The 144,179-nt window shown below is 44.6% G+C and overlaps 6 protein-coding genes across 9 annotated transcripts; 3 read left to right on the plus strand and 3 right to left on the minus strand.

Moving 5' to 3' along the window:
• Positions 1-3,581: 3,581 nt before the first annotated feature.
• Positions 3,582-45,753, minus strand: LOC138980565 (WD repeat-containing protein 48-like). 2 transcript variants are annotated; one of them, XM_070353453.1, is made up of 20 exons: positions 45,543-45,753; positions 44,874-45,014; positions 44,416-44,491; positions 43,835-43,917; positions 42,716-42,845; positions 35,644-35,834; positions 35,072-35,176; positions 32,887-33,006; positions 30,770-30,838; positions 28,270-28,360; positions 27,190-27,287; positions 26,097-26,204; positions 24,568-24,667; positions 21,268-21,339; positions 19,597-19,669; positions 17,647-17,761; positions 15,572-15,648; positions 13,249-13,444; positions 8,891-9,006; positions 3,582-4,029 (listed from the first exon to the last, which is right to left on the minus strand). In XM_070353453.1, exons 1-20 carry the CDS (start codon positions 45,591-45,593, stop codon positions 3,921-3,923), a joined length of 2,121 nt encoding a protein of 706 aa, XP_070209554.1. In that variant the 5' UTR covers positions 45,594-45,753; the 3' UTR covers positions 3,582-3,920. The 2 variants fall into 2 exon arrangements, with proteins under 2 accessions (XP_070209554.1, XP_070209555.1); XM_070353454.1 differs by having other exon boundaries at positions 8,857-9,006.
• Positions 45,754-52,257: 6,504 nt separating this feature from the next.
• On the minus strand, positions 52,258-58,910 carry LOC138980566 (peflin-like). The gene is made up of 5 exons (XM_070353455.1): positions 58,810-58,910; positions 57,630-57,777; positions 57,070-57,234; positions 55,303-55,446; positions 52,258-53,017 (listed from the first exon to the last, which is right to left on the minus strand). The coding sequence occupies exons 1-5, from the start codon at positions 58,837-58,839 to the stop codon at positions 52,791-52,793; spliced, it is 714 nt and encodes a 237-aa protein (XP_070209556.1). The 5' UTR covers positions 58,840-58,910; the 3' UTR covers positions 52,258-52,790.
• A 97-nt stretch (positions 58,911-59,007) lies between these two features.
• Positions 59,008-89,748, plus strand: LOC138980568 (squalene synthase-like). The gene is made up of 8 exons (XM_070353456.1): positions 59,008-59,365; positions 60,247-60,344; positions 60,623-60,806; positions 61,157-61,285; positions 61,695-61,886; positions 62,122-62,298; positions 86,687-86,839; positions 87,995-89,748. Exons 1-8 carry the CDS (start codon positions 59,267-59,269, stop codon positions 88,199-88,201), a joined length of 1,239 nt encoding a protein of 412 aa, XP_070209557.1. The 5' UTR covers positions 59,008-59,266; the 3' UTR covers positions 88,202-89,748.
• Positions 89,749-96,476: 6,728 nt separating this feature from the next.
• Positions 96,477-105,631, minus strand: LOC138980569 (uncharacterized). Its single transcript, XM_070353457.1, has 3 exons — positions 105,499-105,631; positions 104,475-104,921; positions 96,477-100,240 (listed from the first exon to the last, which is right to left on the minus strand). Exons 2-3 carry the CDS (start codon positions 104,897-104,899, stop codon positions 97,561-97,563), a joined length of 3,105 nt encoding a protein of 1,034 aa, XP_070209558.1. The 5' UTR covers positions 104,900-104,921; positions 105,499-105,631; the 3' UTR covers positions 96,477-97,560.
• A 404-nt stretch (positions 105,632-106,035) lies between these two features.
• LOC138980927 (protein D1-like) lies at positions 106,036-113,916 on the plus strand. Its single transcript, XM_070353784.1, has 5 exons — positions 106,036-106,096; positions 109,504-109,782; positions 110,542-110,640; positions 112,021-112,054; positions 113,488-113,916. Exons 1-5 carry the CDS (start codon positions 106,076-106,078, stop codon positions 113,691-113,693), a joined length of 639 nt encoding a protein of 212 aa, XP_070209885.1. The 5' UTR covers positions 106,036-106,075; the 3' UTR covers positions 113,694-113,916.
• A 9,315-nt stretch (positions 113,917-123,231) lies between these two features.
• LOC138980576 (uncharacterized) lies at positions 123,232-143,978 on the plus strand. Of its 3 annotated transcripts, none has more exons than XM_070353471.1 (6): positions 123,232-123,619; positions 124,493-124,565; positions 127,783-127,846; positions 130,464-130,600; positions 135,642-135,663; positions 137,701-137,797. In XM_070353471.1, the coding sequence occupies exons 1-6, from the start codon at positions 123,511-123,513 to the stop codon at positions 137,752-137,754; spliced, it is 459 nt and encodes a 152-aa protein (XP_070209572.1). In that variant the 5' UTR covers positions 123,232-123,510; the 3' UTR covers positions 137,755-137,797. The 3 variants fall into 3 exon arrangements, with proteins under 3 accessions (XP_070209572.1, XP_070209571.1, XP_070209570.1); XM_070353470.1 differs by having other exon boundaries at positions 123,238-123,619; positions 137,766-137,880; XM_070353469.1 differs by lacking the exon at positions 137,701-137,797 and adding an exon at positions 142,966-143,978 and having other exon boundaries at positions 123,393-123,619.
• Positions 143,979-144,179: the final 201 nt, after the last annotated feature.

The raw sequence follows: 144,179 nt of genomic DNA on the forward strand, positions 1-144,179 counted from the left end.
CATGTTCATTCTCCATGTTCATTCTCCATGTTCATTCTCCATGTTCATTCTCCATGTCCATTCTCCATGTTCATTCTCCAGGCCCAGGTTCAGACAGTCCTCACTCTCACCCAGCGGAAGGTAGGGTCCATGACTGCGGCGTGAGAACCAGGAAGAGGTCAAGGTCAGCCAGACAAGGGTCAAGGTCAGCTGGAGGCGAGACGAACAGAGGAGAGGAGGGGGAGAGTGTGGTGACGGTGGACGACGAGGCAGGAGGAGAGTCGGTCTTGCAGCACACCGTGACACCCGGTCACTCAAGATCAGAGTGGAGCAGACACACGGACACAGGTCATCCACGTCTGACCAGCATTGGTGACGAACCTTCTTCACCCCATCCCTTACGTCTCGCAGCCTCCCACCACCTCCCACCGCCCCCGAAAGGTCCCTCCCCAAAACAGGTGAAAAAATTGGCGTCCAACGCACACAGTGTCACCTTCCCTGCTCACGGTCAAGACCACCCGCTGTTACCAGGGCAACCCCATCTGTCACCGTGGCAACCCAGCCTGGTCACGTGGAGCGGTCACAGGCCCAGTGCTGAGGTCAGGGAGGTCAACCTTGCCCCCCAGGCTGGAGCTATCATGCCTCCCTGGCCGCAACCACTGTATCAAGTGCACATGCACCAGAGAGAGGGGTCAAGGCCAGAGGGTGAGCGAGAGGACACAGGGTCAGGTCAGGACGGTCAAGGTCAAGTTGACAAGTACAAGTATAGTCAGACTGCAACACCTTATAATCAGTCTTCATGTTCAATGGATTTTTCACACATTTTGTGATCTGATTTCAGTAAAAACATTGCTTTTGAGATGACCTTGCGAGTGTACTCTGCAGAGAGCAAGAAGTCTGTTTATCTGTGTATTCTGGGGCAGTGTTTATCTGTGTGGTGCGATACTCTGGGGCAGTGTTTATCTGTGTGGTGCGATACTCTGGGGCAGTGTTTATCTGTGTTCATGTGTTTTATTTCCCATGCCAGGACTTTAACAGAAATTATTTTTTAACTTGTGAAAGGTGTGTTTGTGGTGTAAATGTGTGTGCGCACCTCTGACTGTGTGTGTGGTGTTTGTACCTATGTGTGCCTGTGTGTGTGTGGTGTTTGTACCTATGTGTGCCAGTGTGTGTGTGCCTGCCTATGTGTGTGTGGTGTTTGTACCTATGTGTGCCAGTGTGTGCCTGTGTGGGTGTGTGCCTGCCTATGTGTGTGTGGTGTTTGTACCTATGTGTGCCAGTGTGTGCCTGTGTGTGTGTGTGCCTGCCTATGTGTGTGTGGTGTTTGTACCTATGTGTGCCAGTGTGTGCCTGTGTGTGTGTGTGCCTGCCTATGTGTGTGTGGTGTTTGTACCTATGTGTGCCAGTGTGTGCCTGTGTGTGTGTGCCTGCCTATGTGTGTGTGGTGTTTGTACCTATGTGTGCCAGTGTGTGCCTGTGTGTGTGCCTGCCTATGTGTTCCAGTGTGTGTGTGCCTGCCTATGTGTGTGTGGTGTTTGTACCTATGTGTGCCAGTGTGTGTGTGTGTGTGCGAGACACAAAAGGATCAGGACGGCCTAACACTACTCATTATCAACACTCTCCCAATAGCTCAGGATACAAAACTAATTCTCCCGGGAAATGTCCATGAGTGAAAACTGGTTGTTTTACAGTAGGATTGCTTCAGTGGGTCCAGACTCATTGATATACAGTACAGCCAGACATCAAAGTCACAGAGCAGACAAACATAATTATGTATCATACTGTTTATTCAGTCAATCACAACTGTCGAAAAACATTCCTCTCGCTCTCAACATTGTCATCCTTTTCTTTACCTGGGCCATGTATTTAGGTAGAGGCAGTGCGCATCATATCAATCACATCCATTCTGCAAGACATACCCAACTTTGGCTGAGATCTTACACATCACATGACAAATCTGAATTGAAATACGCACACACACACAACAAGGGGAAAGGCAGAAACCATTACAACAACATTAACCGGTTAACAGAAGAAAAATATACAGATGGTATACCCGAAACATGCATGCATATTGATAACTTGTAAAAGTGACCTCTCAATTTGAATACATTAAACCTAAACAAAAAGTGACATATTGGAGGTGAACAAACGTCATACACACTTAAATTCCATTGCATCTCAATAATCTTTGTGTACAATTTACATCTCATTGTATTACTAAACAACACACACACGCACAGTGTTATAGACACACACACACACGCACAGTGTTATAGACACACACACACACACACACAGTGTTATAGACACACACACACACGCACAGTGTTATAGACACACACACACGCACAGTGTTATAGACACACACACACACAGTATTATAGACACACACACACACACACACACAGTGTTATAGACACACACTCACACACACACATGCACAGTGTTATAGACACACACACACACACAGTGTTATAGACACACACACACACAAGCACAGTGTTATAGACACACACAGTGTTATAGACACACACACACACACAGTGTTATAGACACACACACACACACACACACACACAGAGTGACACACACTCACACACACAGTGACACAGACACACACAGAGTGACACACACAGACACACACAGATGACATAGAGACACACAGATGACACAGACACACACAGATGACACAGACACAGACAGATGACACAGACAAACACAGATGACACAGACACAGACAGATGACACAGACACACACACACAGATGACACAGAAACACACAGATGACACAGACACAGACAGATGACACAGACACACACACATGACACAGACACACACAGATGACACAGACACACACAGATGACACAGACACACACACAGTGACACAGACACACACACAGTGACACAGACACACACAGAGTGACACAGACACACACACAGTGACATAGACACACACAGAGTGACACAGACACACACAGAGTGACACAGACACACACACACAGAGTGACACAGACACACACACACAGAGTGACACAGACACAGACAGATGACACAGACACACACACACAGATGACACAGAAACACACAGATGACACAGAAACACACAGATGACACAGACACACACAGATGACACAGACACACACACACAGAGTGACACAGACACACACACACAGAGTGACACAGACACACACACACAGAGTGACACAGACACACACAGAGTGACACAGACACACACACAGTGACACAGACACACACACAGTGACATAGACACACACACAGTGACACAGACACACACAGAGTGACACAGACACACACACAGAGTGACACAGACACACACACAGTGACACAGACACACACACACAGAGTGACACAGACACACACAGAGTGACACAGACACACACAGACAGATGACACAGACAAACACAGATGACACAGACACAGACAGATGACACAGACACACACACACAGATGACACAGAAACACACAGATGACACAGACACACACAGACATATGACACAGACACACACACACACAGATGACACAGAAACACACAGATGACACAGAAACACACAGATGACACAGACACACACAGATGACACAGACACACACAGAGTGACACAGACACACACACAGTGACACAGACACACACACAGTGACACAGACACACACACAGTGACACAGACACACACACAGTGACACAGACACACACACAGTGACACAGACACACACAGAGTGACATAGACACACACACAGTGTCACAAACTTAGCCATTGTCTCCCTCTCTTTCTCTTTTTGCAAACAAAACTTTCTGCAATGATTTTTATTAACCTAATACTACAATGACACTATCATTGCAGAGTTCAATGATGTTTTAACCGTATGTACATAATATGCGTCAACATTTTTCAACTGACATTACAAACACCATTGCACTACAGTTAGTCCAGTTCATAAGTTTCGTCGCTGGGAGAACTGGTTGCGATCTGGACTTCTGGCCGGCCGTTTCTATCGTCATTCAAACGTTTCCATCTGAAATTGGCAAAGAAGCTACACACACACAAACACACGCATGCACACACACACACACACATGCACACACGCACGCACAAACACACACACACATGCATGCACGCGCACACACATACATGTACAAAGTTATAAAAACAGTAGTTATACACTCTCAACAAAGCAAAGTATACTCAGCACTCAGCCTCACAAAACAGATGCAAAACTTGAAACTAACTCTCCAACTACACATCCTGTTCTCTCCAATACACACACACGAAGACCTGGACTATATAGCATGTAGCCAGACAACAACAACTACACACACACGAAGACCTGGACTATATAGCATGTAGCCAGACAACAACAACTACACACACACGATGACCTGGACTATATAGCATGTAGCCAGACAACAACAACTACACACACACGATGACCTGGACTATATAGCATGTAGCCAGACAACAACAACTACACACACACGATGACCTGGACTATATAGCATGTAGCCAGACAACAACAACTACACACACACGATGACCTGGACTATATAGCATGTAGCCAGACAACAACAACTACACACACACGATGACCTGGACTATATAGCATGTAGCCAGACAACAACAACTACACACACACGATGACCTGGACTATATAGCATGTAGCCAGACAACAACAACTACACACACACGATGACCTGGACTATATAGCATGTAGCCAGACAACAACAACTACACACACACGATGACCTGGACTATATAGCATGTAGCCAGACAACAACAACTACACACACACGATGACCTGGACTATATAGCATGTAGCCAGACAACAACAACTACACACACACGATGACCTGGACTATATAGCATGTAGCCAGACAACAACAACTACACACACACGATGACCTGGACTATATAGCATGTAGCCAGACAACAACAACTACACACACACGAAGACCTGGACTATATAGCATGTAGCCAGACAACAACAACAACAACTACACACACACGAAGACCTGGACTATATAGCATGTAGCCAGACAACAACAACAACTACACACACACGATGACCTGGACTATATAGCATGTAGCCAGACAACAACAACTACACACACGATGACCTGGACTATATAGCATGTAGCCAGACAACAACAACTACACACACACGATGACCTGGACTATATAGCATGTAGCCAGACAACAACAACAACTACACACACACGATGACCTGGACTATATAGCATGTAGCCAGACAACAACAAATACAAAAAAGTTAAAATCCACAAATCGAAAGACGCAACAATTCAGCTTATACTCTTACAGTACATCCAGCGTTTGGTTAACAGAATAAAATCAAAGAACGCACACACACACACACACACACTGACCGGGCCAAGTTTAAATCTGACAGTCCAGTACAAAATGACATAGACATACAAAAAAAAGTGAATAAAAAGTGAATAGTCAGGCTAGGCCATGTCCAGAACGGGAACATGTCTAAAACAAACATGAATGACAACGAGATAAGCCTACTCAGGCTTAGTGGGAATGACAGAATGAACACAAGCTGTACACTAGAGACATCACTTTCAGTCCCCACAACATGATGAGCCTAACAGAAATGACGAGAGATTCAAATCAACAAACATACCAGTGATTAAACAGAACAATCAGAGGTGAATAGGAAGAGAAAACAAGGCATGTTCACTAGAATAGATGAGTTTTGGAAACAACTCCTTCCGTTTTCTAGCTATTGTGGAACAATGACATTTTCTTGCAAAACCTCCGACAAACAAAGGAGGGGCCAATCACTAGCGTTTCAGATCAGAATTGGGACTGAATTTCTAGCCACATACACCAATGGGAAGTAACTGTGTGCATCGGTGTTGTAAGGTAAATACAGTGTTGCCTCCCTTAAGAAGAACCGCTCTGTCGACAACCAGCAGTCAATTCATCCACACACATGCACACAGTGCACTCCAGTCATAAAACACAAAGATGTCAAATAATATGCAAGTAATAAGACACAGGATAGACCATGACACAGGATAGACCAAGACACAGGATAGACCATGACACAGTGATGAGACACACACAATGACGCCAGACGGTGATCACTGATCATGACCAGAGAGACAGCACCATGAATGTACCGTTCTCAGAGATGCTGTACAACTGTAAGGAGAGATAGACAAGAGGATGTATACGAGAAGACCGTAGAGATGGTGGCTGAGAGTGTAGAGTTGTAAGGAGAGGACAAGAGGATGTACACGAGAAGACCGTAGAGATGGTGGCTGAGAGTGTAGAGTTGTAAGGAGAGAAGGACAAGAGGATGTACACGAGAAGACCGTAGAGATGGTGGCTGAGAGTGTAGAGTTGTAAGGAGAGAAGGACAAGAGGATGTACACGAGAAGACCGTAGAGATGGTGGCTGAGAGTGTAGAGTTGTAAGGAGAGATAGACAAGAGGATGTACACGAGAAGACCGTAGAGATGGTGGCTGAGAGTGTAGAGTTGTAAGGAGAGAAGGACAAGGGGATGTACACGAGAAGACCGTAGAGATGGTGGCTGAGAGTGTAGAGTTGTAAGGAGAGATAGACAAGGGGATGTACACGAGAAGACCGTAGAGATGGTGGCTGAGAGTGTAGAGTTGTAAGGAGAGATAGACAAGAGGATGTACACGAGAAGACCGTAGAGATGGTGGCTGAGAGTGTAGAGTTGTAAGGAGAGATAGACAAGAGGATGTACACGAGAAGACCGTAGAGATGGTGGCTGAGAGTGTAGAGTTGTAAGGAGAGAAGGACAAGGGGATGTACACGAGAAGACCGTAGAGATGGTGGCTGAGAGTGTAGAGTTGTAAGGAGAGAAGGACAAGAGGGTGTACACGAGAAGACCGTAGAGATGGTGGCTGAGAGTGTAGAGTTGTAAGGAGAGGACAAGAGGATGTACACGAGAAGACCGTAGAGATGGTGGCTGAGAGTGTAGAGTTGTAAGGAGAGATAGACAAGAGGATGTACACGAGAAGACCGTAGAGATGGTGGCTGAGAGTGTAGAGTTGTAAGGAGAGATAGACAAGAGGATGTACACGAGAAGACCGTAGAGATGGTGGCTGAGAGTGTAGAGTTGTAAGGAGAGATAGACAAGAGGATGTATACGAGAAGACCGTAGAGATGGTGGCTGAGAGTGTAGAGTTGTAAGGAGAGAAGGACAAGAGGATGTACACGAGAAGACCGTAGAGATGGTGGCTGAGAGTGTAGAGTTGTAAGGAGAGAAGGACAAGAGGATGTACACGAGAAGACCGTAGAGATGGTGGCTGAGAGTGTAGAGTTGTAAGGAGAGAAGGACAAGAGACAAGGTAGAGGAGAGAAAGACAAGACGCTGTACAGGAGAACACAGAGTAGAGTTGTAAGGAAAGCAAGAGAGCATAGTGTAGAGTTGTTGACAGGGAGAGACATGACGCTGTACAGTTGTAGGGAGAGAGAGAAGACGCTGTACAGTTGTAGGGAGAGAGACAAGACGCTGTACAGTTGTAGGGAGAGAGAGAAGACGCTGTACAGTTGTAGGGAGAGAGAGAAGACGCTGTACAGTTGTAGGGAGAGAGAGAAGACGCTGTACAGTTGTAGGGAGAGAGACAAGACGCTGTACAGTTGTAGGGAGAGAGACAAGACGCTGTACAGTTGTAGGGATAGAGACAAGACACTGTACAGTTGTAGGGAGAGAGACAAGACGCTGTACAGTTGTAGGGAGAGAGAGAAGTCGCTGTACAGTTGTAGGGAGAGAGAGAAGACGCTGTACAGTTTTAGGAGAGAGAGAAGACGCTGTACAGTTGTAGGGAGAGAGACAAGACGCTGTACAGTTGTAGGGAGAGAGACAAGACGCTGTACAGTTGTAGGGAGAGAGAAGACGCTGTACAGTTGTAGGGAGAGAGAAGACGCTGTACAGTTGTAGGGAGAGAGACAAGACGCTGTACAGTTGTAGGGAGAGAGAGAAGACACTGTACAGTTGTAGGGAGAGAGACAAGACACTGTACAGTTGTAGGGATAGAGACAAGACGCTGTACAGTTGTAGGGAGAGAGACAAGACGCTGTACAGTTGTAGGGAGAGAGACAAGACGCTGTACAGTTGTACGGAGAGAGACAAGACGCTGTACAGTTGTAGGGAGAGAGAGAAGATGCTGTACAGTTGTAGGGAGAGAGACAAGACGCTGTACAGTTGTAGGGAGAGAGACAAGACACTGTACAGTTGTAGGGAGAGAGAGAAGACGCTGTACAGTTGTAGGGAGAGAGACAAGACGCTGTACAGTTGTAGGGAGAGAGACAAGACGCTGTACAGTTGTAGGGAGAGAGAGAAGACACTGTACAGTTGTAGGGAGAGAGAAGACACTGTACAGTTGTAGGGAGAGAGAGAAGACACTGTACAGTTGTAGGGAGAGAGAGAAGACGCTGTACAGTTGTAGGGAGAGAGAGAAGACACTGTACAGTTGTAGGGAGAGAGAAGACACTGTACAGTTGTAGGGAGAGAGAGAAGACGCTGTACCGTTGTAGGGAGAGAGAGAAGACACTGTACAGTTGTAGGGAGAGAGAAGACACTGTACAGTTGTAGGGAGAGAGAAGACGCTGTACAGTTGTAGGGAGAGAGACAAGACGCTGTACAGTTGTAGGGAGAGAGAGAAGACGCTGTACCGTTGTAGGGAGAGAGAGAAGACACTGTACAGTTGTAGGGAGAGAGAAGACCCTGTACAGTTGTAGGGAGAGAGAGAAGACGCTGTACCGTTGTAGGGAGAGAGACAAGACGCTGTACAGTTGTAGGGAGAGAGACAAGACGCTGGACAGGAGAAGAAAGATGGTGACAAACAAAGCAGAGCTGTACAGTCTACGAGTCGCCGGCGTTGAGGGCGCTGTACTTGGAGAAGGAGTGGAAGTCTTTCTTGGACAGGGGGCGGTAGTGCAGGGTCAGGTCACCCGGCTGCTTCCAGATAAAGTGTCGCACCGTGCGCAGGTCCATGTTGGGGTCCAGCACCTGGGACAGGTCGAACACAATTACACACACTGGATTGTACAAAATGACCTCCAACACTGAAAACAGCAAGTGTTAAAAGAAGGCGTGACTTTACACAGGTTACACACAATTACACACACTGGATTGTACAAAATGACCTCCAACACTGAAAACAGCAAGTGTTAAAAGAAGGCGTGCCTTTACACAGGTTACACACAATCACACACACTGGATTGTACAAAATGACCTCCAACACTGAAAACAGCAAGTGTTAAAGAAGGCGTGCCTTTACACGGGTTACACACAATTACACACACTGGATTGTACAAAATGACCTCCAACACTGAAAACAGCAAGTGTTAAAAGAAGGCGTGCCTTTACACAGGTTACACACAATTACACACACTGGATTGTACAAAATGACCTCCAACACTGAAAACAGCAAGTGTTAAAAGAAGGCGTGCCTTTACACAGGTTACACACAATTACACACACTGGATTGTACAAAGTAACAGGGTGATGTTATTCATTTATTTGCATTTAACCTACGCCCCCAAAAGCTGTGATTTACAGAGGCAGAATTGTAAAGTTTGAGAGCCATCACTCATGAGACCCGTTTTCCAAAGGCCATTCTCCTCTTCCAAAGCCCCTTTACACTCAGCAAGTGTCATTCAAGCCAGAAGCAAGTCCATCTGTGTCCTAAGCTATAACTTGGCATTCCTTTGCTCAAAGGCAAGTATCAGATGGGATCACACCAACACAGACTACACTACCTGGATACCTGTACGCCTACCACACGGTATTCCACGTATACTGAGCTATTGCCCAAACACTGCCACACAGACTACACTACCTGGATACCTGTATGCCGACCACATGGTATTCCACGTATACTGAGCTATTGCCCAAACACTGCCACACAGACTACACTACCTGGATACCTGTACGCCTACCACACGGTATTCCACGTATACTGAGCTATTGCCCAAACACTGCCACACAGACTACAATCACCTGGTCGCTACACAACAGCTCCACGCGTCACTCCCTTGTTACCATGACTACAATCACCTGGTCGCTACACAACAGCTCCACACGTTCCTCCCTTGTTACCATGACTACAATCACATGGTCGCTACACAACAGCTCCACACGTTCCTCCCTTGTTACCATGACTACAATCACCTGGTGGCTACACAACAGCTCCACACGTTCCTCCCTTGTTACCATGACTACAATCACCTGGTGGCTACACAACAGCTCCACACGTTCCTCCCTTGTTACCATGACTACAATCACCTGGTGGCTACACAACAGCTCCACACGTTCCTCCCTTGTTACCATGACTACAATCACCTGGTGGCTACACAACAGCTCCACACGTTCCTCCCTTGTTACCATGACTACAATCACCTGGTCGCTACACAACAGCTCCACACGTTCCTCCCTTGCTACCATGACTACAATCACCTGGTGGCTACACAACAGCTCCACACGTTCCTCCCTTGCTACCATGACTACAATCACCTGGTGGCTACACAACAGCTCCACACGTTCCTCCCTTGCTACCATGACTACAATCACCTGGTCGCTACACAACAGCTCTACATGTTCCTCCCTTGTTACCATGACTACAATCACCTGGTGGCTACACAACAGCTCCACGCGTTCCTCCCTTGTTACCATGACTACAATCACCTGGTGGCTACACAACAGCTCCACACGTTCCTCCCTTGTTACCATGACTACAATCACCTGGTGGCTACACAACAGCTCCACGCGTTCCTCCCTTGTTACCATGACTACAATCACCTGGTCGCTACACAACAGCTCCACACGTTCCTCCCTTGTTACCATGACTACAATCACCTGGTCGCTACACAACAGCTCCACATGTTCCTCCCTTGTTACCATGACTACAATCACCTGGTGGCTACACAACAGCTCCACATGTTCCTCCCTTGTTACCATGACTACAATCACCTGGTCGCTACACAACAGCTCTACATGTTCCTCCCTTGTTACCATGACTACAATCACCTGGGCGCTACACAACAGCTCCACACGTTTCTCCCTTGTTACCATGACTACAATCACCTGGTCGCTACACAACGGCTCCACATGTTCCTCCCTTGTTACCATGACTACAATCACCTGGTCGCTACACAACAGCTCCACACGTTCCTCCCTTGTTACCATGACTACAATCACCTGGTGGCTACACAACAGCTCCACACGTTCCTCCCTTGTTACCATGACTACAATCACCTGGTCGCTACACAACAGCTCCACGCGTTCCTCCCTTGTTACCATGACTACAATCACCTGGTCGCTACACAACAGCTCCACACGTTCCTCCCTTGCTACCATGACTACAATCACCTGGTCGCTACACAACAGCTCCACATGTTCCTCCCTTGTTACCATGACTACAATCACCTGGTCGCTACACAACAGCTCCACACGTTCCTCCCTTGTTACCATGACTACAATCACCTGGTCGCTACACAACAGCTCCACACGTTCCTCCCTTGTTACCATGACTACAATCACCTGGTCGCTACACAACAGCTCCACACGTTCCTCCCTTGTTACCATGACTACAATCACCTGGTCGCTACACAACAGCTCCACACGTTCCTCCCTTGCTACCATGACTACAATCACCTGGTCGATACACAACAGCTCCACATGTTCCTCCCTTGTTACCATGACTACAATCACCTGGTCGCTACACAACAGCTCTACACGTTCCTCCCTTGTTACCATGACTACAATCACCTGGTGGCTACACAACAGCTCCACACGTTCCTCCCTTGCTACCATGACTACAATCACCTGGTCGCTACACAACAGCTCCACACGTTCCTCCCTTGTTACCATGACTACAATCACCTGGTCGCTACACAACAGCTCCACACGTTCCTCCCTTGTTACCATGACTACAATCACCTGGTCGCTACACAACAGCTCCACACGTTCCTCCCTTGTTACCATGACTACAATCACCTGGTGGCTACACAACAGCTCCACACGTTCCTCCCTTGTTACCATGACTACAATCACCTGGTGGCTACACAACAGCTCCACACGTTCCTCCCTTGCTACCATGACTACAATCACTTGGTCGCTACACAACAGCTCCACACGTTCCTCCCTTGTTACCATGACTACAATCACCTGGTCGCTACACAACAGCTCCACACGTTCCTCCCTTGTTACCATGACTACAATCACCTGGTGGCTACACAACAGCTCTACACGTTCCTCCCTTGTTACCATGACTACAATCACCTGGTCGCTACACAACAGCTCCACACGTTCCTCCCTTGCTACCATGACTACAATCACCTGGTCGCTACACAACAGCTCTACATGTTCCTCCCTTGTTACCATGACTACAATCACCTGGTCGCTACACAACAGCTCCACACGTTCCTCCCTTGCTACCATGACTACAATCACCTGGTCGCTACACAACAGCTCTACATGTTCCTCCCTTGTTACCATGACTACAATCACCTGGTCGCTACACAACAGCTCCACACGTTCCTCCCTTGCTACCATGACTACAATCACCTGGTCGCTACACAACAGCTCCACACGTTCCTCCCTTGCTACCATGACTACAATCACCTGGTCGATACACAACAGCTCCACATGTTCCTCCCTTGTTACCATGACTACAATCACCTGGTCGCTACACAACAGCTCTACACGTTCCTCCCTTGTTACCATGACTACAATCACCTGGTGGCTACACAACAGCTCCACACGTTCCTCCCTTGCTACCATGACTACAATCACCTGGTCGCTACACAACAGCTCCACACGTTCCTCCCTTGTTACCATGACTACAATCACCTGGTGGCTACACAACAGCTCTACACGTTCCTCCCTTGTTACCATGACTACAATCACCTGGTCGCTACACAACAGCTCCACATGTTCCTCCCTTGTTACCATGACTACAATCACCTGGTCGCTACACAACAGCTCCACATGTTCCTCCCTTGTTACCATGACTACAATCACCTGGTCGCTACACAACAGCTCCACATGTTCCTCCCTTGTTACCATGACTACAATCACCTGGTCGCTACACAACAGCTCCACATGTTCCTCCCTTGTTACCATGACTACAATCACCTGGTCGCTACACAACAGCTCCACACGTTCCTCCCTTGTTACCATGACTACAATCACCTGGTCGCTACACAACAGCTCCACATGTTCCTCCCTTGTTACCATGACTACACTCACCTGGTCGCTACACAACAGCTCTACACGTTCCTCGGCCACAGAGGACAGATCCTCGTCTTTCTCCGGCTCCTTCTCTTGACTGGCGTTACTGGCCGCGGCCTGTGACCCCGCGTCTGACCCCTGACCCAGCACCTTCTCGTACACGTGCTCGATGACCTTGCGCACCTGGATCATGTCGCTGGCTGACAGGCGATCCCTGGGACACACAATGACACAACACAATGACCCACAATGACCCAACTATATGACACACACAATGACACAACTTTATGACACACAATGACACACCCAATGACACAACTCTATGACACAACACAATGGCACACACAATGACACAACTCAATGACACAACACAATGGCACACACAATGACACAACTCAATGACACACACAATGGCACACCCAATGACACAACTCTATGACACAACACAATGGCACACACAATGACACAACTCTATGACACAACACAATGGCACACACAATGACACAACTCAATGACACAACACAATGGCACACACAATGACAACTCAATGACACACACAATGGCACACACAATGACACAACTCTATGACACAACACAATGGCACACACAATGACACAACTCAATGACACACACAATGACACAGTTATGATACACACAATGACACAACTAAATGATACGACTATGACACAACCAGGCATGGGAATTGAAAAAAGTAAAAAAGGCTGAACATTTGTAAGTAATAGCAAAGTCGACGGCGCAAAGCGCCTAGCCCTGCTAGGGGGGTTTGGGGGCATTTTGGGCGGAATTTTTGTTTCTCCAAAGAACCCAACTGGTGTAATTTGGTGTCATCTTAGCTCCAAGTTTGCCATTATATTCAGTTTTTAGAACCATTTTTGCCTCCCCCATTTATTTTTTCGGCGAACACTTTTGCTTTTTCGGCGGAACAAAAAAAGAATTCGGCGGAAATTTGCATTTCGGCGGACAATTCCCATGCCTGACAACACAATGACCCACAATGACACACACAATGACACAGTTATAACACACACAAGGACACAACTCCATGACACACACAATGACACACAGTTATGACACACACAATAACACAACTCTATGACACACAATGGCACACACATAATGACACAACTCTATAACACAACTCAATGACACACACACACAATTACACAACTCTATGACACACACAATGACACAGTTATGACACACACAATAACACAACTCTATGACACACAATGGCACACACATAATGACACAACTCTATAACACAACTCTATGACACACACACACAATTACACAACTCTATGACACACACAATGACACAGTTATGACACACACAATAACACAACTCTATGACACACAATGGCACACACATAATGACACAACTCTATAACACAACTCAATGACACACACAATGACACAACTCCATGACACAGTAATGACAAATACACTGAGCCATCATGTAGCTCAATGAACAATGCTTTCTTCAAGTAGAAGAAAGAAATCTGGTTTTTGTTTAGTTTTGTTTGTTATTTATTCCGATTCCGAGTTGCAGAAGCTTCCAGTTTCAGTAGCTTCCACAATCAACAATTCTCTTGTCTTGATTTCAACACTTTTTGTTATCAGCGGTTATAACGCAATTAACATTAAAGTTGAAAGAAAAGTGATGGAACAAGTGTGTAGCAAAGTGCACTGACCACAAAATGGACATGACACTTGAGATGAGAGGGAAAGGTCATTCTGGTCAAGGAGTTACTACCCTTGTTTCACATCTCCTTGGGGGCGTTATCTGAATGTCTTTCTATTTTTAGCACAAATGATCAACAGTCTTTCTAGATTACAGGCTCAGAACTGTCAAAAACCTGACATTTTGTTTATCAAGTTTCACTAATAAACACTTACGTCACTGTCGGTTCTCAAATGTTTGCTAAGATCAAGGGAGAAACACACATGCAAAGCATTTTTTTTTCTTTTTTTTTTCCATTTTCATTACTTTATTGTCCCATCGCTGGGAAATTCGGGTCGCTTCCTCCCAGTGGAAAGCTAGCAGCAACGGAGTTGCGCTACCCAAGTGTCTGCGTGTTTAGGTGTATTCAGCCACCTGCACTTATGGCAGAATGACCAAGGTCTTTTACGTGCCATTGTGATGACACGGGGGTGGGACATGGCTTCCGTCTCTGGGTCTGCACATAAAGTTGACCCGTGTCCGTCCCGGCCCGAATTCGAACCTGCGACCTTTCGATCACAAGTCCAGTGCTCCACCAACTGAGCTACCGGGCCCCCAGTGAGACCCACTGTTTGTTGTCAAATGTTGTCTAACTCTCACCGCTTGATGGGCTTGATGCCGGTGCTGGGGTGAGGCTGGAGGAAGAACGGAATCTTGGTGAACTTGGGCATGTTTTTCTGAAACACAGACACCAGTTATAACACATGTTTTTCTGAAACACAGACACCAGTTATAACACTCTGAAACACACGGACACCAGTTATAACACTCTGAAACACACGGACACCAGTTATAACACTCTGAAACACACGGACACCAGTTATAACACATGTTTTTCTGAAACACAGACACCAGTTATAACACTCTGAAACACGACACCAGTTATAACACTCTGAAACACACGGACACCAGTTATAACACTCTGAAACACACGGACACCAGTTATAACACTCTGAAACACATGGACAACAGTTATAACACTATGAAACACACAGACACCAGTTATAACACTCTGAAACACATGGACACCAGTTATAACACTCTGAAACACACAGACACCAGTTATAACACTCTGAAACACACAGACACCAGTTATAACACATGTTTTTCTGAAACACAGACACCAGTTATAACACTCTGAAACACACGGACACCAGTTATAACACTCTGAAACACATGGACACCAGTTATAACACGTATTTTTCTGAAACACATGGACACCAGTTATAACACTCTGAAACACATGGACACCAGTTATAACACATGTTATTCTGAAACACACAGACACCAGTTATAACACTCTGAAACACACGGACACCAGTTATAACACATGTTTTTCTGAAACACACAGACACCAGTTATAACACTCTGAAACACACGGACACCAGTTATAACACGTATTTTTCTGAAACTCATGGACACCAGTTATAACACATGTTTTTCTGAAACACAGACACCAGTTATAACACTCTGAAACACACGGACACCAGTTATAACACTCTGAAACACATGGACACCAGTTATAACACGTATTTTTCTGAAACACATGGACACCAGTTATAACACTCTGAAACACACGGACACCAGTTATAACACATGTTATTCTGAAACACACAGACACCAGTTATAACACTCTGAAACACACGGACACCAGTTATAACACATGTTTTTCCGAAACACACAGACACCAGTTATAACACTCTGAAACACACGGACACCAGTTATAACACGTATTTTTCTGAAACACATGGACACCAGTTATAACACTCTGAAACACACGGACACCAGTTATAACACGTATTTTTCTGAAACACACGGACACCAGTTATAACACTCTGAAACACACGGACACCAGTTATAAAACGTATTTTTCTGAAGCACATGGACACCAGTTATAACACATGTTTTTCTGAAACACAGGGACACCAGTTATAACACGTATTTTTCTGAAACACACGGACATCAGTTATAACACATGTTTTTCTGAAGCACATGGACACCAGTTATAACACGTGTTTTTCTGAAACACACGGACTTCAGTTATTACACTCTAAAACACACGGACACCAGTTATAACACTCTGAAACACACGGACACCAGTTATAACACTCTGAAACACACGGACACCAGTTATAACACTCTGAAACACACGGACACCAGTTATAACACTCTGAAACACACGGACACCAGTTATAACACGTATTTTTCTGAAACACATGGACACCAGTTATAACACTCTGAAACACACGGACACCAGTTATAACACGTATTTTTCTGAAACAACGGACACCAGTTATAACACTCTGAAACACACGGACATCAGTTATAAAACGTATTTTTCTGAAGCACATGGACACCAGTTATAACACATGTTTTTCTGAAGCACATGGACACCAGTTATAACACGTGTTTTTCTGAAACACACGGACTTCAGTTATAACACTCTGAAACACACGGACTTCAGTTATAACACATAACACTACACAGCGGAACCGAACACTGCACATTGGAACCGTACACTACACTTCGAAACCGTACACTACATCTCGGAACCGTACACTTCACACCAGAACCGTACAACCGTACATCTCGGAAGCGTACACTACACCTCAGAACAGAGACCAACTTCCACCCATTTGTTAACTTTGCAGTGTACACTGGCCATGAAGACTTACATGAACGACGACGTCGACCACCCAGTCCGGCACCGTCTCCTTCAGCAGCATCTGTTCCGTCTCACCCCCAGCGTCACGACACAGCAGTCGGAACAGAGTTCTGCCCCCTACCTCACTGCACACACACATCATGAATGACAAGATTTATTTCATCTCTCTCTCTCTCTCTCTCTCTCTCTGTCTCTCTGTGTCTGTCTGTCTCTGTCTGTCTCTCAGTGTCTGTCTCTCTGTGTCTGTCTCAGTCTCTCTCTCAGTCTCTCTCTCTCAGTCTCTCTCTGTTTATCTCTCTCTCAGTCTCTGTCTCTCTGTGCCTGTCTGTCTCTTTCAGTCTCTCTCTCTCTCAGCAGCCTAAACAATAAAATAAAACAAGTCGCGTTAGGCGAAAATACAACATTTAGTCAAGCTGTCGAACTCACAGAATGAAACTGAACGCACTGCAAATTTTCAGCAAGACCGTATACTCGTAGCATCGTCAGTCCACCGCTCGTGGCAAAGGCAGTGAAATTGACAAGAAGAGCGGGGTAGTAGTTGCGCTGAGAAGGATAGCACGCTTTTCTGTACCTCTCTTCGTTTTAACTTTCTGAGCGTGTTTTTAATCCAAACATATCATATCTATATGTTTTTGGAATCAGGAACCGACCAGGAATAAGATGAAAGTGTTTTTACATTGATTTCGAAAATTTCATTTTGATCATAATTTTTATATTTTTAATTTTCAGAGCTTGTTTTTGATCCAAATATAACATATTTATATGTTTTTGGAATCAGAAAATGATGAAGAATAAGATGAACGTAAATTTGGATCGTTTTATAAAAAAAAAATTTTTATACAATTTTCAGATTTTTAATGACCAAAGTCATTAATTAATTTTTAAGCCACCAAGCTGAAATGCAATACCGAAGTCCAGCCTTCGTCGAAGATTGCTTGGCCAAAATTTCAATCAATTTGATTGAAAAATGAGGGTGTGACAGTGCCGCCTCAACTTTTACAAAAAGCCGGATATGACGTCATCAAAGACATTTATCGAAAAAATGAAAAAAACGTCCGGGGATATCATTCCCAGGAACTCTCATGTAAAATTTCATAAAGATCGGTCCAGTAGTTTAGTCTGAATCGCTCTACACACACACACACACAGACAGACACACACACACACCACGACCCTCGTCTCAATTCCCCCTCTACGTTAAAACATTTAGTCAAAACTTGACTAAATGTAAAAATGAGTTCTGAGTTCTATCTGTCTGTCTCTATATCTCTGTCAGTCTCTGTCTCTCTCTCTCACAGTCTTTCTCTCTGTGTTTTGGTCATGCATGGAGGTCATCGAAACTGTGAAAGTGTGTACATAGCTGCCAACCTTCTCAAGTCAAAATCCAGGAGCCAGGGGGTCCAGGGGGACCGTGTAGTCCTGAATATGAACAGGGAGAAGTTGTCAACTTCTGGAGATTCCCGGGAAAATCCTGGAGGGTTGGCAGCTATGTGTGTATGATTTCAAAGATCTAGCCTCCACAACATGTGAGAAACCTCAACGTTCATTTTGTTTCTCAGACGACTGTCAACCAGAACATACATCCAAACAGTACTCATTACTATTAGTATCACTGCTCACTGGGCAATTTTATCATATCCTGCACGTGTAGACACAGAGAGACACAACACACACACACAACACACACACAACACACACACACACACACACACACACACAACACACACACAACACACACACAACACACACACAACACACACAACACACACACAACACACACACAACACACACAACACACACAACACACACACAACACACACAACACACACACAACACACACACAACACACACACACACACTGCACGCTAACATCCATACCCGCTCACTAACCCGTCACTCCCCCCTCCACCAACCCCAAAGCACCTACACACATGAAGAGGTGTTGACCCCTGTGACCTACCTGAAGATGACAGGTGTGTGGCCAGGTACGCTGAAGGAAGTCCCTGACGACGCTCTCTCTCCCACATCCACATCTGAAACAACACAAAATTCATGTCAACATGTGATATGCATGTGTGTGTTCGAAATATCTTCCAACCGCTTTCCTCCCTTGCACTCTTGATTACAGTTACTTCCCTCTACACTTTGGGTTGATCAGTCACTCTCTGTGTTAGTTTGTGCTTTGCTGCTATTTTGCTTTTTAAACTTTTTGTAGTTTTTCTTCTCCTGAAAGTTGTTGTGGAGAATCCCCCACAGGCAACACTTGTTGTGGAGAATCCCCCACAGGCAAAACTTGTTGTGAAGAATCCCCCACAACAGGCAACACTTGTTGTGGAGAATCCCCCAAAGGCAACACTTGTGGAGAATCCCCCAAAGGCAACACTTGTTGTGGAGAATCCCCCACAGGCAACACTTGTGGAGAATCCCCCAAAGGCAACACTTGTTGTGGAGAATCCCCCACAGGCAACACTTGTGGAGAATCCCCCAAAGGCAACACTTGTTGTGGAGAATCCCCCAAAGGCAACACTTGTTGTGGAGAATCCCCCACAGGCAACACTTGTTGTGGAGAATCCCCCACAGGCAACACTTGTTGTGGAGAATCCCCCACAGGCAACACTTGTTGTGGAGAATCCCCCACAGGCAACACTTGTTGTGGAGAATCCCCCACAAGTGTTGCCTGTGGAGAATCCCCCACAGGCAACACTTGTTGTGGAGAATCCCCCACAGGCAACACTTGTTGTGGAGAATCCCCCACAGGCAACACTTGTTGTGGAGAATCCCCTACAGGCAACACTTGTGGAGAATCCCCCACAGGCAACACTTGTTGTGGAGAATCCCCCACAGGCAACACTTGTTGTGGAGAATCCCCCACAGGCAAGACTTGTTGTGGAGAATCCCCCACAGGCAACACTTGTTGTGGAGAATCCCCCACAGGCAACACTTGTTGTGGAGAATCCCCCACAGGCAACTACATCTTCCATGTGTCTACATCTTCCATGTGTCCACAACATCTTCCATGTGTCTACATCTTCCATGTGTCTACATCTTCCATGTGTCTACAACATCTTCCGTGTGTCTACATCTTCCATGTGTCTACAACATCTTCCATGTGTCTACATCTTCCATGTGTCAACATCTTCCATGTGTCTACAACATCTTCCATGTGTCTACAACATCTTCCATGTGTCTACAACATCTTCCATGTGTCTACAACATCTTCCATGTGTCTACAACATCTTCCATGTGTCTACATCTTCCATGTGTCTACAACATCTTCCATGTGTCCACAACATCTTCCATGTGTCTACAACATCTTCCATGTGTCTACAACATCTTCCATGTGTCCCCTCATTTCATTCATTTCCGGACACAATGCAAGGATCACATGTTGAAAAAGGAAGTGGGAGAGGGGGGAGGCACAATGGGGGGAGAGGGGATATAGATATGGGGAGGGGGTTGGGGAGAGGCAGAATGGGGGGAGAGGGGATATAGATATGGGGAGGGGGTTGGGAAGAGGCAGAATGGGGGGAGAGGGGATATAGATATGGGGAGGGGGTTGGGAAGAGGCAGAATGGGGGGAGAGGGGATATAGATATGGGGAGGGGGTTGGGGTAGCCATTGTTTGACATACCTGCAGTCTCCTCTAGCTGTGCGCGGGGCCAGTGTTCCAGCAAGGCCTGGAGTAGAGTGGTGCCAATGTTGGCTGAAACACACACACACAATCTTCATTCATATTCCATACATTCATTGATTTAAGAAAAAATAAATAATTAACCAAAGAGCTACGTTTGCACTTCTCAGACCGTTGAAGCCCTACCATAGCACTTTGGTGATGTTTTTCTTTCACTTCTTCTTATAAATTAATTTTCTGAAAAGCAATCCAACAATCAACGCCTGAAGTTGACATTTCTGCCATTTCCTTACCCTTTCTGAATATCTCTGCTATATGCGTTGTTCCTTCTACAATACAATACAATACAATACAATACAATACAATACAATACAATACAATACAATACAATACAAAACTTACAAGTCAAATTGTTCCTTCTCAACAAAACTTACAAGTCAAATTGTTCCTTCTCAACAAAACTTACAAGTCAAATTGTTCCTTCTCAACAAAACTTACAAGTCAAATTGTTCCTTCTCAACAAAACTTACAAGTCAAATTGTTCCTTCTCAACAAAACTTACAAGTCAAATTGTTCCTTCTCAACAAAACTTACAAGTCAAATTGTTCCTTCTCAACAAAACTTACAAGTCAAATTGTTCCTTCTCAACAAAACTTACAAGTCAAATTGTTCCTTCTCAACAAAACTTACAAGTCAAATTGTTCCTTCTCAACAAAACTTACAAGTCAAATTGTTCCTTCTCAACAAACCTTGCAAGTCAAATTGTTCCTTCTCAACAAAACTTACAAGTCAAATTGTTCCTTCTCAACAAAACTTACAAGTCAAATTGTTCCTTCTCAACAAAACTTACAAGTCAAATTGTTCCTTCTCAACAAAACTTACAAGTCAAATTGTTCCTTCTCAACAAAACTTACAAGTCAAATTGTTCCTTCTCAACAAAACTTACAAGTCAAATTGTTCCTTCTCAACAAAACTTACAAGTCAAATTGTTCCTTCTCAACAAAACTTACAAGTCAAATTGTTCCTTCTCAACAAAACTTACAAGTCAAATTGTTCCTTCTCAACAAAACTTACAAGTCAAATTGTTCCTTCTCAACAAAACTTATAAGTCAAATTGTTCCTTCTCAACAAACCTTGCAAGTCAAATTGTTCCTTCTCAACAAAACTTACAAGTCAAATTGTTCCTTCTCAACAAAACTTATAAGTCAAATTGTTCCTTCTCAACAAAACTTACAAGTCAAATTGTTCCTTCTCAACAAAACTTATAAGTCAAATGGTTCCTTCTCAACAAAACTTACAAGTCAAATTGTTCCTTCTCAACAAAACTTACAAGTCAAATTGTTCCTTCTCAACAAAACTTACAAGTCAAATTGTTCCTTCTCAACAAAACTTACAAGTCAAATTGTTCCTTCTCTACAAAACTTATAAGTCAAATTGTTCCTTCTCAACAAAACTTACAAGTCAAATTGTTCCTTCTCTACAAAACTTATAAGTCAAATTGTTCCTTCTCTACAAAACTTATAAGTCAAATTGTTCCTTCTCAACAAAACTTACAAGTCAAATTGTTCCTTCTCAACAAAACTTACAAGTCAAATTGTTCCTTCTCAACAAAACTTACAAGTCAAATTGTTCCTTCTCAACAAAACTTACAAGTCAAATTGTTCCTTCTCAACAAAACTTACAAGTCAAATTGTTCCTTCTCAACAAAACTTACAAGTCAAATTGTTCCTTCTCAACAAAACTTACAAGTCAAATTGTTCCTTCTCAACAAAACTTACAAGTCAAATTGTTCCTTCTCAACAAAACTTACAAGTCAAATTGTTCCTTCTCAACAAAACTTACAAGTCAAATTGTTCCTTCTCAACAAAACTTGCAAGTCAAATTGTTCCTTCTCAACAAACCTTATAAGTCAAATTGTTCCTTCTCTACAAAACTTGCAAGTCAAATTGTTCCTTCTCAACAAAACTTACAAGTCAAATTGTTCCTTCTCAACAAAACTTACAAGTCAAATTGTTCCTTCTCAACAAAACTTACAAGTCAAATTGTTCCTTCTCAACAAAACTTACAAGTCAAATTGTTCCTTCTCAACAAAACTTACAAGTCAAATTGTTCCTTCTCAACAAAACTTACAAGTCAAATTGTTCCTTCTCAACAAAACTTACAAGTCAAATTGTTCCTTCTCAACAAACCTTGCAAGTCAAATTGTTCCTTCTCAACAAACCTTGCAAGTCAAATTGTTCCTTCTCAACAAACCTTGCAAGTCAAATTGTTCCTTCTCAACAAAACTTATAAGTCAAATTGTTCCTTCTCAACAAACCTTGCAAGTCAAATTGTTCCTTCTCAACAAAACTTATAAGTCAAATTGTTCCTTCTCAACAAAACTTACAAGTCAAATTGTTCCTTCTCAACAAAACTAAGTCAAATTGTTCCTTCTCAACAAAACTTACAAGTCAAATTGTTCCTTCTCAACAAAACTTACAAGTCAAATTGTTCCTTCTCAACAAAACTTACAAGTCAAATTGTTCCTTCTCAACAAAACTTACAAGTCAAATTGTTCCTTCTCAACAAAACTTACAAGTCAAATTGTTCCTTCTCAACAAAACTTACAAGTCAAATTGTTCCTTCTCAACAAAACTTACAAGTCAAATTGTTCCTTCTCAACAAAACTTACAAGTCAAATTGTTCCTTCTCAACAAAACTTACAAGTCAAATTGTTCCTTCTCAACAAAACTTACAAGTCAAATTGTTCCTTCTCAACAAAACTTACAAGTCAAATTGTTCCTTCTCAACAAAACTTACAAGTCAAATTGTTCCTTCTCAACAAAACTTACAAGTCAAATTGTTCCTTCTCAACAAAACTTACAAGTCAAATTGTTCCTTCTCAACAAAACTTACAAGTCAAATTGTTCCTTCTCAACAAAACTTACAAGTCAAATTGTTCCTTCTCTACAAAACTTACAAGTCAAATTGTTCCTTCTCTACAAAACTTACAAGTCAAATTGTTCCTTCTCTACAAAACTTATAAGTCAAATTGTTCCTTCTCTACAAAACTTATAAGTCAAATTGTTCCTTCTCTACAAAATTAAGTCAAAGACATGTGACTGACACGTATCGTGCTCCAAATAACATGTTAACAAAAATAATCCTTTAATATTTTCAATATACGTATGTCTTAATTTTCACTGTTGGTCAATCCAAAACTGATGACAAAACTGAAACTGTAACTGCAGACAATCAGCTAAAGCGTTGTTACCGAGGAAAATGCTTACATGTACACATCTAGAGTCTCATTCAACTCACTCTTTGTTTCGGGGGCCTCGGGGGGCATGTCAAGTCCAAGGTCACGCGTTGACATCCAGGCAGCGAAGCAGTCCGAGTCATCCAGGTGGATCGTTAACAGCTACACACACACAACATCTTTATCACATCCAGTCAGAAGAAAAAGAAAGCATGAACGCATGCACACACACAAATTCTCACTCTCTCTCTCTCTCACACTTGGTCTCTCTCGACCTCCCTCTCTCTCTTCCTCACTCTGTCTCTATCTCACTCTCTCTCTGTCTTGTCTGTCTCTCTCTCACACTCTGTCTCACTCTCTCTGTGTCTTGTCTGTCTCTCTCTCACACTCTGTCTCTCTCTCACTCTGTCTGTCTGTCTCTCTCTCACTCTGTCTGTCTCTCTCACACTTGGTCTCTCTCGACCTCCCTCTCTCTCTTCCTCACTGTCTCTCTCTCACTCTCTCTCTGTCTTGTCTGTCTCTCTCTCACACTCTGTCTCTCTCTCACTCTGTCTGTCTCTCTCTCTCTCTCTCACTCTGTCTGTCTCTCACTCTGTCTCTCTCTCACTCTGTCTCTCTCTCGCACTCTGTCTATCTCTCTCTCACACTCTGTCTCTCTCTCACTCTGTCTCTCTCTCTCACTCTGTCTGTCTCTCTCACACTCTGTCTCTCTCTCACTCTGTCTGGCTGTCTCTCTCACACTCTGTCTCTCTCTCACTCTGTCTGTCTGTCTCTCTCTCTCACACCCTGTCTCTCTCCCACACTCTGTTTCTCTCTCACTCTGTCTGTCTCTCTCTCACTCTCTCTCTCTCACACTCTGTCTGTCTCTCTCTCACTCTGCCTCTCTCTCACTCTGTCTGTCTCTCTCTCACACTCTGTCTCTCTCTCACTCTGTCTCTCTCTCCCACACTCTGTCTCTCTCTCACTCTGTCTGTCTGTCTCTCTCTCACACTCTGTCTCTCTCACTCTGTCTGTCTCTCTCTCACTCTGTCTGTCTCTCTCTCACTCTGTCTGTCTGTCTCTCTCCCACACTCTGTTTCTCTCTCACACTCTGTCTCTCTCTCTCACACACTGCACTTTGGCTACACACATTTACATCAATTTCTGGTGACAGATTAGAGATTGTTTGGTAGGGCTTTGACCCAGCTGTAGATTAGAGAAACCACAGGCTATCAATTCCCCCCAATATCACAGCGGAACCCCCCTTTTAAGACCCCCAAACATCTGAAAAATCAAGTCTTAAAAAGAAAGGAGTCTTAACCCTTACACCGGTGCAATTCTTTAACACGTTACATAGCCACTGGTGAATTAACAGAGAGAAAAGTAAAGAAAAACGGTCATATAGGTTTTCGCATCCATGGGAGGTAATCGGAACCGACCAAACAGACTGAGCCATTAGCGCGACATATGTCGTGACAACCAGCCTAAGGGTTAAAATGGGAGTACATTTACTGAGGTTGTGAAGAGATCATCTGAGACACCAGGGTCCTAAAAGAGAGGTTCCACTGTATTCACCCTGTGATAAACAAGGCCTGGTAGTCATAGGACTCACCCCAGTCTTGAGGTCGACAGAGAACCAGTTAGGGACGTAGACCATCTTGAAGTGACGTTTGATCTCCTTCTCAAAGTCAACCGGACCCCGGTCCTCCACTTTCTTGGCCTGAAAACACAAACAGACACTGACACACTGTGCTCATTCCACACTGACACACTGTGCTCATTCCACGCTGACACACTGTGCTCATTCCACACTGACACACTGTGCTCATTCCACGCTGACAATCACATTTCATTTCTTATTCTTGCCTTTACTTTACTTCACTTTATTATTCCATTGCTGGCAAATTCCAGTTGCTTCCTCTCAGTGGAAAGCTAGCAGCAACAAGTGGCGCTACCCAGGTGTGTGATCTTAGATGTAATCTTACCACCTGCACTTATGGCAGAATGACCCAGGTCTTGTACTATGGTGACACGGATAGATGTAATCTTACCACCTGCACTTATGGCAGAATGACCCAGGTCTTGTACTATGGTGACACGGATAGATGTAATCTTACCACCTGCACTTATGGCAGAATGACCCAGGTCTTGTACTATGGTGACACGGATAGATGTAATCTTACCACCTGCACTTATGGCAGAATGACCCAGGTCTTGTACTATGGTGACCCGGAGGTGAGATATGGGTACCATCTCCAAGTCTGCACATAATGTTGACCCGTGTCCGCCCGGCCTGGATTTCAACCCCTGATTGGATCACAAGTCTAGCGCTCTACCAACTGAGCTACCTGGTTTCCATTTGCAATCTTGTTACATCTGTTAAAATTAAAAAACCACGTCATAATCGCAGAATCCAAACTTCCTACAAAAACTCCTTTTTTATAGTCATAGAAGTTGGCCCTCATAAAATACGGAGGTGTTTCACCACTGTGAGGCAAATCAATTTCTAAGCCCATGGTTCTCAATAACTAAAGCATACTAGAAATGCATGGCAAAGACAAACCTCCTCTCTGATTTTGTTTACTACTGTAAGATTTACTTGCTTGAGTAACAATTTATAATCTGCCAATTGATCTGTTATTTTCTTTAGATTATCAGACAAAGCTGAGAGAATCAGTATGAAACAATAGGTGTCACTTCACTACCGTCAAAACATCCCACAATGCAACGTTGCTGTCGGTGTCTTTGGTCAGGATGTGTCGCTTGTCGTTGAGGACGTGGTACTGACGAATGCTGGGCCCGCCTGCACATCCACACAATGATGTTGATTCCCCATCACAAGCATAATTAAGTGTGTCACCATTTCAACTTGATATATGGACTGGGTGGCCGAGTGGTAACGCACTTGCGCTCGGAAGCGAGAGGTTGCGAGTTCGACCCTGGGTCAGGCCGCAATTTTCTCCCCCCTTTCCTAACCTAGGTGGTGGGTTCAAGTGCTAGTCTTTCGGATGAGACGAAAAACCGAGGTCCTTTCGTGTACACTACATTGGGGTGTGCACGTTAAAGATCCCACGATTGACAAAAGGGTCTTTCCTGGCAAAATTGTATAGACATAGATAAAAATGTCCACCAAATACCCGTTTGACTTGGAATAAAGGCCGTGAAAGGTGAATGCTCGCCTAATAGGCTACTGAGCTTTACTGGCCGATGTGAATGCGTTATATATTGTGTGTAAAAAATGTCTGTTTGTCTGTCTGTCTGTACAAAATTCCATTTCAAACGGCAGAAATTAATATGTAAGCGCCTAGCGCTATATCTAGATTAGGCGCATAAAAATGATCACAATAATAATAATTATAATATATCTCCTCCTTGCTAAATCCCTCCCCCCTTCTTCTTTCCTGTCAGTCCCCTCCACCCCTCTCCACCTTTCCCTCACCTGTGTTTCCCTCTCCACCTTTCCCTCACCTGTGTTTCCCTCTCCACCTTTCCCTCACCTGTGTTTCCCTCTCCACCTTTCCCTCACCTGTGTTTCCCTCTCCACCTTTCCCTCACCTGTGTTTCCCTCTCCAACCCATACCTGCCCCCCTTCCCCACCCCCCACCCCCCACCTTAAAGTCTCCCTTTCTCCCTCTCCTCCGACACTCTCCCATTATACCAAGTCGTCACCCTTCATGCTCCCTTCAACACATCCTTGACACACATTAACCCTAACCCTTCAGTCATTCTCTTCCCCTCCACCTCTCCTACCTTCACCCCCCTCCCCCCCACCCCCACCCATGTACCTTCAATGACAAAGTCGGGCTGGGTGGTGGCGGGACGGATGCGGTCGTTGTCGTATTCCCCGGAAACTCTGGAGCTGGGTAACACCACCGGCTGTCACACACACATACATCATGTCAATATCAGTGCTAGCAACACGAACATCATGATAAGGCCTAAAAAAAAAATAGGTGTGGTTACGGTAACCCGACCTACCCTAATTTTAGGGGCCGATCCTATAACTTTTTATTGCATTTGTAAAAAAAAAAAAAAAAAAAAAAAAAAGCAATGAAAGCGAACGCACCCGAGTCGCACACTTATTTCCCTGTCAAGTAGGTTTAATTTGTACACATTAGAAAAAAAAGTTTAAAAAAAAAAAAGTGATTGCCTACCTACCTACCCTATTTTTTTTGGCTATGTTACCGTAACCACACCTATTTTTTTTTTTGGCCTAACATCAACACTGATAGCAACACATCCTTGACACACACCATCAGAACATCCACACTGATAGCAACACATCCATGACACACATCATGACAACATCCACACTGATAGCAACACATCCATGACACACATCATGACAACATCAACACTGATAGCAACACATCCATGACACACATCATGACAACATCAACACTGATAGCAACACATCCATGACACACATCATGACAACATCAACACTGATAGCAACACATCCTTGACACACATCATGACAACATCAACACTGATAGCAACACATCCATGACACACACCATGACAACATCAACACTGATAGCAACACATCCTTGACACACATCATGACAACATCAACACTGATAGCAACACATCCATGACACACATCATGACAACATCCACACTGATAGCAACACATCCTTGACAAACATCATGACAACATCAACACTGATAGCAACACATCCATGACACACATCATGACAACATCAACACTGATAGCAACACATCCTTGACACACATCATGACAACATCAACACTGATAGCAACACATCCATGACACACATCATGACAACATCAACACTGATAGCAACACATCCATGACACACACCATGACAACATCAACACTGATAGCAACACATCCTTGACACACATCATGACAACATCAACACTGATAGCAACACATCCATGACACACATCATGACAACATCAACACTGATAGCAACACATCCTTGACACACATCATGACAACATCAACACTGATAGCAACACATCCTTGACACACATCATGACAACATCAACACTGATAGCAACACATCCATGACACACATCATGACAACATCAACACTGATAGCAACACATCCATGACACACACCATGACAACATCAACACTGATAGCAACACATCCTTGACACACATCATGACAACATCAACACTGATAGCAACACATCCATGACACACATCATGACAACATCAACACTGATAGCAACACATCCATGACACACATCATGACAACATCAACACTGATAGCAACACATCCATGACACACATCATGACAACATCAACACTGATAGCAACACATCCTTGACACACATCATGACAACATCAACACTGATAGCAACACATCCTTGACACACACCATGACAACATCAACACTGATAGCAACACATCCATGACACACATCATGACAACATCAACACTGATAGCAACACATCCTTGACACACATCATGACAACATCAACACTGATAGCAACACATCCATGACACACACCATGACAACATCAACACTGATAGCAACACATCCTTGACACACACCATGACAACATCAACACTGATAGCAACACATCCATGACACACATCATGACAACATCAACACTGATAGCAACACATCCATGACACACACCATGACAACATCAACACTGATAGCAACACATCCTTGACACACACCATGACAACATCAACACTGATAGCAACACATCCATGACACACATCATGACAACATCAACACTGATAGCAACACATCCTTGATACACATCATGACAACATCAACACTGATAGCAACACATCCTTGACACACATCATGACAACATCAACACTGATAGCAACACATCCATGACACACATCGACATGACAACATCAACACTGATAGCAACACATCCTTGACACACACCATGACAACATCAACACTGATAGCAACACATCCTTGACACACATCATGACATCAACACTGATAGCAACACATCCATGACACACATCATGACAACATCAACACTGATAGCAACACATCCTTGACACACACCATGACAACATCAACACTGATAGCAACACATCGACACACATCGACATGACAACATCAACACTGATAGCAACACATCCTTGACACGCATCATGACAATATGCACAAAGGATGGGTCAGTCTATGACTGCCCGTGGACAATGACCATTGGTAAACTGGGCGGAATAAATGGGTGAGCGAATGTCTGTACATGTCTGTGTGTCTGGAATCAAAGTGTCGTGTAGCTTGATACAACAGACTACATTAGATCCAACTGTCAGGCAAGCACCACTCACCCAGTTCTTGATGCAGGAGTCGGTAGTCGCGACCCATAGCGACGGTGGGTCTGTGGGGGTCAACTCCAGCTGTGGCAAGCAAGCAACAACAAAACGGTCAGTTTTTCGTGAAACAAACACAGCTAGTAACATTTCGACATTTTCATTGATTATTGCTGACAAACGAAAAGATAATGCATTGCCAGTTTCATTTAATCTGAAATTAAGAACACGCAGGATAAAACACATCTTCCTGAAAATCATCTTTCACTACAGTCTAGGCAATCTGCGTACATACCCTACTGTGAGGCTCCCTGTCAAACATACCCCACTGTGAGGCTCCCTGTCAAACATACCCCACTGTGAGGCTCCCTGTCAAACATACCCCACTGTGAGGCTCCCTGTCAAACATACCCCACTGTGAGGCTCCTTGTCAAACATACCCCACTGTGAGGCTCCCTGTCAAACATACCCCACTGTGAGGCTCCCTGTCAAACATACCCCACTGTGAGGCTCCCTGTCAAACATACCCCACTGTGAGGCTCCCTGTCAAACATACCCCACTGTGAGGCTCCCTGTCAAACATACCCCACTGTGAGGCTCCCTGTCAAACATACCCCACTGTGAGGCTCCCTGTCAAACTAAATGATTCGCTCAAAGTGTTAACACTTGTGTTAAATGCAATGTCCCTACCGCTGCGTTATTTGTGGAGATAGCTGTGATCTTCTGTTTCCTACAGGGAGATGGGGGTACAACAACTTGACATCCAAGCCTGCAACATTTGGCTGTGACTCCATGATGCAGAATTTTTCAACTGCACTCAGAAGCAGTGCTCACAGCAGTGCTCACAGTAGTGCTCACAGTAGTACTCACAGTAGTGCTCACAGTAGTGCTCACAGTAGTGCTCACAGTAGTGCTCACAGCAGTGCTCACAGCAGTGCTCACAGTAGTGCTCACAGTAGTGCTCACAGTAGTGCTCACAGTAGTGCTCACAGTAGTGCTCACAGTAGTGCTCACAACAGCAGTGTTCACAGTAGTGCTCACAACAGCAGTGCTCACAGTAGTGCTCACAGCAGTGCTCACAGTAGTGCTCACAGTAGTGCTCACAGTAGTGTTCACAGTAGTGCTCACAGTAGTGCTCACAACAGCAGTGCTCACAGTAGTGCTCACAACAGCAGTGTTCACAGTAGTGCTCACAACAGCAGTGTTCACAGTAGTGCTCACAACAGCAGTGTTCACAGTAGTGCTCACAACAGCAGTGTTCACAGTAGTGCTCACAACAGCAGTGTTCACAGTAGTGCTCACAACAGCAGTGTTCACAGTAGTGCTCACAACAGCAGTGTTCACAGTAGTGCTCACAACCGCAGTGTTCACAGTAGTGCTCACAACAGCAGTGTTCACAGTAGTGCTCACAGTAGTGCTCACAGTAGTGCTCACAACAACAGTGTTCACAGTAGTGCTCACAGTAGTGCTCACAACAGCAGTGTTCACAGTAGTGCTCACAGTAGTGCTCACAACAGCAGTGTTCACAGTAGTGCTCACAGTAGTGCTCACAACAGCAGTGTTCACAGTAGTGCTCACAACAGCAGTGTTCACAGTAGTGCTCACAACAGCAGTGTTCACAGTAGTGCTCACAACAGCAGTGTTCACAGTAGTGCTCACAACAGCAGTGTTCACAGTAGTGCTCACAACAGCAGTGCTCACAGTAGTGCTCACAACAGCAGTGTTCACAGTAGTGCTCACAACAGCAGTGTTCACAGTAGTGCTCACAACAGCAGGTTCACAGTAGTGCTCACAACAGCAGTGTTCACAGTAGTGCTCACAACAGCAGTGTTCACAGTAGTGCTCACAACAGCAGTGTTCACAGTAGTGCTCACAACAGCAGTGTTCACAGTAGTGCTCACAACAGCAGTGCTCACAGTAGTGCTCACAGTAGTGCTCACAGTAGTGCTCACAGTAGTGCTCACAACAGCAGTGTTCACAGTAGTGCTCACAACAGCAGTGTTCACAGTAGTGCTCACAACAGCAGTGCTCACAGTAGTGCTCACAGTAGTGCTCACAGTAGTGCTCACAGTAGTGCTCAAAGTAGTGCTCACAACAGCAGTGCTCACAGTAGTGCTCACAACAGCAGTGCTCACCTTCAAGACGGGCGCCTTCTCCTCACACACCAGCTCCCTGCAGTCGGGATTCCTGATGTCTGTCGCCCATACCTGGTGGTCGCGCCCCCCTGAGTACATGATGGAGAACGTCTCGTTGGCCTGTAACACACCACACACACATTATGCCTGTAACACACGGTGACACACTACACAAACAATACCATGACTGTAACACTCCACCCACACATTATGCCTGTAACACACCCAGCAATAGATATCACACCTGGTGGTCGCGCCTCCCAGAGTACATGGTGGAGAACGTCTCGTTGGCCTGAATATGCCTAGCTGACCACAAGATGACCAGTGGGCACAACTGACCAGCAGCTTCACATCATGCAGCTCAACATAGCACACAGTACACCGCCAACAGTCACCAATACATACTACAGTGGGCACAACTGACCAGCAGCTTCACATCATGCAGCTCAACATAGCACACAGTACACCACCAACAGTCACCAATACATACAACAGTGGGCACAACTGACCAGCAGCTTCACATCATGCAGCTCAACATAGCACACAGTACACCGCCAACAGTCACCAATACATACTACAGTGGGCACAACTGACCAGCAGCTTCACATCATGCAGCTCAACATAGCACACAGTACACCACCAACAGTCACCAATACATACAACAGTGGGCACAACTGACCAGCAGCTTCACATCATGCAGCTCAACATAGCACACAGTACACCACCAACAGTCACCAATACATACAACAGTGGGCACAACTGACCAGCAGCTTCACATCATGCAGCTCAACATAGCACACAGTACACCGCCAACAGTCACCAATACATACAACAGTGGGCACAACTGACCAGCAGCTTCACATCATGCAGCTCAACATAGCACACAGTACACCGCCAACAGTCACCAATACATACAACAGTGGGCACAACTGACCAGCAGCTTCACATCATGCAGCTCAACATAGCACACAGTACACCACCAACAGTCACCAATACATACAACAGTGGGCACAACTGACCAGCAGCTTCACATCATGCAGCTCAACATAGCACACAGTACACCGCCAACAGTCACCAATACATACAACAGTGGGCACAACTGACCAGCAGCTTCACATCATGCAGCTCAACATAGCACACAGTACACCGCCAACAGTCACCAATACATACAACAGTGGGCACAACTGACCAGCAGCTTCACATCATGCAGCTCAACATAGCACACAGTACACCGCCAACAGTCACCAATACATACAACAGTGGGCACAACTGACCAGCAGCTTCACATCATGCAGCTCAACATAGCACACAGTACACCACCAACAGTCACCAATACATACAACAGTGGGCACAACTGACCAGCAGCTTCACATCATGCAGCTCAACATAGCACACAGTACACCGCCAACAGTCACCAATACATACAACAGTGGGCACAACTGACCAGCAGCTTCACATCATGCAGCTCAACATAGCACACAGTACACCACCAACAGTCACCAATACATACAACAGTGGGCACAACTGACCAGCAGCTTCACATCATGCAGCTCAACATAGCACACAGTACACCGCCAACAGTCACCAATACATACAACAGTGGGCACAACTGACCAGCAGCTTCACATCATGCAGCTCAACATAGCACACAGTACACCGCCAACAGTCACCAATAAATACAACGGTGGAACCCCCGTTGACCCCCCCCCCCCCCCCCCCCCCCCCCCCCCAATTTGAAGATATTCCTCTTTATAAAACCTTACTTTCTTAGTTTTCCTGTTCATGACCTCCATTTCATGACCTCCATTTCATGACCTCCATTTCATGACCTCCATTTCATGACCTCCATTACATGACCTCCATTACATGACCTCCATTTCATGACCTCCATTTCATGACCTCCATTTCATGACCTCCATTTCATGACCTCCATTACATGACCTCCATTTCATGACCTCCATTACATGACCTCCATTTCATGACCTCCATTTCATGACCTCCATTTCATGACCTCCATTACATGACCTCCATTTCATGACCTCCATTACACGACCTCCATTTCATGACCTCCATTTTATGACCTCCAATTCAAGACTTCCACCTTTTTAAGACCTGATTTTCTCGGACTGTTCAGGGTCTTAATGGGGGGTTCCACTGTACCACTGAAAGTAGAGCGGCGAGTTACCTGCAGCGCCCACACGCCCTCGTCATGCACTCGGAAGGTTGCCACACACCGCTGTTGTCCCAGCGACCACAGTCGTATCGTTCCATCTGAGCTGCCGGACAGACACTGCAACAGCCAGAAATTGTGTTACACGGGTGAGCTACTTGCTAGCTCAAACACTCCAATAACAAAATGAACAACAAACAAAGGAACCACATTTGTGGCACATTAAACCATGTAAAACATGTAAAACTAACCCCAAAACACATAAATGAACACACAATAATGTTGACAGGTCCCACTGCTAAAAACACACGTTCTCACATGGACATAAGCAACCATTTATCTTTGTCATGCTCTGTGAGAAGTACAATCAAAATAAAGATATCTGTCTGCAGCCCAAACATAGCTACTGTATCCTTGCCTACCCCTAACAAGCAGACACATTTGTACAAGTTCCACCCCTGAAAAACAGCCCACAGACTGTAGTTTGACACCACCTCATTAACATTATATACCCACATGTGGAGAGATGGTTTATTTATCACACGGGTGATCTTTCACACCTATGTAAGATACATGTTTATACCAACCTGTGTGCCGTCTCTGTTGAGTACAAGGGCCTTGACATTGTCGGTGTGACCTTTCAACTTCATCAGTTTCTGGCAGGTGCGGGGATCCCACACGCGCAGCACTTTTTCCGTTGACCCCGAGACGATGACCGTGCCGGGCGGGTTCATGGCCAGGCTATAAATAGAATCCTTGTTCCCCGTCAGGCTGGATGCTGAAATGACACAGCGTTCTCTCTGTCAATGGGTTCACACAGTCACTATGACATCACAGCATATTTTCAAGTCCCGCCACTTGCTCACCGTCACGTCACGTCACATCACATCACAGGTAGTGTTGTTCCCACACTTGCAGGACAACACGTCAGTTGAACCTGGGCTGAAAATACGTTTCTATATCTATATACGGCTTGTGTGTGTCTGTCTGTCTGTCTGTGTGTTCACGATTCACGGCCAAAGTTCTCGATGGATCTGCTTCAAATTTGGTGGGCATATTCAGGTAGACCCCGGACACAATCGTGGAAAATTTTGAACACGTGCGTGCTCTCAGCGCTGAACCGATTTTGGTTTTTCTGTACATCCATTCCCAGTAACTCTTCCTTATCTTCTCCAGTGTTTTGCACGTTTATCTCCCTTCCTTCATACGGTGCGCCGGCGAAGCCGTCGTACACCCGGCAAAGCCGGGTCCCCGGCGAAGCCGGGTATTCGGCTCTACTTCTTCCCGGCGAAGCGGGTATTCATCTAGTAGGTCATATGTGGCTGTATCTGAGATTTTGGGCATTGTTGACTGAAGCCTCTGATTGGAGAAACGCGAGGTCAAAGTTGGACGAAAATGTAAACAAACTACTGTGCTCACTGACTCCCTTTTCAAGCAGAAGTTGTTAGCGTTTAAGGAAATATCAGTGACAGCACATTGTAAAACAGATGACAAGTAATGGAAAACAGTCTTGGGATGCACATGAATAAGTTTTGACCACAGTGACTGTTTTCGCAGAAATGGCCACTTATGTCCTTGCCTTAATGTCTGCTTAGTTGAAAAATGGATGGTCAGAAGACCTTCATGTTAAAACTAACCGACGGTCGACTGGCCAGTGGTCAGAGCAATGCGTCAGATTAAACAGGATGCGTCAGTGACTGAGGCCTGAAAACAACACCCCATATGTATAGCACTGTAGACCACATAAGCCTTTTGCTTGTTATTTGATTTCACATGTAGTCTATTGTTTCTTTTGTTTGGCAATGTATGTTTGCTAGTGCTCAACGGTTTTTATCTGGCATGCTTTCATTTAAATCAAAGTTTCAAGTCAACTTCAACCATACATGTACTTTGCTTTCAATTTCAGAGATTGTACAGATAATTTGTGTAAGTATTGAGCTTTTTGATGTGATAATGTACATTATTCCAGATGTTGATCTTTCTGTTAGTAAAAGAAAGCATGCGTAAACATTACTATGAACGGTTTACTATGCATTTTTCAATTATCTGCACATCAGACAACTGCAAACAGTGAAATGATTGCAAAAGGTTCCTGTCAAGCTTGGCACTTTGAATAAAAACCAAAAACACCCCCACCCAACCAATAAACAAATAAACCAAAGCTCACAAACGAACAAAGCGAAACATGCCTGACTATGGGGAACACAAAGTGCATGCAGGAATCACGCTTTAAAAAAAAAGTGTGTAGTACACACTGCAACAGGGGAAGAGATGAAACAATAATTTTGCATACTGAGAAAACATGCACAAACACATCAAAACACACATTTAGGACTCGAGACTCTTTCTTTATCTAAGTACAGAGGACTCAAGACTCTTTCTTTATCTAAGTACAGAGGACTCAAGACTCTTTCTTTATCTAAGTCCAGCAATCTTTTGCTCTGATTTGATGCGCTTTTCAAATTATTGTGGCCATGGAATGGAGATGTCCGCTTCAGTGGGTTTTATTCTTAGTCCAGCCAGTACCTTGCAGTTCTTCCCAAATCTAGACTTAAGCTCATTCTTCATTCCGCCTCGGGTTCTATAGTACATTGTAGGAACGAGGGATAGTGAGTCAGTGCAAGGGCGCTGTATGAAGACCAGAACAAGAGGCATCTTATTTGTGCATATGCTGAGAAAAAAAACTTCAGCAAATGTTTACATATGTCAAATACACATGAATTGTGCATGACCTAAATGCAGGGATGGCCAAATCGTCTGCCCCATCGCCTGCCCCATCGCCTGCCCCATCGCCTGCCCCATCGTCTGCCCCATCGTCTGCCCCATCGCCTGCCCCATCGCCTGCCCCATCGTCTGCCCCATCGCCTGCCCCATCGCCTGCCCCATCGTCTGCCCCATCGCCTGCCCCATCGCCTGCCCCATCGCCTGCCCCATCGTCTGCCCCATCGTCTGCCCCATCGCCTGCCCCATCGTCTGCCCCATCGCCTGCCCCATCGTCTGCCCCATCGTCTGCCCCATCGCCTGCCCCATCGCCTGCCCCATCGCCTGCCCCATCGTCTGCCCCATCGCCTGCCCCATCGTCTGCCCCATCGTCTGCCCCATCGTCTGCCCCATCGCCTGCCCCATCGCCTGCCCCATCGTTTTTTGGGAATCAAGATATAAGGTGTAGTGAAAAGAAGATAAGTTCAGTAACTTTCATATTAATTGGGAAAATGTGTGTCCAAAATTTTACAAAAGATAAATTGTACTTAGGTGTTTGTAAATTATGTCTGTCCTTGTTAATTGTGAACAGGATGTATGTTTATGTAAAGTTGAAAGTCAAGATTGGATTTGTTTATCCTACGCGCGTGTGCGCATGTGTGTTAGACATAGACATGGACATAGAACACTTTATTATCTCAATTACGAGAAACTCGGGTGTGGTGAATCACAATAAACAACATAATACGTAAGAAAATAAATAAAATATCGAGGCGGCAATAATCAGCTCATAATAGTGTGTGTTTGTGTGTGTGGGGGGGTGTGAAGGTGCACACACAAACAAACAATTATACCCGCACGCACGCACACACAGGCAGGCAGGCAGGCACTCGCACAAATACATACAAACATTTTCACACACACACGCACGCACACCCACTCACATACACACAAAAACTCACACCCCCCCCCCCCAACAAACACACACACACATGTGCGCGCGTGCATGCAAACAAACGAATGAATGAACAGACGCACACCTACACACACACGCACACACACACACACACACACACACACACACACACATACACACACTCACACACTCACACATGCACACAAAGACGCCCATTTACATAGAAACACCCCCTCCTACAAGCGGGGATGAAAGAGTGGTGGCCAGTGACCCAGAACGAACAAAAGTCAAAGCTGGCAACTCAGGTTTGTATTCAGGGAAATTTACACGAAATGCACGCACGAGATTAGACTTTTCTTTCTATTTTCTCTCTTTGGGACTTTGATTTGTGTTAGATCGGTTTGATATGAAAAACAGAAGAAAAGCCCTGCTATTTTGCACTGAGAAACTTTGGAAGTAGCGTGTTTACTCCTGGGTTTCGCTGTAGTACAATTACCCTCACTTACTTCCTCGCTAATTGCTTCAAAAGTAAGCTCTTTTTCCGTCCCATGCATGCGAAATAGAGGATGTACTTTCGATGTCGCTCAAAACGTTGGAAGTTGTCGCAAACTACCATCAATTACTTCCTCGCTTTGCATACGAAAGTGAGGCAAGTTCTTCCGATGTCACTCAAAACTTCGGGAGTTTTCGCGAACTTCCCCCATAAGCATACGGGCACTGGTTGTACTACCTAGTTTCAAAGCCATATAAACACTGCAGGTGCAGGAACTGTGGAATGTACCGGACCAGCAAAATTTCTGGCGGACTAGTGACTTTCTTGAAGTTACTCGCCGGGTTGGCGAGCTAAAGTGTTGAGATTTGGCCATCCCTGTGAATGCATGCAAGAAACCAAAACTAAGGAAACAGAAATGATGTTCGCTTAACACAAAGGGCAATCATTTCAACCAAACAAAGCAACTTTCACTGGTTCACCTCTCAGCTTGGCTGCTGCAATCACAAGCCAAAGTTTACCTGACACGCATGTCTGACAATCAAGCTATTCTAATCGAATCTAATCAATAACAAGTCGCGTAAGGCAAAATTACTACATTTAGTCAAGCTGTGGAACTCACAGAATGAAACTGAACGCACTGCATTTTTTCACAATGACCGTAGTCCGCCGCTTGTGCAAAACGGAGTGAAACTGACGAGCCTGTTCAGCGCGGTAGTGGTTTCGCTGTGCTGCATAGCACGCTTTTCTGTACCTCTCTTCGTTTTAACTTTCTGAGCGTGTTTTTAATCCAAACATATCATATCTATATGTTTTTGGAATCAGGAACCGACAAGGAATAAGATGAAATTGTTTTTAAATCGATTTCGGAAATTTAATTTTGATCATAATTTTTATATTTTTAATTTTCAGGTCTTGTTTTTAATCCAAATATAACATATTTATATGTTTTTGGAATCAGGAAATGATGTAGAATAAGATGAACGTAAATTTGGATCGTTTTATATAAAATAAAAAAAATTATTACAATTTTCAGATTTTTAATGACCAAAGTCATTAATTAATTTTTTAGCCACCAAGCTGAAATGCAATACCGAAGTCCGGCCTTTGTCGAAGATTTGATTGAAAAATGAGGGTGTGACAGTGCCGCCTCAAATTTTACAAAAAGCCGTATATGACGTCATCAAAAGTATTTATCGAAAAAATTAAAAAAACGTCCGGGGATATCATTCCCAGGAACTCTCATATCAAATTTCATAAAGATCGGTCCAGTAGTTTGGTCTGAATCGCTCTACACACACACACGCACAGACAGACAGACACACACACATACACCACGACCCTCGTCTCGATTCCCCCTCTATGTTAAAACATTTAGTCAAAACTTGACTAAATGTAAAAAGCAGGACTAAAACTTCAGACCACCACAAAACAAATCAAAACAAGCGAACAGAAGAGTCCTGTCTTTAAAAGCACACGTACAATCTTCTAATCTGTACTGGTGAGCTGTGACTCACATATGATGGTGTTGTATGTGTTTCTCTACTGGTGAGCTGTGACTCACATATGATGGTGTTGTATGTGTTTCTCTACTGGTGAGCTGTGACTCACATATGATGGTGTTGTATGTGTTTCTGTACTGGTGAGCGGTGACTCACATATGATGGTGTTGTATGTGTTTCTGTACTGGTGAGCGGTGACTCACATATGATGGTGTTGTATGTGTTTCTGTACTGGTGAGCGGTGACTCACATATGATGGTGTTGTATGTGTTTCTGTACTGGTGAGCTGTGACTCACATATGATGGTGTTGTATGTGTTTCTGTACTGGTGAGCTGTGACTCACATATGATGGTGTTGTATGTGTTTCTGTACTGGTGAGCTGTGACTCACATATGATGGTGTTGTATGTGTTTCTGTACTGGTGAGCTGTGACTCACATATGATGGTGTTGTATGTGTTTCTGTACTGGTGAGCGGTGACTCACATATGATGGTGTTGTATGTGTTTCTGTACTGGTGAGCGGTGACTCACATATGATGGTGTTGTATGTGTTTCTGTACTGGTGAGCTGTGACTCACATGTATGTGTTTCTGTACTGGTGAGCTGTGACTCACATATGATGGTGTTGTATGTGTTTCTGTACTGGTGAGCGGTGACTCAGATATGATGGTGTTGTATGTGTTTCTGTACTGGTGAGCGGTGACTCAGATGGTGTATGTGTTTCTGTACTGGTGAGCGGTGACTCAGATGGTGTTGTATGTGTTTCTGTACTGGTGAGCGGTGACTCACATATGATGGTGTTGTATGTGTTTCTGTACTGGTGAGCGGTGACTCACATATGATGGTGTTGTATGTGTTTCTGTACTGGTGAGCTGTGACTCACATATGATGGTGTTGTATGTGTTTCTGTACTGGTGAGCGGTGACTCACATATGATGGTGTTGTATGTGTTTCTGTACTGGTGAGCGGTGACTCACATATGATGGTGTTGTATGTGTTTCTGTACTGGTGAGCGGTGACTCACATATGATGGTGTTGTATGTGTTTCTGTACTGGTGAGCGGTGACTCACATATGATGGTGTTGTATGTGTTTCTGTACTGGTGAGCGGTGACTCACATATGATGGTGTTGTATGAGTTTCTGTACTGGTGAGCGGTGACTCACATATGATGGTGTTGTATGTGTTTCTGTACTGGTGAGCGGTGACTCACATATGATGGTGTTGTATGTGTTTCTGTACTGGTGAGCTGTGACTCACATATGATGGTGTTGTATGTGTTTCTGTACTGGTGAGCGGTGACTCACATATGATGGTGTTGTATGTGTTTCTGTATTGGTGAGCGGTGACTCACATATGATGGTGTTGTATGTGTTTCTGTACTGGTGAGCGGTGACTCAGATGGTGTTGTATGTGTTTCTGTACTGGTGAGCTGTGACTCAGATGGTGTTGTATGTGTTTCTGTACTGGTGAGCTGTGACTCAGATGGTGTTGTATGTGTTTCTGTACTGGTGAGCTGTGACTCACATATGATGGTGTTGTATGTGTTTCTGTACTGGTGAGCGCTGACTCACATATGATGGTGTTGTATGTGTTTCTGTACTGGTGAGCGGTGACTCACATATGATGGTGTTGTATGTGTTTCTGTACTGGTGAGCGGTGACTCACATATGATGGTGTTGTATGTGTTTCTGTACTGGTGAGCTGTGACTCACATGTATGTGTTTCTGTACTGGTGAGCTGTGACTCACATATGATGGTGTTGTATGTGTTTCTGTACTGGTGAGCGGTGACTCAGATATGATGGTGTTGTATGTGTTTCTGTACTGGTGAGCGGTGACTCACATATGATGGTGTTGTATGTGTTTCTGTACTGGTGAGCGGTGACTCACATATGATGGTGTTGTATGTGTTTCTGTACTGGTGAGCGGTGACTCACATATGATGGTGTTGTATGTGTTTCTGTGCCCAAAAGAAAGGGTGCATGTTGAACAATATCTACACAATGCCAGTGTCTGCGGTGGTGTCTGTAATGGTGAGCGGTGACTCACTGGTGACGGTGTTGTTAGAGGCGGTGAGAGCGGTGAGCGTGTTGACGTCCCACAGGAAGATCTGACGGTCCAGACCCGCGGAGGCAACCTGCTCCTTGTCACGTGCGTACGCCAGCGCCTTCACATAGTCCTGGGACACACAATACACACATGGTTATAACAGCATGAGCGTGTCAAACAAGAACACACAGACACCAGTGCCTTCATGTAGTCCTGGGACACACAATACACACATGGTTATAACAGCATGAGTGTGTCAAACAAGAACACACAGACACCAGTGCCTTCACATAGTCCTGACACACAATACACACATGGTTATAACAGCATGAGCGTGTCAAACAAGAACACACAGACACCAGTGCCTTCACATAGTCCTGACACACAATACACACATGGTTATAACAGCATGAGCGTGTCAAACAAGAACACACAGACACCAGTGCCTTCACATAGTCCTGACACACAACACACATGGTTATAACAGCATGAGTGTGTCAAACAAGAACACACAGACACACACACACGCCGCGGGCGGGGATGTAGCTCAGTCGGTAGCGCGCTGGATTTGTATCCAGTTGGCCGCTGTCAGCGTGAGTTCGTCCCCACGTTCGGCGAGATATTTATTTCTCAGTCAACTTTGTGTGCAGACTCTCCTCAGAGTCCGAACACCCCCGTGTGTACACGCAAGCACAAGACCAAGTGCGCACGAAAAAGATCCTGTAATCCATGTCAGAATCAAACACGAAAATACCCAGCATGCTTCCTCCGAAAGCGGCGTATGGCTGCCTAAATGGCGGGGTAAAAACGGTCATACACGTAAAAGCCGTGGGAGTATCAGCCCATGAACGAACAAACAAACAAACACACACACGCCAGAGCCTTTACATAGTCCTGACACACAACACACACCGTTATTTTATCATACAAGGGCATACCAAACAAGAACACACACACACACAAGCACTCACCCACCCAAAGACAGATTCACAATATCAAATAACTCAATAATACATCAACAACAGCAACAGCAGCACCTAAACAAACTTGGGAACGGAGACCAAGTAGAAACTGTGAACCAAATTGACATAGAGATGTATGATGTCATGATGCACCCACCTTGTGTGTGCGCAGTGTCGACATACAGAAACCTTTGTGCGCGTTCCATACTTTGACCGTCGTGTCACAAGATGCCGAGATCACTGAAACACACGCATGACAATTCGTTATTTAACGAGGGCAAACAACGTAACATGATTACTACAGTAGAACCCCCCCCCCCCCCCTATTAAGACCCCCCAATCTAAGACTCCCTCCCTTTTAAGACCTAATTTTCTCAGAGTTTTGGAGGTCTTAAAAAGGGGTTCCACTGTAGTAGTTTCAACAGGGTTAGATGCCCAGACCACTTAAACACACACAATGCAACATGAGAACTAACTCACTGAAACACACACAATGCAACATAACTAACAGTTTCAACAGTAACGAAGACAACATTCAAAAATTCACCTGGGGTAAGTTTCCACACCTCTCTTTTTGAATGAAATGCCATGATCTTCCCTCCCTTGAGAAGCACACACACACACGCAGTGACACAGACAGATCGACATACAGACAGAAAGAGAAACACATTATACTGATACAGAAAAAAAGGTTTCATATCAGTGTTGAAGACAGCGTGATGTCAAAGTTCAACTCACGAGTACGTCCGTTGCAGCACAGCACGATGTCGTTGACCCAGTCCGTGTGGTGCTCCATCGACAACATGTAGGGGTTCTGGGACACACAGCACAATCATAACACAACGCATAGCATCACAATCTGATACTAATAGAACTGTGTGTGTTTGTAGAATTGTCTACACACTCTGTCAGCATGCCAACAGTAACATTTATGAGACAAAAGATATTCCAGGACTATGTCTGATTTTTTTTTTATATATTGAATTTAAAGAAAGACGAGGATTTTTTTTTAACCAATACTGTACAGAGGGGTATAGAGGAAACATTCACCAATCTTCTTGTTAGTTGTTACAATTCATGAGTAAAACTAAACGAGAGGGTGATGAGTAATGTTGATAATATAATCAAGAGGGAGAAAAAAAGAGAGAATAGATGGAGAGTATGCATGCACCCACACAAAGTATGCATGCACCCACCTTTTTGTTACATGTGTTCCATATGCGGATGATGGAATCCCTTCCAGCCGAGTACAGGCGATTGAGGATGGGGTCAAACTGTAGTGCGTTGACCCCCGCCCGGTGCTGCCGCTCCACTTCATCGCGGATCACAAATGAAACCTGAATGAACAACAAACAATAGACAATATCAGTAAATGTATTACAAAATACAAGCTCTCAGTCTCACAAACTTCAAAGCAAAGCAAAGAATGTGGATCGGCTATCTGGTGAGAGCTGAGAAAAGGCCGATGTTCAAAGTTCTCGCTACTTTCCAAGCAAAACATTAACAAAGAGCATATATATATCTCGAGGATATCTCACCAGAGCTGCTAAGATACCGAAAATGTCTATAAAATGATGTCATGCCACATCTCAGCTGCTGCTGAATCTGACAACACAAACACAGCCTCGCGAGGCCAGGTACTGAGGTAGGTTTGTGTACAACCCATGCAACCCTTCAAGTTCAAGACGATGAAAACTGTGTACATTGTAGAATGCCAGGATCTCTTTCTGTGCAAGACATGCACAAATGGCCGTAGAACCATACACTGACGGGTCCCATGAATCAAAGCAACATTTAACGGGCAACACTTGCCGACGAGTGTGTCAAACTGTCATACTCAACATCTACTGATCCACTTTTCTCACCTGCACTTTTTTTCGCCCCTGTCCGGCGTTTGTTCTGTGGGTTGTCATCATCAAATCCAACCCGTACCTTGCACGAAAGGAAAATGCACTGATAGTTCACTCACTGCCTTGCAGAATAAACGAAACCAATGTTTCAATGGCGTGCACGAAGAGCGTAAAACATTATTCGATCTAAAATCAGCGCTCAACCTCGTCTGTTTATTTTCTCCGGAAGACGAGACGAGTTACTCCCCTTTAGTAAAGGGAGTATACTTCGCGTGACTTAAGTGGATCCGCGATGGCTCTGCTATGATATTTGGAGGGACACCGACTGTCCTATGAAACTTCCTCGATCCTGGCAACAGAAAACTGCGCATGAAAATTATTTTGGAAGTGTAAATATGGCTGAGAAAAGCATGGAAGCTTATCTGTCTGAAGTCAGGATTCAGATGATGACCGATAAATTCAAATAAATCAATTTTACTTTTATGTATTTGTTATATTTACGATTGGGTAATTAGTATGTGTGATAATGTGTTCATATAACTGTGGCGTTATTCTATAGTTTAATACAGGTGGTTGTTTAGTCACTAAATGAAGTCGTGATAGATTTACAAAAGTTTCTAAATTTCGAACTTCCTAAGACTCAGTAAACTTGTCTCTTGACTGGCTAAGTCTTACGGAATGACAGAACCTGACCAAGTGTGTGTGCATCTATGTGTGTGTGTGTGTGTGTGGATGTTTAGGTGTGTGTGTATGTACTTTAAAGTAAAGTATTCAATTAATCTAAAAGAAGCATACACATTTCTTTGTCACAATTATGAGTAGGGTTTGTTGTTTTTGTTCTTTTATTGTCCATCCCTAACAATTGTATCAACAAAATGAGTAAACAGAACTTTTTCAGAGAAATGTATGAAAGGTTTTAATTATCATGTATATATATAATGATCTGTCAGAGTGTACCAGAGCCTAGACAGAGCTGATGGAAGTAGCCATGAATTTCTGTTCTTATTTCAAAAACTTAACATTATTGTGTCAGATGTTTGTGTGCATTTATATTCATACGTGCTTGGAAAAGAAAAAGCAAACACACACACACACACACACACACACACTCACACACACACACACACACACACACACACACTCACACACACTCACATCCATTTATCTACTGTACAGATTACTTACAAATGTCAATTCACTCTAAAAATCAATCCACAGTTTCAAATTTTAATAGTTGAATTCCCAAGGTACAGGCACACAATACTGAGCTATTAAAAATGTGATGTTCAAAGTCATTCTGCTGTATAGGGATGAAGTACATCAACCAATTCTTGTCCTGACTAAAGATTAAGATAACTTGAATCATTACAACAGGGCAATTATGACAAAAATGATAGTGTTTATAAATAGAATGTGGGTCAGATGACTGATGATTGTTCCACTTACAGGTCACAGGCACTGGTCACGAGCTGTGGTACAGGTGTACAGTTAAAGCAGAACACCAGCAATACAACTAATTCATTGGCACCTCTAGCGTTTTATCGGGGCATGAGTCGGAGACCTGGGAAGGACCCAAGGGAGACACACACATCAAGGGACAGTATCCAGGGCAGCAAAAGATGGATAGATACTGCATTGAGTCCCTTGTTTTATCGCTACCGTTCGGCTTTAAAAAGTGAGAGATGGACTAACTGCAGTAGGAAAACATGTTTACAACCACAGTTGAAACAGATGTGTACCGACACAAATCCCGACACACATGTCATAACACAGTTCCACCCAATGAATAACCCATTCTTACCGAGCCATACCACTACAAAGCAAAAGAGACCAGTGATTCGTTGAATACAATTTGAAATAGTGTGCAATATCAGCTTTTGAAACACAGTGCAATATCACCTGAAATATCACCATATACACTCATGCTGGTCACTATCATGTAAACAGAAAGAAAATAAAGCACTGGTACTGGAAGCATACAAAAAGTGCTTTTGGGCGACAAACCCCCTCCCCCCCCCCCTCCCCCTTTGGTGCGTTACCACATAGAAGACAAACTTAGCTACTTAGCTTCAGACACAATATAACGACATGCGTATTGAATTGTTCAAATACAAACAAGAACACAAACACTTGCAGTGAACATCTACACAAACATATCCTGACAAAATCACAGCAGCATACGAGAACAAATAATCAGATAGTCTTCAATTTTTCTTGAATTTGTTATACAGTACAGCACTGAAAATTACGCGTTTTACGCGTCTGTAAACACTGTGATAAATTCCAAAGAGACTGACGTAATCTGGTCGTGCATGATGAACAAAACCCGGCATAGTCCCGAATTACCCCCCCTGAACTGCTGACAGAAGAGCGACCTTGACATTCAATCTGTTCCACCACGAATGTCGCACGACGCTCCATCAGGTTATTGTCAATAGAAATGTCTAAAACAGACAGACACATAGTGGGGCACTAGACTGGCAATGGTATTCACACGTTCCTTGTTTTCCCACTGCGAGGCAGACAGACCTCCGTTATTTTTGTTTTGTCCTCAACAACCCAATACCGTTGATATGTATCTGTGATACTTTAACTCATTCGCTCTGTATCGGAATTGGAATTCCGACACCTGTGTTTAGCTTTGCCCGCACGTCTGTAGTTTATTTCCGACGGATATCACGAATTTTTAACGGTGTAAACGGCCCTGCTGACCAAGGGAAACAACCCCCGCAATGAACTTCTATCTGTCTACAGTGGAACCATTCACTGTAAACAGTTCCTTCCCTTCAATTGTTGGGATTAATTTGATTTTGTGCGACCCACGTGTTTTGACTTTTCCAAGATGGCGGATTTTTCTGCTACAAGACGTAGTACATAACTCGAAAAGAGTGCTAGAACTTGTTATTCAGTACGGTTCTGATCTTGACCTTAGTGATGATGATAGTGGAGATGATATTTTAGATTTTGGTGACAATTTTGTGCCAATGGACGATAATTTGGGTGATGATTCGGACAATGAAAGTGTCGATCATGACATTGTGTATGATGAACCCATGACGTAGAAAGTTTTTTGGGTTTTTTTTTGCTTCAAAGAGGTAGTTTGACTGGATGTGAAGACAACAAAAGGTATGTTCTTTCAAATGTTTCATATATTTTCTAAAAGAGCAAGTTTCAAACTTTGCAAAAATGTAAGGTAGGTAAGGTTATTTTGTGTTGTTGATTTTTATTATTTTTTTAAAAATGGGTCAAAATCGTGCGATTTGAAGGAACACAGGGACAATTTAGACACGCCTCGATTATGCTTGACACTCACCAGTTCAAGTCTATCTGACAGTAATTTTTGTTTCTGATTCACCAGCAACACTCTTGACATTTGAAACAGTGCATATCAGCTTGATTTTGTGAGAAAAAGTAGTGCAACAGTGAGTTACTGGTGTTTCATTCAACAACAAATGTTTGTTTTGGTGTTGCTTCAAATTGGATATTTTGCCTGGATATGAAGACAACAAAAGGTATGTACTTTCAAATGTTTCATATATTTTCTAAAAGAGTAAGTTCCAAACTTTGCAAAAATATAAAGGTATGTAAGGTTATCTTGTGTTGTTGATTTTTTATAATTTTTTCAAAATGGCTCTAAATCGCGCGCTGGCAGGGAACACAGGGGAAATTTAGACGCGCCTTGAATGAGTTAAGATACAAGATAGCTTTATTTGCATGCGTGTGATTCCTGTGTAATACGTACACACTGTTCAACTGGGATGTTGCTTGCACTATGGGCTAAATGGCCCTAAAAGACACATTTCCATGCTCATGAACAAACAGAGATGTTGCCAGGAAAAGTTTTTTACGGCAAATTTGCCAAAAGAGTTGCGGCAAAGTAATAGCAGTCCTTGGCATGGCCTTCTATCCCGCTGTGAAAAAGTCTAACAATTGTGTCTGTGAAAAGTGTTGTGGTGAACACAGAAGGAAAACAAAAAGTCTAACAATTGTGTCTGTGAAAAGTGTTGTGGTGAACACAGAAGGAAAAGTGTTGTGGTGAACACAGAAGGAAAAGTGTTGTGGTCAACACAGAAGGAAAAGTGTTGTGGTCAACACAGAAGGAAAAGTGTTGTGGTCAACACAGAAGGAAAAGTGTTGTGGTGAACACAGAAGGAAAAGTGTTGTGGTCAACACAGAAGGAAAAGTGTTGTGGTGAACACAGAAGGAAAAGTGTTGTGGTGAACACAGAAGGAAAAGTGTTGTGGTGAACACAGAAGGAAAAGTGTTGTGGTGAACACAGAAGGAAAAGTGTTGTGGTCAACACAGAAGGAAAAGTGTTGTGGTCAACACAGAAGGAAAAGTGTTGTGGTCAACACAGAAGGAAAAGTGTTGTGGTCAACACAGAAGGAAAAGTGTTGTGGTCAACACAGAAGGAAAAGTGTTGTGGTGAACACAGAAGGAAAAGTGTTGTGGTGAACACAGAAGGAAAAGTGTTGTGGTGAACACAGAAGGAGAAGTGTTGTGGTCAACACAGAAGGAAAAGTGTTGTGGTGAACACAGAAGGAAAAGTGTTGTGGTGAACACAGAAGGAGAAGTGTTGTGGTCAACACAGAAGGAAAAGTGTTGTGGTCAACACAGAAGGAAAAGTGTTGTGGTGAACACAGAAGGAAAAGTGTTGTGGTGAACACAGAAGGAAAAGTGTTGTGGTGAACACAGAAGGAAAAGTGTTGTGGTGAACACAGAAGGAGAAGTGTTGTGGTCAACACAGAAGGAAAAGTGTTGTGGTGAACACAGAAGGAAAAGTGTTGTGGTGAACACAGAAGGAAAAGTGTTGTGGTCAACACAGAAGGAAAAGTGTTGTGGTCAACACAGAAGGAGAAGTGTTGTGGTGAACACAGAAGGAAAAGTGTTGTGGTCAACACAGAAGGAAAAGTGTTGTGGTGAACACAGAAGGAAAAGTGTTGTTGTCAACACAGAAGGAGAAGTGTTGTGGTGAACACAGAAGGAGAAGTGTTGTGGTGAACACAGAAGGAAAAGTGTTGTGGTCAACACAGAAGGAAAAGTGTTGTGGTGAACACAGAAGGAAAAGTGTTGTGGTCAACACAGAAGGAAAAGTGTTGTGGTCAACACAGAAGGAAAAGTGTTGTGGTGAACACAGAAGGAAAAGTGTTGTGGTCAACACAGAAGGAGAAGTGTTGTGGTGAACACAGAAGGAAAAGTGTTGTGGTGAACACAGAAGGAAAAGTGTTGTGGTGAACACAGAAGGAAAAGTGTTGTGGTCAACACAGAAGGAAAAGTGTTGTGGTCAACACAGAAGGAAAAGTGTTGTGGTCAACACAGAAGGAAAAGTGTTGTGGTGAACACAGAAGGAAAAGTGTTGTGGTCAACACAGAAGGAAAAGTGTTGTGGTCAACACAGAAGGAGAAGTGTTGTGGTGAACACAGAAGGAAAAGTGTTGTGGTCAACACAGAAGGAAAAGTGTTGTGGTGAACACAGAAGGAAAAGTGTTGTGGTGAACACAGAAGGAAAAGTGTTGTGGTCAACACAGAAGGAAAAGTGTTGTGGTGAACACAGAAGGAAAAGTGTTGTGGTCAACACAGAAGGAAAAGTGTTGTGGTCAACACAGAAGGAAAAGTGTTGTGGTGAACACAGAAGGAAAAGTGTTGTGGTCAACACAGAAGGAGAAGTGTTGTGGTGAACACAGAAGGAAAAGTGTTGTGGTGAACACAGAAGGAAAAGTGTTGTGGTGAACACAGAAGGAAAAGTGTTGTGGTCAACACAGAAGGAAAAGTGTTGTGGTCAACACAGAAGGAAAAGTGTTGTGGTCAACACAGAAGGAAAAGTGTTGTGGTGAACACAGAAGGAAAAGTGTTGTGGTCAACACAGAAGGAAAAGTGTTGTGGTCAACACAGAAGGAGAAGTGTTGTGGTGAACACAGAAGGAAAAGTGTTGTGGTCAACACAGAAGGAAAAGTGTTGTGGTGAACACAGAAGGAAAAGTGTTGTGGTGAACACAGAAGGAAAAGTGTTGTGGTCAACACAGAAGGAAAAGTGTTGTGGTGAACACAGAAGGAAAAGTGTTGTGGTCAACACAGAAGGAAAAGTGTTGTGGTCAACACAGAAGGAAAAGTGTTGTGGTGAACACAGAAGGAAAAGTGTTGTGGTCAACACAGAAGGAGAAGTGTTGTGGTGAACACAGAAGGAGAAGTGTTGTGGTGAACACAGAAGGAAAAGTGTTGTGGTCAACACAGAAGGAAAAGTGTTGTGGTGAACACAGAAGGAAAAGTGTTGTGGTCAACACAGAAGGAAAAGTGTTGTGGTCAACACAGAAGGAAAAGTGTTGTGGTCAACACAGAAGGAAAAGTGTTGTGGTCAACACAGAAGGAAAAGTGTTGTGGTGAACACAGAAGGAAAAGTGTTGTGGTGAACACAGAAGGAGAAGTGTTGTGGTCAACACAGAAGGAAAAGTGTTGTGGTGAACACAGAAGGAAAAGTGTTGTGGTCAACACAGAAGGAAAAGTGTTGTGGTCAACACAGAAGGAAAAGTGTTGTGGTCAACACAGAAGGAAAAGTGTTGTGGTGAACACAGAAGGAAAAGTGTTGTGGTGAACACAGAAGGAAAACAAAAAGTCTAACAATTGTGTCTTTGAGAAGTGTTGTGGTGAACACAGAAGGAAAAGTGTTGTGGTGAACACAGAAGGAAAAGTGTTGTGGTCAACACAGAAGGAAAAGTGTTGTGGTGAACACAGAAGGAAAAGTGTTGTGGTGAACACAGAAGGAAAACAAAACAAATTCAACAACGTGTAAAACATCAGAGCACCAAAGAAATCTATAAGTGCAGAATTTACTCAAGTACATGATTTTGTCATATTAATCAATGATTTGGCAATGAATCCCCATCTCCCCCCTCCCCCCCCCCCCCCCCCCCCCCCATTCAACCGACAGCTTACCAGACACCTGTGCAGAGCATACTGAGTTGTGCGCACAATTACAAAATAAACATTGACTACATACAAGTGGAGTTGTTATCATTCATCACATTTGCACACTACATGTATTACCTTTCTCCATAACAAAACTACAAAAGATAACATACCAAGTGAAAAATGACAAACTGCAATGACTTTACTCACAGAGAAGGCAAATAAAAAATAATCACACCCTTGTGACAGATGCGATATTACAAAGAGAGAAAAATGTGGCAGAAACAGTATTGAACCCACTGTGCTACATACTTGAGCATCTAAATATAATTATGAAGGTGACGTAAGCGACATCTCCAGCACTAGGGTTTGTTCAGCACGGCCATGGTGAGGAAATCTTCGTAGCTGAGAGTGATGGTTCCTGTCATGTTGGTGTCGCGCTGCTTGAAGGCGTCGGTCAAAGACTTGATCATGACGCACGACTGGATGAAGTTGTCCAGGGTCAGAGTCCGGCGTCCGAAGTGGTCAAACTTGTAGATGACCGTCTGGATAAACCGCGGCGACACGTTGTAACCCATTATCTGGTACGCTGCAACCACCCCCACAGAAATTAACGTCAAACAAAAGAATAACAAAATAGAACGTAGAGTTCATGGCATATTGTAATAGACAAAAGCAAACAAATGTTATGTTTTCAGCGTTTCATTTTGTTTTGTAAACAAATGTTCCATCTTGTTTTGTAAATAAATGTTTCATTTTTGTTTGTAAACAAATGTACCATCTTGTTTTGTAAACAAAATTTAATGTTCCATCTTGTTTTGTAAATAAATGTTTCATTTAGGTTCGTAAACAAATGTTCCATCTTGTTTTGTAATTAAATGTTCCACCTTGTTTTGTAAATAAATGTTTTGTTTTATCTATGATCAAATGTACCATAAACCTACCTTTCTTACCTGATGATGTTTAAACTTTAGGAGTGTGTTTCTGATAACTGTTTCACAAGTAAACTTAAAACACTTGCGTCGGTATTGGTGGAATGAGAGGGGGTCTTGGTGTGTGTGTGTTTCTGCTGGCCCTGATATTTGACATTTGAAATATGTCAGACTCTGCACCCGAGTCTGACATGTGCAGACTCGAGTTGTTGGCCTTTAAGTCAACACCTCTGGATTGTGGAATTCTGTTTGTGATGAGGTCTGGTGGTTTCCGATTGTCCGTATGTTCATGGAAACCTTCGGGTTTGCATAACAGCCCTAACATTTTCAATCCTGTTAGATTGCACTTCGCCTCCCGAGGTGATCGTAGTGTTACGGCACTCGGTTACATTGGAATCAGAAAATGATGAAGAATAAGATGAAATTATGTTTCGATCGTTTAATAAAAAAATAATTTTAATTACAAGTTTCCGATTTTTAATGACCAAACTCATTCATTAGTTTTAAAGCCACCAAGCTGAAATGCAATACCAAAGTCCGGCTTTCGTCGAAGATTGCTTTGCCAAAATTTCAATCAATTTGATTGAAAAATGAGGGTGTGACAGTGTCACCTCAACTTTTACAAAAAGCCGGATATAACGTCATCAAAGGTATTTATTGAAAAAAGGAAAAAAAGTCCGGGGATATTATTCCCAGGAACTCTCATGTCAAATTTCATAAAGATCGGTCCAGTAGTTTAGTCTGAATCGCACTACCCACACACACGTACAGGCAGACAGACAGACAGACAGACACACACATACACCACGCCCCTCGTCTCGATTCCCCCTCTATGTTAAAATATTTAGTCAAAACTTGACTAAATGTAAAAAGGGAGCAAGTCTTGAATCGGGGGTCTTAAAAAGGTGATTCCACTTTATCAACATTGGTGTAGGCAGACCTGGAAACCCCTGTTTTGCACTTTGAGTATTCTCAAACAAACTTGGTGTATTTTCAAAAAAATGAGCGTACTCCACACAGCGTTTGCACATCCATGATTAAAACATGCCTCATGCGCGTCCGTCACACCGTTAATTAAGTTTACCTATACATTTAAAACAAATGCTTTTTTCAATTATTACTGACAAAAACTGTACCGTATTAGACGGACTACAAGCCGCGACTTTAAAAAAAAAATCGCATTGCTGCTTATAAAAAGATGCGGCTAAAACTTTACCTAAACTTGAATAGCATTCACCTAATGGAAGTCGCCGCGGATTTTCATTTTGCTCGATTAGCGATTAACGGTACTTTATTAGCTCTCTACTCAAGACTCGGCGCTTTTCTCTTTCATTCGCGAATCTTCATTTGTCAACAAGTCGTTGTGACAAGCGTACAAAGAAACACCGGATGTATCAGGATCTCGCGCGCGCGAGATTTCGTTTTTGTGTCTCGCGATAGTTGGAGGAGCGAGAGCCGCCATGTTGTGTTTTCGTCTGCTCGAAATGTGCGCAAAAGTCGTAAATCATCACAAAAAAGCTTATTCCCGGGCGGGACTACATGTGTGTGTTGGTTACAAATTGTGTGTGTGTGTGATTTTTTCTTCAAACTTTTACACTTTTCTTCTTTGTTTCACTTGTTTATTCTCGGAGCCGATTTCACCAAATACCGTACTTTCGTTTGCCTGGTTGTTTTGATTGATTGACACGATCCGATTATATTTTTTTCAACAGCGGCTAACATAGTGAAGTAATCATGTGCCAAAATACTGGATCGGCTTCAGGATGGGCTTGTGAAGAAAACTAGTCTAGGAATTTTTCTCGTCGTATTTTTTTCCCACTGACCGTACTGAGCGTATTCTTGACAATCATGCGTACAAAATACGGCGAAATCGTATGGGTTCCCAGGTCTGTGTAGGATAGTCAATGATAGTGTTAGATTATTGTTTAAAGTGTAAAATGACCTTGCTGAAGCTCGTTGCACTCGATGGAGCCGGATCGGTTGGCGTCGAATCGCTCAAAGGTGCTGCGCCACTGCTGGATGTAATGCCACAGCGACGAGAACTCGTTGATGTCGATCGTCCCGCTCATGTCCCGGTCAAACATACCTGGTGAAAACAATTAATAACCATCACACAACATGTCCATCGTCCCGCTCTGTCCCGGTCAATCATACCTGGTGAAAACAATTAATAACCATCACACAACATGTCCATCGTCCCGATCAAAACAATTAATAACCATCACACAACATGTCCATCGTCCCGATCAAAACAATTAATAACCATCACACAACATGTCCATCGTCCCGCTCATGTCCCAGTCAAACATACCTGGTGAAAACAATTAATAACCATCACACAACATGTCCATCGTCCCGCTCTGTCCCGGTCAATCATACCTGGTAAAAACAATTAATAACCATCACACAACATGTCCATCGTCCCGCTCTGTCCCGGTCAAACATACCTGGTAAAAACAATTAATAACCATCACACAACGTGTCCATCGTCCCGCTCATGTCCCGGTCAATCATACCTGGTGAAAACAATTAATAACCATCACACAACATGTCCATCGTCCCGCTCATGTCCCAGTCAAACATACCTGGTGAAAACAATTAATAACCATCACACAACATGTCCATCGTCCCGATCAAAACAATTAATAACCATCACACAACATGTCCATCGTCCCGCTCTGTCCCGGTCAATCATACCTGGTAAAAACAATTAATAACCATCACACAACATGTCCATCGTCCCGCTCTGTCCCGGTCAATCATACCTGGTAAAAACAATTAATAACCATCACACAACATGTCCATCGTCCCGATCAAAACAATTAATAACCATCACACAACATGTCCATCGTCCCGCTCTGTCCCGGTCAAACATACCTGGTAAAAACAATTAATAACCATCACACAACATGTCCATCGTCCCGCTCTGTCCCGGTCAAACATACCTGGTGAAAACAATTAATAACCATCACACAACATGTCCATCGTCCCGATCATGTGACAGTGATACCCGTGTGACTTGGAATAATAGGCCGTGAAAAGTAGGATATGCTCCGAAATGGCTGCAATCTGCTGGTCGATGTGAATGCGTGATGCATTGTGAAAAATATTCCATCTCACACGGCATAAATAGATCCCTGCGCCTTGAGTCCGAGTCTGGAGATACGCGCGCGATATGACTTCATATAACATAACATAACAGTGAAATGTACCCGGGGAAAAGAGAAAATAGACAATCACCATCACCATCATTGAATAAAACAGTGAGGAGACATGTAAAGTACCTACAACCTCAACCCCCCACCCCCCCCCCCCCCCTTTCTACACACACCCTAAAAAGGTAGCAGAAGAATAACCGATCATGAGGCGATATGTATATATATATATATAAAAAAACACCTCCTCCTCATGAGGCGATATGTATATATATAAAAAAACACCTCCTCCCCGCCACCCAAACCACCAAAAAAAGAACAATTATCACTAATGAGGCGATATTTATTCCCCCCCCCCCCCCCTCCCCTTAAACCACCAGCAATAGGTAAAAGAAGCTTACTGATCATGAGGTGACAGGTCTCCTGGTTGAACTGTGACATGTATGTAAAATACCCATCCCCCCCCCCCCCCCAACAGCCACCAGAAATAGGTTAAAAAAAAAAGCTTACCAATCATGCAAAAAAAGCTTACCAATCATGCAAAAAAAGCTTACCAATCATGAGGCGACAGGTCTCCTGGTTGAACTGCTGCCAGTTAGCGTTGACCAGTGCCTGCTGCAACTCTCTGGCCGTGATGCGTCCTGACCGGTCAGTGTCCACCGACTGGAACCACTGCATCACCTGGGGATCCATCCCGCCCGGTGCCCCTCCCCACTGACCTGAGGTGACACAGGTAACATACTAGGTAAGAGACATAAAGACAACATCAATTGTGTGTAAAATAATACATCCTGACTGGAACCACTGCACCACCTGGGGTTCCATCCCCCCCGGTGCCCCTCCCCCCGGTGCCCCTCCCCCCGGTGCCCCTCCCCACTGACCTGAGGTGACACAGGTAACACTAACAGGGGTAGCTTATATGTTAAAAGACATTATTCCAACATCTATCAAATCTACGTGTGTTCATTAAAAAAATGTCCAGTGTGCACATAAAGCACCCCGGCTGTTGATGAGTTGCATACAATGTAAGCGTAGAAAGCTTATCTCACATGTAAAAGACATGGTGAACTTAATTACAACTACAAGGGAAGCACAGTGGGTCCAGCACACTTACCAGATGGAGCTCCAGCGTAACCGGCGGGGGGGCCTCCAGGGTACCCCCCAGGGGCAGGTGCTCCTCCGTACCCCCCTGGAGGCGGTGCCCCGGGGTAGCCGCCTGGTGCGCCGGGTTGAACGTAGCCTGGTGGGCCGCCGTAGCCAGGCTGGAACAAACCAGAAACAGACTTTTTCAACATGATGGTGAGCATTCACAGTCATTCCAAGAGATGTGCCATACACAGAAAGAAATGCTTGCAAACAGTACATTTAACAATAACATAACATAACATAACATAAGCGGCCTAATAGGCTTTTCACCATTTTGCCTGCTATGTTTTTCTACTAGTGATTTGAAATATCGTTGTTTATATTTGTACGCTGCATACGTCCTAGGACGATCTCAATTGAGTTAAAGTTGTAGAGAACATAAATTGTCTCCAATGCTTGTCTAGTAAGTTTTTGAACGTGTTTGGAACCCTCTAATGGCTCTATTAAGACCTAAAAAAAATCCTGAGAAAAACAGGTCTTGAAAAGGAGGGAGTCTTAATATCTTCTACATCATCATGGTATCAGGCGAATATGTCCCACTTTCGGGTTTACCTTATTCTTTGTGGAATGCATTATTGATGACTGACCGATTATGAATTAAAATGACATTGCACAATTGACTTGTATCAGTGTATGTTGTAACTAAATGAATACTGAGGTCATCCCTAAACAGGGCAGCTATCCTCACTGAATAGGCACCGTCAGGTACACGCCTCTTAACTCTTGCCAAATGTAGCTGAAGGATTGCTCAACACAACTTGTCTTCCTGGATAATAAACCACCAAACAATGTCTACATTTCAAAAGTGCTCATCATAACAGTTTGCTTCAATTAGTCCCCCAGTGGAAGTATTCCACACATATCGTCAGTTACTTTATTTCCTTCACGCCCGGAACACAACCTGACAGCTCGCGCGTTTACCAGAAAAGGAAGTTCCCACAGCAGCCCACCCTGAACTCGACTTCTAGTAGTTCTACTCTAGTTCTGCAAGTGGTGCTTCAACTTCTGCACTTCAGACACCTAAACAAAACACACATTCTCCTCAGACCTTCGTACGAGAGCGTACAAAGCACTGACTTTCGAAAAATATCTGAACAGTTCAAGGACATTCCCACAATGTATGTTTATACACGTATCAAACAAGGTACCTGTGGTGCTCCGTATCCTGGATAAGCCATTTTGAAAGCAAGAGTAGTCTTTCTCGGACAATTTTTAAACTGAGTGATGTCCCCTAGTTGAAGTTGGCTGCTTAAGCCGAATAATTCGATTGGCTAGAATATTGAATCTCGTGTTTGGGATTACCCAATGGTTAGTGAGTTTAGACTGTTTATGCTGGATCAGCTGTGCAGATGATCGGCTCAGGCGATCGATGTAAACTTCTTTGACATTCTTTTGTGGTTTTACTTTCCGAATGACAGTATTTCTCGAAGGGAGGTGAAATACAGATTTCTTCGCATGCGACCCTTGTTCATTTGATCGTTCATCAGTCGCGGTGCATGCAGTTTCTTTTCTTCTCGACTTGTTTGTCTGCATAAATTGCAACCGGCTCGAGCAGACGATTTTTTTCTGATCAAACAGGGACACGCTCGTGTCGTTTGAAGAATAATGGATATCTTGAAGTCGTTTAGGCACCCAGATGAAATCTACGCCCTACTTCGATTCAAATTAGGTGGATGCGAAGCAGTGATGCCGAGAAACAATCAGGTAACTAAGACGTACATTCTCCCTGTATGTGTGACTGTGAGTGAAAGGTTCGTACCCGAGTCTCTGGTGGTACAACAGCCAACAGGCGCTTGATATGGCTTATGTTTCCCATATTCACTCTTAATGTTTGCTTTGAAGTAAAGATAGTGTTTGTCCAATGCAGTGAACCATCACTAAGAAGCAACTTCCAACTGCAAGAAGCAATATGATTATATGCTTTGCTGCAAACTGCACTGCAAATCGTTTTGACATTCCTTACTCTCACTCCTATACCACACACACACTCGCACACACACACTCGCACACACACACACACACACACTCGCACTCGCACACACACACACACACACACACACACACACACACACTCGCACACACACACACACTCGCACACACACACACACACACACACAAAAGCAAAATCACACACGCACACCCACACACAAAAGCAAAATCACACTCGCACACCCACACACACACACACACACACACACACACACACACACACACACTCACACACTCTCGCACACTCACACACACTCGCACGCACGCGCGCGGAAAAGAAATGGGAAATAACGAGGAAGAAAATATGCATTCATAGTCAAACAGAAAAAAATAAAGCTTGAGGTGTATAATTGTCTAAACAGTAAAGTAAGAATTATTTTCTGATTGGAGTTAGGGTAAGGTACAATCAATCGGCAACAGTGAACACATTGACACTGTGTAACCGTGAACACATTAACACTGTGTAACAGTGAACACAATGACACTGTGTAACAGTGAACACATTGACACTGTGTAACAGTGAACACATTGACACTGTGTAACAGTGAACACATTGACACTGTGTATAACAGTGAACACATTGACACTGTGTGCAGGGAGAGCTCAGCCCCACCTTAAAGCAGTGCTACAAATACCTCAAGCTCACCAGTCGCAGTTTTGCTGCTGTCATCCAGGCTCTGGACGGTGAACTCAGGTATGACCGTTTTATATAAACTTATAGACATTGTTATGTGTGTGTGTGGGGGGGGGGGGGGGGGGCAGTAAAGAAGGGTTGATCCGTTTGGTAAAAGCCTGACCGTATCTGTGATGGTTTACGGGAGGCTTACTGTGCCTTTAAAATAATAATTTCCTTTCAGCGTGTGTGTGTATTTTGCGTTTATCAAGTGACTGAAACTTTAACGTCTGTCCTTGTCAACATTTGCATTGACTGATCCACAGAAATGTTAAAACTGACAGTAACATTGTCTACAGGAATGCCATCTGTATTTTCTACCTGGTGCTGCGGGCGCTGGACACGGTGGAGGACGACATGACGATCCCTAACGACGTCAAGATCCCCATGCTGCGACACTTCCACCTCAACCTGCAGGACACACACTGGAGTTTCCATGACAGCAAAGAGAAAGACAAGATCGTGCTGGAGGACTTTCCCACAGTAAGCTTGGCATCATTGTGTGTGTGTCTGTGTGTGTGTGAGTGGAGTTTCCACGACAGCAAAGAGAAAGACAAGATCGTGCTGGAGGACTTTCCCACAGTAAGCTTGGCATCATTGTGTGTGTGTCTGTGTGTGTGTGAGTGGAGTTTCCATGACAGCAAGGAGAAAGACAAGATCGTGCTGGAGGACTTTTCCACAGTAAGGGTGGCATCTGTATGTGTGTTTGTGGATTTGAATGTTGTTCAGAAATAACAGTAGATTGAATCAGCACTTTTTGATTACAATTTTTGTGTGTTCTTTTCTGTCAGATGACGGCAGAGTTCTATCATGTTTGTTTTACTTTGTGTCAGATAACAGCCGAGTTCCAGGCCCTGGCGCCAGTGTACCAGGAAGTGATCTCAGACATTTGCTGCAAGATGGGCAACGGGATGACCGTCTTCCTGGACCGGGGCGTCGGCTCTCTGCATGAGTGGAATGAGGTCAGTGTCTGGGCTTTTCACTTTGTGTGTGTGTGTGTGTGTTCATTTATAACACAGCTCTTTGATAACAGCATTGAAGGGGAACGTTTTGTGTGTGTGTTTTGATTCAATAAAAAGGTTGTTATTACTTCTGCAGGGCCTTTTCTATTTGATTTTAGTCACTGTGTAACTGATCATATCATTTTGAATAATAAGAGTGATGTAGAAAAAGTAGATGTTCAAGAGACCGGCCGTTCTGGAAATGGCATGGGATAGTTTTCAAACCTGTATATTTTTTCCTAGCACATACCAAAGAAAATATTCATTCTGATTGGCTGTACTTAGATACAATGGACCCCTCCCCGGCCCCTTTTAAGACCTTGAACAATCGGCAAAAATCAGGTCTGAGACATGATGCGTGTTGTTTCAGTACTGTCACTACGTGGCTGGTCTGGTGGGCATCGGACTGTCGCGTCTTTTCTCAGCGTCCAAGCTGGAGTCCCCGGAGGTTGGGCGAGACGAGCGCCTGGCCAACAACATGGGGCTCTTCCTGCAAAAAACAAACATCATCCGCGACTACCTGGAGGACGTACTGCAAGGCAGAGAGTTCTGGCCCAAGGAGGTGAGGGTGGAGCAATACGATACAATATTATACAACACAACATGACACAATACAATAAACAGGGAATGCACCCACTCGACTTAGACCTCTTCTGTCTAAGCATATCTTCCTCCTTTGCCCCCTCCCCTCCTGAGCGGCACAGAATCACTTTACTTGATCACTGTTAAAAAGAAATGTGTTGTCTACTATTTCTGCTGGCAGTTTTGAACACATGAATTTGAATCTATTATTTAAGGTGTGGGGCAAGTACGGGCGAAAGCTGGGTGATCTGGCTGAGCCTGACAACAGACAGCAAGCACTGCACTGTCTGAACGAGCTGATCACCAACGCCCTGGAGCTGGTGCCAGACTGCATCGCCTACATGACTCGCCTGCATAACCAGTCAGTCTTCAACTTCTGCGCCATTCCTCAGGTAGGGCAACACAGGCTGGACTTACTTCTATGTGACGCAGTGGTCCCCCTTTCACAGCAGTTGCTCTGCACTGACAGAGTTGTCTCCCTGCCTTGAGCGTGTGCTATTGTAGTAGCTGTACCTTTCCTCAAGGTGATTGCACTGACAGAGTTGTCTCCCTGCCTTGAGCGTGTGCTATTGTAGTAGCTGTAACTTTCCTCAAGGTGATTGCACTGACAGAGTTGTCTCCCTGCCTTGAGCGTGTGCTATTGTAGTAGCTGTACCTTTCCTCAAGGTGATTGCACTGACAGAGTTGTCTCCCTGCCTTGAGCGTGTGCTATTGTAGTAGCTGTACCTTTCCTCAAGGTGATTGCACTGACAGAGTTGTCTCCCTGCCTTGAGCGTGTGCTAGTGTAGTAGCTGTACCTTTCCTCAAGGTGATTGCACTGACAGAGTTGTCTCCCTGCCTTGAGCGTGTGCTATTGTAGTAGCTGTACCTTTCCTCAAGGTGATTGCACTGACAGAGTTGTCTCCCTGCCTTGAGCGTGTGCTATTGTAGTAGCTGTACCTTTCCTCAAGGTGATTGCACTGACAGAGTTGTCTCCCTGCCTTGAGCGTGTGCTATTGTAGTAGCTGTAACTTTCCTCAAGGTGATTGCACTGACAGAGTTGTCTCCCTGCCTTGAGCGTGTGCTATTGTAGTAGCTGTACCTTTCCTCAAGGTGATTGCACTGACAGAGTTGTCTCCCTGCCTTGAGCGTGTGCTATTGTAGTAGCTGTACCTTTCCTCAAGGTGATTGCACTGACAGAGTTGTCTCCCTGCCTTGAGCGTGTGCTATTGTAGTAGCTGTACCTTTCCTCAAGGTGATTGCACTGACAGAGTTGTCTCCCTGCCTTGAGCGTGTGCTATTGTAGTAGCTGTACCTTTCGTCAAGGTGATTGCACTGACAGAGTTGTCTCCCTGCCTTGAGCGTGTGCTATTGTAGTAGCTGTACCTTTCCTCAAGGTGATTGCACTGACAGAGTTGTCTCCCTGCCTTGAGCGTGTGCTATTGTAGTAGCTGTACCTTTCCTCAAGGTGATTGCACTGACAGAGTTGTCTCCCTGCCTTGAGCGTGTGCTATTGTAGTAGCTGTACCTTTCCTCAAGGTGATTGCACTGACAGAGTTGTCTCCCTGCCTTGAGCGTGTGCTATTGTAGTAGCTGTACCTTTCGTCAAGGTGATTGCACTGACAGAGTTGTCTCCCTGCCTTGAGCGTGTGCTATTGTAGTAGCTGTACCTTTCCTCAAGGTGATTGCACTGACAGAGTTGTCTCCCTGCCTTGAGCGTGTGCTATTGTAGTAGCTGTACCTTTCCTCAAGGTGATTGCACTGACAGAGTTGTCTCCCTGCCTTGAGCGTGTGCTATTGTAGTAGCTGTACCTTTCCTCAAGGTGATTGCACTGACAGAGTTGTCTCCCTGCCTTGAGCGTGTGCTATTGTAGTAGCTGTACCTTTCCTCAAGGTGATTGCACTGACAGAGTTGTCTCCCTGCCTTGAGCGTGTGCTATTGTAGTAGCTGTACCTTTCCTCAAGGTGATTGCACTGACAGAGTTGTCTCCCTGCCTTGAGCGTGTGCTATTGTAGTAGCTGTACCTTTCCTCAAGGTGATTGCACTGACAGAGTTGTCTCCCTGCCTTGAGCGTGTGCTATTGTAGTAGCTGTACCTTTCCTCAAGGTGATTGCACTGACAGAGTTGTCTCCCTGCCTTGAGCGTGTGCTATTGTAGTAGCTGTACCTTTCCTCAAGGTGATTGCACTGACAGAGTTGTCTCCCTGCCTTGAGCGTGTGCTATTGTAGTAGCTGTACCTTTCCTCAAGGTGATTGCACTGACAGAGTTGTCTCCCTGCCTTGAGCGTGTGCTAGTGTAGTAGCTGTACCTTTCCTCAAGGTGATTGCACTGACAGAGTTGTCTCCCTGCCTTGAGCGTGTGCTATTGTAGTAGCTGTACCTTTCCTCAAGGTGATTGCACTGACAGAGTTGTCTCCCTGCCTTGAGCGTGTGCTATTGTAGTAGCTGTAACTTTCCTCAAGGTGATTGCACTGACAGAGTTGTCTCCCTGCCTTGAGCGTGTGCTATTGTAGTAGCTGTAACTTTCCTCAAGGTGATTGCACTGACAGAGTTGTCTCCCTGCCTTGAGCGTGTGCTATTGTAGTAGCTGTACCTTTCCTCAAGGTGATTGCACTGACAGAGTTGTCTCCCTGCCTTGAGCGTGTGCTATTGTAGTAGCTGTACCTTTCCTCAAGGTGATTGCACTGACAGAGTTGTCTCCCTGCCTTGAGCGTGTGCTATTGTAGTAGCTGTACCTTTCCTCAAGGTGATTGCACTGACAGAGTTGTCTCCCTGCCTTGAGCGTGTGCTATTGTAGTAGCTGTACCTTTCCTCAAGGTGATTGCTCTGACAGAGTTGTCTCCCTGCCTTGAGCGTGTGCTAGTGTAGTAGCTGTACCTTTCCTCAAGGTGATTGCACTGACAGAGTTGTCTCCCTGCCTTGAGCGTGTGCTATTGTAGTAGCTGTACCTTTCCTCAAGGTGATTGCTCTGACAGAGTTGTCTCCCTGCCTTGAGCGTGTGCTAGTGTAGTAGCTGTACCTTTCCTCAAGGTGATTGCACTGACAGAGTTGTCTCCCTGCCTTGAGCGTGTGCTATTGTAGTAGCTGTACCTTTCCTCAAGGTGATTGCACTGACAGAGTTGTCTCCCTGCCTTGAGCGTGTGCTATTGTAGTAGCTGTACCTTTCCTCAAGGTGATTGCACTGACAGAGTTGTCTCCCTGCCTTGAGCGTGTGCTATTGTAGTAGCTGTACCTTTCCTCAAGGTGATTGCACTGACAGAGTTGTCTCCCTGCCTTGAGCGTGTGCTATTGTAGTAGCTGTACCTTTCGTCAAGGTGATTGCACTGACAGAGTTGTCTCCCTGCCTTGAGCGTGTGCTAGTGTAGTAGCTGTAACTTTCCTCAAGGTGATTGCTCTGACAGAGTTGTCTCCCTGCCTTGAGCGTGTGCTATTGTAGTAGCTGTAACTTTCCTCAAGGTGATTGCACTGACAGAGTTGTCTCCCTGCCTTGAGCGTGTGCTAGTGTAGTAGCTGTAACTTTCCTCAAGGTGATTGCTCTGACAGAGTTGTCTCCCTGCCTTGAGCGTGTGCTATTGTAGTAGCTGTACCTTTCCTCAAGGTGATTGCACTGACAGAGTTGTCTCCCTGCCTTGAGCGTGTGCTATTGTAGTAGCTGTACCTTTCCTCAAGGTGATTGCACTGACAGAGTTGTCTCCCTGCCTTGAGCGTGTGCTATTGTAGTAGCTGTACCTTTCGTCAAGGTGATTGCACTGACAGAGTTGTCTCCCTGCCTTGAGCGTGTGCTATTGTAGTAGCTGTACCTTTCCTCAAGGTGATTGCACTGACAGAGTTGTCTCCCTGCCTTGAGCGTGTGCTATTGTAGTAGCTGTACCTTTCCTCAAGGTGATTGCTCTGACAGAGTTGTCTCCCTGCCTTGAGCGTGTGCTATTGTAGTAGCTGTACCTTTCCTCAAGGTGATTGCACTGACAGAGTTGTCTCCCTGCCTTGAGCGTGTGCTATTGTAGTAGCTGTACCTTTCCTCAAGGTGATTGCACTGACAGAGTTGTCTCCCTGCCTTGAGCGTGTGCTATTGTAGTAGCTGTACCTTTCCTCAAGGTGATTGCACTGACAGAGTTGTCTCCCTGCCTTGAGCGTGTGCTATTGTAGTAGCTGTAACTTTCCTCAAGGTGATTGCACTGACAGAGTTGTCTCCCTGCCTTGAGCGTGTGCTATTGTAGTAGCTGTACCTTTACTCAATGTGATTGCACTGACAGAGTTGTCTCCCTGCCTTGAGCGTGTGCTATTGTAGTAGCTGTACCTTTCCTCAAGGTGATTGCACTGACAGAGTTGTCTCCCTGCCTTGAGCGTGTGCTATTGTAGTAGCTGTACCTTTCCTCAATGTGATTGCACTGACAGAGTTGTCTCCCTGCCTTGAGCGTGTGCTATTGTAGTAGCTGTACCTTTCCTCAAGGTGATTGCACTGACAGAGTTGTCTCCCTGCCTTGAGCGTGTGCTATTGTAGTAGCTGTACCTTTCCTCAAGGTGATTGCACTGACAGAGTTGTCTCCCTGCCTTGAGCGTGTGCTATTGTAGTAGCTGTACCTTTCCTCAAGGTGATTGCACTGACAGAGTTGTCTCCCTGCCTTGAGCGTGTGCTATTGTAGTAGCTGTACCTTTCGTCAAGGTGATTGCACTGACAGAGTTGTCTCCCTGCCTTGAGCGTGTGCTATTGTAGTAGCTGTACCTTTCCTCAAGGTGATTGCACTGACAGAGTTGTCTCCCTGCCTTGAGCGTGTGCTATTGTAGTAGCTGTACCTTTCCTCAAGGTGATTGCACTGACAGAGTTGTCTCCCTGCCTTGAGCGTGTGCTATTGTAGTAGCTGTACCTTTCCTCAAGGTGATTGCACTGACAGAGTTGTCTCCCTGCCTTGAGCGTGTGCTATTGTAGTAGCTGTACCTTTCCTCAAGGTGATTGCACTGACAGAGTTGTCTCCCTGCCTTGAGCGTGTGCTAGTGTAGTAGCTGTACCTTTCCTCAAGGTGATTGCACTGACAGAGTTGTCTCCCTGCCTTGAGCGTGTGCTATTGTAGTAGCTGTACCTTTCCTCAAGGTGATTGCACTGACAGAGTTGTCTCCCTGCCTTGAGCGTGTGCTATTGTAGTAGCTGTACCTTTCCTCAAGGTGATTGCACTGACAGAGTTGTCTCCCTGCCTTGAGCGTGTGCTATTGTAGTAGCTGTACCTTTCCTCAAGGTGATTGCACTGACAGAGTTGTCTCCCTGCCTTGAGCGTGTGCTATTGTAGTAGCTGTACCTTTCCTCAAGGTGATTGCACTGACAGAGTTGTCTCCCTGCCTTGAGCGTGTGCTATTGTAGTAGCTGTACCTTTCCTCAAGGTGATTGCACTGACAGAGTTGTCTCCCTGCCTTGAGCGTGTGCTATTGTAGTAGCTGTACCTTTCCTCAAGGTGATTGCACTGACAGAGTTGTCTCCCTGCCTTGAGCGTGTGCTATTGTAGTAGCTGTACCTTTCCTCAAGGTGATTGCACTGACAGAGTTGTCTCCCTGCCTTGAGCGTGTGCTATTGTAGTAGCTGTACCTTTCCTCAAGGTGATTGCACTGACAGAGTTGTCTCCCTGCCTTGAGCGTGTGCTATTGTAGTAGCTGTACCTTTCCTCAAGGTGATTGCACTGACAGAGTTGTCTCCCTGCCTTGAGCGTGTGCTATTGTAGTAGCTGTACCTTTCCTCAAGGTGATTGCACTGACAGAGTTGTCTCCCTGCCTTGAGCGTGTGCTATTGTAGTAGCTGTACCTTTCCTCAAGGTGATTGCACTGACAGAGTTGTCTCCCTGCCTTGAGCGTGTGCTATTGTAGTAGCTGTACCTTTCCTCAAGGTGATTGCACTGACAGAGTTGTCTCCCTGCCTTGAGCGTGTGCTATTGTAGTAGCTGTACCTTTCCTCAAGGTGATTGCACTGACAGAGTTGTCTCCCTGCCTTGAGCGTGTGCTATTGTAGTAGCTGTACCTTTCCTCAAGGTGATTGCACTGACAGAGTTGTCTCCCTGCCTTGAGCGTGTGCTATTGTAGTAGCTGTACCTTTCCTCAAGGTGATTGCACTGACAGAGTTGTCTCCCTGCCTTGAGCGTGTGCTATTGTAGTAGCTGTACCTTTCCTCAAGGTGATTGCACTGACAGAGTTGTCTCCCTGCCTTGAGCGTGTGCTATTGTAGTAGCTGTACCTTTCCTCAATGTGATTGCACTGACAGAGTTGTCTCCCTGCCTTGAGCGTGTGCTATTGTAGTAGCTGTACCTTTCCTCAAGGTGATTGCACTGACAGAGTTGTCTCCCTGCCTTGAGCGTGTGCTATTGTAGTAGCTGTACCTTTCCTCAAGGTGATTGCACTGACAGAGTTGTCTCCCTGCCTTGAGCGTGTGCTATTGTAGTAGCTGTACCTTTCCTCAAGGTGATTGCACTGACAGAGTTGTCTCCCTGCCTTGAGCGTGTGCTATTGTAGTAGCTGTACCTTTCCTCAAGGTGATTGCACTGACAGAGTTGTCTCCCTGCCTTGAGCGTGTGCTATTGTAGTAGCTGTACCTTTCCTCAAGGTGATTGCACTGACAGAGTTGTCTCCCTGCCTTGAGCGTGTGCTATTGTAGTAGCTGTACCTTTCCTCAAGGTGATTGCACTGACAGAGTTGTCTCCCTGCCTTGAGCGTGTGCTATTGTAGTAGCTGTACCTTTCCTCAAGGTGATTGCACTGACAGAGTTGTCTCCCTGCCTTGAGCGTGTGCTATTGTAGTAGCTGTACCTTTCCTCAAGGTGATTGCACTGACAGAGTTGTCTCCCTGCCTTGAGCGTGTGCTATTGTAGTAGCTGTACCTTTCCTCAAGGTGATTGCACTGACAGAGTTGTCTCCCTGCCTTGAGCGTGTGCTATTGTAGTAGCTGTACCTTTCCTCAAGGTGATTGCACTGACAGAGTTGTCTCCCTGCCTTGAGCGTGTGCTATTGTAGTAGCTGTACCTTTCCTCAAGGTGATTGCACTGACAGAGTTGTCTCCCTGCCTTGAGCGTGTGCTATTGTAGTAGCTGTACCTTTCCTCAAGGTGATTGCACTGACAGAGTTGTCTCCCTGCCTTGAGCGTGTGCTATTGTAGTAGCTGTACCTTTCCTCAAGGTGATTGCACTGACAGAGTTGTCTCCCTGCCTTGAGCGTGTGCTATTGTAGTAGCTGTACCTTTCCTCAAGGTGATTGCACTGACAGAGTTGTCTCCCTGCCTTGAGCGTGTGCTATTGTAGTAGCTGTACCTTTCCTCAAGGTGATTGCACTGACAGAGTTGTCTCCCTGCCTTGAGCGTGTGCTATTGTAGTAGCTGTACCTTTCCTCAAGGTGATTGCACTGACAGAGTTGTCTCCCTGCCTTGAGCGTGTGCTATTGTAGTAGCTGTACCTTTCCTCAAGGTGATTGCACTGACAGAGTTGTCTCCCTGCCTTGAGCGTGTGCTATTGTAGTAGCTGTACCTTTCCTCAAGGTGATTGCACTGACAGAGTTGTCTCCCTGCCTTGAGCGTGTGCTATTGTAGTAGCTGTACCTTTCCTCAATGTGATTGCACTGACAGAGTTGTCTCCCTGCCTTGAGCGTGTGCTATTGTAGTAGCTGTACCTTTCCTCAAGGTGATTGCACTGACAGAGTTGTCTCCCTGCCTTGAGCGTGTGCTATTGTAGTAGCTGTACCTTTCCTCAAGGTGATTGCACTGACAGAGTTGTCTCCCTGCCTTGAGCGTGTGCTATTGTAGTAGCTGTACCTTTCCTCAAGGTGATTGCACTGACAGAGTTGTCTCCCTGCCTTGAGCGTGTGCTATTGTAGTAGCTGTACCTTTCCTCAATGTGATTGCACTGACAGAGTTGTCTCCCTGCCTTGAGCGTGTGCTATTGTAGTAGCTGTACCTTTCCTCAAGGTGATTGCACTGACAGAGTTGTCTCCCTGCCTTGAGCGTGTGCTATTGTAGTAGCTGTACCTTTCCTCAAGGTGATTGCACTGACAGAGTTGTCTCCCTGCCTTGAGCGTGTGCTATTGTAGTAGCTGTACCTTTCCTCAAGGTGATTGCACTGACAGAGTTGTCTCCCTGCCTTGAGCGTGTGCTATTGTAGTAGCTGTACCTTTCCTCAAGGTGATTGCACTGACAGAGTTGTCTCCCTGCCTTGAGCGTGTGCTATTGTAGTAGCTGTACCTTTCCTCAAGGTGATTGCACTGACAGAGTTGTCTCCCTGCCTTGAGCGTGTGCTATTGTAGTAGCTGTACCTTTCCTCAAGGTGATTGCACTGACAGAGTTGTCTCCCTGCCTTGAGCGTGTGCTATTGTAGTAGCTGTACCTTTCCTCAAGGTGATTGCACTGACAGAGTTGTCTCCCTGCCTTGAGCGTGTGCTATTGTAGTAGCTGTACCTTTCCTCAAGGTGATTGCACTGACAGAGTTGTCTCCCTGCCTTGAGCGTGTGCTATTGTAGTAGCTGTACCTTTCCTCAAGGTGATTGCACTGACAGAGTTGTCTCCCTGCCTTGAGCGTGTGCTATTGTAGTAGCTGTACCTTTCCTCAAGGTGATTGCACTGACAGAGTTGTCTCCCTGCCTTGAGCGTGTGCTATTGTAGTAGCTGTACCTTTCCTCAAGGTGATTGCACTGACAGAGTTGTCTCCCTGCCTTGAGCGTGTGCTATTGTAGTAGCTGTACCTTTCCTCAAGGTGATTGCACTGACAGAGTTGTCTCCCTGCCTTGAGCGTGTGCTATTGTAGTAGCTGTACCTTTCCTCAAGGTGATTGCACTGACAGAGTTGTCTCCCTGCCTTGAGCGTGTGCTATTGTAGTAGCTGTACCTTTCCTCAAGGTGATTGCACTGACAGAGTTGTCTCCCTGCCTTGAGCGTGTGCTATTGTAGTAGCTGTACCTTTCCTCAAGGTGATTGCACTGACAGAGTTGTCTCCCTGCCTTGAGCGTGTGCTATTGTAGTAGCTGTACCTTTCCTCAAGGTGATTGCACTGACAGAGTTGTCTCCCTGCCTTGAGCGTGTGCTATTGTAGTAGCTGTACCTTTCCTCAAGGTGATTGCACTGACAGAGTTGTCTCCCTGCCTTGAGCGTGTGCTATTGTAGTAGCTGTACCTTTCCTCAAGGTGATTGCACTGACAGAGTTGTCTCCCTGCCTTGAGCGTGTGCTATTGTAGTAGCTGTACCTTTCCTCAAGGTGATTGCACTGACAGAGTTGTCTCCCTGCCTTGAGCGTGTGCTATTGTAGTAGCTGTACCTTTCCTCAAGGTGATTGCACTGACAGAGTTGTCTCCCTGCCTTGAGCGTGTGCTATTGTAGTAGCTGTACCTTTCCTCAAGGTGATTGCACTGACAGAGTTGTCTCCCTGCCTTGAGCGTGTGCTATTGTAGTAGCTGTACCTTTCCTCAAGGTGATTGCACTGACAGAGTTGTCTCCCTGCCTTGAGCGTGTGCTATTGTAGTAGCTGTACCTTTCCTCAAGGTGATTGCACTGACAGAGTTGTCTCCCTGCCTTGAGCGTGTGCTATTGTAGTAGCTGTACCTTTCCTCAAGGTGATTGCACTGACAGAGTTGTCTCCCTGCCTTGAGCGTGTGCTATTGTAGTAGCTGTACCTTTCCTCAAGGTGATTGCACTGACAGAGTTGTCTCCCTGCCTTGAGCGTGTGCTATTGTAGTAGCTGTACCTTTCCTCAAGGTGATTGCACTGACAGAGTTGTCTCCCTGCCTTGAGCGTGTGCTAGTGTAGTAGCTGTACCTTTCCTCAAGGTGATTGCACTGACAGAGTTGTCTCCCTGCCTTGAGCGTGTGCTATTGTAGTAGCTGTACCTTTCGTCAAGGTGATTGCACTGACAGAGTTGTCTCCCTGCCTTGAGCGTGTGCTAGTGTAGTAGCTGTACCTTTCCTCAAGGTGATTGCACTGACAGAGTTGTCTCCCTGCCTTGAGCGTGTGCTATTGTAGTAGCTGTACCTTTCCTCAAGGTGATTGCACTGACAGAGTTGTCTCCCTGCCTTGAGCGTGTGCTATTGTAGTAGCTGTACCTTTCCTCAAGGTGATTGCACTGACAGAGTTGTCTCCCTGCCTTGAGCGTGTGCTATTGTAGTAGCTGTACCTTTCCTCAAGGTGATTGCACTGACAGAGTTGTCTCCCTGCCTTGAGCGTGTGCTAGTGTAGTAGCTGTACCTTTCCTCAAGGTGATTGCACTGACAGAGTTGTCTCCCTGCCTTGAGCGTGTGCTAGTGTAGTAGCTGTACCTTTCCTCAAGGTGATTGCACTGACAGAGTTGTCTCCCTGCCTTGAGCGTGTGCTATTGTAGTAGCTGTACCTTTCCTCAAGGTGATTGCACTGACAGAGTTGTCTCCCTGCCTTGAGCGTGTGCTAGTGTAGTAGCTGTACCTTTCCTCAAGGTGATTGCACTGACAGAGTTGTCTCCCTGCCTTGAGCGTGTGCTATTGTAGTAGCTGTACCTTTCCTCAAGGTGATTGCACTGACAGAGTTGTCTCCCTGCCTTGAGCGTGTGCTATTGTAGTAGCTGTACCTTTCCTCAAGGTGATTGCACTGACAGAGTTGTCTCCCTGCCTTGAGCGTGTGCTATTGTAGTAGCTGTACCTTTCCTCAAGGTGATTGCACTGACAGAGTTGTCTCCCTGCCTTGAGCGTGTGCTATTGTAGTAGCTGTACCTTTCCTCAAGGTGATTGCACTGACAGAGTTGTCTCCCTGCCTTGAGCGTGTGCTATTGTAGTAGCTGTACCTTTCCTCAAGGTGATTGCACTGACAGAGTTGTCTCCCTGCCTTGAGCGTGTGCTATTGTAGTAGCTGTACCTTTCCTCAAGGTGATTGCACTGACAGAGTTGTCTCCCTGCCTTGAGCGTGTGCTATTGTAGTAGCTGTACCTTTCCTCAAGGTGATTGCACTGACAGAGTTGTCTCCCTGCCTTGAGCGTGTGCTATTGTAGTAGCTGTACCTTTCCTCAAGGTGATTGCACTGACAGAGTTGTCTCCCTGCCTTGAGCGTGTGCTATTGTAGTAGCTGTACCTTTCCTCAAGGTGATTGCACTGACAGAGTTGTCTCCCTGCCTTGAGCGTGTGCTATTGTAGTAGCTGTACCTTTCCTCAAGGTGATTGCACTGACAGAGTTGTCTCCCTGCCTTGAGCGTGTGCTATTGTAGTAGCTGTACCTTTCCTCAAGGTGATTGCACTGACAGAGTTGTCTCCCTGCCTTGAGCGTGTGCTATTGTAGTAGCTGTACCTTTCCTCAAGGTGATTGCACTGACAGAGTTGTCTCCCTGCCTTGAGCGTGTGCTAGTGTAGTAGCTGTACCTTTCCTCAAGGTGATTGCACTGACAGAGTTGTCTCCCTGCCTTGAGCGTGTGCTATTGTAGTAGCTGTACCTTTCCTCAAGGTGATTGCACTGACAGAGTTGTCTCCCTGCCTTGAGCGTGTGCTATTGTAGTAGCTGTACCTTTCCTCAAGGTGATTGCACTGACAGAGTTGTCTCCCTGCCTTGAGCGTGTGCTATTGTAGTAGCTGTACCTTTCCTCAAGGTGATTGCACTGACAGAGTTGTCTCCCTGCCTTGAGCGTGTGCTAGTGTAGTAGCTGTACCTTTCCTCAAGGTGATTGCACTGACAGAGTTGTCTCCCTGCCTTGAGCGTGTGCTATTGTAGTAGCTGTACCTTTCCTCAAGGTGATTGCACTGACAGAGTTGTCTCCCTGCCTTGAGCGTGTGCTATTGTAGTAGCTGTACCTTTCCTCAAGGTGATTGCACTGACAGAGTTGTCTCCCTGCCTTGAGCGTGTGCTATTGTAGTAGCTGTACCTTTCCTCAAGGTGATTGCACTGACAGAGTTGTCTCCCTGCCTTGAGCGTGTGCTAGTGTAGTAGCTGTACCTTTCCTCAAGGTGATTGCACTGACAGAGTTGTCTCCCTGCCTTGAGCGTGTGCTATTGTAGTAGCTGTACCTTTCCTCAAGGTGATTGCACTGACAGAGTTGTCTCCCTGCCTTGAGCGTGTGCTATTGTAGTAGCTGTACCTTTCCTCAAGGTGATTGCACTGACAGAGTTGTCTCCCTGCCTTGAGCGTGTGCTATTGTAGTAGCTGTACCTTTCCTCAAGGTGATTGCACTGACAGAGTTGTCTCCCTGCCTTGAGCGTGTGCTATTGTAGTAGCTGTACCTTTCCTCAAGGTGATTGCACTGACAGAGTTGTCTCCCTGCCTTGAGCGTGTGCTATTGTAGTAGCTGTACCTTTCCTCAAGGTGATTGCACTGACAGAGTTGTCTCCCTGCCTTGAGCGTGTGCTATTGTAGTAGCTGTACCTTTCCTCAAGGTGATTGCACTGACAGAGTTGTCTCCCTGCCTTGAGCGTGTGCTATTGTAGTAGCTGTACCTTTCCTCAAGGTGATTGCACTGACAGAGTTGTCTCCCTGCCTTGAGCGTGTGCTATTGTAGTAGCTGTACCTTTCCTCAAGGTGATTGCACTGACAGAGTTGTCTCCCTGCCTTGAGCGTGTGCTATTGTAGTAGCTGTACCTTTCCTCAAGGTGATTGCACTGACAGAGTTGTCTCCCTGCCTTGAGCGTGTGCTATTGTAGTAGCTGTACCTTTCCTCAAGGTGATTACACTGACAGAGTTGTCTCCCTGCCTTGAGCGTGTGCTATTGTAGTAGCTGTACCTTTCCTCAAGGTGATTGCACTGACAGAGTTGTCTCCCTGCCTTGAGCGTGTGCTATTGTAGTAGCTGTACCTTTCCTCAAGGTGATTGCACTGACAGAGTTGTCTCCCTGCCTTGAGCGTGTGCTATTGTAGTAGCTGTACCTTTCCTCAAGGTGATTGCACTGACAGAGTTGTCTCCCTGCCTTGAGCGTGTGCTATTGTAGTAGCTGTACCTTTCCTCAAGGTGATTGCACTGACAGAGTTGTCTCCCTGCCTTGAGCGTGTGCTATTGTAGTAGCTGTACCTTTCCTCAAGGTGATTGCACTGACAGAGTTGTCTCCCTGCCTTGAGCGTGTGCTATTGTAGTAGCTGTACCTTTCCTCAAGGTGATTGCACTGACAGAGTTGTCTCCCTGCCTTGAGCGTGTGCTATTGTAGTAGCTGTACCTTTCCTCAAGGTGATTGCACTGACAGAGTTGTCTCCCTGCCTTGAGCGTGTGCTATTGTAGTAGCTGTACCTTTCCTCAAGGTGATTGCACTGACAGAGTTGTCTCCCTGCCTTGAGCGTGTGCTATTGTAGTAGCTGTACCTTTCCTCAAGGTGATTGCACTGACAGAGTTGTCTCCCTGCCTTGAGCGTGTGCTATTGTAGTAGCTGTACCTTTCCTCAAGGTGATTGCACTGACAGAGTTGTCTCCCTGCCTTGAGCGTGTGCTATTGTAGTAGCTGTACCTTTCCTCAAGGTGATTGCACTGACAGAGTTGTCTCCCTGCCTTGAGCGTGTGCTATTGTAGTAGCTGTACCTTTCCTCAAGGTGATTGCACTGACAGAGTTGTCTCCCTGCCTTGAGCGTGTGCTAGTGTAGTAGCTGTACCTTTCCTCAAGGTGATTGCACTGACAGAGTTGTCTCCCTGCCTTGAGCGTGTGCTATTGTAGTAGCTGTACCTTTCCTCAAGGTGATTGCACTGACAGAGTTGTCTCCCTGCCTTGAGCGTGTGCTATTGTAGTAGCTGTACCTTTCCTCAAGGTGATTGCACTGACAGAGTTGTCTCCCTGCCTTGAGCGTGTGCTATTGTAGTAGCTGTACCTTTCCAAAGGTGATTGCACTGACAGAGTTGTCTCCCTGCCTTGAGCGTGTGCTAGTGTAGTAGCTGTACCTTTCCTCAAGGTGATTGCTCTGACAGAGTTGTCTCCCTGCCTTGAGCGTGTGCTATTGTAGTAGCTGTACCTTTCCTCAAGGTGATTGCACTGACAGAGTTGTCTCCCTGCCTTGAGCGTGTGCTATTGTAGTAGCTGTACCTTTCCTCAAGGTGATTGCACTGACAGAGTTGTCTCCCTGCCTTGAGCGTGTGCTATTGTAGTAGCTGTACCTTTCCTCAAGGTGATTACACTGACAGAGTTGTCTCCCTGCCTTGAGCGTGTGCTAGTGTAGTAGCTGTACCTTTCCTCAAGGTGATTGCACTGACAGAGTTGTCTCCCTGCCTTGAGCGTGTGCTATTGTAGTAGCTGTACCTTTCCTCAAGGTGATTGCACTGACAGAGTTGTCTCCCTGCCTTGAGCGTGTGCTAGTGTAGTAGCTGTACCTTTCCTCAAGGTGATTGCACTGACAGAGTTGTCTCCCTGCCTTGAGCGTGTGCTATTGTAGTAGCTGTACCTTTCCTCAAGGTGATTGCACTGACAGAGTTGTCTCCCTGCCTTGAGCGTGTGCTATTGTAGTAGCTGTACCTTTCCTCAAGGTGATTGCACTGACAGAGTTGTCTCCCTGCCTTGAGCATGTGCTATTGTAGTAGCTGTACCTTTCCTCAAGGTGATTGCACTGACAGAGTTGTCTCCCTGCCTTGAGCGTGTGCTATTGTAGTAGCTGTACCTTTCCTCAAGGTGATTGCACTGACAGAGTTGTCTCCCTGCCTTGAGCGTGTGCTATTGTAGTAGCTGTACCTTTCCTCAAGGTGATTGCACTGACAGAGTTGTCTCCCTGCCTTGAGCGTGTGCTATTGTAGTAGCTGTACCTTTCCTCAAGGTGATTGCACTGACAGAGTTGTCTCCCTGCCTTGAGCGTGTGCTATTGTAGTAGCTGTAACTTTCCTCCAGGTGATTGCTCTGACAGAGTTGTCTCCCTGCCTTGAGCGTGTGCTATTGTAGTAGCGGTACCTTTCCTCAAGGTGATTGCACTGACAGAGTTGTCTCCCTGCCTTGAGCGTGTGCTATTGTAGTAGCTGTACCTTTCCTCAAGGTGATTGCACTGACAGAGTTGTCTCCCTGCCTTGAGCGTGTGCTATTGTAGTAGCTGTACCTTTCCTCAAGGTGATTGCACTGACAGAGTTGTCTCCCTGCCTTGAGCGTGTGCTATTGTAGTAGCTGTACCTTTCCTCAAGGTGATTGCACTGACAGAGTTGTCTCCCTGCCTTGAGCGTGTGCTATTGTAGTAGCTGTACCTTTCCTCAAGGTGATTGCACTGACAGAGTTGTCTCCCTGCCTTGAGCGTGTGCTATTGTAGTAGCTGTACCTTTCCTCAAGGTGATTGCACTGACAGAGTTGTCTCCCTGCCTTGAGCGTGTGCTATTGTAGTAGCTGTACCTTTCCTCAAGGTGATTGCACTGACAGAGTTGTCTCCCTGCCTTGAGCGTGTGCTATTGTAGTAGCTGTACCTTTCCTCAAGGTGATTGCACTGACAGAGTTGTCTCCCTGCCTTGAGCGTGTGCTATTGTAGTAGCTGTACCTTTCCTCAAGGTGATTGCACTGACAGAGTTGTCTCCCTGCCTTGAGCGTGTGCTATTGTAGTAGCTGTACCTTTCCTCAAGGTGATTGCACTGACAGAGTTGTCTCCCTGCCTTGAGCGTGTGCTATTGTAGTAGCTGTACCTTTCCTCAAGGTGATTGCACTGACAGAGTTGTCTCCCTGCCTTGAGCGTGTGCTATTGTAGTAGCTGTACCTTTCCTCAAGGTGATTGCACTGACAGAGTTGTCTCCCTGCCTTGAGCGTGTGCTATTGTAGTAGCTGTACCTTTCCTCAAGGTGATTGCACTGACAGAGTTGTCTCCCTGCCTTGAGCGTGTGCTATTGTAGTAGCTGTACCTTTCCTCAAGGTGATTGCACTGACAGAGTTGTCTCCCTGCCTTGAGCGTGTGCTATTGTAGTAGCTGTAACTTTCCTCAAGGTGATTGCACTGACAGAGTTGTCTCCCTGCCTTGAGCGTGTGCTATTGTAGTAGCTGTACCTTTCCTCAAGGTGATTGCACTGACAGAGTTGTCTCCCTGCCTTGAGCGTGTGCTATTGTAGTAGCTGTACCTTTCCTCAAGGTGATTGCACTGACAGAGTTGTCTCCCTGCCTTGAGCGTGTGCTATTGTAGTAGCTGTACCTTTCGTCAAGGTGATTGCACTGACAGAGTTGTCTCCCTGCCTTGAGCGTGTGCTATTGTAGTAGCTGTACCTTTCCTCAAGGTGATTGCACTGACAGAGTTGTCTCCCTGCCTTGAGCGTGTGCTATTGTAGTAGCTGTACCTTTCCTCAAGGTGATTGCACTGACAGAGTTGTCTCCCTGCCTTGAGCGTGTGCTATTGTAGTAGCTGTACCTTTCCTCAAGGTGATTGCACTGACAGAGTTGTCTCCCTGCCTTGAGCGTGTGCTATTGTAGTAGCTGTACCTTTCCTCAAGGTGATTGCACTGACAGAGTTGTCTCCCTGCCTTGAGCGTGTGCTATTGTAGTAGCTGTACCTTTCCTCAAGGTGATTGCACTGACAGAGTTGTCTCCCTGCCTTGAGCGTGTGCTATTGTAGTAGCTGTACCTTTCCTCAAGGTGATTGCACTGACAGAGTTGTCTCCCTGCCTTGAGCGTGTGCTATTGTAGTAGCTGTACCTTTCCTCAAGGTGATTGCTCTGACAGAGTTGTCTCCCTGCCTTGAGCGTGTGCTATTGTAGTAGCTGTAACTTTCCTCCAGGTGATTGCTCTGACAGAGTTGTCTCCCTGCCTTGAGCGTGTGCTATTGTAGTAGCTGTACCTTTCCTCAAGGTGATTGCACTGACAGAGTTGTCTCCCTGCCTTGAGCGTGTGCTATTGTAGTAGCTGTACCTTTCCTCAAGGTGATTGCACTGACAGAGTTGTCTCCCTGCCTTGAGCGTGTGCTATTGTAGTAGCTGTACCTTTCCTCAAGGTGATTGCACTGACAGAGTTGTCTCCCTGCCTTGAGTGTGTGCTATTGTAGTAGCTGTAACTTTCCTCAAGGTGATTGCTCTGACAGAGTTGTCTCCCTGCCTTGAGCGTGTGCTATTGTAGTAGCTGTAACTTTCCTCAAGGTGATTGCTCTGACAGAGTTGTCTCCCTGCCTTGAGCGTGTGCTATTGTAGTAGCTGTACCTTTCCTCAAGGTGATTGCACTGACAGAGTTGTCTCCCTGCCTTGAGCGTGTGCTATTGTAGTAGCTGTACCTTTCCTCAAGGTGATTGCACTGACAGAGTTGTCTCCCTGCCTTGAGCGTGTGCTATTGTAGTAGCTGTACCTTTCCTCAAGGTGATTGCACTGACAGAGTTGTCTCCCTGCCTTGAGCGTGTGCTATTGTAGTAGCTGTACCTTTCCTCAAGGTGATTGCTCTGACAGAGTTGTCTCCCTGCCTTGAGCGTGTGCTAGTGTAGTAGCTGTACCTTTCCTCAAGGTGATTGCACTGACAGAGTTGTCTCCCTGCCTTGAGCGTGTGCTATTGTAGTAGCTGTACCTTTCCTCAAGGTGATTGCACTGACAGAGTTGTCTCCCTGCCTTGAGCGTGTGCTATTGTAGTAGCTGTACCTTTCCTCAAGGTGATTGCACTGACAGAGTTGTCTCCCTGCCTTGAGCGTGTGCTATTGTAGTAGCTGTACCTTTCCTCAAGGTGATTGCACTGACAGAGTTGTCTCCCTGCCTTGAGCGTGTGCTATTGTAGTAGCTGTACCTTTCCTCAAGGTGATTGCTCTGACAGAGTTGTCTCCCTGCCTTGAGCGTGTGCTATTGTAGTAGCTGTACCTTTCCTCAAGGTGATTGCACTGACAGAGTTGTCTCCCTGCCTTGAGCGTGTGCTATTGTAGTAGCTGTACCTTTCCTCAAGGTGATTGCACTGACAGAGTTGTCTCCCTGCCTTGAGCGTGTGCTATTGTAGTAGCGGTACCTTTCCTCAAGGTGATTGCACTGACAGAGTTGTCTCCCTGCCTTGAGCGTGTGCTAGTGTAGTAGCTGTACCTTTCCTCAAGGTGATTGCACTGACAGAGTTGTCTCCCTGCCTTGAGCGTGTGCTATTGTAGTAGCTGTACCTTTCCTCAAGGTGATTGCACTGACAGAGTTGTCTCCCTGCCTTGAGCGTGTGCTAGTGTAGTAGCTGTACCTTTCCTCAAGGTGATTGCACTGACAGAGTTGTCTCCCTGCCTTGAGTGTGTGCTATTGTAGTAGCTGTACCTTTCCTCAAGGTGATTGCACTGACAGAGTTGTCTCCCTGCCTTGAGCGTGTGCTAGTGTAGTAGCTGTACCTTTCCTCAAGGTGATTGCACTGACAGAGTTGTCTCCCTGCCTTGAGCGTGTGCTAGTGTAGTAGCTGTACCTTTCCTCAAGGTGATTGCACTGACAGAGTTGTCTCCCTGCCTTGAGCGTGTGCTAGTGTAGTAGCTGTACCTTTCCTCAAGGTGATTGCACTGACAGAGTTGTCTCCCTGCCTTGAGCGTGTGCTAGTGTAGTAGCTGTACCTTTCCTCAAGGTGATTGCACTGACAGAGTTGTCTCCCTGCCTTGAGCGTGTGCTATTGTAGTAGCTGTACCTTTCCTCAAGGTGATTGCACTGACAGAGTTGTCTCCCTGCCTTGAGCGTGTGCTAGTGTAGTAGCTGTACCTTTCCTCAAGGTGATTGCACTGACAGAGTTGTCTCCCTGCCTTGAGCGTGTGCTATTGTAGTAGCTGTACCTTTCCTCAAGGTGATTGCACTGACAGAGTTGTCTCCCTGCCTTGAGCGTGTGCTAGTGTAGTAGCTGTAACTTTCCTCAAGGTGATTGCACTGACAGAGTTGTCTCCCTGCCTTGAGCGTGTGCTAGTGTAGTAGCTGTACCTTTCCTCAAGGTGATTGCACTGACAGAGTTGTCTCCCTGCCTTGAGCGTGTGCTAGTGTAGTAGCTGTACCTTTCCTCAAGGTGATTGCACTGACAGAGTTGTCTCCCTGCCTTGAGCGTGTGCTAGTGTAGTAGCTGTAACTTTCCTCAATGTGATTGCACTGACAGAGTTGTCTCCCTGCCTTGAGCGTGTGCTATTGTAGTAGCTGTACCTTTCCTCAATGTGATTGCACTGACAGAGTTGTCTCCCTGCCTTGAGCGTGTGCTAGTGTAGTAGCTGTACCTTTCCTCAAGGTGATTGCACTGACAGAGTTGTCTCCCTGCCTTGAGCGTGTGCTATTGTAGTAGCTGTACCTTTCCTCAAGGTGATTGCACTGACAGAGTTGTCTCCCTGCCTTGAGCGTGTGCTAGTGTAGTACAGGGTGACACAAAAAAAACAGAGCTCACTAAAAGTCTTATAACTCCTGAAATTTTATTAAGTTTGAAACAAAAATTCTATGGAATTATGTACAACCTATGTAGCCAACATCTGCAAAGTCTCAATGCTATACAACAAAAAACTCTTTGTTCTACAGCCGCTCAAAGATATGTTCCAGATGCCCGCCCCGGCGCTGCAGGCAGACTTGGATTCGCCTGGCAAAGTTCTCAATGACCCTCCTGCACTCCTCTCTCGGGATGGCTCTGATGGCTGCTGTGATGGCTGCTTTGAGGTCAGGGATGGTCTGGGGGTTGTGCTCATACACCCTGTCCTTGAGGTAACCCCACAGGTAGAAGTCTGGGGGGTTCAGGTCTGGTGAGTGCGGTGACCACTCCGGGTGGCACCTGCGGCTGATGAGTCGGTCCTCGAAGCGCTGCTGCAGCCACTCCAGGGATACATTGGAGGTGTGAGGGGTGGCTCCGTCCTGTTGAAACCACTGGAGGGCTCTGTCAATGCCTCTACGTCGGCCAAGTGCTACCCAGAACTTGCGCAGGACCTGGATGTAGCGCTCCGTGTTCACAGTCAAGGACCGCTCGTCATCGTCCTCAAACCAGAATGGCCCGATAATGCCATGAGTTGAAATGGCCACCCAGGCAGTACACTTGACAGAGTGCAAGGGCCTTTGCAGGCAGTGGTCAGGGGGTGTGCTGCCCCAGAAGATGTTATTCTTAGAGTTAACGTGCCCAGACAGCAGAAAGTGGGCCTCGTCTGAAAACCACATGTTGTCGAGAAAGTCCGGTTCATCGTCAATCCTGTCTGAAAACCACTGGCACATGGTGACTCGCTTCCTCATGTCGTCAGCTGTGAGCTTGTGCTTGATTTGAATCCTGTAGGGATACAGATGGAGATCTGAGATCAAAATTCTTCTTACAGACTCCCGGTTGATGCCAAGCTCTTGACTTCGCCGACGCACAGACTTGCTTGGGCTGTGGACAACAGAGTCTCTGACTGCAGCAACATTGTCTTGTGTCCGTGCTGATTTTGGTCGCCCAGAGTGTGATTGTCTGTTTTTGTCTTTTGCATTGAGGTTATTCACAGCCCCATGGGTTCTGAACTTTTTAACCCATCCGCAGATCACTGAGCTGACAGGAAATTCACGACAATTAAAATGGTCTTTGAATCGCAATTGCGTTTCCCGGAAAGACTTCAGCCGAAAATATGTCTCAACTGCAAATGTCTTTTGCTCTGTAGTCCAAGGCATCTCGAAGCTCACACGTGGTAGACTCTTAGATCAATCCGTCTTCTTAATGAATCTGAAACAAATAACAGAATTACTTGAATATTGCGGAAATTATTCAACTTTTTATGAGCTCTGTTTTTTTTGTGTCACCCTGTAGCTGTAACTTTCCTCAAGGTGATTGCACTGACAGAGTTGTCTCCCTGCCTTGAGCGTGTGCTAGTGTAGTAGCTGTACCTTTCCTCAAGGTGATTGCACTGACAGAGTTGTCTCCCTGCTTTGAGCGTGTGCTATTGTAGTAGCTGTACCTTTCCTCAAGGTGATTGCTCTGACAGAGTTGTCTCCCTGCCTTGAGCGTGTGCTATTGTAGTAGCTGTACCTTTCCTCAAGGTGATTGCACTGACAGAGTTGTCTCCCTGCCTTGAGCGTGTGCTATTGTAGTAGCTGTACCTTTCCTCAAGGTGATTGCTCTGACAGAGTTGTCTCCCTGCCTTGAGCGTGTGCTATTGTAGTAGCTGTACCTTTCCTCAAGGTGATTGCACTGACAGAGTTGTCTCCCTGCCTTGAGCGTGTGCTATTGTAGTAGCTGTACCTTTCCTCAAGGTGATTGCACTGACAGAGTTGTCTCCCTGCCTTGAGCGTGTGCTAGTGTAGTAGCTGTAACTTTCCTCAAGGTGATTGCACTGACAGAGTTGTCTCCCTGCCTTGAGCGTGTGCTAGTGTAGTAGCTGTACCTTTCCTCAAGGTGATTGCACTGACAGAGTTGTCTCCCTGCCTTGAGCGTGTGCTAGTGTAGTAGCTGTACCTTTCCTCAAGGTGATTGCACTGACAGAGTTGTCTCCCTGCCTTGAGCGTGTGCTAGTGTAGTAGCTGTAACTTTCCTCAAGGTGATTGCTCTGACAGAGTTGTCTCCCTGCCTTGAGCGTGTGCTAGTGTAGTAGCTGTACCTTTCCTCAAGGTGATTGCACTGACAGAGTTGTCTCCCTGCCTTGAGCGTGTGCTAGTGTAGTAGCTGTACCTTTCCTCAAGGTGATTGCACTGACAGAGTTGTCTCCCTGCCTTGAGCGTGTGCTAGTGTAGTAGCTGTACCTTTCCTCAAGGTGATTGCACTGACAGAGTTGTCTCCCTGCCTTGAGCGTGTGCTATTGTAGTAGCTGTAACTTTCCTCAAGGTGATTGCTCTGACAGAGTTGTCTCCCTGCCTTGAGCGTGTGCTATTGTAGTAGCTGTACCTTTCCTCAAGGTGATTGCACTGACAGAGTTGTCTCCCTGCCTTGAGCGTGTGCTAGTGTAGTAGCTGTACCTTTCCTCAAGGTGATTGCACTGACAGAGTTGTCTCCCTGCCTTGAGCAAGTGCTAGTGTAGTAGCTGTACCTTTCCTCAAGGTGATTGCACTGACAGAGTTGTCTCCCTGCCTTGAGCGTGTGCTATTGTAGTAGCTGTACCTTTCCTCAAGGTGATTGCACTGACAGAGTTGTCTCCCTGCCTTGAGCGTGTGCTATTGTAGTAGCTGTACCTTTCCTCAAGGTGATTGCTCTGACAGAGTTGTCTCCCTGCCTTGAGCGTGTGCTATTGTGGTAGCTGTACCTTTCCTCAAGGTGATTGCACTGACAGAGTTGTCTCCCTGCCTTGAGCGTGTGCTATTGTAGTAGCTGTACCTTTCCTCAAGGTGATTGCACTGACAGAGTTGTCTCCCTGCCTTGAGCGTGTGCTAGTGTAGTAGCTGTAACTTTCCTCAAGGTGATTGCTCTGACAGAGTTGTCTCCCTGCCTTGAGCGTGTGCTAGTGTAGTAGCTGTACCTTTCCTCAAGGTGATTGCACTGACAGAGTTGTCTCCCTGCCTTGAGCGTGTGCTAGTGTAGTAGCTGTACCTTTCCTCAAGGTGATTGCACTGACAGAGTTGTCTCCCTGCCTTGAGCGTGTGCTAGTGTAGTAGCTGTACCTTTCCTCAAGGTGATTGCTCTGACAGAGTTGTCTCCCTGCCTTGAGCGTGTGCTAGTGTAGTAGCTGTACCTTTCCTCAAGGTGATTGCACTGACAGAGTTGTCTCCCTGCCTTGAGCGTGTGCTAGTGTAGTAGCTGTACCTTTCCTCAAGGTGATTGCACTGACAGAGTTGTCTCCCTGCCTTGAGCGTGTGCTAGTGTAGTAGCTGTACCTTTCCTCAAGGTGATTGCACTGACAGAGTTGTCTCCCTGCCTTGAGCGTGTGCTATTGTAGTAGCTGTACCTTTCCTCAAGGTGATTGCTCTGACAGAGTTGTCTCCCTGCCTTGAGCGTGTGCTATTGTAGTAGCTGTACCTTTCCTCAAGGTGATTGCACTGACAGAGTTGTCTCCCTGCCTTGAGCGTGTGCTAGTGTAGTAGCTGTACCTTTCCTCAAGGTGATTGCACTGACAGAGTTGTCTCCCTGCCTTGAGCGTGTGCTAGTGTAGTAGCTGTACCTTTCCTCAAGGTGATTGCACTGACAGAGTTGTCTCCCTGCCTTGAGCGTGTGCTATTGTAGTAGCTGTACCTTTCCTCAAGGTGATTGCACTGACAGAGTTGTCTCCCTGCCTTGAGCGTGTGCTAGTGTAGTAGCTGTACCTTTCCTCAAGGTGATTGCACTGACAGAGTTGTCTCCCTGCCTTGAGCGTGTGCTAGTGTAGTAGCTGTACCTTTCCTCAAGGTGATTGCACTGACAGAGTTGTCTCCCTGCCTTGAGCGTGTGCTAGTGTAGTAGCTGTACCTTTCCTCAAGGTGATTGCACTGACAGAGTTGTCTCCCTGCCTTGAGCGTGTGCTAGTGTAGTAGCTGTACCTTTCCTCAAGGTGATTGCACTGACAGAGTTGTCTCCCTGCCTTGAGCGTGTGCTAGTGTAGTAGCTGTACCTTTCCTCAAGGTGATTGCACTGACAGAGTTGTCTCCCTGCCTTGAGCGTGTGCTAGTGTAGTAGCTGTACCTTTCCTCAAGGTGATTGCACTGACAGAGTTGTCTCCCTGCCTTGAGCGTGTGCTATTGTAGTAGCTGTACCTTTCCTCAAGGTGATTGCACTGACAGAGTTGTCTCCCTGCCTTGAGCGTGTGCTATTGTAGTAGCTGTACCTTTCCTCAAGGTGATTGCACTGACAGAGTTGTCTCCCTGCCTTGAGCGTGTGCTATTGTAGTAGCTGTACCTTTCCTCAAGGTGATTGCACTGACAGAGTTGTCTCCCTGCCTTGAGCGTGTGCTATTGTAGTAGCTGTACCTTTCCTCAAGGTGATTGCACTGACAGAGTTGTCTCCCTGCCTTGAGCGTGTGCTAGTGTAGTAGCTGTACCTTTCCTCAAGGTGATTGCACTGACAGAGTTGTCTCCCTGCCTTGAGCGTGTGCTAGTGTAGTAGCTGTACCTTTCCTCAAGGTGATTGCACTGACAGAGTTGTCTCCCTGCCTTGAGCGTGTGCTAGTGTAGTAGCTGTACCTTTCCTCAAGGTGATTGCACTGACAGAGTTGTCTCCCTGCCTTGAGCGTGTGCTAGTGTAGTAGCTGTACCTTTCCTCAAGGTGATTGCACTGACAGAGTTGTCTCCCTGCCTTGAGCGTGTGCTAGTGTAGTAGCTGTACCTTTCCTCAAGGTGATTGCACTGACAGAGTTGTCTCCCTGCCTTGAGCGTGTGCTATTGTAGTAGCTGTACCTTTCCTCAAGGTGATTGCTCTGACAGAGTTGTCTCCCTGCCTTGAGCGTGTGCTAGTGTAGTAGCTGTACCTTTCCTCAAGGTGATTGCACTGACAGAGTTGTCTCCCTGCCTTGAGCGTGTGCTAGTGTAGTAGCTGTACCTTTCCTCAAGGTGATTGCACTGACAGAGTTGTCTCCCTGCCTTGAGCGTGTGCTATTGTAGTAGCGGTACCTTTCCTCAAGGTGATTGCACTGACAGAGTTGTCTCCCTGCCTTGAGCGTGTGCTATTATAGTAGCTGTACCTTTCCTCAAGGTGATTGCACTGACAGAGTTGTCTCCCTGCCTTGAGCGTGTGCTAGTGTAGTAGCTGTACCTTTCCTCAAGGTGATTGCACTGACAGAGTTGTCTCCCTGCCTTGAGCGTGTGCTAGTGTAGTAGCTGTACCTTTCCTCAAGGTGATTGCACTGACAGAGTTGTCTCCCTGCCTTGAGCGTGTGCTATTGTAGTAGCTGTACCTTTCCTCAAGGTGATTGCACTGACAGAGTTGTCTCCCTGCCTTGAGCGTGTGCTATTGTAGTAGCTGTACCTTTCCTCAAGGTGATTGCACTGACAGAGTTGTCTCCCTGCCTTGAGCGTGTGCTATTGTAGTAGCTGTACCTTTCCTCAAGGTGATTGCACTGACAGAGTTGATGAAAGCATTCACTGCGTTGATTTGACGACAGACACTACATTACTGATTAGAGTTGATGAACATGTTGATTTTGTGATGGTAATCACGTAGAGTTGATAGCGGTGTTATCTGTGTACAGGTGATGGCCATCGCTACGCTAGAGCGGTGTTACAACAACCCGGCGGTGTTGACGGGCGTGGTCAAGATCCGTAAGGGGGAGGCGGTCAAGATGATGATGGGCGTGTCCAACGTGGAGAAGGTCAAGGCCATCATGCACTACTTCACGTCACAGGTCAGTGTCTGCTGTGTCGGCGGAGAGAATTGGTTACTGGTCAGGTTCACCACTCAAACATTTTGATCTCCTTATAAGGTATACCAAGAATGAGGAAAACTGTTGGGTTTATAGAATAACAAACATCACTCTGACTTATGATTTGCACTGAGATTTAATGTTGAAATAGTGTTCGGGTATCTTTTCTGTCTTCCATCTTCCTCTTTCTCTCCCCTAATCTCTCCTTCTCTCCCCTAATCTCTCCTTCTCTCCCCTAATCTCTCCTTCTCTCCCCTAATCTCTCCCTCTCTCCCCTAATCTCTCCTTCTCTCCCATTCTGTCTTCAAGCTAACACTGTCGGTACCTTGTTGTCAGTAACTGTCGTATCAGGAGGAGGAAAACTGAGTTGCAAATGACGATGAAACACTTTTATTCTCACGGGCAAGATCTACTAATTGGATTGGAGAGAGACTGGTTTTGCTAATGATAAATGAACTTCTGATGGACAAAAAATTGGGTTAGAGTTTTCCTAATTGAAATAGGACCTGTAAGCATCCGTTGTGTTCAAACAGAGAAATGTACATGCAGGAAATAGGACCTGTAAGCATCCGTTGTGTTCAAACAGAGAAATGTGCATGCAGGAAATACCTTTTCTTGCTTTTCTTTGTTAAACAGAAAATCTTCTGTTCCAGTATATTGAATAGACCCTTTGTTAAACAGAAAATCTTCTGTTCCAGTATATTGAATAGACCCTTTGTTAAACAGAAAATCTTCTGTTCCAGTATATTGAATAGACCCTTTGTTAAACAGAAAATCTTCTGTTCCAGTATATTGAATAGACCCTTTGTTAAACAGAAAATCTTCTGTTCCAGTATATTGAATAGACCCTTTGTTAAACAGAAAATCTTCTGTTCCAGTATATTGAATAGACCCTTTGTTAAACAGAAAATCTTCTGTTCCAGTATATTGAATAGACCCTATCCATATTCCAAGCTCTCGCAAACTTCAAAGGATTGCAAAGGATGTGGTGTGGCTATCTTGGGAGATCTGCAAAGACCAATTGCAAAGTCCTTGCAACTTAAGAAGCGATAACGAATAGTACGTCTCATGGATATCTGGCAATAGTTGATCATACTTTGAAGAGATCTATTGAGTATTTACATTTTGTATTTTCAGATTGAGAGCAGAATACCAAAAGATGATCCCAACGCGGAACGTACACGAGAAGTTTGCAGCAAGGCTTTGGCGTGCACACGCACAGCACAGGAGTACACGACATCCAGCATCTACACCCCGCTCTACGTGTCGTGTGGTATGATGGTCGCTGCCATTGCCTACAACTACTGGTCACAGATCTCTGCTGTCTACTCTGACTTTCTGTGAAACGACACGAGTGTGTTTGGTGCTACAGAACTTGTTAACCTCTTGACTGCCCGATAATGTAGTTAACAAATTAGATACAAAATGCAAGGCAATTGGACCAAATCTGAAAAATGGTCTCCAATCATCTTGCTGCACTTCAGGGGAGAGTATTCAGTAGATGTTTTCCTTGTCAGTATTGATTTTTTTTTTAATCGAAGGAGAATACGTAGCTTATACATATTGTTGCAGTTTTTCTTGAGTTAAGAAAAGCAATGGTGATGAGTTGAGAATGCGATGACTTATAACCACACACAGAAAGTACTCAGGTTTAATCCGGTGAAATAGTTACCACGTAAATCATAACTTCATTATGTTTGGCACCAAAATCAGAACTGGCTGTCCTAAGCCAGGAGAAAGTGAAGATGAGAACTGGCTGTCCTAAGCCAGGAGAAAGGGAAGATGAGAAACAAAGTTGCAGTCCATGTATGACAGCTGCTGTTGCCTTCAGTGGTCACCTCTTGCTTGTCTGCGTGCAATGTGATATATGTATTCACTGAACTCTGGTTAGGCCTAAAAAAAAAAATAGGTGTGGTTACGGTAACCCGACCTACCCTATTTTTAGGGGCCGACCCTAACTTTTTATTACATTTAAAAAAAAAAAAAATGAAAACAAGAAAACGAGTGCATTTTTTTTTTTTTAAAGGTAAGTTCAAAATTGTTCCAAAAAATATCCATAGTCGCACACTTATTTCCCTGTCAAGTAGGTTTAATTTGTATACATTAGAAAAAAAAGTTTAGAAAAAAAAAGTGATTGCCTACCTTCCTACCCTATTTTTTTTGGCTATGTTACCTTAACCACACCTTTTTTTTTTTATTGGCCTTATCCCTTCTGCGAGTCATACAGCCTGACTAAAACTCATAGTTAGGGGGCTGGCCGAGACTACGTAAGAGTAAGTTGTGTGCGTTCGATTGTACAAAATAAGAAATTCTGACTTTCATGGATCGATACATAATTGTTACTTGTATTTTTGACCAAAATCTGACATTTGACACTACAGACAGTCATTACTAGCACAGTCTCGTAGAACAAGGGCTGCCTCGATCAGTGTCAGATTCTGGTCAACAATACAAATACATCACCAAGGGTTGACGTCGCTCACATGTATTTCACTCATGTCCAAGGCAAGGCAGGACGCTGTGCTCAAAACGGCAGTGGTAGTGTTATGTCATTCTCTCAGTTGAAGAAATAATGATGAAATCCAACATTCCATTCTACCTGTCGAGGGCATTAACTGCATTTATGACATGTGCTTGTTGCTAAAAATGGCATTCAGTAACTTATGGACTGGGCATTAATGGTAAATTTAGTATCTGGCAATCACTAACTTATGTACTCCGACTGGGCATTAATGGTAAATTTAGTATCTGGCACGTATAGATATCGTTAAGAAGTGAGACTGATCTCATGGATGAGTATTTTTATGAATCACACACATTCCTCATTAATTACTGATTCAAATTGTGTTTCATAGCAAATAGCACATTACCCCCCCTTGTGTTTCATAGCAAATAGCCATGTGTGTTCTGTTGCACATTACCCCCCCTTGTAAGACATAGCAAATAGCCATGTGTGTTCTGTTACACATTACCCCCCCTTGTAAGACATAGCAAATAGCCATGTGTGTTCTGTTGCACATTACCCCCCCTTGTAAGACATAGCAAATAGCCATGTGTGTTCTGTTGCACATTACCCCCCCTTGTAAGACATAGCAAATAGCCATGTGTGTTCTGTTGCACATTACCCCCCTTGTAAGACATAGCAAATAGCCATGTGTGTTCTGTTGCACATTACCCCCCCTTGTGTTTCATAGCAAATAGCCATGTGTGTTCTGTTGCACATTACCCCCCCTTGTGTTTCATAGCAAATAGCCATGTGTGTTCTGTTGCACATTACCCCCCCTTGTAAGACATAGCAAATAGCCATGTGTGTTCTGTTGCACATTACCCCCCCTTGTGTTTCATAGCAAATAGCCATGTGTGTTCTGTTGCACATTACCCCCCCTTGTAAGACATAGCAAATAGCCATGTGTGTTCTGTTGCACATTACCCCCCCTTGTAAGACATAGCAAATAGCCATGTGTGTTCTGTTGCACATTACCCCCCCTTGTAAGACATAGCAAATAGCCATGTGTGTTCTGTTACACATTACCCCCCCTTGTAAGACATAGCAAATAGCCATGTGTGTTCTGTTACACATTACCCCCCCTTGTAAGACATAGCAAATAGCCATGTGTGTTCTGTTGCACATTACCCCCCCTTGTAAGACATAGCAAATAGCCATGTGTGTTCTGTTGCACATTACCCCCCCTTGTAAGACATAGCAAATAGCCATGTGTGTTCTGTTACACATTACCCCCCCTTGTGTTTCATAGCAAATAGCCATGTGTGTTCTGTTACACATTACCCCCCCTTGTAAGACATAGCAAATAGCCATGTGTGTTCTGTTGCACATTACCCCCCCTTGTAAGACATAGCAAATAGCCATGTGTGTTCTGTTGCACATTACCCCCCCTTGTAAGACATAGCAAATAGCCATGTGTGTTCTGTTGCACATTACCCCCCCTTGTGTTTCATAGCAAATAGCCATGTGTGTTCTGTTGCACATTACCCCCCCTTGTAAGACATAGCAAATAGCCATGTGTGTTCTGTTGCACATTACCCCCCCTTGTGTTTCATAGCAAATAGCCATGTGTGTTCTGTTGCACATTACCCCCCCTTGTAAGACATAGCAAATAGCCATGTGTGTTCTGTTGCACATTACCCCCCCTTGTAAGACATAGCAAATAGCCATGTGTGTTCTGTTGCACATTACCCCCCCTTGTAAGACATAGCAAATAGCCATGTGTGTTCTGTTGCACATTACCCCCCCTTGTAAGACATAGCAAATAGCCATGTGTGTTCTGTTACACATTACCCCCCCTTGTAAGACATAGCAAATAGCCATGTGTGTTCTGTTACACATTACCCCCCCTTGTAAGACATAGCAAATAGCCATGTGTGTTCTGTTGCACATTACCCCCCCTTGTAAGACATAGCAAATAGCCATGTGTGTTCTGTTGCACATTACCCCCCCTTGTAAGACATAGCAAATAGCCATGTGTGTTCTGTTGCACATTACCCCCCCTTGTAAGACATAGCAAATAGCCATGTGTGTTCTGTTGCACATTACCCCCCCTTGTAAGACATAGCAAATAGCCATGTGTGTTCTGTTGCACATTACCCCCCCTTGTAAGACATAGCAAATAGCCATGTGTGTTCTGTTGCACATTACCCCCCCTTGTAAGACATAGCAAATAGCCATGTGTGTTCTGTTACACATTACCCCCCCTTGTAAGACATAGCAAATAGCCATGTGTGTTCTGTTGCACATTACCCCCCCTTGTAAGACATAGCAAATAGCCATGTGTGTTCTGTTGCACATTACCCCCCCTTGTAAGACATAGCAAATAGCCATGTGTGTTCTGTTGCACATTACCCCCCCTTGTAAGACATAGCAAATAGCCATGTGTGTTCTGTTGCACATTACCCCCCTTGTAAGACATAGCAAATAGCCATGTGTGTTCTGTTGCACATTACCCCCCCTTGTAAGACATAGCAAATAGCCATGTGTGTTCTGTTGCACATTACCCCCCTTGTAAGACATAGCAAATAGCCATGTGTGTTCTGTTACACATTACCCCCCCTTGTAAGACATAGCAAATAGCCATGTGTGTTCTGTTACACATTACCCCCCCTTGTAAGACATAGCAAATAGCCATGTGTGTTCTGTTACACATTACCCCCCCTTGTAAGACATAGCAAATAGCCATGTGTGTTCTGTTGCACATTACCCCCCCTTGTAAGACATAGCAAATAGCCATGTGTGTTCTGTTACACATTACCCCCCCTTGTAAGACATAGCAAATAGCCATGTGTGTTCTGTTGCACATTACCCCCCTTGTAAGACATAGCAAATAGCCATGTGTGTTCTGTTACACATTACCCCCCCTTGTAAGACATAGCAAATAGCCATGTGTGTTCTGTTGCACATTACCCCCCTTGTAAGACATAGCAAATAGCCATGTGTGTTCTGTTACACATTACCCCCCCTTGTAAGACATAGCAAATAGCCATGTGTGTTCTGTTGCACATTACCCCCCCTTGTAAGACATAGCAAATAGCCATGTGTGTTCTGTTACACATTACCCCCCCTTGTAAGACATAGCAAATAGCCATGTGTGTTCTGTTACACATTACCCCCCCTTGTAAGACATAGCAAATAGCCATGTGTGTTCTGTTGCACATTACCCCCCCTTGTAAGACATAGCAAATAGCCATGTGTGTTCTGTTGCACATTACCCCCCCTTGTAAGACATAGCAAATAGCCATGTGTGTTCTGTTGCACATTACCCCCCCTTGTAAGACATAGCAAATAGCCATGTGTGTTCTGTTGCACATTACCCCCCCTTGTAAGACATAGCAAATAGCCATGTGTGTTCTGTTGCACATTACCCCCCCTTGTAAGACATAGCAAATAGCCATGTGTGTTCTGTTGCACATTACCCCCCCTTGTAAGACATAGCAAATAGCCATGTGTGTTCTGTTACACATTACCCCCCCTTGTAAGACATAGCAAATAGCCATGTGTGTTCTGTTGCACATTACCCCCCCTTGTAAGACATAGCAAATAGCCATGTGTGTTCTGTTGCACATTACCCCCCCTTGTAAGACATAGCAAATAGCCATGTGTGTTCTGTTGCACATTACCCCCCCTTGTAAGACATAGCAAATAGCCATGTGTGTTCTGTTGCACATTACCCCCCCTTGTAAGACATAGCAAATAGCCATGTGTGTTCTGTTGCACATTACCCCCCCTTGTAAGACATAGCAAATAGCCATGTGTGTTCTGTTGCACATTACCCCCCTTGTAAGACATAGCAAATAGCCATGTGTGTTCTGTTACACATTACCCCCCCTTGTAAGACATAGCAAATAGCCATGTGTGTTCTGTTACACATTACCCCCCCTTGTAAGACATAGCAAATAGCCATGTGTGTTCTGTTACACATTACCCCCCCTTGTAAGACATAGCAAATAGCCATGTGTGTTCTGTTGCACATTACCCCCCCTTGTAAGACATAGCAAATAGCCATGTGTGTTCTGTTACACATTACCCCCCCTTGTAAGACATAGCAAATAGCCATGTGTGTTCTGTTGCACATTACCCCCCCTTGTAAGACATAGCAAATAGCCATGTGTGTTCTGTTACACATTACCCCCCCTTGTAAGACATAGCAAATAGCCATGTGTGTTCTGTTGCACATTACCCCCCCTTGTAAGACATAGCAAATAGCCATGTGTGTTCTGTTACACATTACCCCCCCTTGTAAGACATAGCAAATAGCCATGTGTGTTCTGTTACACATTACCCCCCCTTGTAAGACATAGCAAATAGCCATGTGTGTTCTGTTACACATTACCCCCCTTGTAAGACATAGCAAATAGCCATGTGTGTTCTGTTACACATTACCCCCCTTGTAAGACATAGCAAATAGCCATGTGTGTTCTGTTACACATTACCCCCCCTTGTAAGACATAGCAAATAGCCATGTGTGTTCTGTTGCACATTACCCCCCCTTGTAAGACATAGCAAATAGCCATGTGTGTTCTGTTGCACATTACCCCCCCTTGTAAGACATAGCAAATAGCCATGTGTGTTCTGTTGCACATTACCCCCCCTTGTAAGACATAGCAAATAGCCATGTGTGTTCTGTTGCACATTACCCCCCTTGTAAGACATAGCAAATAGCCATGTGTGTTCTGTTACACATTACCCCCCCTTGTAAGACATAGCAAATAGCCATGTGTGTTCTGTTGCACATTACCCCCCCTTGTAAGACATAGCAAATAGCCATGTGTGTTCTGTTGCACATTACCCCCCCTTGTAAGACCTCCACTAATCTGAGAAAAGCAGGACTTAAAAGAAGAGCAGGACTTAAAGAAGAGGGAGTTTTAAATTGGAGGTAAACTTGCAGAGGTTTGAACAGAAAAAAAAATGTCAAAACTCAAGGTCTTTAAAAAGGAGAGCGTTAAATGTGGGGGTGTTGAAAGGGGTTGCACTGTACAGCACACTGCGCAAGCCAATTTACATCTCTTTTTTGTTTGTTTGTTTGCTTAACGCCCAGCCGACCACGAAGGGCCATATCAGGGCGGTGCTGCTTTGACATATAACGTGCGCCACACACAAGACAGAAGTTGCAGCACAGGCTTCATGTCTCACCCAGTCACATTATTCTGACACCGGACCAACCAGTCCTAGCACTAACCCCATAATGCCAGACGCCAGGCGGAGCAGCCACTAGATTGCCAATTTTAAAGTCTTAGGTATGACCTGGCCGGGGTTCGAACCCACGACCTCCCGATCACGGGGCGGACGCCTTACCACTAGGCCAAACGTGCCGGTATTTTTACATCTCTCAGGTCATTATGTTCTCAACTTTGTTAATCGCGTTGAGAGATGTCTGTTTAATTTTAGTTCACGTAATTGTTGAGTCAATCTTGCTAGTCAAAAAGTCTATATGATCATTGTTTTGAATATGCTTGTACGTACTTTTAAAATTGAATACAAATCAAGTTGACTATTATTGTAAGGCCGTCGCGATATAACCTTCGTGGTTGAAAACGACGTTAAACACCAAATAAAGAAAGAAAGAAATTATTGTAAGGGTTTAGAAGACGGAGTGAGTTTTACACATGCAGGTAAAATTGTAGGAAGAGTGGATGTACATGTATGTGAAATTGTTATGACTGTGATGATTGTGTCAAATTGTAGGGAGAGTTGATGTATGTGAAATTGGTATGACTGTGATGTTTGTGTCAAATTGTAGGGAGAGTGGATGTACATGTATGTGAAATGGGTATGACTGTGATGATTGTGTCAAATTGTAGGGAGAGTGGATGTACATGTATGTGAAATGGGTATGACTGTGATGATTGTGTCAAATTGTAGGGAGAGTGGATGTACATGTATGTGAAATGGGTATGACTGTGATGATTGTGTCAAATTGTAGGGAGAGTGGATGTATGTGAAATGGGTATGACTGTGATGTTTGTGTCAAATTGTAGGGAGAGTTGATGTATGTGAAATGGGTATGACTGTGATGATTGTGTCAAATTGTAGGGAGAGTTGATGTATGTGAAATTGGTATGACTGTGATGATTGTGTCAAATTGTAGGGAGAGTTGATGTATGTGAAATTGGTATGACTGTGATGATTGTGTCAAATTGTAGGGAGAGTGGATGTACATGTATGTGAAATGGGTATGACTGTGATGATTGTGTCAAATTGTAGGGAGAGTTGATGTATGTGAAATTGGTATGACTGTGATGATTGTGTCAAATTGTAGGGAGAGTTGATGTATGTGAAATTGGTATGACTGTGATGATTGTGTCAAATTGTAGGGAGAGTTGATGTATGTGAAATTGGTATGACTGTGATGATTGTGTCAAATTGTAGGGAGAGTTGATGTATGTGAAATGGGTATGACTGTGATGTTTGTGTCAAATTGTAGGGAGAGTTGATGTATGTGAAATGGGTATGACTGTGATGTTTGTGTCAAGTTGTAGGGAGAGTTGACGTGTGAAATTGGTATGACTGTGATGATTGTGTCAAATTGTAGGGAGAGTTGATGTATGTGAAATTGGTATGACTGTGATGATTGTGTCAAATTGTAGGGAGAGTTGATGTATGTGAAATTGGTATGACTGTGATGTTTGTGTCAAATTGTTTTTGTCGGTGCACAGGACAATATCCAGACTGTAATGAAGTCAGTGTATGTGTCTTGTGTGTTTGACATGAAAAAGATGGGTGTCTGGTTAAAGATAAAAAGACAGAAAAGGATTGTTGTGTGGGTTGCCAAGTGCTCAGAGCTGTCACTGCCTCTCTCGCACATACGCACGCACACACACACACACACACAAGAATAACTTCTGCCTCTCTCTCACACACACACACAACAGAATACACACACACGCAAGAATAACTTCTGCAATTTGATTTACAAAATTGGAAAAGTGATTTTTCTGAATATACATGTACCTAAAATTATAAATGAGTACACTTTCACTCATACACACACTTTTCAAAACACACACACACACACATTTTCTCCCTCTCTATCTCTCCAGAATACATGCACAAACACACAATCCCCAAAAGCACTGGCTTTTCTCTCCTATCTAGACATGACATTACACACATCACCAGAGTAGCTTGCAGACACCTTGTATCACTTTGCGGCAAACCGCGCATGTCGTATGCATTTATTATTCTCTTTATTTATATAGCGCCTTATCCGAAGTTCAAAGCGCTTTATGCCGTGTGAGATGAAATTTTTTACACCATATATCACACATTCACATCGACCAGCAAACCTCAAGCCTGTTAGGCGAATGTTCACTTTCGCGGCCTTTATTCCAAGTCACACGGGTATTTGATGGACATTTTTATCTATGCCTATACAATTTTGCCAGGAAAGACCCTTTTGTCAATCGTGGGATCTTTAACGTGCACACCCCAATATAGTGTACACGAAGGGACCTCGGTTTTTCGTCTCATCCGAAAGACTAGCACTTGAACCCACCATCTAGGTTAGGAAAGGGGGGAGAAAATAGCGGCCCGACCCAGGGTCGAACACGCAACCTCTCGATTTAGATCGCTTACTTCCCTTTGTTTCTGAGATATCAAAATTTAGAAGAAGCCTCTGTTGTTTTATTCTTATCATTGAAGTGAGGATGATGCCAGACAAAAGACTTACTAAATGAAGGAAAATAGCGTGTTTACCAGGTAATACTCAATGCACTGTAACCGTCTCCCTCTCCAGGCTCACACACCTCTAGCATGTGTGCAAGAAACATGGAGCAAGGAATGACCTGGGCTGACCTTCAAACACTTTCTGCAGACACACCTTAGTGGCCGGCTCTGGGGGCAGCCTTGTGTGTTAACTGTGAGAGGGGTCTGTTTGGTCAGCCTTGTGTGTTAACTGTGAGAGGGGTCTGTTTGGTCAGCCTTGTGTGTTAACTGTGAGAGGGGTCTGTTTGGTCAGCCTTGTGTGTTAACTGTGAGAGGGGTCTGTTTGGTCAGCCTTGTGTGTTAACTGTGAGAGGGGTCTGTTTGGTCAGCCTTGTGTGTTAACTGTGAGAGGGGTCTGTTTGGTCAGCCTTGTGTGTTAACTGTCAGAGGGGTCTGTTTGGTCAGCCTTGTGTGTTAACTGTCAGAGGGGTCTGTTTGGTCAGCCTTGTGTGTTAACTGTCAGAGGGGTCTGTTTGGTCAGCCTTGTGTGTTAACTGTCAGAGGGGTCTGTTTGGTCAGCCGCAGGAAACAGCGTCGGGTCTTTCTCCATGTCCCCTGCAGTGTGGGAAACTTGGTGATCCAGAGAAGTCAGGCTGTCAGGTATCCCTGTATTGGTGCTGTCCCCCACTGGCAGTGTTGTAACCTTTGACCCAGGTGTTAGGCTAGCGTCATGAGATCCCTGTCCCCCGGTGACTGAGGTGTCAGTAACATCCTGGCTTCCCTGCACTGTGTGTGTCATGTCTGCGTCAGGTTCAACGTGGTGAACGCGGTGCAGGTGGAAGCTGAGACTGTCCTGAATGGGAAACTCCTTGCCACACAGCTGACAGGGATACAGCTTGTCGCTGTGTTTCTTCTTCCTGTGCTCCTTGTACGACTTCTTGTCTCTGTACTGCTGCCCGCACGTTTCACACGAGTACGGTCTCTCTCCAGTGTGGATCAGCTCGTGTCGCCTGAGGTAGTGGACGAAGGCGAACTTGGCCGGACAGTACTGGCAGTGGTACGGTTTGTCCCCGGTGTGTGTGCGTGAGTGCATGACCAGGTGACTGGGCAACAGGAAGGACATGTTGCACGTGCTACACACGTACGGTTTGATCTTGAGGTGCACGCGGCGAATGTGGTGGTCCAGCGCTTTCCTCTCCGTCACCTTTAACCCGCATGTGGGGCAGGAGAAGCGCTGGCCGTCATGCGTGATGCGGATGTGGTTACGGAGCGTCTTGGTGGTGAAGAACTTCTGACCGCACTGCTCGCATTGCTCGTTCCTCTCCCCGTGGTGCAGCTGGTGGTTGGTCAGGCGCGACAGGGTTTTGAACCCTCGCTCACACTGCGAGCAGGGATACAGCGAGTTCTTGTTGTGCACCACCAGGTGCGCGTTGAGGTGACCCTTGTCGGGGAACTGGTTCCCACAGTGCGGGCACAAACACGACGGGTTCTCCCGCCTGTGACGCTTATAGTGCGCCCTCATCTCTTTCAAGGGCACAAACTCTTCACAGTATTTGCATTTCTTATGTTTCTGTCCCCCAGCATGCATGACCATGTGCGCCTTGATCTGACACTGTGCGGTGAAGGCCTCACAGCACACAGAGCACGACTCTCTGGTGGTCAGGATCTCTACGTGGTTCATCAGGGTCCTGTGGTGCCTGTACTTCATCCCACAGAAGTGACACGTCAGCGCTTTCACTTCCCCCACACCACACCTGTGTGAGACGACGTGCTCCACCAGGTTCAGCTTGCGCGTGAAGACACGTTCACAGTCAGGACACGACAGCAGGTAGCGGTCCTTGACTCTCTCCAGCAGCGCTATAGACTCTGCATCCAAGGCCTGTGATGCTGCCTCAGTGTTAGACTGGACACCACACGGTCGGCTCCCTGTCCCACGCTCATGTTCGTCAAGCTGTGACTGTGTCTCCACGACAACTCCGCACTGGGAACAGGTGTGGTGAGATCGGAACTGTTCTTTGCCCGGCTTGCCGATGGTGACCGGGTATTTCCCTGTCATGAACTCTGCAAGTGTCTGCGCTTCCGTTGTTGGGTGTTTGTTGGACTTGGCTTTGAATTGTTCAAGCTCTGTATCAACTTGATCTTTATCTGAATCGTCAGAGACGTGTGAAGCCATTTTGGCTTTGATGTCTGGGGAATTGTCTATTCTTTTCCTTGATTTTACAAAATTATTCTCTCTGTCACGCAGGTCCTTCTGAGTGGATGACCTACTGGTCACTTTTTCTTGAAACTTCGACCGCGCAGATTTACTTGACTGCTTGCGCTTTGCAGAAATTTGACTTGTTTGTTGGTCTTCACCGTTTGTTTTTTCAACGCCCTTCAGTAAATAATCGCACTTCCTCAGAGCTATGAATGGAGTTTTTACAGTCAGTCTGCTAACAGCCCCTCTCTTGTTGATGCTAACAGCCCCGCTCTTGTTGATGCGTTTTTTTGCAGATGTCTTCTTAGCTCGACCTTTAGTTGTGAGGGCTTTTGTGCCGTCTCTTGGTACTACGTCCCTTCCCGTGTCTGAATTCTCATCACCTTCTGCTTCAAATGTCTCTGTGTCTGAATTCTCATCACCTTCTGCTTCAAATGTCTCTGCGTCCAGTTCCATATCACATTCAACACTGGGCAGCACATTCAGCGTACAGGTATCCCTTTGATCTGACCGTAGCTCTCCAATGGTATCAGTGAAAGAAGTAGACCTTTCAGCCACTGCGGTGGTATCGGTGAAAGAAGTAGACCTTTCAGCCACTGTGGTGGTATCGGTGAAAGAAGTAGACCTTTCAGCCACTGCGGTGGTATCGGTGAAAGAAGTAGACCTTTCAGCCACTGTGGTGGTATCGGTGAAAGAAGTAGACCTTTCAGCCACTGCGGTGGTATCGGTGAAAGTAGACCTTTCAGCAACTGCGGTGGTATCGGTGAAAGAAGTAGACCTTTCAGCCACTGCAGTGTTAACAGGAAACAGCTGGAGGGCCGGTGTTTCTTGCAGGGACGTCTTTCTGCACACCGCTTCTTCTGACCTGATGGATGAAGGTGCTGTCAGGTCCAGTGAATCTTGTGAAGGTGGCAATGAAAGCACGGAACATTCCTGTGATCGCTGACACTTGACACACAGGAGTGTGACGGGGCCGCCACAGTGCCTGCACTTGTCTCCAGGTTGTGGTCCACAGCCTTGGTCATCCAGGTGCCTGAAACAAAACATCAACCGTCACTCAAGGGAGCACAATTAAAGGGGGGGGGGGGGGGGGAGGGCTGTTCCCTTAGACATGATGAAGACACCCGTAACTGTAATATGGTTACAAAGGAACCCCCTTCTTAACCCCCCTCCCCCCATTTAAGACTCCCTTCCTTCAAAGACCCTGTTTTCTCTGACTTTATGTACTTAACCCCTGTAAACTTACCCCCTGTTCAAGACCTGACTTTATGTACTTAACCCCTGTAAACTTACCCCCTGTTCAAGACCTGACCTTATGTACTTAATCCCTGTAAACTTACCCCCTGTTCAAGACCTGACCTTATCGATGGGTTAAAACCAGAACCATCTAACTGGATTTCCACCATTTTGAGAAATGGCCACTTGAAGATTTCAACCCCTTATAAAAAATAGTAAACACAGGATTGTAGCCCTCATATTTTACACACTTGACTTAGAGGAAACACTGGTCATGCACACTAGTAATCAATTTAATTGAACAACTTTTTCATATGCAAAAAAGGTATAATTTGTTCTGCTTCCAGAATACACTCCTGCTCTTTTCTCAGTTCTGGAGCTAGAAAAGCCCAGTGCACCATAGCTGCTTCTGACTTCCACACAGACCCCACTGTGGCCTGTGCTACAGCAGTCAGAAGCAGCCTCCTCACACATAGCATGTTCTGCTTCCAAGCAAAGCTTATACTGTACATTAGTTCAAATCGTTTTTCAAAGTTTATTACCGTCATAAACAAACAAATGTCAAGTCACTTGCAAAAATATCATCAAGGACTCATGTATTCATTCATTGTGTGGCCTAATGAACGCAACACGCATAAATAAAAATTAAATTGCCGGTACTTTTCATAGCGAAAAAAAACCACATAACAAAAACAACACACACACAAAACTCTCTCTGAAATCATTATACTTTTTTTTTATTGTGTTTTTCAAGAAATCCCAACGGTAATCTTATGTTGTATCAGCTCATATCGTTTTGCGTTACGCACAAAACTACACACCCAATAACACTAACAACAAACCAAACGAACAAAGCAGCAAACAAGCAAACAAACAAACAAATAAACACAAGGCTGAAGGCGCATTTTAACCACACAATGCAAATGGTAACAAAATCACGAGCTTTAGATCCTGACTGCATGCTACTCTGTTCATTATCAAGAAAACAAATTGGCATTCTTACCTTTTGTTGTACTTTCCTCTTCACAAAAATGTTGTGCACAAAGGTCGAAATAAATAATACACATTTTGCACTTTTAACAGTCGACCTCCTGTACTGCTTTTGTCTTTGCCGTTTGACCAGTTATTCCTGTGTAACATTCATCTCTGAGTGTCTTCGCTTTTCGAACACACCTTTTCTCGTAGTCCCGGGTTGCAGAGTCTTTAAGTTCGGCTGAACTTCTTCTCATGAGGTGTCACATAGGATGCTTCCTTCATCGATGACAGAATTTTCTTTGTTGGGGTTCCATAAACAGATGGAAGAGATGCTGTGGTAGTTTCACCTAAAGGAGCAGTGTCTGACATATATACTACAAGCTGATGTGAATACACCTACAGGGTAACAGAAACTGTGGAAGCACACACAGGAGAAAGATGTACAGGAGTTGGGTAGCTTGATTCATTTTTGAGGGGTGGAATCACAATCAGCAAGTATTGGAGTTGATGCATGACTCGAACAGGAGGATAACCCCCATTCACCATGTTCTCAAAAGGATCTTCGATTGAAGAAACAGCACAATCGTCATATTTTGGGGTAGATTTTGCCAAAAAGGCAATGGAGACGCATCAAAGTCATCAGGTTTCACTTTTAGCATTGGCAGAAAGGAGATTATGCAACCGTAATCCGTGAATCCGAAGGACAGTTTCCTGAAATGCATGGTGCTTCTTACTTGCCTGGACGGCCTGATGATTCATCTCCTTTCAAACAGCGTCTGCAAAAGACATGGATACTATGAATGTTATCTCCTTTGAACAGGCAATTACTACATGTACTTCTATTTTAAAATTATTAACCGATAATAAAAAAAAAGGTAATTGCCTCCGTATTATCGCTTCTGCGTTAAAACTTTGGATAGTTTTCGTGTTTCTATTCACACAAACAAATGAAACATTAGTACTTGATTACACTCTGACCACTCATGCTCATCAGTTTGACATTGTGATAACCTCTGAATAACAAAATATATTAGAGTCAAACTGACAAAATCCATCAACCAAATCATTCATCTATCCATCTTTACAAGCATACACAAATACTGTAAACACTCACTTACATTTATTTAATTTTTTAACAAACACTAAAGAGCTGCATGGATACACTACAACATTAAGGCATGAGCACATGCACACACCGTCACACACAAACACACACTGACACAAACAAACACACACGCGCGCAAGAACATTCACGCTGAAACAAACACATTTACCTGCCTGTGTTTTACAATTAGGAAAACAAAACACAAAAAGCTAGGAATCAGTTTGCAGATACAGGATTTAGACTGAATCAAAAGGTTAATCCCCTATATTTAAAAAAGGAATCTGAATTTCAGCTTTTATGGTCTGTTCAAATGGGGAAAAACATAATACTTGAAGATACTCACTTGAATCTGTGTCCTGACTCGAGCAACAGCCAAATTGACTGTGCAGCAGATGTAAAAATGGCAGAGAGCTGTTCTCTGTTCCATTGTTTTCAGAAAGTGGACCATCCTTTTGTCAGTTTAGGACACCACCCCTCCCCCCCCCACCCCACCCCACCCCCTTGCACCCACCTTACCACCAACCCCCCTCCCCGGCCCCAACCCCCTTATTACCACCCTCCTCCCTCAATATCAAGGGACTGCATCTTTTCCAATTCATTCTTCATTCACGCTTTATCACAGGAAAGTTAATTGTGTTTCAACCCTGTACATCCGGAGTCAGGAATTCGGATACTGACACTTGACAGGTGTCACTGACCTGTTTTATCAAATTCCTTTTTCTGTCAACAGCAGACTCTACTACTGCTAGTTACACTATTCTGTGTGCTGGAGGAAATCCTACACCACACAGAAAGGGTCAAGACCAGATACCACTATCGCTTATGTGCGCTTATCTGGCCGCGCTGTGAACAGGAAAAATGACTGTGACACAGCAAGCAGAAGAGGTCAGGTGACGATGGCTGCATCTGGCTCGCTGTGAAACACTCCCCTTTCCTCACAGGCCTCAGTAGCAGAACAGACTAAACTGAACTTAGCACGTTCTGCTTCCAACCTGGATGGAGTTAGAGGGTTCTGCTTCCAAGATGAGCAGGAGAAATGCTTGGAGCCAGAACAAATTATGACTTATAAATACGCAATTATGCAAGATTTTCAAGAATCCTTTACAGAAAGTGAGAATCATGTTACCATAAGTCAAATAACTATAAAGTTGCAAAACAGGTTATTTTGAGGTAATTGGTTCTGGTTTTAGCCCATCGATATGTACTTAATCCCTGTAAACTTACCCCCTGTTCAAGACCTGACTTTCTAAGATTTTTGAGGTCATAAAAGGGGGCTACCCCTTTTTTAGAGTGGCAAAATAATCCTCAAAATACCCTTTTCTTCCCACCATTACAAAACACTCTCACACTTACACCCCAAAAAGGGTTGGTGGGACACGTCACAACAAATGGAATCACCCTCAGTGGTGTCTTTATCACATCAATTATGAAATGATCAGACATCCATCTTCCCTAGCTTTCAATTTATCATCAAAAGGTTTTGCACAAACTCACACACAGTCATGTATGTGCACAACTATTTGCTTCAATTCTTACACAACTATTTGCTTCAATTCTTACAAACTTTCAACTATTTAACCTTTATCGATCTTCATGGGTCGTGGACGACCCAGAGCCCCACAAAATTGTCTGTATCTCTAAAACTATGGGGAGTGTTGGATTGAGACTTCATGTCATCCCAAAACACCATCTACCAAGTTTTAAAGGATTGTAAACAAACAAACAAACAATGACATCATTTGAACTACACAGTCATGGACGACCCATATGGAATTAAAGAAGGCGTTTTACTGTGTTTATATATTGATGGCGTGGGTCGTTTATGACCCATACTTTTGACGTTGAACCCTTCTTTAGAAAGTATGGGTCGTACATGACCCACATCGTCCTGACTGTGTAGTCCTAAGCGTGATCCGGTGAAGGTTGATCACAACATGTATTCAGCACTCACTGTGACAGCAGGAACCTGGCAACGTCAGCATCTGTGTTGAGACCTTGCGCTGACCCCACGCCACACCACAGGTCAACCAGACTGCCCTCGCTGACTACGATGGATCTGTGACGTCCCCCACACCCCTCCTGGGGAAGATGTGACAATGCTGTCTCCATGTCAACCAGACTGCCCTCGCTGACTACGATGGATCTGTGACGTCCCCCTCCCTCCTCCTGGGGAAGATGTGACAATGCTGTCTCCATGTCAACCAGACTGCCCTCGCTGACTACGATGGATCTGTGACGTCCCCCACACCCCTCCTGGGGAAGATGTGACAATGCTGTCTCCATGTCAACCAGACTGCCCTCGCTGACTACGATGGATCTGTGACGTCCCCCTCCCTCCTCCTGGGGAAGATGTGACAATGCTGTCTCCCCATCCATCTTGGCTCCAACCAGCACACCTCTGTTGGAAGCAATCACATTGCTTGAAAACCACATAAAAGGCAAAACGTACAGAAACAGTACAGTGGCACTACCCTTTAAATACTTCCAACAATCTGAAAAATCTGGTCCTAAAAAGGAGGTAGTCTTAAAATTGAGGTCCATTTGTAAAGATTAAGAACAGCAAGTCTGAGAAAACAAATTAAGGTATTAAAAGGGAAGGAGTCTTAAAAGTGGGGTCACTAAAGGGGGTTCCACTGTATTGATGAAACACTGCAGTCTTTGAGAACTCACGCTCTGTCCATCAACTTCTTCACGATGAAACATGGCTGATACAAAACATGGCTGATATAAAACATGGGATATAAAACATGGCTAATATAAAACATGGCTGCTCAACATGCTGACCCTCGAAACCCCATGTAAATGAAAGTCATGTGTACAGTGCATGCTGTCACTGAATTGTAACCAATATTACTTTCAAAATCAATGCATACATTGATTTGATACAAGTTCTGCAAAATCAGAGGCCTAGATTGCAGTAGAAAAACATCCCTGAATTTACAAGCTTAAGATCAACACGACCAGTTCAACATTACCCTCTTTAAGTTTCCAGAAGAATCACATCCTCGTCTCTAAATGATTAAAAACAAGATGTTGGCGGTGGAAATCGTTACAGTGTTGCCGTTTTAGCCTTGCAAAGTTGTGCACGTCAAGTGCCTCCAAGGGAGGTCAGGCAGGAGTACGGTGCTGACTTCATAGATGCAGTTGCTCCCCTTATAACATTCCGTAATAACATGTTCGTTCCACACACACACACACTGACAAACACGCACACGCTGACACACACAAACGCACCCTGTGTAGAACATTCGCTTGTGTCTTCCCTCCTGCCTCCAAGCGGCGGCTGAACATTTTTACATTTTACTTTTAGTCAAGATAAGCGTTTTTTTCTTGTTCAGTATTGTCACGTTAGTGTAGTCCTAAGCGTGATCCGGTGCTGGGCCGATATATCTGTGAACGTAACGTTTTGTTTTAGCAATAATTTAACGTTCCAACAACATACCTTTCTTGTAAAACAGAACAACATTCACGTTTCATGAAATGACGTAATACGACATGACGTCATTTCTCAAACTAAGAGCTTCGGGACACAGGAAGACAGGAAGAAGAGTCATGGTTCCAAACATCGCTCAGGTAAAAATACTGTGCCCGGTTCTTCACTTCTCCGCTTTCTTCGTTGTGTCAGAGACATACATTGAAGAGATGCGAAGCGAGGCCGCTCGCGTGAACTTTCGCGCGATTGTCAGCCATCATCCCGTACTACGTTGTTGTTCGCTTGCTCTCTGACACCGATTTGAAGTGCTTTTCTGTCATATTTCTTTGGATATATCCAGCATCAGACGAGAGATATCATTGATAAGTAAACTTGATTCATATTCTGTAGCTTCACTGAATAGTGTGCACACGAACGCACTGTTTGAGAGGATTGGGTTCCCGAAGCCGTGAGTCAAAAACACGGTTCCCTCGGTTCTTGCGGCCATTGTTTTAAGTCCATGCCTTACATTGTGCGTGGAGGCAATGTTTGGGAGCTAATATTTTCTTTTGTGCGCAACGTTACTTTCCCTTAACTGGCAAATGCATTACTGGTGTATACATTAATCTGTTTGTATAATTTTTGACGCGCTGTAATTAAATTTGATGCTTTTAAGTCTCACTCAAGTGGTTCTCGCACTTACACTGGCGTGTGGATAAAAAGTTTTTAAGGAGAAATGAGCGAAATTGCTTACTTTAGGATTCATCTTCTAATCACCAAATGATGCAATAATCTTCTTCTTGTGATTTTCTGTTTCTCATGAGTGCAAATAATTAACAGTTTGCATGTTTTATTATTATATCTATGATTTTCTATGAAACAGTTATAATTCTTTAAAAACACAACAATTGCCAGAAGTTGGCGCCAGTGGGAGGATTACTTGCCCTTGCCGTAGGCGAAGATAACGCGAGCGGGAAGACAGCGCTTCGCATCTCTTCTATATATATATATACGACTTGTGTCTGTCTGTGTGTCTGTCTGTGTGTCTGTGTGTGAGTTCGCGATGCACGGCCAAAGTTCTCGATGGATCTGCTTCAAATTTGGTGGGCATATTCAGGTACACCCGGGACAGGACACAACCTGGTCGATATTTCAACACGTGCTCTCAGCGCGCAGCGCTGAACCGATTTTGGTTCCACCTCAGCTACCCGGGCCCCCATACCGACACACCAAAGCCGCTACACCACATCACAACGCCAAAGTTCTCGGTGGATCTTTTTCAAATTTGGACACCGTATTCAGCTACACCCCGGACACAATATCATCGATGAGATATTTCAACACGTGCTCTCAGCGCGCAGCGCTGAACCGATTTTGGTTTTTGTGTTCATTTCACCATTATAAGTAACTCTTCCTTATCTTCTCCAGTGTTTTGCGTTTATCTCCCTTCCTTCGTGTGGCTTCAATCCATATTCCCGTTTGTAAGTTACTATTTTTAGAATGTCACTGCGCTGTCCACAACGCTTCCCTTGCACCCGTAAGTTGTTCTTACTGTCAAAGTGAAAAGGTCGAATCAATTTATAGCCACGCGAAAAATACACTCTCACCTATCTCTATATATTTATAGATATAGATATACATATATATATACGGCTTCTCTGTGTGTTTGTGTGTGTGTGTGGGCAAAAACCTGTGTATTGTAGAGTTCTGTTTGTGATGTGGTCCAGCGGCTTTTGTCTGTCTGTATGTTCTGGCATTTGAGAAGCCACAGCAGATAATATAGGGCTAAGAAATAAGCTCTAAAATTCTCAATCCCGTTTGACAGGACTTCGCCTTCAAAGGTGATTGTGGTGAACCGCCACGCTGTCTGTCTCTGTCTCGCGATTCACCCCGGCGAATTCACCAGTAACTCTTCCTTATCTTCTCCAGTGTTTTGCGCCTTCGTGTGGCTTCAATCCATATTCCCGTTTCTAAGTTACTATTTTTAGAATGTCACTGCGCTGTCCAGAACGCTTCCCTTGCACCCGTAAGTTGTTCTTACTGTCAAAGTGAAAAGGTCGAATCAATTTATAGCCACGCGAAAAATACACTGTCGCCTATCTCTATATATTTATAGATATAGATATACATATACATATATATATACGGCTTCTCTGTGTGTGTGTGTGTTTGTGTGTGTGTGTGGGCAAAAACCTGTGGATTGTAGAGTTCTGTTTGTGATGGGGTCTAGCGGTTTTTGTCTGTCTGTATGTTCTGGCATTTGAGAAGCCACAACAGATAATATAGGGCTAAGAAATAAGCTCTAAAATTCTCAAACCCGTTTGACAGGACTTCGCCTTCAAAGGTGATTGTGGTGAACCGCCACGCTGTCTGTCTCTGTCTCGCGATTCACCCCGGCGAATTCACCATTCCCAGTAACTCTTCCTTATCTTCTCCAGTGTTTTGCGCCTTCGTGTGGCTTCAATCCATATTCCCGTTTCTAAGTTACTATTTTTAGAATGTCAATGCGCTGTCCAGAACGCTTCCCTTGCACCCGTAAGTTGTTCTTACTGTCAAAGTGAAAAGGTCGAATCAATTTATAGCCACGCGAAAAATACACTGTCACCTATCTCTATATATTTATAGATATAGATATACATATATATATACGGCTTCTCTGTGTGTGTGTGTGTGTGTGTGTGTGTGTGTGTGTGTGTGTCGTGGATTGTAGAGTTCTGTTTGTGATGGGGTCTAGCGGTTTTTGTCTGTCTGTATGTTCTGGCATTTGAGAAGCCACAACAGATAATATAGGGCTAAGAAATAAGCTCTAAAATTCTCAAACCCGTTTGACAGGACTTCGCCTTCAAAGGTGATTGTGGTGAACCGCCACGCTGTCTGTCTCTGTCTCGCGATTCACCCCGGCGAAGCCGGGTATTCCTCTAGTTAGTCTATCTAGGTCTCTGGTTGTGTGACGTTGATTACTTCACGAGTATTTTTAGCTGTGACGTTGATTACTTCACGACTGAGTATTTTTGCTGCTGCCGATTCAGTTGGGCGAACTTTTTTTCTTGCCTGGCTTGGAATAGACCATTTCTAGGGAATAATGGAGACGGGTTGAGAAATGGAGAAAACAGTGGAGAAGCTCCCCTACTGCTGTGACCCTGCCGGGGAGCAGTCATTGTACGGTTATTGGGGGGGAGGGGGCAGGGTGGGGGTAGAATGATGATCTTGAACTGAGAAATGAATCGAGTGTACTTAGGACCGTTACTACTACAATACTACTCACATGTTTCCTTACTGATGAGACTTGGAACTTAAAATAGCAAGAACTTAGAGTCGCTGTCAGTCTTGAAACGTGCTCGAGGACAGACAGACACACAGACTGACAAACAAGCACACACACACACGGCACGCACACGCACAAACACTGTCTCACTTTCATGTCTCTGTCTCTCTCGAGTCTGTGTGTCTGCAGTCTGTTTCTCAGTGTCTCTGTCTATATCTCTGTCGCTTTCTGTCTCTGTCTGTCTGTCTGTCTGTCTGTCTGTCTCTCTCCCTCTAGTTAAGTTGTACTCGGACCCTTTTTCAGATGTTGGGGCTTGCTCTGACCCTGACCTTGCTCTCAACCCCCTCCCTCTCCTCTCCCGCCATCCTCCCTCCCACCAAGGATGGATCACGATCTACTGCACGGTCAGACTGCCTGCCGGATCAGGAGTGCACTGATGGCTTTAACGTCCGGTTTGGAAACCTAGACGTGGAATGTGGACGGAAGCTGGACGACGAACAGGTGACGGACGTCCCGGTGCTGGACTTCACTGTGCCGGACGACAGGGACACCTCGTCGGACGTGGAGTCTCAAAGTCCTCAGGTAGTGCTTGTGAAGTGTCACACGCCACCACAGAATACTCACACACCACTAGAGAAGAGCCTACGTCACACACTACCACATAGTACGTCATAGATCACCATAGAATACGTCACACACCACTACGGAATACGTCCCACTCCACCTAAGAACACGTCACACACCAATACAGAATACGTCACACCCTAACACAGAATACGTCCCACCCTAACACAGAACACGTCACACACCAATACAGAATACGTCACACACTACCACTGAGTTCGTCACACACCACTACCAGAATACGTCACATCCTCACAGAATACGTCACACACCAATACAGAATACGTCCCACCCTAACACAGAACACGTCACACACCAATACAGAATACGTCACACACTACCACTGAGTTCGTCACACACCACTACCAGAATACGTCACACCCTAACACAGAATACGTCCCACCCTAACTGCACAGAGCACGTCACACACCAATACAGAATACGTCACACACTACCACTGAGTTCGTCACACACCACTACCAGAATACGCCACACCCTAACACAGAATACGTCACACTCAACCACAGAATACGTCACACCCTACCACAGAATACGTCACACACAACAATACAATACGTCACACACAACAATACAATACGTCACAAACAAACACAGAATACGTCACACATCACCACGATGATGATGATGATGATGATGATGATGACGATGATGACGATGATGATGACGATGATGACGACGATGATGATGACGTGACAGGGCGCCATGCTGTTGATGCTGGTGGACCCTGACGCCCCGAGCGCCTCGGACTGTCCCAACACCTACTGGCTGCACTGGATGGCCCAGGTCCGCTTCCAGGTCAGACAGTCCGCTGTACAGCTTGCACTCTTTGTTTGTCTCGTCTTGTTTCTTTGTCCCGCTTCCAGGTCAGACAGTCCACTGTACAGCTTGCACTCTTTGTTTGTCTCGTCTTGTTTCTTTGTCCCGCTTCCAGGTCAGTCAGTCCGCTGTACAGCTTGCACTCTTTGTTTGTCTCGTCTTGTTTCTTTGTCCCGCTTCCAGGTCAGACAGTCCACTGTACAGCTTGCACTCTTTGTTTGTCTCGTCTTGTTTCTTTGTCCCGCTTCCAGGTCAGACAGTCCACTGTACAGCTTGCACTCTGTTTGTCTCGTCTTGTTTCTTTGTCCCGCTTCCAGGTCAGACAGTCCACTGTACAGCTTGCACTCTTTGTTTGTCTCGTCTTGTTTCTTTGTCCCGCTTCCAGGTCAGACAGTCCGCTGTACAGCTTGCACTCTGTTTGTCTCGTCTTGTTTCTTTGTCCCGCTTCCAGGTCAGACAGTCCACTGTACAGCTTGCACTCTTTGTTTGTCTCGTCTTGTTTCTTTGTCCCGCTTCCAGGTCAGACAGTCCACTGTACAGCTTGCACTCTTTGTTTGTCTCGTCTTGTTTCTTTGTCCCGCTTCCAGGTCAGACAGTCCGCTGTACAGCTTGCACTCTTTGTTTGTCTCGTCTTGTTTCTTTGTCCCGCTGTTCGCACTGACACGTTACAATTCTGGTGTTTATGCGCGCGCGCACATACACACACACACACACACACACACACACACACACACACTCATAAATATATTCACTCACGTACGCACGCACGCACGCACGCACACACACACACACACACACACACACACACACACACACACACACACACACACACACACACACACACACACACGTAGACACTTACTCACGCACGCACGCTCACACGTACACACACGTACGTACACATGTACACACACATGCACGCACACACACACACACACACACACACACACACACACACACACAGGCTCCAAATAACAGTATATCACAATGCTCATTGCCCTTATCAGGGCCGGACCAAATGAGTTGTAAGGGGGGGTTCCTCCTTTTTTTTGGGGGGGGGGGGGATCAGCGAAGTGGCGAAGCCACAAGCGCGCGCCTGCAAAGCAGGCGCACAAACTAGGGGGGTCCGGGGGCATGCCCCCCCGAAATTTTTTGGAAAAACGGTTAAAATCTGTGCAATCTGGTGCATTCTGGGCCTTGTTTTGAGGGTTAAGAGCAGCATTGTTTTGGTGCTAAAACTAGTAAAAAAAAAAACCCACTCAAAGCAAGGTACATGCTTTTTCCAGGGGTGGGGTTCCGGAACCCCTGGAACCCCCCCCTGGGTCCGGCCCTGCTTATGTGTGTCTTTTTTTCTTGCAGGACGGGATGATGAAGGTTGAGCAGACTCTCGTAGGTAAGACCTGACTGCATTACGCCTGTACAGTTGTCACTGGTGGGTGGGTGTACACTTTACACTGTGGCGCTTTCTCTGCACTTTACCTGATAGGTCTATCAATCATTTGGTGGGCTCCACTTCGCGAAGTCGTCTTCACGAACATGGCTTTCGTACTGATTTGTTGGTAGTCTTCGCGAAGTCGTCTTCACGAACATGGCTTTCGTACTGATTTGTGGGTAGTCTTCGCGAAGTCGTCTTCACGAACATGGCTTTCGTACTGATTTGTTGGTAGTCTTCGCGAAGTCTTCTTCACGAACATGGCTTTCGTACTGATTTGTTGGTAGTCTTCGCGAAGTCGTCTTCACGAACATGGCTTTCGTACTGATTTGTTGGTAGTCTTCGCGAAGTCGAATGCATTACAACGCTTCATCTTTTTTAAAATCATTTTTGACTCACCTGAGTAATTGGTGAGTATTAGAATTCATATGTATCCGTCCCTCCGTCCGTCTGTAAACAAAAAACTTAACGTTGAGGTTATATTGGATGTTTTTCAAGCTAGACCTCTGAAACTGTGCACACATTTACGGTTTGAGGATTTCACGAAGTGACCCCAGTTTGGTTGCCCTCGTCAAATGTTAGGGTCACAGCGGTGCCATGTTCGTTTCATTAAAACTTAACGTTGATGTTATCTCGAATGTTTTAGAAGCTGGAGCTTTGAATCCTTGCAATCTTCTGGGGTTTGATAATCCCCCGACTTGACCTAAGTTTGACTGACCCTCGTCAAGTTTTGGGGTCACAGGGGGTCATGTGCGATTCATAATAACCTAACATCGACGTTATTTCAGGCGTTTTTGAAGCTAGAGCTTTGAACACTTGAAGGGTTTGATAATCTGCCAACATGACCCTAGCTTGGTTAACCCCCGTCACATTTTGAGGTCACAGCGGGGTCATATTCGTAAACACTTTACGTTGATACTTTCTCAGTTATTTTGGGAGCAAAAGCCTCAAACGTTTACACAATTGTTTGTGTTGTTAATAAGCAGACATGACCAAAATTTGGCTTTTTTTTCATCCAATTTACAGCATGACAAAGTTTGCTGGAGAAGAATTTTACCCTTGAAATATCCACTGAGCTATCAAGAAAATAAGTCTTGAGGTCATGAAGCTATGATGTCAATGTTTGATTTGGTCACAACTTAGTGTCTGGGTTTTTGTAAGTCTTGGCTAGAGTAGTTAAGTTATGATGTCATAGTGTCAGAAATGAGGTCACGCAAGTGTCTGAGTATACATATTTTGTCTGGGGTAGCCAAAACTCAGTTTCGTCAAGAAAATTAGTAATTAGTATGATTCTGGCCCACTGATTTGATGGATGTGTCCACGTATTGGTGTGTGTGTGTGTGTGTGTGTGTGTGTGTGTGTGTGTGTGTGTGTGTGTGTGTGTGTGTGTTCAGACTTCTCACCACCCAGCCCACCCTCGGGGTCAGGTCCGCACCGCTACCAGGTGCTGCTGCACGTGCTGAAGGATGACGTGCCCAAGGTCGCCGTGCCCGGCACGCGCTCCGCCTTTGACCTTGACACCTTCACCAAGAGCATCAAGGGCATCGGGGAGCTGCAAGCCTCGTTCCAGTTCCGCGTCGACTGTGGCAAAAGGGAGTGAAGTCACTGTGAACAAGGGAGTGAACTCACTGTTCTGCTACAGCTTGTTTGATTTTTGTTTATCTGACGCAATATTCTAAGCCAAGGCCAGGGGAATGTCCGATACCTTTAACGCGTGGGATGTCTTTTGACACAACGATTGCCGGTTTGCGACCAGGACATTTTGACTGATTTATATATTTTGAATTCAGTTCCAACTGACCTATTGTCCTATATGTCTGGGAACAACATGTCTATTGTCCTATATGTCTGGGAACAACATGTCTATTGTCCTATATGTCTGGGAACAACATGTCTATTGTCCTATATGTCTGGGAACAACATGTCTATTGTCCTATATGTCTGGGAACAACATGTCTATTGTCCTATATGTCTGGGAACAACATGTCTATATTGTCCTATATGTCTGGGAACAACATGCCTATTGTCCTATATGTCTGGGAACAACATGTCTATATTGTCCTATATGTCTGGGAACAACATGCCTATATTGTCCTATATGTCTGGGAACAACATGTCTATATTGTCCTATATGTCTGGGAACAACATGCCTATTGTCCTATATGTCTGGGAACAACATGTCTATATTGTCCTATATGTCTGGGAACAACATGCCTATATTGTCCTATATGTCTGGGAACAACATGTCTATATTGTCCTATATGTCTGGGAACAACATGCCTATTGTCCTATATGTCTGGGAACAACATGTCTATATTGTCCTATATGTCTGGGAACAACATGCCTATTGTCCTATATGTCTGGGAACAACATGCCTATATTGTCCTATATGTCTGGGAACAACATGTCTATTGTCCTATATGTCTGGGAACAACATGCCTATATTGTCCTATATGTCTGGGAACAACATGTCTATTGTCCTATATGTCTGGGAACAACATGCCTATATTGTCCTATATGTCTGGGAACAACATGCCTATTGTCCTATATGTCTGGGAACAACATGCCTATTGTCCTATATGTCTGGGAACAACATGCCTATTGTCCTATATGTCTGGGAACAACATGCCTATTGTCCTATATGTCTGGGAACAACATGTCTATTGTCCTATATGTCTGGGAACAACATGTCTATTGTCCTATATGTCTGGGAACAACATGTCTATTGTCCTATATGTCTGGGAACAACATGCCTATTGTCCTATATGTCTGGGAACAACATGTCTATTGTCCTATATGTCTGGGAACAACATGTCTATTGTCCTATATGTCTGGGAACAACATGCCTATATGTCTGGGAACAACATGTCTATTGTCCTATATGTCTGGGAACAACATGCCTATCAAGTTGTCCTATATGTCTGGGAACAACATGTCTATTGTCCTATATGTCTGGGAACAACATGCCTATCAAGTTGTCCTATATGTCTGGGAACAACATGTCTATTGTCCTATATGTCCTGGGAACAACATGCCTATTGTCCTATATGTCTGGGAACAACATGTCTATTGTCCTATATGTCTGGGAACAACATGCCTATATTGTCCTATATGTCTGGGAACAACATGTCTATTGTCCTATATGTCTGGGAACAACATGCCTATCAAGTTGTCCTATATGTCTGGGAACAACATGTCTATTGTCCTATATGTCTGGGAACAACATGTCTATTGTCCTATATGTCTGGGAACAACATGTCTATTGTCCTATATGTCTGGGAACAACATGTCTATTTATTGTCCTATATGTCTGGGAACAACATGTCTATTGTCCTATATGTCTGGGAACAACATGCCTATATTGTCCTATATGTCTGGGAACAACATGTCTATTTATTGTCCTATATGTCTGGGAACAACATGTCTATTGTCCTATATGTCTGGGAACAACATGTCTATTGTCCTATATGTCTGGGAACAACATGTCTATTGTCCTATATGTCTGGGAACAACATGTCTATTGTCCTATATGTCTGGGAACAACATGCCTATATGTCTGGGAACAACATGTCTATTGTCCTATATGTCTGTGAACAACATGTCTATTGTCCTATATGTCTGGGAACAACATGTCTATTGTCCTATATGTCTGGGAACAACATGTTTATTGTCCTATGTGTCTGGGAACAACATGTCTATTTATTGTCCTATATGTCTGGGAACAACATGTCTATTGTCCTATATGTCTGGGAACAACATGTCTATTGTCCTATATGTCTGGGAACAACATGTCTATTGTCCTATATGTCTGGGAACAACATGTCTATTGTCCTATATGTCTGGGAACAACATGCCTATTGTCCTATATGTCTGGGAACAACATGTCTATTGTCCTATATGTCTGGGAACAACATGCCTATTTATTGTCCTATATGTCTGGGAACAACATGTCTATTGTCCTATATGTCTGGGAACAACATGCCTATTGTCCTATATGTCTGGGAACAACATGTCTATTGTCCTATATGTCTGGGAACAACATGTCTATTGTCCTATATGTCTGGGAACAACATGTCTATTGTCCTATATGTCTGGGAACAACATGTCTATTGTCCTATATGTCTGGGAACAACATGTCTATTGTCCTATATGTCTGGGAACAACATGTCTATTGTCCTATATGTCTGGGAACAACATGTCTATTGTCCTATATGTCTGGGAACAACATGTCTATTGTCCTATATGTCTGGGAACAACATGTCTATTGTCCTATATGTCTGGGAACAACATGTCTATTGTCCTATATGTCTGGGAACAACATGTCTATTGTCCTATATGTCTGGGAACAACATGTCTATTGTCCTATATGTCTGGGAACAACATGTCTATTTATTGTCCTATATGTCTGGGAACAACATGTCTATTGTCCTATATGTCTGGGAACAACATGTCTATTGTCCTATATGTCTGGGAACAACATGTCTATTGTCCTATATGTCTGGGAACAACATGTCTATTGTCCTATATGTCTGGGAACAACATGTCTATTGTCCTATATGTCTGGGAACAACATGTCTATTGTCCTATATGTCTGGGAACAACATGTCTATTGTCCTATATGTCTGGGAACAACATGTCTATTGTCCTATATGTCTGGGAACAACATGTCTATTGTCCTATATGTCTGGGAACAACATGTCTATTGTCCTATATGTCTGGGAACAACATGTCTATTGTCCTATATGTCTGGGAACAACATGTCTATTGTCCTATATGTCTGGGAACAACATGTCTATTGTCCTATATGTCTGGGAACAACATGCCTATTGTCCTATATGTCTGGGAACAACATGTCTATTGTCCTATATGTCTGGGAACAACATGTCTATTGTCCTATATGTCTGGGAACAACATGTCTATTGTCCTATATGTCTGGGAACAACATGTCTATTGTCCTATATGTCTGGGAACAACATGTCTATTGTCCTATATGTCTGGGAACAACATGTCTATTGTCCTATATGTCTGGGAACAACATGTCTATTGTCCTATATGTCTGGGAACAACATGTCTATTGTCCTATATGTCTGGGAACAACATGTAGTATTTATTTATGTGTTGTTTTCGTCTCTCTACATTGTTTGTGTGACGTTTTCTTCCCAGGGTCTCTCGGACTCGGTTCAATTCGGTGAAACTTAATGACTTTGTTGGTGTGATCTTGACTTATTGGCAATCACGCCATTTACCTATGTATCTGTTTATGTTTACAGTGTATTTGTGTAGACTTACACACACACACACACACACACACACACACACACACACACATACACACACACTCTCTCTCTCCACACACACACACACACACACCTATGTATTTGTTTATGTTTACAGTTTTTATTTGTGTAGCTTTATCCTTTTTTTATTATCTATCTCTCAAATAAATCATCTATGAATGTTAGCTATTTATCATTCTTTCTATTCATTTGTTGTCACTGTGATGAATCGTTTTGTTGTCACTGTGATGAATCGTTTTGTTGTCACTGTGATGAATCGTTTTGTTGTCACTGTGATGAATCGTTTTGTTGTCACTGTGATGAATCGTTTTGTTGTCACTGTGATGAATCGTTTTGTTGTCACTGTGATGAATCGTTTTGTTGTCACTGTGATATGAATCGTTTTGTTGTCACTGTGATATGAATCGTTTTGTTGTCACTGTGATGAATCGTTTTGTTGTCACTGTGATGAATCGTTTTGTTGTCACTGTGATATGAATCGTTTTGTTGTCACTGTGATATGAATCGTTTTGTTGTCACTGTGATGAATCGTTTTGTTGTCACTGTGATGAATCGTTTTGTTGTCACTGTGATGAATCGTTTTGTTGTCACTGTGATGAATCGTTTTGTTGTCACTGTGATATGAATCGTTTTGTTGTCACTGTGATATGAATCGTTTTGTTGTCACTGTGATATGAATCGTTTTGTTGTCACTGTGATATGAATCGTTTTGTTGTCACTGTGATGAATCGTTTTGTTGTCACTGTGATGAATCGTTTTGTTGTCACTGTGATATGAATCGTTTTGTTGTCACTGTGATATGAATCGTTTTGTTGTCACTGTGATATGAATCGTTTTGTTGTCACTGTGATGAATCGTTTTGTTGTCACTGTGATGAATCGTTTTGTTGTCACTGTGATGAATCGTTTTGTTGTCACTGTGATATGAATCGTTTTGTTGTCACTGTGATGATGAATCGTTTTGTTGTCACTGTGATGAATCGTTTTGTTGTCACTGTGATGAATCGTTTTGTTGTCACTGTGATGATGAATCGTTTTGTTGTCACTGTGATGAATCGTTTTGTTGTCACTGTGATGAATCGTTTTGTTGTCACTGTGATATGAATCGTTTTGTTGTCACTGTGATGAATCGTTTTGTTGTCACTGTGATGAATCGTTTTGTTGTCACTGTGATATGAATCGTTTTGTTGTCACTGTGATGAATCGTTTTGTTGTCACTGTGATATGAATCGTTTTGTTGTCACTGTGATATGAATCGTTTTGTTGTCACTGTGATATGAATCGTTTTGTTGTCACTGTGATATGAATCGTTTTGTTGTCACTGTGATGAATCGTTTTGTTGTCACTGTGATATGAATCGTTTTGTTGTCACTGTGATATGAATCGTTTTGTTGTCACTGTGATATGAATCGTTTTGTTGTCACTGTGATATGAATCGTTTTGTTGTCACTGTGATGAATCGTTTTGTTGTCACTGTGATATGAATCGTTTTGTTGTCACTGTGATATGAATCGTTTTGTTGTCACTGTGATGAATCGTTTTGTTGTCACTGTGATATGAATCGTTTTGTTGTCACTGTGATATGAATCGTTTTGTTGTCACTGTGATGAATCGTTTTGTTGTCACTGTGATATGAATCGTTTTGTTGTCACTGTGATATGAATCGTTTTGTTGTCACTGTGATATGAATCGTTTTGTTGTCACTGTGATGAATCGTTTTGTTGTCACTGTGATATGAATCGTTTTGTTGTCACTGTGATATGAATCGTTTTGTTGTCACTGTGATATGAATCGTTTTGTTGTCACTGTGATGAATCGTTTTGTTGTCACTGTGATATGAATCGTTTTGTTGTCACTGTGATATGAATCGTTTTGTTGTCACTGTGATGAATCGTTTTGTTGTCACTGTGATGAATCGTTTTGTTGTCACTGTGATATGAATCGTTTTGTTGTCACTGTGATGAATCGTTTTGTTGTCACTGTGATGAATCGTTTTGTTGTCACTGTGATATGAATCGTTTTGTTGTCACTGTGATGAATCGTTTTGTTGTCACTGTGATATGAATCGTTTTGTTGTCACTGTGATGAATCGTTTTGTTGTCACTGTGATGATGAATCGTTTTGTTGTCACTGTGATATGAATCGTTTTGTTGTCACTGTGATATGAATCGTTTTGTTGTCACTGTGATATGAATCGTTTTGTTGTCACTGTGATGAATCGTTTTGTTGTCACTGTGATATGAATCGTTTTGTTGTCACTGTGATGAATCGTTTTGTTGTCACTGTGATGAATCGTTTTGTTGTCACTGTGATATGAATCGTTTTGTTGTCACTGTGATATGAATCGTTTTGTTGTCACTGTGATGAATCGTTTTGTTGTCACTGTGATATGAATCGTTTTGTTGTCACTGTGATGAATCGTTTTGTTGTCACTGTGATATGAATCGTTTTGTTGTCACTGTGATGAATCGTTTTGTTGTCACTGTGATATGAATCGTTTTGTTGTCACTGTGATGAATCGTTTTGTTGTCACTGTGATATGAATCGTTTTGTTGTCACTGTGATGAATCGTTTTGTTGTCACTGTGATGAATCGTTTTGTTGTCACTGTGATGAATCGTTTTGTTGTCACTGTGATGAATCGTTTTGTTGTCACTGTGATGAATCGTTTTGTTGTCACTGTGATGAATCGTTTTGTTGTCACTGTGATGAATCGTTTTGTTGTCACTGTGATGAATCGTTTTGTTGTCACTGTGATATGAATCGTTTTGTTGTCACTGTGATGAATCGTTTTGTTGTCACTGTGATATGAATCGTTTTGTTGTCACTGTGATGAATCGTTTTGTTGTCACTGTGATATGAATCGTTTTGTTGTCACTGTGATATGAATCGTTTTGTTGTCACTGTGATATGAATCGTTTTGTTGTCACTGTGATATGAATCGTTTTGTTGTCACTGTGATGAATCGTTTTGTTGTCACTGTGATATGAATCGTTTTGTTGTCACTGTGATGAATCGTTTTGTTGTCACTGTGATATGAATCGTTTTGTTGTCACTGTGATATGAATCGTTTTGTTGTCACTGTGATATGAATCGTTTTGTTGTCACTGTGATGAATCGTTTTGTTGTCACTGTGATGAATCGTTTTGTTGTCACTGTGATGAATCGTTTTGTTGTCACTGTGATATGAATCGTTTTGTTGTCACTGTGATGAATCGTTTTGTTGTCACTGTGATATGAATCGTTTTGTTGTCACTGTGATATGAATCGTTTTGTTGTCACTGTGATATGAATCGTTTTGTTGTCACTGTGATGAATCGTTTTGTTGTCACTGTGATGAATCGTTTTGTTGTCACTGTGATGAATCGTTTTGTTGTCACTGTGATATGAATCGTTTTGTTGTCACTGTGATGAATCGTTTTGTTGTCACTGTGATGAATCGTTTTGTTGTCACTGTGATGAATCGTTTTGTTGTCACTGTGATGAATCGTTTTGTTGTCACTGTGATGAATCGTTTTGTTGTCACTGTGATGAATCGTTTTGTTGTCACTGTGATATGAATCGTTTTGTTGTCACTGTGATGAATCGTTTTGTTGTCACTGTGATGAATCGTTTTGTTGTCACTGTGATGAATCGTTTTGTTGTCACTGTGATATGAATCGTTTTGTTGTCACTGTGATGAATCGTTTTGTTGTCACTGTGATATGAATCGTTTTGTTGTCACTGTGATATGAATCGTTTTGTTGTCACTGTGATATGAATCGTTTTGTTGTCACTGTGATGAATCGTTTTGTTGTCACTGTGATGAATCGTTTTGTTGTCACTGTGATGAATCGTTTTGTTGTCACTGTGATATGAATCGTTTTGTTGTCACTGTGATGAATCGTTTTGTTGTCACTGTGATGAATCGTTTTGTTGTCACTGTGATATGAATCGTTTTGTTGTCACTGTGATATGAATCGTTTTGTTGTCACTGTGATATGAATCGTTTTGTTGTCACTGTGATGAATCGTTTTGTTGTCACTGTGATATGAATCGTTTTGTTGTCACTGTGATGAATCGTTTTGTTGTCACTGTGATATGAATCGTTTTGTTGTCACTGTGATATGAATCGTTTTGTTGTCACTGTGATATGAATCGTTTTGTTGTCACTGTGATGAATCGTTTTGTTGTCACTGTGATATGAATCGTTTTGTTGTCACTGTGATATGAATCGTTTTGTTGTCACTGTGATATGAATCGTTTTGTTGTCACTGTGATGAATCGTTTTGTTGTCACTGTGATATGAATCGTTTTGTTGTCACTGTGATATGAATCGTTTTGTTGTCACTGTGATGAATCGTTTTGTTGTCACTGTGATATGAATCGTTTTGTTGTCACTGTGATGAATCGTTTTGTTGTCACTGTGATGAATCGTTTTGTTGTCACTGTGATGAATCGTTTTGTTGTCACTGTGATGAATCGTTTTGTTGTCACTGTGATGAATCGTTTTGTTGTCACTGTGATGAATCGTTTTGTTGTCACTGTGATATGAATCGTTTTGTTGTCACTGTGATGAATCGTTTTGTTGTCACTGTGATATGAATCGTTTTGTTGTCACTGTGATGAATCGTTTTGTTGTCACTGTGATATGAATCGTTTTGTTGTCACTGTGATGAATCGTTTTGTTGTCACTGTGATATGAATCGTTTTGTTGTCACTGTGATATGAATCGTTTTGTTGTCACTGTGATATGAATCGTTTTGTTGTCACTGTGATATGAATCGTTTTGTTGTCACTGTGATATGAATCGTTTTGTTGTCACTGTGATGAATCGTTTTGTTGTCACTGTGATATGAATCGTTTTGTTGTCACTGTGATATGAATCGTTTTGTTGTCACTGTGATGAATCGTTTTGTTGTCACTGTGATGAATCGTTTTGTTGTCACTGTGATGAATCGTTTTGTTGTCACTGTGATATGAATCGTTTTGTTGTCACTGTGATGAATCGTTTTGTTGTCACTGTGATGAATCGTTTTGTTGTCACTGTGATGAATCGTTTTGTTGTCACTGTGATATGAATCGTTTTGTTGTCACTGTGATGAATCGTTTTGTTGTCACTGTGATATGAATCGTTTTGTTGTCACTGTGATATGAATCGTTTTGTTGTCACTGTGATATGAATCGTTTTGTTGTCACTGTGATATGAATCGTTTTGTTGTCACTGTGATGAATCGTTTTGTTGTCACTGTGATGAATCGTTTTGTTGTCACTGTGATATGAATCGTTTTGTTGTCACTGTGATGAATCGTTTTGTTGTCACTGTGATATGAATCGTTTTGTTGTCACTGTGATGAATCGTTTTGTTGTCACTGTGATGAATCGTTTTGTTGTCACTGTGATATGAATCGTTTTGTTGTCACTGTGATATGAATCGTTTTGTTGTCACTGTGATGAATCGTTTTGTTGTCACTGTGATATGAATCGTTTTGTTGTCACTGTGATATGAATCGTTTTGTTGTCACTGTGATATGAATCGTTTTGTTGTCACTGTGATGAATCGTTTTGTTGTCACTGTGATATGAATCGTTTTGTTGTCACTGTGATGAATCGTTTTGTTGTCACTGTGATATGAATCGTTTTGTTGTCACTGTGATATGAATCGTTTTGTTGTCACTGTGATGAATCGTTTTGTTGTCACTGTGATGAATCGTTTTGTTGTCACTGTGATGAATCGTTTTGGAATACATGCGTTGTGTCTTGTGTTCAGTAACGTCACAAACTTGGTCCTGTTTCGTCCATCCGTCATGTTGTTTGTTGGCTCTTTTTGTCAGCTGTGGTTAACTGATGTAGCGGGCTTTAACCAGGTTTTCCTATTTTTTCCAGCTAGATGTTTTGCGTGTCACACGATTCCAAACACATGATAATATAGCTCCATAAAACTTTTGTGAAAAAGATATATTTACACCATTCATCGTAATTTCTGCAACTTGTCACTAAAGTGGGAACACATTTCTGCGACACCGGTTTGGTGCAAATCATGTGACTGGTCATGTGACGCGGCGGGATTACGCAAAGCGAGATTTTCAGCGTACTACTCCGTCACTTGATAGTTGTGTTTGTAGAAGTGAACACCTGACACCATGATTTCCAGTATCGCCCTTCTGTTTGTCTGCGTGTCCGTCTGCACTGCGCATCTGTGCATGCTGAGCCCTCCTCAGCGGTCAGCGCTGAACGACATCAACAAAGCGGGTACTTGCAGCGTGTCAAATGTGTCGTCTGCTCTTCCTGTCTTCGTTTTGTAGATGCATGTTTGTGCTATGTGCTCTGCGCCTCACGCCCTGTTTTCGTTTTGTAGATGCATGTATGTGCTGTGCGCCTCACGCCCTGTTTTCCTTCCAATTCATAGGAACCCACCCTTTAGTCGAAGACACCCGATTTAGGACTTCCCCCATTTTCAGACTTTGCGTTCACCCTGGATGTTCAGTTCAATCATAGCCTGTGTAAATGCAGGCTGTAAATGCAGGCTGTAAATTTACTTGCAAAAGACTTCCCCCTTTTTAAGACGTGATGTTCGCAGGGTTTTGGAGGTCTTGGTGAAGTTAGTCAAGTTAGAAGAGGAGTTCCACTGTATATAAATATAGAAGATGCAAAGGGAGTGGGTTCCACATAACCCCCCCCACACACACACACATGTAACACATGCACATGTATCATTTTACATAGGAATTTTGAGGGGAATGGAGAGGACACCATCTTTTTGTTTTGATCTTACTCAACTTTTATTTTCTATCAACATTGCTGATAGTGAAGGTGATATTGTTGTTTAGTAAATCTTTTTACATCCCAAAATGTGTGTGTTTATTTTATGTGTGTGTGTGTGTATTTTAATTTTTATGTGTGTGTGTGTGCATGTGTGTATTTTAATTTTATGTGTGTGTGTGGAAGGGGGGGGGGAGAATATTTGAATTCAGCAAGATTGTTAGTTATATGCATATATTTTTTAAGTACATTTTGTTAATGTTAATCATGTTTTAGTTTGTCATAATGTTTATGAGCAACCAATGTAATTTCTCAGATTTGAGATAATGAAGTTAATTTGATTTGTTTGTGTCCATATTGCAGGAAGCGACAGCTGTATTCTGCTTGACGGACCGTGCGGGAAGGTGACACCCAGTGTGAGCAAGCTCTTCTTACAGTAAGTCACTCACTCACTTAAAACTATAGTGTGTGCATTCATTTCAGGACACATGATTGCTCGCATGCACGCATGCTCACACAGACACACACACAGGCACACACATGTACACATGCATACACACTGACACACACACACATGCATATACATGAATGCACACATACACCCTGACATATACATAACCAATCTACATTAAATGTACACAAATTAAAGTTTGCCATTGACAAAAAACAACAAGAGGAATATATAAGATACTGGACAAAAGAAAAATCAGATACATATTCCAGACTTAAGTTTTATTCTATGATCAGTAAATCTTACGAAATGCAGTCATACTTAATACAAATTAAGAATAATAAACACAGAAAGATGTTAAGCAGATTAAGGACTAGCACACATTGTCTAAAAATTGAAAGTGGAAGACATCAGAATATCCCTAAAGAAAATCGTCTTTGTATTGAATGCAATGTCATAGAAGATGAAATACATTTTTTTAGATAAATGCAATAAATATGTTAAATTAAGGGATGAATTTAAAGAAGATGCTTCACATATCAATATGAAATATGCTAACAAAAATCCAAGTAACTTATTTTTAGAAGACGAAGTTCAAGTTCGTCTTGGCAAATTTGTTACGGATTGTTTTAGCATTGTATAATGCATTATTTGTTGTTTGTTGTGTCAATAACTTTACTGGTTCATGACAATAAACATTATTCTATTATTCTATATTCTATTCTATTCTATTCTATATACACCCTCAAATTACACCCAAATTAACCCCCCCCCCCCCCTCCCCTAGAAACGCACGTCCAAAGCATCAACAGGCATTTCATTGACCGAGAAAATGTAAAAATAACATCAATTAAATTGTCAGTAGTCACACACATGTTTTTGCCATTTGATTTTTTTATTTGACAGCTGTGGGGTATTTTAGTGGTGTTGTTTTGTTAATATACATGTATACATGAAGGTAACAGTATCATTTGATTTAAGGACCATTCTTGTATAAAATATAGTCAATTTTTGTAAAGATTTTAGTCAAGCAGTAAGTAAGAAATGTTAAGTCCTTTGTACTGGAAACTTGCATTCTCCCAGTAAGGTCATATATTGTACTACGTTGCAAGCCCCTGGAGCAATTTTTTGATTAGTGCTTTTGTGAACAAGAAACAATTAACAAGTGGCTCTATTCCTTCCTTTTCCCGTCGCGATATAACCTTGAACGGTTGAAAACGACGTTAAACACCAAATAAAGAAAGAAAGATTTAAGGACCAGTTTTTGTGTAGGCCAGGATTCGTCATTGAGTGAACACGGCCCCCATTTAAAACTCTCTCCCTTGTAATACCTTGTTTTCCCAGATTGTCTGTTCCTAACTTTTGCAAATCAACCCCCATTTCAAGACTCACTCCTTTTTTTTTTGAAGACCTGATTTTCTCAGATTTTTGAAGGTTTTAAGACGAGTGTTTCGATCACTGTAAAGAGATCGAGGTTTGTAAAATGGCCTATGTATAATCTTCTTTCAAGGACATTATAGTGACAAAAACATGTTGATCGAGATGTCTGATGGATATGGGTCAAGCTAGTAGCTTTTTGCATAACTACTCTAGTTCCAATAGTGTCACCACTGATAACAATTGATCTCATTAATGGAGACATCTGTGTTATGTTCTTGCATTGATTATTACTCATTCAGTCATAATACACAACTGTGACACAAGAAATAATACTAAAGTTACATTTCTTTATACATACGGGGGTGCGGCTTATAAAACGGTGCGTCTTGTAATCCGTCAAATACGGTACACTGATACAAACATGTCTTTTTTTTAAAAAGTTTTCTGGTTGATTTTTTTCATATTTTTATTATATTTTGCTTTAGTATTCATGTACAGTGGAACCCCTGTTAAAGACCACCAACAACAACAACAACAACCTGCACAAATCAGGTCTTAAAGACCACCAACAACCTGCACAAATCAGGTCTTAAAGACCACCAACAACCTGCACAAAGACCACCAACAACCTGCACAAATCAGGTCTTAAAGACCACCAACAACCTGCACAAAGACCACCAACAACCTGCACAAATCAGGTCTTAAAGACCACCAACAACCTGCACAAAGACCACCAACAACCTGCACAAAGACCACCAACAACCTGCACAAATCAGGTCTTAAAGACCACCAACAACCTGCACAAAGACCACCAACAACCTGCACAAATCAGGTCTTAAAGACCACCACCAACCTGCACAAAGACCACCAACAACCTGCACAAAGACCACCAACAACCTGCACAAAGACCACCAACAACCTGCACAAATCAGGTCTTAAAATAGGGGATAGGGGATAATTTACAACAGTTTTGATTAGAAAATGTGAGATTACATGGTCTTAAAAGGAAAATGTCTTAAATGGGGGGGGGGGGGGGTTTAGCTATCCCACTGTACTTTGTTATGAGGGGGGGGGGGGGGGGGTATAGCTATCCCACTGTACTTTGTTATCAGTTGTGTATGTCTGAGGTGGCCACTTAATTAATTGGTGTGACAGGTCCTGATAACTAACAACCTTTTATCTTGTTTGTTTGGTTTGTTTGGCAGGATGTTTGATTACTGTGCAGTATTACAAACCTTCTGCACTTTGCTCACCCAATTTTGCAAATCACTTTTGTTTTTGTTTGTATTGTACGATAATGATCATTTTTCTCTGTAAGTCGGATGGTTTTAATGATCATTTTTCTCTGTAAGTCGGATGGTTTTCATTGAACAATGGATCCCCCATTTTAAGACTTAAACAATCGGAGAAAATTAGTTTTTAAAAAGGAGGGACTCTTTGAATGGGGGTGAATTTAGAGAGATAATGAACAGAACATCTTACAAAACAGGGTCTTAAAAGGGGGTAATTGTGACATCAACATAAATTGTTTAATGTTAGATTGTTTTGTTAGTTTACCCACAGAAGTACAGTATCATGTATTTCTGATTTTTCTAATCGTTACTTTACAAATGCAAATGTAGATATTGGAGCTAGTGTTTGTAAAGGTTAGTTGCCTCTGCCTCTGTGTGGCTGAAACTGAAACTCTTTAGGCTGCTGTCAGTGATTGTACAATTCTGTAGCCTACCCTGAATGTCACCCAGCACCAGTTGTTGAAGTGCAAACTTTCACGCTCAGCTTGTAGCACGCAGCGATATTTAAAGGGAAAGAACTGTGTGTGCAGGGGTGGGGCCAACTTGACCGTGGTGTTCCAGAAGAACCTGGATCACTTCAACTCCGTCTCGCCTGTCAGTAGAACACAACACGTTAAAAGCTGATTGCTATAATAATGAAGAATGTCTCAAAGCATGGACCTCCGAAGAAAGTATTGTACTGTGAATTTGTGTTTGTGTGTGTGAGTGCATGTGTTTGTGTGTTTTTGTGTGTGTGTGTGTTTGTGTGTGTGTTTGTGTGTACACTCTTCAAAAAAAGTTAAGGATCACTTTTTTACAAGCACGCCACACAAAACAGACTAGACCGAATTCTTTCATTTTTTAAAAATTATATAATTGAACAACCAAGGAGTAATGACAAACAAAGCAAAGATCGAACGCGGCAGCGACAATTTAGCTAGAGTGTGTCAAACGTGACAACCCTCGAAAATGGAATTCACAACAATGTGAATCAGTGTCAATAACGCGTGTGCCCTCCGTTGTGTGCCAGGCATTCAACACATCGTTGGCGCATGGAGTGGATCAGGTTGCATATGAATACTCTGGGAACTCCATTCCACTCCTGCTGGAGCCATTGCAGCAGTTGACCCAGATTGGCAGGAGGAAGGTGATGTTGCTGTACCCGACGACAAAGCTCGTCCCACATGTGCTCTATGGAGTTCAGGTCCGGGCTGTTGGCTGGCCACAGTATCCTGTTGACCCTGGCCTGCTGGATGAAGGTGCTTACAGCTGCAGAGCGATGGGGTGGTGCGTTGTCATCCTGAAGAATCGCACGAGGGCCGATCGTTTGGAGGGCTGGAACGACCAGGGGTTGCAGGATCTCATTCTGGTGGCGGACACCGGTCAAGTTGCCCACTACATGGTACAGAGGTGTCCTTAGACGTGTGCTGATCCCTCCCCAGACCATCACAGAGCCTCCGCCAAAACGCTGTCGTTCCAGAACAGCGCCTTCTGCGAAGCGCTCTCCGCGACGCCTCCACACTCGGATGCGACCATCAGCAGGTTCCAAGCAAAAGCGGGACTCATCTGTAAACAACACCTGAGCCCACTGCTGACGTTGCCACCTCACATGTTGAGTGCACCAGGCTCGGCAAGCTGCTCGGTGATTAGCAGTCAGGGTTGTTCCTCGGACTGGACGCCTTACATGCAAGCCAAAGTTGTGTAAGCGGTTTTGGATCGTCTGACCACTAACAACAGTGTTGGTGGTAGCTTGTAGGCATTGCCTAATGTTGTTTGCCGTAGCCATTCTTTGTTGCATGGCCTGCCTCTGAATGAAGCGATTCTCTCTTTGTGTGGTGACTCGGGGCCGACCAGAACGTTGACGCTCCTGCACTCTTCCAGTTGCGTTGAATCTCTGTTTTAGTCTGATGATGACAGAGGGAGCCACTGCAAGCCTCTGGGCCACTTGCCTGGCAGCAACACCGTCTTGTAGCCATCCTATTGCCCTTCCTCTATCCAAATCGCTCAGTTTTTCTTCGTGGGGGCATGTTGCTACTGTGCATAATTGTGTCAGCTGGTGAGCGATGTTCATAGCCAGGACCCTGTTGTTGCACGTGCTTCACAACCTTTTGCCCTGGCATGCGTTCCGCAAATTTCATGGGGCTATAAAAAACACCCTTTTTTTTCCAAAATGCGGAAGCTTTTGAGAAGTCCCACAAAGGGAAATAACTCTGCCTGCCAAACAAAATTCTAGGTCAAGACTCATTGTTCATTTGTTAATTCAAACACATTAATCTTTTAATTATTATGTCGATGTTTAATTTTTCAATTTTTGAGTCACTTGAGAAAATGTGACTCTATGTAATCGGTCAGTGTTAGTCTGTCCGGCCGGCCGGCCGGCCGGCCGGCCGTCCGTAGACACCACCTTAACGTTGGACTTTTCTCGGAAACTATCAAAGCGATCGGGCTCATATTTTGTTTAGTCGTGACCTCCAATGACCTCTACACTTTAACGATGGTTTCGTTGACCTTTGACCTTTTTCAAGGTCACAGGTCAGCGTCAAAGGAAAAATTAGACATTTTATATCTTTGACAAAGTTCATCGGATGTGATTGAAACTTTGTAGGATTATTCTTTACATCAAAGTATTTACATCTGTAGCCTTTTACGAACGTTATCAGAAAAACAAGGGAGATAACTAGCCTTTTCTGTTCGGCAACACACAACTTAACGTTGGGCTTTTCTCGGAAACTATACAAGTGACCGGGCTCAAATTTTATGTGAACGTGACTCCCAGTGACCTCTACACTTTGACGTCTGCTTTGGTGACCTTTGACCTTTGGTGACCTTTGACCTTTTTCAAGGTCACAGGTATGCTTCAGGTATGCATTGTGTTGTGAATAGCAATTTCTTCCTGTCCATCTGATGCCTCATATAATATTCAGAACTGCGAAAGTGACTCGATCGAGCGTTTGCTCTTCTTGTTTATAATTAGATCCGTTTTTTCAACCGTTCCTTAACTTTTTTTGAAGAGTGTATGCGTAAGATGTGGTGTTGTGTGAGTGTGTGTGTTTGTGTGTGTGTGTGTGTGTGTGTGTGTGTGTGTGTGTGTGTGTGTGTGTGTGTGTGTGTGTGCCTACATGGTTCTCTAGCCTGTGTGTTGTCTGAATGGAATGATATAAAATGTATTTGTTTCTTATCATTCATTTTTGTGCATGTCTAAACTCTTTGACATCTGTTCTGTTCGACCCAGGGTTACTGGTCGGTGTCGATTGGCGACGAAGCGAATAACGGGACGTTCAAGGAATTGTACCGCACAGCCGACACCAGCATTCCCTCCCTTAGCCTTCTCACCGCTGTCATCACCGTTCCTGAACCCGTCGGCACCAAGTACGTCTAGTTATTATTGGGTTGAAGAGTGTAGAACCAGGTTTTGATAGACATGTTTGGAAATAATTTTATTGAGTTTGTATGGGTTGTGAAAAAGTGAATGCTCTGGGTTTTATAGTCAAACATTCCCATGTGATATTATAGGCCATTATCACCAGCAAGGGGTGTGACTGAAACATGTGGACAAAGAGCAGGTGTAGAAAGCTTGCCTCAACAAAAGCTAGAGTATTCACTCTGTTAGTTTCACAAGCCATACAAGCCCGGCAAACCTGACAAAGTTATATCCAGAGTTTGTCTTCCGGGCGCACAGTCGAACCTGCACAGCCACCACCTCTCAATAATGCTCACACGGCCACCACCTCTCAATAATGGCCACACAGCCACCACCTCTCAATCATGCTCACACGGCCACCACCTCTCAATAATGGCCACACGGCCACCACCTCTCAATAGTGGCCACCCAGCCACCACCTCTAAATAATGCCCACACAGCCACCACCTCTCAATAATGCCCACACAGCCACCACCTCTCAATAATGGCCACACGGCAACCACCTCTCAATAATGCCCACACAGTCACCACCTCTGAATCATGCCCACACAGCCACCACCTCTCAATAATGCCCACACAGTCACCACCTCTCAATCATGCCCACACAGTCACCACCTCTCAATCATGCCCACACAGCCACCACCTCTCAATAATGCCCACACAGTCACCACCTCTCAATCATGCCCACACAGTCACCACCTCTCAATCATGCCCACACAGTCACCACCTCTCAATTATGCCCACACAGTCACCACCTCTCAATTATGCCCACACAGTCACCACCTCTCAATCATGCCCACACAGTCACCACCTCTCAATAATGCCCACACAGTCACCACCTCTCAATCATGCCCACACAGTCACCACCTCTCAATCATGCCCACACAGTCACCACCTCTCAATTATGCCCACACAGTCACCACCTCTCGATCATGCCCACACGGTCACCACCTCTCAATAATGGCCACACGGTCACCACCTCTCAATCATGCCCACACGGTCACCACCTCTCAATCATGCCCACACAGTCACCACCTCTCAATCATGCCCACACGGTCACCACCTCTCAATTATGCCCACACGGTCACCACCTCTCAATTATGCCCACACGGTCACCACCTCTCAATCATGTTCACACGGCCACCACCTCTCAATAATGGCCACACAGCCACCACCTCTCAATCATGCTCACACGGCCACCACCTCTCAATAGTGGCCACACAGCCACCACCTCTCAATCATGCTCACACGGCCACCACCTCTCAATAATGGCCACACAGCCACCACCTCTCAATCATGCTCACACGGCCACCGTGCACCTCTCAATAATGCCCACACGGCCACCACCTCTCAATAATGCCCACACGGCCACCACCTCTCAATAATGCCCACACAGCCACCGTGCACCTCTCAATAATGCCCACACGGTCACCACCTCTCAATTATGCCCACACAGCCACCACCTCTCAATAATGGCCACAGTCACCACCTCTCAATAATGCCCACAGTCACCACCTCTCAATAATGCCAACACGGCCACCACCTCTCAATACTGCCCACACAGCCACCACCTCTCAATAATGCCCACACAGCCACCACCTCTCAATAATGCCCACACAGTCACCACCTCTGAATCATGCCCACACAGCCACCACCTCTCAATAATGGCCACACAACCACCACCTCTCAATAATGGCCACACAACCACCACCTCTCAATAATGCCCACACAGCCACCACCTCTCAATAATGGCCTCACAACCACCACCTCTCAATCATGCCCACACAGCCACCACCTCTCAATAATGGCCACACAACCACCACCTCTCAATAATGCCCACACAGCCACCACCTCTCAATAATGCCCACACAGCCACCACCTCTCAATAATGCCCACACGGCCACCACCTCAATAATGCCCACACGGCCACCACCTCTCAATAATGCCCACACAGCCACCGTGCACCTCTCAATAATGCCCACACAACCACCACCTCTCAATAATGCCCACACAGCCACCGTGCACCTCAATAATGGCCACACAACCACCACCTCTCAATAATGCCCACACGGCCACCACCTCTCAATAATGCCCACACAGCCACCACCTCTCAATAATGCCCACACAGCCACCGTGCACCTCAATAATGCCCACACAACCACCACCTCTCAATAATGCCCACACGGTCACCGTGCACCTCTCAATAATGCCCACACAGCCACCACCTCTCAATAATGCCCACACAGCCACCACCTCTCAATAATGCCCACACGGTCACCACCTCTCAATTATGCCCACACGGCAACCACCTCTCAATAATGGCCACACGGCAACCACCTCTCAATAATGGCCACACGGCAACCACCTCTCAATAATGGCCACACGGCCACAACCACTACTTAAAATGATCCCCACACTTTTAACGTATAGGGGGGAATCGAAACAAGGGTCGTGGTGTATGTGTCTGTGTGTGTGTGTAGAGCGATTTAGAGAAAACTGCTGGACCGATCTTCATGAAACTTGACATGAGAGATCCTGAGTATGGTATCTCCAGACGTTTTTTTCATTTTTTGGATAAATGTCTTTGATGACGTCATATCCGGCTTTTCGTGAAAGTTGAGGCGGCACTGTCACGCTCTCATTTTTAAACCAAATTGGTTGAAATTTTGGTCAAGTAATCTTCAACGAAGCATCTTCAACGAAGCCCGGACTTTGGTATTGCATTTCAGCTTGGAGGCTTAAAAATTAATTAATGAGTTTGCTCATTAAAGTTGTCATTAAAATCGATTTTTCGCAAACAGATTTAAAATTGATTGCATCATATTTTTCATCACATTCTGAATCTAAAAATATATAGATATGTCATGTTTACTCTTAACATGTGATCACAATTAACGAAAATAGATTAATTAGTCTTACGATTAAAATTAAAAAAATCGATCCAAAAATGATTTCATCGTATTCTTTATCGTTTCCTGATTCAAAAAACATATAGATATGATAGGTTGTATTCAAAACAAGCTCAGAAAGTTAACACGAATACAGACAAGAGGCGAAGCCTTCAAGGCTCACGTAAGAAATCGACAAACAGTAACACAAACTCAATCACTCCGTCACACATACACACACACACACACACACACACACACACACACACACACACACACACACACACACACACACACAGTAAGCATAGGTGAAACTATATGCAAGAAAGCGAGACCCTGGATCTGCCAAGAAGTCTCGGCCCGCTCACAATAACAATGACCGAGACTTTCAGTAATTCCTTTGCGTGACGTCTAACCCTCTTACGTCATAATGTGACGTCTTCAAATAGTTTCTATCACACACGTCGAACACTTTTGACCGAGACTGACGTAATCCATAGACTCGGAAATGTTAAAGTTTCTACCACAGACATACACACATACATACGCACGCACGCACGCACGCACAGACAGACAAAGTTTATCATCGCATAGGCTACACTTACGTGAGCCAAAAAGCGCACAGGATCATTACTGGATCGATGAGATCCACACCAATAAAGACCATGGAAGAAGTTGCTGTCATTCAACCCCTCAGTCAGAGGAGAGATGCCAAGGTCATGGTTCAGACAGAGAAATTCAAGTGCCTGCCTGCGCATCCGATGAAGAAGAGGATGGATAACCTGACAAAGAACCGCCTCAAGCGCAGCAGCTTCTTACATGAAAGCAAGAGACTTGCCAGAGAGCACCAAGCCTCTGTGCCTCCATCAGCACTACCAATCAGTTTCTCAGATCTGCCGCAGCCATGGAATGAAGACTACCAGAATCTTCACATCTCCACCACAGTCCCCTACGTTACCTCAAGAGATTCCCAGAACGACACTGCCAGGCGCACCCTAACACTCGCCATGATTGCTGAACGGTACCCTGAAGACGCCTGGATTCACGCGTATACAGACGGTTCAGCAACAAACGCCGTGGCCAATGGAGGAGCAGGTGTACTTGTCAGATCTCCTGAGGGGAACACTTCTACAGCAGGGATACCAACAGGAAAGTACTGCTCAAACTATGCAGCAGAAGTTCAGGCCATCATGCAAGCAGCCTCCATGATTCATGACTCGGAAAGCGAATGCCCCCAAGTTGTTTTCCTCTCTGATGCACTGTCTGCCTTGGAAGCCCTTGCAGGAAACAAACTTCCTCGTCTGATGGAGAAACTCCAGGAGCTTGCCAAGACTCGACGAGTAGTCCTGCAATGGGTTCCAGCACACTGCGGAATTCCAGGCAATGAAACAGCTGATGAGCTCGCCAAACTCGGAGCCAGGGAGGAACAACCAGACAACCCGGTCAGCTTCGCTGAAAAGAAAACCCTCGTGAAGGCAGCAATGCGACCACAATCCACGAGAGACGCATATCATCTCCTAGAACGATGGCAGCAAGTAGTGATCATGCGACTACGAACTGGTCACTGTCGCCTCAACGCCCACATGTTCAGGAAGCTGAAGCTGACCCCATCACCAACCTGTCCCTGTGGTCTGGAAGACCAGACTCCAGAACATGTCTTAATGACATGCCCCCAACTCAAACCAATCAGAGACAAAGTGTGGCCAGCATCAGTCCCTCTCCGCACCAAACTCTATGGGAGCAGACAAGACCTGGAAGCCACGACGTCATTCGTCTCGCAGACTAAACTGATGGTGTGACGGCAAACGCAAGAAGAAGAAGAAGAAAAGCGCACTTTCCTGCTTAGCACAATACGCTACCGCGCTATTCTGGCGTGTCAATATCACTGCGTTTTGCTCGTGGGAGATGAGCGATTTCCTTCTAGCGGGGATTGACGAAGCTGTGCTGTCTTGGTGAAAAAAATACAGTGCGTTCAGTTTCATTCCGTGAGTTTGACAGCTTGACTAAAAGTAGTAATTTCACCTTACGCGACTTGTTCTTTTTTGATGTAATTCAGTTTTGCTACTTTTTGTGTGTAATACTGGGTCGTTCTTTTTTTCAGAGGGGAACATATGGTGCTTCAGGTAAGTTATGTGACTGTGAGATGTTTTTAGTGACGGGGGGTGGGGGGGTGGGTGGGATTGTGTACATGGGGAGACGGGGGGGGGGGGGGGTTAAGGGGGAGACGTTTGGGGGGAGACGGGTGGGGGTTAGGGGGGAGACAGGTAGGGGTGTTTCAGAGAGGGGACTGGGTGTCATTTTGTTTTATTTTAACTTTTTAGTCCAGGAGGCCCCTTTTATTATATTTAGTCAAGTTTTGACTAAATATTTTAACATCGAGGGGGAATCGAAACGAGGGTCGTGGTGTATGTGCGTGTGTGTGTGTGTGCGTGTGTGTGTGTGTGTAGAGCGATTCAGACTAAACTACTGGACCGATCTTTATGAAATTTGACATGAGAGTTCCTGGGTATGATATCCCCATACGTTTTTGAGTCACTTGAGAAAAAGTGACTCTATGTAATCGGTCAGTGTTAGTCTGTCCGGCCGGCCGTCCGGCCGGCCGTCCGGCCGGCCGTCCGTAGACACCACCTTAACGTTGGACTTTTCTCGGAAACTATCAAAGCGATCGGGCTCATATTTTGTTTAGTCGTGACCTCCAATGACCTCTACACTTTAACGATGGTTTCGTTGACCTTTGACCTTTTTTCAAGGTCACAGGTCAGCGTCAAAGGAAAAATTAGACATTTTATATCTTTGACAAAGTTCATCGGATGTGATTGAAACTTTGTAGGATTATTCTTTACATCAAAGTATTTACATCTGTAGCCTTTTACGAACGTTATCAGAAAAACAAGGGAGATAACTAGCCTTTTCTGTTCGGCAACACACAACTTAACGTTGGGCTTTTCTCGGAAACTATAAAAGTGACCGGGCTCAAATTTTATGTGAACGTGACTCATTGTGTTGTGAATAGCAATTTCTTCCTGTCCATCTGACGCCTCATATAATATTCAGAACTGCGAAAGTGACTCGATCGAGCGTTTGCTCTTCTTGTTTTCATTTTTTTGATAAATGTCTTTGATGACGTCATATCCGGCTTTTCGTGAAAGTTGAGGCGGCACTGTCACGCCCTCATTTTTCAACCAAATTGGTTGAAATTTTGGTCAAGTAATCTTCGACGAAGCCCGGGGTTCGGTATTGCATTTCAGCTTGGTGGCTTAAAAATTAATTAATGACTTTGGTCATTAAAAATCTGAAAATTGTAAAAAAAAATAAAAATTTATAAAACGATCCAAATTTACGTTTATCTTATTCTCCATCATTTGCTGATTCCAAAAACATATAAATATGTTATATTTGGATTAAAAACAAGCTCTGAAAATTAAATATATAAAAATTATTATCAAAATTAAATTGTCCAAATCAATTTAAAAACACTTTCATCTTATTCCTTGTCGGTTCCTGATTCCAAAAACATATAGATATGATATGTTTGGATTAAAAACACGCTCAGAAAGTTAAAACAAAGAGAGGTACAGAAAAGCGTGCTATCCTTCTTAGCGCAACTACTACCCCGCTCTTCTTGTCAATTTCACTGCCTTTGCCATGAGCGGTGGACTGACGATGCTACGAGTATACGGTCTTGCTGAAAAATGGCAGCTACTTGACTAAATATTGTATTTTCGCCTTACGCGACTTGTTTACTACTCCAAATGATCCCGACACTTTTTTTATTTTATATAATTCACAGTTTTGGTATGTTCCGTAGGGAGGTGATCAAGACAGGTTGGACTGTAATTTAATTGTTCCCAACAGTGAGGGGGGGGGAAGGAGGGGAGGAAAAGGGAAGGGAGGTGTGCATGTGTCTCTCTGTTTGTCTGTTTATCTGTGGCGCGTGTGTGTGTGTGTGTGTGTCTGACATGTGTGTGTGTGTTAGTCTGTCTGTCTGTCTGTCTGACATGTGTGTGTGTCAGGATGTATGCTGTTAAAACGGGTGGGTGATGAAAGCTGAAAATGTGAAAACACACATGGTTCTGTTTCATGGCAGTGAGGATAGTGTGTGTATATGACACATCAGCAGCACCTACCGCCATGTTACAATGTTTGTGATGTCATTACAGACACAGTACGTGACCAAGAACCCCAAGGCGCCCCCTGTGTTACAATGTTTGTGATATCATGACAGACACAGTACGTGACCAAGAATCCCAAGGCGCCTCCTGTGTTACAATGTTTGTGATATCATTACAGACACAGTACGTGACCAAGAACCCCAAGGCGCCTCCTGTGTTACAATGTTTGTGATATCATTACAGACACAGTACGTGACCAAGAACCCCAAGGCGCCTCCTGTGTTACAATGTTTGTGATATCATGACAGACACAGTACGTGACCAAGAACCCCAAGGCGCCTCCTGTGTTACAATGTTTCTCATATCATGACAGACACAGTACGTGACCAAGAACCCCAAGGCGCCCCCTGTGTTACAATGTTTCTCATATCATGACAGACACAGTACGTGACCAAGAACCCCAAGGCGCCTCCTGTGTTACAATGTTTGTGATATCATGACAGACACAGTACGTGACCAAGAACCCCAAGGCGCCTCCTGTGTTACAATGTTTGTGATATCATGACAGACACAGTACGTGACCAAGAACCCCAAGGCGCCTCCTGTGTTACAATGTTTGTGATATCATGACAGACACAGTACGTGACCAAGAACCCCAAGGCGCCTCCTGTGTTACAATGTTTGTGATGTCATTACAGACACAGTACGTGACCAAGAACCCCAAGGCGCCTCCTGTGTTACAATGTTTGTGATATCATGACAGACACAGTACGTGACCAAGAACCCCAAGGCGCCTCCTGTGTTACAATGTTTGTGATATCATGACAGACACAGTACGTGACCAAGAACCCCAAGGCGCCTCCTGTGTTACAATGTTTGTGATGTCATTACAGACACAGTACGTGACCAAGAACCCCAAGGCGCCTCCTGTGTTACAATGTTTGTGATATCATGACAGACACAGTACGTGACCAAGAACCCCAAGGCGCCTCCTGTGTTACAATGTTTGTGATATCATGACAGACACAGTACGCGACCAAGAACCCCAAGGCGCCTCCTGTGTTACAATGTTTGTGATATCATGACAGACACAGTACGTGACCAAGAACCCCAAGGCGCCTCCTGTGTTACAATGTTTGTGATGTCATTACAGACACAGTACGTGACCAAGAACCCCAAGGCGCCTCCTGTGTTACAATGTTTGTGATATCATGACAGACACAGTACGTGACCAAGAACCCCAAGGCGCCCCCTGTGTTACAATGTTTGTGATGTCATTACAGACACAGTACGTGACCAAGAACCCCAAGGCGCCCCCTGTGTTACAATGTTTGTGATATCATGACAGACACAGTACGTGACCAAGAACCCCAAGGCGCCCCCTGTGTTACAATGTTTGTGATATCATTACAGACACAGTACGTGACCAAGAACCCCAAGGCGCCTCCTGTGTTACAATGTTTGTGATGTCATTACAGACACAGTACGTGACCAAGAACCCCAAGGCGCCTCCTGTGTTACAATGTTTGTGATATCATTACAGACACAGTACGTGACCAAGAACCCCAAGGCGCCTCCTGTGTTACAATGTTTGTGATATCATGACAGACACAGTACGTGACCAAGAACCCCAAGGCGCCTCCTGTGTTACAATGTTTGTGATATCATGACAGACACAGTACGTGACCAAGAACCCCAAGGCGCCTCCTGTGTTACAATGTTTCTCATATCATGACAGACACAGTACGTGACCAAGAACCCCAAGGCGCCTCCTGTGTTACAATGTTTCTCATATCATGACAGACACAGTACGTGACCAAGAACCCCAAGGCGCCTCCTGTGTTACAATGTTTCTCATATCATTACAGACACAGTACGTGACCAAGAACCCCAAGGCGCCTCCTGTGTTACAATGTTTGTGATGTCATTACAGACACAGTACGTGACCAAGAACCCCAAGGCGCCTCCTGTGTTACAATGTTTGTGATATCATGACAGACACAGTACGTGACCAAGAACCCCAAGGCGCCTCCTGTGTTACAATGTTTGTGATATCATGACAGACACAGTACGTGACCAAGAACCCCAAGGCGCCTCCTGTGTTACAATGTTTGTGATGTCATTACAGACACAGTACGTGACCAAGAACCCCAAGGCGCCTCCTGTGTTACAATGTTTGTGATGTCATTACAGACACAGTACGTGACCAAGAACCCCAAGGCGCCTCCTGTGTTACAATGTTTGTGATATCATGACAGACACAGTACGTGACCAAGAACCCCAAGGCGCCCGCTGTGTTACAATGTTTGTGATATCATTACAGACACAGTACGTGACCAAGAACCCCAAGGCGCCTCCTGTGTTACAATGTTTGTGATATCATTACAGACACAGTACGTGACCAAGAACCCCAAGGCGCCTCCTGTGTTACAATGTTTGTGATATCATTACAGACACAGTACGTGACCAAGAACCCCAAGGCGCCTCCTGTGTTACAATGTTTGTGATATCATTACAGACACAGTACGTGACCAAGAACCCCAAGGCGCCTCCTGTGTTACAATGTTTGTGATATCATTACAGACACAGTACGTGACCAAGAACCCCAAGGCGCCTCCTGTGTTACAATGTTTGTGATATCATTACAGACACAGTACGTGACCAAGAACCCCAAGGCGCCTCCTGTGTTACAATGTTTGTGATATCATTACAGACACAGTACGTGACCAAGAACCCCAAGGCGCCTCCTGTGTTACAATGTTTGTGATATCATTACAGACACAGTACGTGACCAAGAACCCCAAGGCGCCTCCTGTGTTACAATGTTTGTGATATCATTACAGACACAGTACGTGACCAAGAACCCCAAGGCGCCTCCTGTGTTACAATGTTTGTGATATCATTACAGACACAGTACGTGACCAAGAACCCCAAGGCGCCTCCTGTGTTACAATGTTTGTGATATCATTACAGACACAGTACGTGACCAAGAACCCCAAGGCGCCTCCTGTGTTACAATGTTTGTGATATCATTACAGACACAGTACGTGACCAAGAATCCCAAGGCGCCTCCTGTGTTACAATGTTTGTGATATCATTACAGACACAGTACGTGACCAAGAACCCCAAGGCGCCTCCTGTGTTACAATGTTTGTGATATCATTACAGACACAGTACGTGACCAAGAACCCCAAGGCGCCTCCTGTGTTACAATGTTTGTGATATCATTACAGACACAGTACGTGACCAAGAACCCCAAGGCGCCTCCTGTGTTACAATGTTTCTGATATGATTACAGACACAGTACGTGACCAAGAACCCCAAGGCGCCCCCTGTGTTACAATGTTTGTGATATCATGACAGACACAGTACGTGACCAAGAACCCCAAGGCGCCTCCTGTGTTACAATGTTTGTGATATCATTACAGACGCAGTACGTGACCAAGAACCCCAAGGCGCCTCCTGTGTTACAATGTTTGTGATATCATGACAGACACAGTACGTGACCAAGAACCCCAAGGCGCCTCCTGTGTTACAATGTTTGTGATATCATGACAGACACAGTACGTGACCAAGAACCCCAAGGCGCCCCCTGTGTTACAATGTTTGTGATATCATTACAGACACAGTACGTGACCAAGAACCCCAAGGCGCCTCCTGTGTTACAATGTTTGTGATGTCATTACAGACACAGTACGTGACCAAGAACCCCGAGGCGCCCCCTGTGTTACAATGTTTGTGATGTCATGACAGACACAGTACGTGACCAAGAACCCCAAGGCGCCTCCTGTGTTACAATGTTTGTGATGTCATTACAGACACAGTACGTGACCAAGAACCCCAAGGCGCCTCCTGTGTTACAATGTTTGTGATGTCATTACAGACACAGTACGTGACCAAGAATCCCAAGGCGCCTCCTGTGTTACAATGTTTGTGATATCATTACAGACACAGTACGTGACCAAGAACCCCAAGGCGCCTCCTGTGTTACAATGTTTGTGATATCATTACAGACACAGTACGTGACCAAGAACCCCAAGGCGCCTCCTGTGTTACAATGTTTGTGATATCATGACAGACACAGTACGTGACCAAGAACCCCAAGGCGCCTCCTGTGTTACAATGTTTGTGATATGATTACAGACGCAGTACGTGACCAAGAACCCCGAGGCGCCTCCTGTGTTACAATGTTTGTGATATCATGACAGACACAGTACGTGACCAAGAACCCCAAGGCGCCTCCTGTGTTACAATGTTTGTGATATCATTACAGACACAGTACGTGACCAAGAACCCCAAGGCGCCTCCTGTGTTACAATGTTTGTGATATCATTACAGACACAGTACGTGACCAAGAACCCCAAGGCGCCTCCTGTGTTACAATGTTTGTGATATCATTACAGACACAGTACGTGACCAAGAACCCCAAGGCGCCTCCTGTGTTACAATGTTTGTGATATCATTACAGACACAGTACGTGACCAAGAACCCCAAGGCGCCTCCTGTGTTACAATGTTTGTGATATCATTACAGACACAGTACGTGACCAAGAACCCCAAGGCGCCTCCTGTGTTACAATGTTTCTGATATGATTACAGACACAGTACGTGACCAAGAACCCCAAGGCGCCCCCTGTGTTACAATGTTTGTGATGTCATGACAGACACAGTACGTGACCAAGAACCCCAAGGCGCCCCCTGTGTTACAATGTTTGTGATATCATTACAGACACAGTACGTGACCAAGAACCCCAAGGCGCCTCCTGTGTTACAATGTTTGTGATATCATGACAGACACAGTACGTGACCAAGAACCCCAAGGCGCCCCCTGTGTTACAATGTTTGTGATATCATTACAGACACAGTACGTGACCAAGAATCCCAAGGCGCCTCCTGTGTTACAATGTTTGTGATATCATTACAGACACAGTACGTGACCAAGAACCCCAAGGCGCCTCCTGTGTTACAATGTTTGTGATATCATTACAGACACAGTACGTGACCAAGAACCCCAAGGCGCCCCCTGTGTTACAATGTTTGTGATATCATGACAGACACAGTACGTGACCAAGAACCCCAAGGCGCCTCCTGTGTTACAATGTTTGTGATATCATTACAGACACAGTACGTGACCAAGAACCCCAAGGCGCCCCCTGTGTTACAATGTTTGTGATATCATTACAGACACAGTACGTGACCAAGAACCCCAAGGCGCCTCCTGTGTTACAATGTTTGTGATATCATTACAGACACAGTACGTGACCAAGAACCCCAAGGCGCCTCCTGTGTTACAATGTTTGTGATATCATTACAGACACAGTACGTGACCAAGAACCCCAAGGCGCCTCCTGTGTTCTACCAGTGTGCCGACATCGTCATCATGAAGAGAAACTAGACTCCATGTCCCTGACACAAGTCTCTTTTTCAAGATCATGAGTGTCTGTAAAGGCTTTAATTATTCTATGCAATATCTATCTCATTTGATCAATGTTTTGTGTGTGTTTTTAAAATTATTTTTGTTTTTTTTACATTTTTGACTTGCCGTTAAGTGTTGCCCCTGATATTACCAGAATATTTGTCTCCCTTGTTTGTATTTGATCTTCATCTTTTTCTAATTTCATTGAAAAATAGTTTCATTTTTGTTTAGTCTTTGTGTTCGTTGTTCATGGTGTTGTTGTTGTAAGTGGTCATATTGGTGCCTGAAATGTGTGATGACATTCCAAAGTTGCAGTTGAGTGTTGTTGTGTTGTGGTGCACGTGTGGAGTGGTGTGGAGTGTTGTGTGGTGTGATGTAGAATTTCAATTAGCTGCGCTTCAGGGAAACGCTCGCCCAGGTTCATGACATTGAGCATTCTGAATGAGTGAGCATCATTTTCAAGAACATTATTCAATTTCAGAAAAAAAAGTCAGCTGCAGTCCTTGTTCGGTTTGACTCAAATATGAACCGAATACATCTCTTCTGTGTAGTCTATGCACAGACAGGTAGAAAGCTGTGAATAGTGTTTCTCAAAATTGCTGACAATTTACGTTTCCTTGTCTGTAAGCAGAGGAGTTTTCTTTGATTACAATATGTTTCTCTTACCTCAGTCCCTCTCTCCCCCCTCTACCCCCCCCCCCTCTCCCGCCCCACCCCACCCCATCTCCCGTGTCTTGAGTGCGATCTCAACCCTTCATATCTGTGACAAGCACAAAACCTGCTATCTGAGCAATCCTTCTTGTAGTCTTTCCAGAAAAAGTAATACTGTCAAAACGATGTATCATTTTTGTTTGCATTGAAAGATATTTTGTACTCAGATTTTTTAATAAAGATATTATTTTCAAGAGAAATGGGCGCACATTTTCTCATTTTTTGAGTGCCCGAATGTGTGTGTGTGTGTGTGTGTGTGTGTGTGTGCGTGTTTGTCTGTGTCTGTGTGAATGTAAATATACATATATATGCGTGTGTGAGTGTGTGTGTGAAAGAAAGGGGAGAGTGTGTGTGAGAGGGGTGTGTGAGAGGGGTGTGTGTTTGAACTCGAGACTTCAAGG

Source organism: Littorina saxatilis, linkage group LG11 (assembly GCF_037325665.1).
Source record: "Littorina saxatilis isolate snail1 linkage group LG11, US_GU_Lsax_2.0, whole genome shotgun sequence".
NCBI lineage: Eukaryota > Metazoa > Mollusca > Gastropoda > Littorinimorpha > Littorinidae > Littorina > Littorina saxatilis.

Bases quoted from the DNA above. Each gene is read 5' to 3' on its own strand.
- LOC138980565 (XM_070353453.1), bottom strand. From the start codon at position 45,593: ATGATGACAACCCACAGAACAAACGCCGGACAGGGGCGAAAAAAAGTG. The intron at 28,361-30,769 runs GTGAGTGGTGCT...TGTGTGTGACAG, and splicing joins ACTCCTGCATCAAGAACTGG to CCGGTGGTGTTACCCAGCTC. The intron at 15,649-17,646 runs GTAAGTCTTCAT...TCTGTGTTTCAG, and splicing joins TGGTCGACGTCGTCGTTCAT to AAAAACATGCCCAAGTTCAC.
- LOC138980927 (XM_070353784.1), top strand. From the start codon at position 106,076: ATGGTTCCAAACATCGCTCAG. The intron at 109,783-110,541 runs GTAGTGCTTGTG...ATGACGTGACAG, and splicing joins TGGAGTCTCAAAGTCCTCAG to GGCGCCATGCTGTTGATGCT. The intron at 112,055-113,487 runs GTAAGACCTGAC...GTGTGTGTTCAG, and splicing joins GGTTGAGCAGACTCTCGTAG to ACTTCTCACCACCCAGCCCA.
- LOC138980576 (XM_070353469.1), top strand. From the start codon at position 123,511: ATGATTTCCAGTATCGCCCTTCTGTTTGTCTGCGTGTCCGTCTGCACT. The intron at 130,601-135,641 runs GTACGTCTAGTT...TCTTTTTTTCAG, and splicing joins CCTGAACCCGTCGGCACCAA to AGGGGAACATATGGTGCTTC. The intron at 135,664-142,965 runs GTAAGTTATGTG...ATATCATTACAG, and splicing joins GGGAACATATGGTGCTTCAG to ACACAGTACGTGACCAAGAA.
- LOC138980569 (XM_070353457.1), bottom strand. From the start codon at position 104,899: ATGGATGGGGAGACAGCATTGTCACATCTTCCCCAGGAGGAGGGAGGG. The intron at 100,241-104,474 runs GTGAGTGCTGAA...GTTTTGTTTCAG, and splicing joins GCCAGGTTCCTGCTGTCACA to GCACCTGGATGACCAAGGCT.
- LOC138980566 (XM_070353455.1), bottom strand. From the start codon at position 58,839: ATGGCTTATCCAGGATACGGAGCACCACAG. The intron at 57,235-57,629 runs GTAAGTGTGCTG...GTGTCACCTCAG, and splicing joins TTACGCTGGAGCTCCATCTG to GTCAGTGGGGAGGGGCACCG. The intron at 53,018-55,302 runs GTCATTTTACAC...GGGTGGTTGCAG, and splicing joins GTGCAACGAGCTTCAGCAAG to CGTACCAGATAATGGGTTAC.
- LOC138980568 (XM_070353456.1), top strand. From the start codon at position 59,267: ATGGATATCTTGAAGTCGTTTAGGCACCCAGATGAAATCTACGCCCTA. The intron at 60,807-61,156 runs GTAAGCTTGGCA...ACTTTGTGTCAG, and splicing joins TGCTGGAGGACTTTCCCACA to ATAACAGCCGAGTTCCAGGC. The intron at 86,840-87,994 runs GTCAGTGTCTGC...TTGTATTTTCAG, and splicing joins TGCACTACTTCACGTCACAG to ATTGAGAGCAGAATACCAAA.